The sequence below is a fragment of the Mizuhopecten yessoensis genome, unplaced genomic scaffold (genome assembly GCF_002113885.1).
Source record: "Mizuhopecten yessoensis strain PY_sf001 unplaced genomic scaffold, ASM211388v2 scaffold7651, whole genome shotgun sequence".
Taxonomy (NCBI): Eukaryota; Metazoa; Mollusca; class Bivalvia; order Pectinida; family Pectinidae; genus Mizuhopecten; species Mizuhopecten yessoensis.
The window spans coordinates 212,179-339,404 of NW_018407154.1; the positions used below are offsets into that span (position 1 = coordinate 212,179).

At 37.0% G+C, this 127,226-nt stretch overlaps 5 protein-coding genes across 7 annotated transcripts; 1 reads left to right on the plus strand and 4 right to left on the minus strand.

Moving 5' to 3' along the window:
- Window positions 1-16,080: 16,080 nt before the first annotated feature.
- On the minus strand, window positions 16,081-26,668 carry LOC110454058 (retinoic acid receptor RXR-alpha-B-like). 2 transcript variants are annotated; one of them, XM_021503396.1, is made up of 7 exons: window positions 26,442-26,668; window positions 24,846-25,467; window positions 22,641-22,832; window positions 21,764-21,859; window positions 20,579-20,663; window positions 19,035-19,222; window positions 16,081-17,079 (listed from the first exon to the last, which is right to left on the minus strand). In XM_021503396.1, the coding sequence occupies exons 2-7, from the start codon at window positions 25,444-25,446 to the stop codon at window positions 16,844-16,846; spliced, it is 1,398 nt and encodes a 465-aa protein (XP_021359071.1). In that variant the 5' UTR covers window positions 25,447-25,467; window positions 26,442-26,668; the 3' UTR covers window positions 16,081-16,843. The 2 variants fall into 2 exon arrangements, with proteins under 2 accessions (XP_021359071.1, XP_021359070.1); XM_021503395.1 differs by having other exon boundaries at window positions 24,846-25,480.
- A 156-nt stretch (window positions 26,669-26,824) lies between these two features.
- On the plus strand, window positions 26,825-61,724 carry LOC110454063 (SID1 transmembrane family member 1-like). The gene is made up of 23 exons (XM_021503403.1): window positions 26,825-27,133; window positions 33,403-33,530; window positions 35,590-35,751; window positions 37,149-37,293; window positions 38,189-38,272; window positions 39,684-39,828; window positions 41,160-41,253; window positions 42,371-42,411; window positions 42,804-42,887; window positions 45,279-45,418; window positions 47,968-48,041; window positions 48,547-48,613; window positions 51,244-51,392; window positions 52,058-52,106; window positions 52,946-53,063; window positions 53,315-53,451; window positions 55,542-55,644; window positions 56,403-56,476; window positions 57,072-57,118; window positions 57,962-58,067; window positions 58,502-58,612; window positions 59,156-59,269; window positions 59,761-61,724. The coding sequence occupies exons 1-23, from the start codon at window positions 26,879-26,881 to the stop codon at window positions 59,821-59,823; spliced, it is 2,490 nt and encodes an 829-aa protein (XP_021359078.1). The 5' UTR covers window positions 26,825-26,878; the 3' UTR covers window positions 59,824-61,724.
- A 10,589-nt stretch (window positions 61,725-72,313) lies between these two features.
- Window positions 72,314-121,476, minus strand: LOC110454061 (SID1 transmembrane family member 2-like). 2 transcript variants are annotated; one of them, XM_021503399.1, is made up of 21 exons: window positions 121,163-121,476; window positions 116,289-116,413; window positions 114,137-114,298; window positions 111,019-111,163; window positions 108,523-108,606; window positions 107,731-107,875; window positions 107,032-107,113; window positions 106,576-106,613; window positions 104,182-104,200; window positions 102,401-102,467; window positions 101,638-101,786; window positions 101,273-101,318; window positions 100,560-100,662; window positions 100,254-100,390; window positions 98,959-99,067; window positions 82,782-82,855; window positions 81,741-81,787; window positions 81,011-81,119; window positions 80,467-80,577; window positions 77,194-77,307; window positions 72,314-76,083 (listed from the first exon to the last, which is right to left on the minus strand). In XM_021503399.1, the coding sequence occupies exons 1-21, from the start codon at window positions 121,388-121,390 to the stop codon at window positions 75,991-75,993; spliced, it is 2,187 nt and encodes a 728-aa protein (XP_021359074.1). In that variant the 5' UTR covers window positions 121,391-121,476; the 3' UTR covers window positions 72,314-75,990. The 2 variants fall into 2 exon arrangements, with proteins under 2 accessions (XP_021359074.1, XP_021359075.1); XM_021503400.1 differs by lacking the exon at window positions 114,137-114,298.
- Window positions 75,580-75,909, minus strand: LOC110454057 (eukaryotic translation initiation factor 3 subunit A-like). Its single transcript, XM_021503394.1, has one exon. The coding sequence runs from the start codon at window positions 75,907-75,909 to the stop codon at window positions 75,580-75,582; it is 330 nt and encodes a 109-aa protein (XP_021359069.1).
- LOC110454062 lies at window positions 89,433-98,017 on the minus strand. The gene is made up of 2 exons (XM_021503402.1): window positions 97,693-98,017; window positions 89,433-91,398 (listed from the first exon to the last, which is right to left on the minus strand). The coding sequence occupies exon 2, from the start codon at window positions 91,393-91,395 to the stop codon at window positions 90,694-90,696; it is 702 nt and encodes a 233-aa protein (XP_021359077.1). The 5' UTR covers window positions 91,396-91,398; window positions 97,693-98,017; the 3' UTR covers window positions 89,433-90,693.
- Window positions 121,477-127,226: the final 5,750 nt, after the last annotated feature.

Here is a 127,226-nt window from a genome sequence, read left to right on the forward strand (position 1 = left end):
TTTTTGCTTAAAGGGAACTAAAATACGTTATTATCAAATTCCGTTATATCATTCCTTTACAACAAGATTTGGCTTTAAATTGAATTTTGAGTTTTAGGAAGTAGCGCAAATCAGCGGAAGATTTTCAAATGGAAACCTGTATAACCCACGAAGCAATAGACAACGTATCTAAAAGTATGTAATCCATTTAAAATTCGAATACCGTGAAAGCGATTTTTTTCGCTTGTTGAAATATTCGCGTTTTAAACAGATCGTGGTGTGGATATTTTCGTGTTGATAATGTTTCTGGAACCTTAATAGCCTTTATACCTATGAAATATGAATAAATATCCACATGTTGATAATTTCACCCTACATTGTAATTACCACGACGCGAAAAACGCGAGCATTTTCGCGCCGCAAACAAATATCCATTTTTTCTAAAGTACCTGACCATTGAGAACGGTACCACAGATCTTCGTCTGTGAAGAGTTATCCCTTATTTTATAAGGCAATGCCATCTAGTAAGTAACATCGCCACCATAACATGTTTTGGGATGAACCAACATTGGAACATGTGCTTTTAAAATAACCGCATTCCGACGGAATGAGTGCGAGCTTGTTGACACCTTGTCTCTCTAAATAGGACAATGATGAGCACGAAGAACCTCAAATAATAACCAGGATAGGTTTTCAAAAGACTGGTTAGGTTCGTGACATGTCAATGCAACTTTACCTGGTATGAAATGTAAACGATCATAGATAAAATAATACATTTTAGAATTAAATCAAGATCTTTATATTGAAGTAGACAGGTATCTGAAAAAGAAATAGATAGTATATTTTAAAGGAAATTTTGATTGGACAACTCGTTAGGTTAACCATACATCGAACACATAATTGCACCTTGTCAAGAGCCACAATAAATCAAAGGCTGAAATAAAGATGCTCCGATCAATCATACTCTTGTCCAAATAGCGGAACACACAAAATTCCGAAATGACATGTTTAAACCAACATTTCTTTTTAATTTGCGTATATTTTATATCAATTGTGTATATTGTTTAATGTTACTTTGTATATTGTTATATTATGTGTGTATATTCATATAATATGTGTACATATTGCTACATAATTTGTCTATATTGTTTTATCCTTTTTTGCATATTGTTATATTCTTGCATATTTGCATAAATTGTCATATTATTTGTGTATATTGTAATATTTTTGTGTATATTATTATACGAGTCTAGCATATTGTTGTAGACTTTGAGTTTATTGTCATAATATGTGTATATGTTTGTATATTGTATATTGTTGTATAACCTGTGTATATTGTTATATTATTTGTGTATGTTATATTATTTGTGTATATTGTTATATTATTTGTGTATATTGTTATATTATTTGTGTACGTTGTTATATTATTTTTGTATATATTGTTATATTAATTGTGTATGTTGTCATATTATTTGTGTATGTTGATATATATCGTTCGTGAATATATTTGTATCAATTATTTAACAGTAACATAGATCCTTGTATCCAAATGAATTATGCAGCGTAATAATATATCTAATACTTTGATGTGCAAAGTAGTAGTTTATCACTAGGAACATTGTCGGTGTAACACTTTATAATACACAAATGTTCCTAATTTTAAGATTATTGAAAATATCATATACGATAAGCCATGACCTGTTTTAGAAATATTATATACAAAGTATGTTATATAAATTGATTCATAGAACATTATAAATTCTTGATCGGCATCACTTCCCGAATAAATGTTTAATTAGTCCGTCATTAAAAAACAATAATTTAATCTTGCTTGTAACAAGCATTTTCATAGGCTTGAAAATTTATAAAATCAGCCCATAACGTAAAAAAATGACGTCGCCGTTTGTAACGTCGCTTTTGATTGGCTGATACAACAGCGCAATATTTTCTAAGATAAAAAATAAAAGTGTATTGCCACAGGGATTGTGTATAGTAGATTAAATTATAAGGATTAACTTGAATATATTTTCAGGTTATGGAGCTATGACACAAAAAAACGGAGTGTACTCTCATCATAAACCGCTTCGCGGTTTATTGTGAGTACACTCCGATTTTTTGTGTTAATTCTCCATAACATGAAAAATATATTCAAATTAATCCTTAAATAATCTGCAACATCAAATTTAGAATAGTTTCGAACTTTAAGATATTTAGACATCTATCAAAACATCAATGTATCAAAAATCAAACCATTTAGTGTCTTTAGATTTTTAAATTTTATATAAAAAAAATCAAAATTATCAAACTTTATTTAGATTTCTAGATTTCTCTAAGGATATAAAAAGAAAAATCCAAAATCCGTATCGTTGTTATTTGAGTGTGTGACTGTTCTGGAAATATCGCATTATGAAAAGCGTGTGTTTACCATTTGATCGCACAGCCATGATCAAGCACCACTGAACTAGAACCATGTCATTTCCCACCATGCATAACCATGTTGGATGAATATGATGAAACTATTCATGGTTGTGTTTAAACAATAAAATATATGGCCACTTTAAAAAAATGGCTACTACCTCGAAAAATCCAAAAATACGGATTAAGTTTAGTCCCGATAACGGTTACATCGTAATTAACGCTTAGGTTTTTAAACTCTGTGATAAACTATTCAGAAATCTAAAACCCCACACCAGTTTCAAATATTCAATGTTTTGACGAAATAGTTAAAAACAAACTACTCAAAACGATTTGAAAATATATCGCTTCTGATATTTACCTATAAGTAATGATCTGACAGCTACCGACTGTCGATGCCTAAGAAATGTTTAAGAAATAAATTTTCAGTGATATTTTCATTTAACCCCAGTGTAACTCACACACGTTTGTTTTGTTAAAGGTACCACGTGAATTCTTTCTCAAGACATAAGACTTAACTACGCTTCTTAAGAAAAAAAATATACTCGCTGTATTTAAAATTTCACTAATGTTGGGAATTCTATAGGTGTGGGCTTATCTGCCTGATACTCCAACACACAAAAAATACACAGAGAATGTTCGGTGTGGTATTTTACTCAATATTATTTAAGGATTAACTTGACTACATTTTTTATGTTAATTGAGATATAACACAGCAAAACGGAGTTTATGATGAGAGTACACTCCAGTTTTTTTTTGTTATAGATCCATAACATAAAAAATATATTCAAGTTAATCCTTATAATTTAATTTACTATACACAATCCCTGTGGAAATCAACTTTTATTGATGGACTCTATTCTCTTAGAAATTATTACGCCGCTGTATCAGCCAATCAAAAGCGACGTTACAAACGGCGACGTCATTTTTTTCACGTTATAGGCTGATCACAATTTTTTAGGCCAATGAAAAGGTTTGTTACAAGCAAGATTAAATTATATAAGTTAATCAGCTAGTACAATTGAAATACTCACAATAGAAGATATATGTGTTTAAAGATTGTTTTTGTTTGTTTAAATGTATCTCCATTACGATTAACGATATCTATAGATCATTAAAACATCTCTATTGCATCTCTTATGCTTTTTTGCGACTTTTCGACATATCTATAAACGTAGTAGAAATATATCGAGATATATGAATGAATTGGAATGGACATCCCTTTAAAGTGTATTAAAGATATTTTACACAACAATAACAATAAAAATTAGAATAGAGTACGGACAAGAATATCCGGAAGTTTATTTTTATAACAAAAATGTGAATGTATACTTATTTGTTAATATATATGTATGACGAATACTGATAATTGATCGAACATTTTGAACAGTATGTACAAATAATTTAAAGGCGATTCTAGACGCCCATGTACATTGTATATATATATATATGTTTTAGTCTCAAACTTTTAGAAAATATAATAATAAAGAATAAAAAGGTTTTTTTTTAATTCTTTCAAAGATGTCTGTATTACAGTTTTAGTAAATCCCTTGTTTATATAAAGAAATTGTTATCTAACATTTAAAAATACTTGCAATGCCTTTTTGATCGCTCCTTGGGCACTGTTTATTTTAGGAGTGTTTTGTGAAAATAATACAACAGTGAATCGTTGTTTTATCTTCATCATTTTGCAGTTGTTTGAGTCTGTATATTTCTAAAAAAATATATATATTAATCTACGGTAGAAATATTCACTGTTTATTTAATTTCGCGCCAAGTTTGTTGACCGCGAAAACAGCGAAATTAAATCCCCACCGAACATCATCAAATATACATTCTAACACGATTCGTTTGCAACGCGTGTTTTGATTGGATACGGACCATGTTCTAATCTGTGTTAAGCTCCTCCCATCGCACTTAAGCCACGCCCCGTTTCAAACCGAAACAATATGGCGAAATCCCGCTGATGCTAGTAGGCAACAGAACAGAAACGACCGATGAAAGGTATTTGTTGAATGAATTAAAAAGTAAAAAGTACACATTCCTTGTTCTTACCTCCTTTTATTACTGAAACGTTTATTCCATCCGTGTAAAGGCATCTATTTAGATCCCAAATCAAATGAAACATTTCACATGTGTCGTAGGCATTTACAAAAAACACTTCACAATCCATACACATAATCACCGATTTTGTCGATAAGCACAGATTGGTATGCATACTGACATGGAAATATAAGAACTTGGTCAATATTGATCCAAATGTGTCGTATAAACTTTGGTAACAGGACGTTCACGAACAATCCAAATATTCCGCCTCGTCAACATACAGATCGAGCGCTCGCCATTATGAGCGGGGCCAAATGACCGACTTTTGAAAGCTTCTTTCCGATTGGTCAGTCCGCTGCAGAATGACACGTCGCCAGTTCAGGTCACAGTATTTTACTACGTACTTTTTGTACAAGGAAATACAATGTTTCTTAACATATTAGCGTGGTATATGTGTTAAGGTGTGTTAGAATGGGGATAGTACGTTGTTTTTCGTGTCTATACTGGCGATTAGAACATATCGGTCTCGAGTTCAAACCCAAATTTCATGTTCTTATCGCCAGTATAGCCACTCAAAACAACGTACTATCCCCTAAGTATCAATTGTTTTATTGTATAGTATGAGATGTTTCAAAAATGACGGGTGTCGCGTGTAGTGAAGGATGCAGTTAACTCTCGGAACTATCTCACATATCACATCCGTTTTCATATTATACCGGCCTCGGGAAATATCACCTTCTCGGGTTAATTAATCCTCGTATTCACCTGAAAACCAGGTCTATAACTGTTTTATTATATGACATTTTTATAAATGGCACCTACAATGAAATTCTGCCTACACAGAATATGTGTCTCTGTGCAATTAAAATGACCTTATATTAGCTGTAAATAACTTTATATATTTATATTTTCACATTAACTGAGTAACAGTAAACAGATTCAGAAATAAATGATTAAAGTTGAATTCAACATTTAAAAAAATTAAAAACTATGAAATAAAATGAAGTAAAAAAGACAGTCATATAATAACAAGGTGTATTTTCCTTTGTTTTTATGTCTTTCCGGTTTCTGTTGTTCAGTGTTTTAGGTTTGTAGCCCTTCAGGTAGACAATCCTATTAAAACAATCCACTGGTAAGCGGGCTATTTTTATCAAGGAAATCCTGTTGCTTAAACAGACATTGTATTCATTATATAAAAATGGTCAATATAATGAAACATCTGAAACTTACAACCAATCAGAGGGCTGTAGGTCATATTACATGGGTTAATACGCAAAACAATATCACTGGATAACACAGTACATTATGTGATAAATGAATATGAATTCTTAATTTACATTATAGTAGATGTCGGAGGTAAATAAGATTGCTTTCGTTTGTATGAGGGTTAACCTCCCCATTTGAAGAGACAACGTTGGAAGGGGAAGAGAAGGTAAAAGAGAAACAAATATAACCTCTAGATGTTGTAATAGTAGCAGGTCAATTTTCGTCTCTTAAACGTCGTCTTAGTAGAAAATACTTAATAAAACTTCTGATTCTGCAGGAAATCGCGAGTTAGTCGCCTCTTCCGACATACATTGGGCTACAGTAGTTTTAGTCTTTGCTTGAACCTGAAGAAGGTTAGTAAAAACTCTTAAGTAACGAAAGCAGCTCACACAAGTCTATTGTGAAACTGTAGTTATAAATTTAGCTCGGTGCTGTCAAAACTACGTCAAGGTAATCAAGGAACGTTGATGAACATCTTAAGCTTACTGAAAACGTTTAGAAAAAACAACAGCGAGATTCCAACATGTCAGAAAAACCAGGATATGATTTATTCGGGGTTGTAAATACTAGAGAAAACATTTTTTCTGTGAAATTGAAAGTATACTGTTCCTGGGTGGTGTCTGTATCTGTGAAGGAACTGGATAGCACGGGCCATCACACTTCCTGCTGAACGGGATGTTTTGACAGTTGGAATGTCAATAGGCTATATCTAAAGAAAACATGAGGATGTGCTGGAATTCGATTTGTGAATGGAGAGAAGATGAGTGTAGAATGTTCACACTCGTGCTATTTCTGTGTTAAAGTGCATACTGTAGAATCATTATTTTCGTGGGGTTAAAATTTCGTGGTTTTCATATATACTAGCCTGTTTCAAGGATATTATATTTCGCTGATTTCTGATATTCCCCTATCTATATTATACCAAGTTTTCGTGGGAATTTAATTTCTTGGTTCTTGTTATCCACGAAATAAACGAAATTCAATGTCCCACGAAAATTTATGATTAATTTCTATAGATTATGGAAGTGCTATTTTAAATATATCTCCATTGTTTGCGCTTGCGCATTACTAGCGCGAAATTAAGATATGCTTACTCTTATATGAAATAACGAAATTATGAAATACTTCACTAAGTCTTAAAACCCGTCAAAATTGCTATTAAAGTAAAATGATTAATTTTAATTTGTTTTCACTCCGTGTTAGATGGATGATACAGTTAAATTCTCTAACGGCTCGATAAAATCAGTATATCTAGACTTGTTTCAGAAATTTAATTTGATATGAAAATTTATTAAAGATAGTATCTATATTTCATAACACAATCATTATAGGAGATTAATTTATTGTTTTTTATGGAAATATTAGACAGACGTAATAATAAGATAGTTCACATTACTCAATCATATGCTATGTGAGGCGTTATCAGAGGGAGTGAGTAGGGCCTGTCGGAGATGAATGAGGGTGAGAGTTTTATGTTTATCATCTTCTCCAATCTATTACGGCAACGAACTTGCATAGCGATGACTTTCCAATGTACGCATTAGTGAATTTTAACAGTCCGAGGTTAGCGAGTACATCATAATACACGTGCATTACACGTTAAAAGGTCAATTAAACTGTATATTACATTCCGTGCATAGTTACAGTTATGTAATTTAACGGAGTAAGTTCATGTTCGTCTGCAATCCTGTTCAAAGGTATATAATCACATTTATTACATACTTACTAATAAATACGGGTTTTTTGTATATGCGATACGACACAATTGCTCTACCCCATATCAGCCCTTGCCGTATCACAACCCAAAACCCATATCAGCCCCCGCCGTATCACACCCCAAAACCCGTATCAGCCCGCAAAACCCATATCACACCCTTTTTGGGAAAAAAAATCGTTTTTCAATATTTAAAAAATAAAAATAAATCATAAGATAGTAGTTTATATTAGTAAGTATGTAATAAACAGAATAAAACACGCCTTTTTCCATATCATACCCAGTATCAACCCTCGACCAATATCAGCCCTCGGGCCTTCGGCCCTTGGGCTGATATTGCAGTCTCGGGTTGATACTGGGTTTGATATGGAAAAAGGCATGTATTATTCTCTATTTATAGCTATAAGCAGAATGCAGTTAAATACTTTATATTTTCAATTAATTATGACAATAAATTGAAACATGTATTAACATTTCTAAATTTTCTTCTGATAATTTGAAGTTGATTTTCAATAAGTGGACAGCCGACAACGAGTAACTTTGTTAAAAAGACTATGACGTCACAGCTGTAATGACGTCATGATCAACACTTGGAATTCAGAGTAGTGATCGCATAAATCATAGCCGACATTAGTAAGTCCTTTTAGTGCTACCTCAGTACAAATATTATTAAAAGGTGTTTTTTACTTCAGTGAAAACAAATATAAGGGATAAAACATTTGCATTCAATCTTTTTTTTTCTTTTTACAGAAAATCCGATTATTATAACTATGTCGTAAATGATGAATCACATTTTCTGCATTAATGTTCTGGCATTGTTTTATTAAGATAAGGTAAAATCGACGCAACCAACTTGATCTGCTGCCAAATAGACACGCTGAGGATCCATAATTGTTTTTGATTTTCTCACTTCCCTATTATTTCCGTTCGATGAATAGGGATGCGGTGGCCAAATGCAAGTGGTTAAGACGTCTGACCGTCTACGACCACTAACCCTCCACAGCTGGGTTGCGGGTTCCAGGCATATACGTCGGCCAGTCGCTAGATACTTGTCGCTGGTCGGTGGTTTTCTCCAAGCACTCTGGTTTACCTCCTCCAAACCCCTGTAAATAACACGTAAAACACATAAAAATCCAAATCAGACTTTTTCCTTGGTACCTTATCCGTCGCGAGAACGCGCACTGGTGATGGGAGAGTCGGTTATGATTCTTGTCTTTCCCTTTCTACCATTTATTTTATACAATTGTCACCTTTGCGTATCGTTGTCTACAGTAGTTGATGTTCTTAATTGTTATATCTATAAACTTTTTCAGACGGAAACTTTTGTCGAAATTTTGGAGAAGAATTCAATGTTTAAAACCTTTATTTTTACACGTGGTATTACAGACGTTGTATTAGTTTTGGCAACCGTACATACGCCTCAGAGTACCTCAGTATACCACCTCATCTAAAATTGGACCCATTATTTCAATATATAAATACAACAATGGTTACACAATAAGGCCTCGAATGTGTTATCTTTTGATATTAATTCATAATGATCTTTATTTAACGTCGTGTACAATTTGTCAACAACAAACATAAGCTCCGTAGAGCTTTTATAACGACGTCGCTAAGGGAACAACCCACGGGGGAAACCACCGTGCCATCGGAGGGTAATAACTAACCCTATCAGCCACCGCGCGCTGGAAATAGAACCGAAATTCTTTGAAGAGCGAGTGATCTGAAGCTCACGCTTGATTGCACACTAGTAGTACAAAGTTTATAGCGATCACGGCTAGTGAGGCACCTCTTATTTTGTCCTTGTGTGTTAACATTTTGTATATATTTTTTCAGGGACGTATATACTGTCCCTGATTTTTTTCATTCTCAGTTGGGTGTAAAACCTCAGCGTGGCTAACTATGATTCGAACCCTGTGCTTCAACTTATCATACTGTCACTGTAACTGTTGTACTACCTCAGTGTCCTGGACCAAATATGGTGCAGATTTATCCGACCGGAATCTAAGTGGAGGTTACTATATATAGGAAAGTGCTGTGGGACAGGGATCTTTAAATAATGGTATACAACATTAATATAGCACTCTATCTAATTTGTAAAATTACTCTTAAGCGCTTTACAACATATGGATAAAAGTATTAGTTATAATTGGTTAAACAAAAAATGCTTACAATAGCCATTATGCATTAAGCAAGAAGATAATCATCTCAATGTGCACATGAATAAATAAATAAAGGGTGGTATGTACATGGCGTCTGTGCAAAGAGCCTAAAATGCAGACGTGAAGAGGTGAGTTTTTATGTCCTTCTTGAATTTGGTCAGGATAGTTGAACAAGTTTAACTGTATGACAAGTACAGTTGTATTAGCATTTACATTACATGTTTTAGGGGTTTATATCGACTTTCGGTAAAAATGACACCCCCAATGATGATATACCCGAGTTTTACAGTGGGGTGTCATTTTTACCGAAAGTCGATCTAATTCCCTAAAACATGTAAAATTACTCTGAACACCTTAGTTTAGGTCCAAATATAGCTGTAACCAATTACCATGTCCCTGTTCGCGTAACGTATGGCGATATATACATGAGAGTTTGATAATATACGACGTGGGTTCTTTATATCAGCATCAACGGTGTGTCCCCGATAGACGAAACAGCTGTATGATGAAATATAATTCATTTCTGGTATACTGTATCAATTTCCAAATTTGAAAGGTATAATCGTTACGTTCATCTCCCATAATACTAGTAAACGACGTGGTATTCACAAGCGTGTTAGTATTTTATTTTTACCAATTTTATTTTCAAAAGATATAAGTGATATCAAACTGAATGTTGATGTATTTTTGAGTTATTATGTGTTGATGAGCCTTGAAGATACCGCTGGGAATGTTTACATGTTTAATGCATACATAGATAAAAGCAGGCCTTGTCATGATTGGTAGACTTTTCGTATTTTCTCGACCTCAATTTTTCTCTAATGTAAATTTTATATTTATTAATGCGGTTTCTGCTTCAAAATTTCGTTTCAACACATGCTTCTCCTTCGGTATCAGAAATATAAAATTAGATTTGTAAGAGGGTGTCCCGCAGTGTTTTGGTATTTTATCGAATTATTCTCGTTGTTTCGGCTTTAAGGATGACTAAATACAACACTGACAGTATAATATTTGGGCCAATGTTTTTCGTTTTTGATGCAGTTCAAAATTCCATCTCGGTGACTTGTAAGCCGTTCTGGAGCCACTGGTCTCAAGGAGTGGATAGGGAACGAGTCTGTTTATCAAGTATTAGCTACGAAATTCTGACTACATTATAACATTATATTCATTAAATTGTCAAAGATAAATCTACATTAAAACAGATAGATATCTTATTTTAACTATTTTTAAAATATGCTTTCATTATTGGTATTTATGGGAAGGTAAAGGCATGTATTCATGAAATCATTCTCATCATGGATAATAATTTGTGAACCGCTTTGAGACGACCTACGAACTAGGATGTGATAAAGTGGTATATAAGAACCTCGAATTATTAATTATTAGTATTATTATAATGAAAATCAGACTCTACGCTTCAGATTTTTTGTTCCAGTGATAAATTGTTTACACTGTTTTTGTCAATAATTTGGAAGAATGTTGGAAAGACTAAAAGCCATGTACCGTTTTCAATATGATTTAGGCGAGTTGAGCTCAAAATCCATGCTTGAGCATAAGAATGGTTTCTGGAATACAGGCCAGGAACTTCTTTTATCCTAGAGAAATAATTAGAATGCATTTTATTTTTCCGTAAGTGAAGTATTTAACGCTCAGCAATTTAGTAGTGGGACGACTGGTTCGCCCGTTGTCAGTATAATGTGACCGGATGGGGTGTCCTGCTGGGGGTCTTTGGCAGCATGTTTCAGTGAGGCAGCACTATAAAGTCGGCATCAGTTTCGCGCTATCACAAGGAGACAAGCACGAACATAATCGCAGCCTCCCAAAACACACCGCATACACTACACGCATGCATCTTGCACACAGGGAAGGCCGTCCTTAAATTACGATAGCTGTTGACAGGATATACACAACACTATACCAAACCAAACCAAACGGAAAATTGGTTATGATATATACTTTTAATTGTATATTTATGATTGATATTTAAGATTATATTTATACTTAAGTACCATTGTATTATGAGGTCAATACAGATACATTTACCATCATAAATTAGAAAATTCATTTTCGTGTAAACATTGGAAGCCAGTGCTTTTAAACGTTATCATATATATTACAATTTATTATATGTATTATATATAGGAATATATATAAGCCGGTAAACTTATGGTTTTCCTTATACAAGATTGGTTTTTCCTTGTTTTTCAATTTACTTGTGTTTTATTGCTGTAGTATGCGTTTTACCCATTTCGTCGGGGTTTATTTTCTTGGAAAATGTATCTTATTTAAGTGTTAGTTCTTTGGAGTAGTTCGAAGTGATATTCTGCCAATCTTTTTGTATTTTGTTATCATTAAACAAACTATGTATATACGTACAGTTGAACCAGAGGTCGTTCGCAAGGTAGCTGCATATTTGTTTAAGTTTATTCAAATCTTCAATGACTTAAGGGAAGGTGTCAGCCAACACGAATATAGCTCCCGTGTACGATAACGTGGGCACAGGTATGCTATACATAGAATAGTGCAAGTCCATCTTCATCTTGTTTTAGAAATTGATATGGTAATAAGCTACTAATATCTGCCGGAAACAGATTATACAGCATGGCGGCTATTTGGCCAAACGTCTTGAAGGATTAACTCGGTGGTATTTGACCTTGGCATATTTGAGCAATGGACTGTACGACCTTGCTGTGAGTCAGACGTGAAATAAAATAATCCGTAAAAGAATTTCCAACTCACCTCCGACTTCGTTAGTTAATTGAAATGCGTCCATTGTAATTTCGGTGCATACATGTATGAACAATCTGAAATTAATATATTAATAAGTTGTATTATTTTGCGTCCGGGTGAATTTGAATTTATCATTTGTGAAATAAGTTTAATGCGAAGGTATATAGTGTTGAAATGAATATCTCTTTACCGTCTATTTCTTCAATCCTAAACGCTTAATTTATTATGTCTCTGACAGAAAATCAGACATAATGCATTGGGAAAAAAACATCTAAAAAACATATATAATTATTTTCTTGGAAAATAACATCTTTGTTACACAAATCAAATATATATTGCATTACTTCTCATATACAATATTGCGATAACTATTTGAATATATTACTTAAATTAAATGATTGGTTTATTTCCATGTGACATTTAGACATAACAGATACATTATTTTATCTACGCCAAACAGGTCTTAACTTTTAAGCGTTTTGTTTAAAATCTTTTAAATACAGCGTTATTATAGAAAAATATAAGTTTCTGAAATTGTACATTTTTGTTTATATTCAACTAACGAACTAAACAGTTGTTCCTTCCTATCAAGCCAACACAGCAGGCAGAAATAACCAACGAATACTACTGCCTTGAGTGAATGCGTGTATGACAGGGTATGTTGATCTACTTACCTCCTTGTGTGTTGTGTATGCGTGTATGCGTATATGTTTTCCAATGACAGGGTATGTTGATCTACCTACCGCCTTATGTGTTGTGTATGTTTTCCAGTGACAGGGTATGTTGATCTCCTTGCATCCTTTTGATAACGAGGATCTGATGCCGACTTTATTATAGTACTACCTCACTGAAATACCATGCCGAAGGAACCCAGCACAGCATTCCGCCCGGTCTCATTGTACTGACAACGCGTTAACCAGTTGTTGCCATATTGGTACAAAGGAGGAGATCCAAGCTCTGTCATTATGGTAGGAAGGTGTAGTGCCAAACGGCACGATACGCGCTCGCGGTAGATGTATTAAATTCGTGCGTGGAAATGGTTGCGTTGTGTATCCTTAAACTGATCTTGGCATCGAACCCCTTTACGTTAGCATTGGCTTTAAAATCTGTATTTTGTACACACCTATAATATATATAATTATTTATTCCACTTGTGTGTGTATATATTCGCGCTCATTTTCTCGACGCGGAAATGCGAGTATTGACTTAATCATACATGTGTTATTTGCATGTAATATACAATGTACAAAGGGATTCATCATTGGGCACACATTTAATGAGTAGAAGGTGAAAGGACTGGTTTACCTGTTGTCAGCATAATGTGACTAGGTGAAATGCTGTGATAGGTGTCTTTGGCATGTTCCCCCCCCCCCTCCCCCCAGTGAAGGAGGTATACAAATCTGCCGCATCGCACTGGTAGACACACACACACCTTCCGTCTTTAGGTATTGCAGAGTTATCTTCTCTTGTGAGCAGGTTTTGATTGTTACATCATTGGTTTGTGTGAGAAAATTAAGTCGTTTTCTCAAAAATTGATGACGTTAACCATACTCTCACACACAAATGATGTAACAATCATTCAATACCTGCTCACAAGAGCAGATAACTCTGCAATACGAAAAGACGTAATACACGGAGGCACATCACACTTATATGACCTGTTATTAAGATGCCAAACCCAGGAAACTAAACCAAACCTCGTATATTTGGCATACAGCATGACGTCAGTGTTCATTGTTTATCATCTTGTCGCCCAAACGGCGACTGAAAATGACATTCTTTCCAAATATATCCAAGTTATATAATATTACATAATATAGGACAACTGCCCGCAGTGTCAGGAATGATAAAAATACACAGTATGTTGTGAAAGAAGACATATACTTGTAGGTATCACGTGCCGAATGTTGGCGCTCGCAATTTAAGAGCCTAATTTAAATATTTTTAATTAATTACATTACTACAGTGTTGACTGTTTCCCCCTGTACCATGAGCTTCGTCATGACAAAAGTATAGGTTATTTGTATAAAACGTGAAAGTACAAATAATATAACATATAATATAAACTTTACTTATTTTACAACAATTATGAAACAAGTTCTTTAACTTATATTAATCACTCTTGTTGGCCCGGATGTTAGCGCGTGGGTGGTCTTAGTGTGGGAGGAAACCGGAGTACATGAAGAAAACCCATGTGATAGGGCAGGTGACCCCAACCCAAGTACAAATAGAAACGAAGTGGTCAATCTTCATATTTTATTTACAATTTAATTCCAAACAAAAGTGTCACACTTTTATCTGGTCGTTAACAAATATACAAAACAATTCCTTATCAAGACATCACATCTCAATTGATAAGGAAAAACTTTAGTTTTCCATTATTCCATAGAAGTAATTAATTGATATTCTTATTTACGAATGTAAAAGACTAAACAAAGAACGCAGATGATATATAATCATATTACAACCCTGAAAGGAGTATTTCTAGTATTTATAGATATATTCGGTTTCCAATTTTCCCGGTTTTGGAGGTAGTCTACTTATTTTCACCCTCTTTTTTTAATTTTGAAATAAGAACAGTTTCTTACATTATGACTTAAAGTAAATTTCAATTAATTCATTGCATAGAAAGTTTTATCTGGCTTTCAACATTAAAGATATGCAAAATTTGGATCATTGTACTGTAAGCACTGTTTAGTCTTTTTGAGATATTTTCACAAGGGTTGTTCCCCTTGAAGAACTTGACAGTTTTGCAAATTTGTGAATGCATTTTTAGTGTACATTGACAGCAGTCTCCTAAATGTTCAAAAGTCTTCATATTGCAAACTGGATTTTTTCTTCAAAATTTGCCTTAATCTGGTTTAGTAGAGAGGAAAAGCTTCAAAGTGACTCTGATCAAACTGCATTCATAGCTCCATGAACGCAATATCTTCTGGTAATGCTTATAGAGGAACCTGCAGTGGATATGTAAATATATCGACATGGTATGCAATAAATCGAACAGCATCACCAATTTGAATATTTTAACATTACAAATGGTTTGAAAAAATCAAAGTATAAAAATATCCACAGGCAGATTTTTTTCCCAATTTTACCTTACTTTTTTTCAGGCCACAATCATCATATTTCTCAAACAGTAGGAAAAATATCAATGGGACTTTTTGATGATTAAACTGAACTCTCAAGAACTTTTTTATTTGAGGTAAAAAATATAATTATGAAGAAGCATTGACTAATGCATGCAGTCACTCCAGAGTTATCTCCCCTTCACAATTTGTTGATCTGACCAATTTACTGTTAGTATTTAATGTAAAGACTGACTGTGGATCAATTATACTAGTTAGTAAGAAAATATGTTTTAATTTTCATGCAGATCTAACATCCATTTTATATTAATGCTTTCATCACTGTAGACCATAATGGACTCATCCAGATGAATGTATGGTAGAGTCTACTCAATTTTCAAAGGGGTGAAAGAGTTAATGAAATTCCATATGGATATTGTTGTTGTGTCTGTTTTTATTTAACTCATTCACACTTGAAATTTCATAATGAACTGTTCCAACCTTTGAATCCGAAGAATTCAAATGTGTCTTCAGAGGTGAATGAGTTGACTATAAAATGTTACCTATAACAGTTCAATTGCCTCAATTAGCATGTAAAATTAATTGCTACATATTGGCGACATTATGCATAAATACAAGTTATTTAGTTGTTTTATCCTGTTCTTGTCCACAGAAAGTTGTAACAGAATGAAAACCATTAAAAAATGATTAGACGTTTTAATAAAAAAAAAACGAGCAATTCTTTGTCACCAATCACAAATTTGAGCACATCATTACAAAGAAAATCACCCATTTTACCTAGTTCGTGATTATTTATGGATAACGTACTTCAATCATTTACGAAACCAGTTGATCAAGTTCACTTGCCATATTTCACTTGTGATACTGTATCCTTAAACTTATTGGCTCAATGATGTGTTTACTCTTCACCGGTATGATCCTTAATTGGTCAGGGTTTTTGCCTTCAAAATGGAAACATTAGGGGCCTGTTCGTTTATGCAGAACAACCGATACGTCCACTTTTAAATGTAACATTTTTGAGTATAAATCGCCACGGACCTGCAAATATTGATGCAGGCCTTGAAGGCTTGGTCGAGGCTCGCCTGAAGGCACCATCAGATAACTAGGTTCAACATTATTTAATAAACGAACAACTGTGGTCGGACCTGTTAAACCGATTAAAACGAAAAACGGCCCAGGTATCGTAGGATGAAACTTGAACTACGACAAACACTTCCTGGTATACAGTTTAAAGAACGAGAGGGTCTAGTATCATGGGCAATCGGTATAACCCAGAATCCTATTCAGGTACAGTATATATACAGATATGAATTTCATTGGTAAAATTTGTTTGAGAACATCCTGAACGGTACAGATAATAAGTCACAAACCGTTATTATCCTTTTGAAAACAAAGTCATTGGCTTTTAGAGAGAATTCATTTTATTCAAAAGTGATTCCTTTGAGTTAATTTATCATTTCAAGCACAAGGTCGTTGAGCTGAATTGAGCCATCTAGAGTGAGGGAGAGAAATCTCTCTGCAGCCTTGGCACTGACTGTCCTTAGTGACGGTAACCGTAGTAACATCTTGCCGTATCGTCGTGGGTCGTCGGGATGCGTCTGTGTCATATAGTGACGTAAGACATCCAGCATCTTTGTTTGGTACACGGTGATGCTGGTCTTCTCCTTCAGACCGGCTGCATCTGTAAAACACCAGAATTGACTAATCTTCAGCCATTGTATCATGAGGTCATACGAAGAAGAATTTTATACCGACCCTTTTCCAGGACGTTGAAGCACTCATAATAGACATACAGTAAGTTTAAATTTCATTTTTTCACAACATAAAGGTTATTATTTAAAATCAAGAAATCAAATTGAAATAATTCATATTTACATTGTGTACATGTATATAAGGTCAGCCTAGATTATCATTATGGCTGTGTTACCATTTGAAACAGTATTTAAGACTTGATTGATCCATGACCCCATTCCGTCTTTGCGTATTGCAGAGTTATCTTCTCTTGGGAGCAGGTATTGATTGTAAGGTCATTGGGCTGTGTGAGAAAATAACCTCGTTTTCTCAAAAATTGATGACGTTATTCTCACAAATAAGTGACGTAACAATCAATACCTCCTCCCAAGAGAAGATAACTCTGCAATACGCAAAAACGGAATGGGGCCATTGCCCACGGTATCATGAAATTTTAAAAACATTTTTTATGATCAAACTACAATGTACACACGTCTTTCAATTATAAAATTTCTCTTAATTTTTTATATTTTTTCCCCCCAATTCATTTACAATGCCATTTACACAAAAAAAATGGTTTCACATTCTCATTTGACAACTAGCAGCTTATAACCCCAATTTTCTTTTGAGCCATAGAATTGCATAGGTGTCAACCTCTGAAATCTACAATGAGGGGGATCTCCATCATTTCACATTTCCAATGAATGTTTGAAAGTGTGTGAAATGAGACTGAAGCTGCTTTGCCTAATTTATCTTTCCCCTTTTTATGTATCAAAATAAATCCAAAAAGCATTCATTTAATTCAGACACACCTGTTATGATCATTACCAACACCCTGCAGTAACTAGGAGATAATTTGACCACAGAATGCAGATTTTGAGTTTGTGTGAGTTTCGACTTGAATGAGGGAGTTTCAAGTAGGTTAGTACATTTTTTGTCAAAATGAGGGACTCTCCCTCCTAATGAGGGAGGGTTGCATGACAGCTATGTATAATTGTAGTCTATCGTTATTGATGATGATGCCAGTTTTTCATAGAATGAGTAAAGCCAAGAAGACTAGAATAATAGACCTGTTTATTTTGGACATCAGAAAAAATAACAGAAGTTTTTGTTCATCAATTGATTGTTCTGGACATCAAAAAAAGTCACAAAAAGTTTCTGTTTGGTAAATCAACCAAATACATTTCTTTGGTAAGCAATACATGGGTTACCTGAGTGTATGCGACAGGTAAGTCACCTTGGTATATGTGACAGGTAAGTTACCTGGGTATATGCGACTGGTAAATTACCTTGGTATAGGTGACCGTTTAGTTACCTGGGTAGATGTGTGACAGGTAAGTAACCTGGATAGATGTGACAGGTAAGTTACCTGGGTATATGTGACAGGTTAGTTACCTGGGTAGATGTTACAGGTTAGTTACCTGGGTAGATGTTACAGGTTAGTTACCTGGGTAGATGTGACAGGTAAGTTACCTGGGTAGATGTTACAGGTTAGTTACCTGGATAGATGTGACAGGTAAGTTACCTGGGTAGATGTGACAGGTAAGTTACCTGGGTAGATGCGACAGGTAAGTTACCTGGGTAGATGTTACAGGTTAGTTACATGGGTAGATGTGACAGGTAAGTTACCTGGGTAGATGTGACAGGTAAGTTACCTGGGTACATGTTACAGGTTAGCTACCTGGGTAGATGTGACAGGTAAGTTACCTGGGTAGATGTGACAGGTAAGTTACCTGGGTAGATGTGACAGGTAAGTTACCTGGGTAGATGTGACAGGTAAGTTACCTGGGTAGATGTGACAGGTAAGTTACCTGGGTAGATGTGACAGGTAAGTTACTTGGGTAGATGTGACTGGTAAGTTACCTGGATAGATGTGACAGGTAAGTTACCTGATTAAGTGTTTACCTGGATAAGTAAGAACGATGGCGTTCATGATGTTGAATTCCACTATGTCCATTTCCATCTCCTTGAGTCGTCGACTGAACTCACTGATGGCCGTCACAAGCTCCTTCCCAAACCCCATCCCCTTAGCAACTTCAGCAGGCAGAATGAACCCGTCAGCGAACTTAATAGACTCGTCATAATCAATGGACCTGTAATTAATTCATGTAAAGTTTATGGTTACAAATTTCATTTGGAAAAGCTAAATCTAAGAATATCATCAGGTTTATTGTCTGGACAAAAATACATCTTTTTTTGCTGAATGAAAATTCCTGCACCAATATTTTCTTTTCATTTTCACCCCTGAAACCTTTAAAGTGATTTAACTCATTCACCCCTGAAGACACATTTGAACTCCTCCAATCCAAAGGATGGAATAGTTCATTATGAAATTTCAGGGGTGAATGAGTTAAGGTAAAATTTCTTTGAACAAAATCAAAAGCCCTTACCCTAGCTTGCTACGGGCCAAATAATACAATACAGGTTGTATGGACCCTTTGAAATGTTGTTTGAAGATTTTAACACATTTGATCCATGTGACCGTGAAAGTGGGTTAAGGTAACTTATTTATTAGGTCGTTACATGGGCGTCTAGAATCGCCTTTAAATAATGTACATACTGTGACATTTTCTCATACTACTTTCAAAATTTTACACATTGATCAGTACATATTGTACATATTTCATTAGCCTTCATATTTCATTCTGACCACTGACAGCTTAACCTAATTCTTCTCCTAATGATAAATTTATCATATTACAAGAAAAAGAAAAAATTGATCCAGTATCAGTATTCGTCATATATTAACAGGTAAGTATACATTCACATTTTTGATGTAAAAATAAACTTCTGGATATTCTTGTCCATACTCTATTCTAATTTAATATTATTGTATTACAATCTAGTTCTGATTTCTGGTTAGAGGCACGATGGTGAACAGACTTCGCATAAAAACGTTATTAAATGGTAAATATTAGTATATGTAATGCGTCGTATGGTAGAACATGTTTGTTGATTATATTTTAGGTATTTAATCTATTTTCATAAAAGTCCAGTAGGGTTACTTTTCTTTTCGAAAATGATAAAATAAGTTTTGAATACATAGCTTCAATTTTTGGCAGTGGTACGGGGATTCTTCACCTTTCCTTTGGGGATAGAGACTTGCAAGAGGTATGCAACACACTGTTTTATTATAATATTTTATCTATGAAGCAATATCTTGTGAGTTTGTGAGGGGTATACAGTGTGGGTGAGTAGCACAGTTATGTCCCTTGATGTAGAACTTGTTTTACAATACTTACCCAGTGATCAACCAACAATTTATTTTCATGGGTCTTTTTCAGCTGAATTGCTAAAAACAATGGGTCCCACAATATTAAATTTCAGTATTTCCAGAAATTCTATGAGTTCCATCAAAATTCTATGAGTCCCATCAAAATTCTATGAGTCCCATCAAAATTCTATGAGTATAAGCCTCGGGACTCATATGTAGATATATTAGTGCTTACCTGAAGGAAAGTCGAAGGATGTTCAGTTCCATGAAGGACGATTTCAGGAGAGCCATTTGGTCCTCAATACAAAAATCTTGAAACCCTAGTTACAGAGGAATAAAGAGTGTAGTGAATAATCTTGCCAGGACATTTTATTTTACGAGGCTAAAAATGAAAAATAAAAACAAACAAAAAATCGTTTATTTTTGATGATCTACCTTACATAATTATGTACTTGTGTGATAGAAATGACAACTCTTTTTCCAAAATTAACTTTGATGGAACAATTTAGTGCATTTTCCAATCTGATTCATCCTCAATATCCAGGGGTTATACTCTCTTTCGCTCTCTACACCCCTGGAATATATCATAGCAAAATTGAAGGCTAAGTGTGCACCACCATGTTGATGAGACAAGAAGACTAGTTCGATCCTTTAATGTACATCAAAAGAATCTCACGGTCACGTAACGGTAAAATTTGACACTGGCTTTGAAGTCGGGCGTCTCTCCTTTGTAATCTTCAAAGGACAGGTATCAGCCTATAGCGATTGGTCAGGTTTTATTTTAACAAACAGGTATCTTCGTGCCTTCAATCTTGCTATGACATATTTCAGGGGTGTAGAGAGTGAAAGTGAGCGTAACCCCTGGAATATCGAGGATAAAAAGTTGTGAGTCTACTTTGAAACTATCTCATATAGTGGATAGAATGTATCACTTTACCTTCAAGCTGTTTTGTGTATTACCCAATATAATTAGACAAAACAAATGTGTTGTTTCCACTTTTAAAATGTCTCTAAGTTTAAAGTGGATTAATATGGGTATTAGATATTTGTCATTTTGCAAAAAAATATATTTTTCAAGGTGATAAGAGTATGAATTTTGTTTGCATTTTCATTTAACATTATCAAAAGTGATACTTAAGCTTGATAAACATTAATAAACATTAATAAACCTTGATAAACATTAATAAACCTTGATAAACATTAAAAAACCTTGATAAACATTGATAAACCTGTTTGAGGCACATCTTATCTACATCAGACGAGAGTCATGCTTAACAGTTCTTTACAAAGGTCAAACACATTTAAAATGTACATGTAAATTCACCTACCATTTGTTTAACCTTTTTTATTACATTTTCCAAATACCTGGTCCTTTTTTAGCCCTGTCTTGATAAACTCGAGTTCAGCAAAGCCCACATACCTGGTACTTTCTTTGCCCAGTCGATAATAAACTTGAGTTCAGCATAGCCAAACTGCATCATCTCATTGATTCCCATACTTTGTAGACCAGTTGCACCTGTTAATGAAACAAATTTAACTTAAAATCAAATCTGATGTTATCATCAAGTCCTCCAGTGACATTGCTGTTTAAACTCGTTATATCAAAACAAACTCAAATCTAGTTCTTTATGTTTTAGATGTGTACATGTGTATGCCCTTCTTCAGAATTTCATAAGAACAGTGAGGTCAACAAAAATACTAGAATGACATCATGAACCTGTGACATCATCAATAATAGACAAAATATTGTTGAGAAATTAGAAGTGAAGCAAGGAGAAAATCAGCCATCATATTACAGCAGCATTGTATTGTTCATGCTAACCATCACAAAAACAGGATAGAACTGGATATTTTCATCATATTTTTTTTGTCGACAGAGCTCTATTTTTCAAAATAATTAATAATAATTGCTGTAAATTAATTAATGTTAATTAAAATTCTGAAGAAGGACAATTGCAAACACAATATATATATCAATATTTAAACATGAAAATCATAATTTGATTTCCAAAATTCTCAACAGTACTACCTACAAAACGAATACTGCATGTTTGCACAATATGATGACATAAATGCCCTCGATACCATATGAAATTAATTTCATTGCTTGATAATGTTCGATTTCTATAACGTTGATTTTGATCTTGACACCATGAAAATATGTGCATTTTCAAGATGTTATCATACTTCAAGTTGGTGGTTATATATAATATTAACAGGACTGTAAAACCAAACTGAATGCATTATTTTTAGACAATGTAAATATTCTCAATGATGGAACAACATGAAACAACTACCATCAAAGTGCGGCATCAGATCAGCCTTTGCCTGGATAAGGCCTTCTATTGTCTGATCGTAGATCTCTGAGCGTCGATCTGTGTCGGAGAGCATGCTAAGCCCCCCGTCAGTGCCAAATATAGACTGCATGTCCTCCAGACGTGGGCGTTTGTGGCGATGTTTCCCTCCCGGAGAACGGTCCTCGCGCACAGCTGTCAACACAATGTCAGATACATATAGGAGGGAATACGTTTTAGCCAGGAAAGATCAGCTTGTCACCCCACTAGGAGGAGATAGCCTTGTGCCGATTAGCATGTGTACAATTGTGACGTCATTAAAATGCTTCACCGATAATTGTGACGTCATCAAAAATGAATGACGATATTCATACCCCATACATGTTTTTCTTAAATATACAGAGCCTCTGGTTAGACAACCAAAAACATCACCCCTCGGATTGGAGATTTCTCTGTCACACCCTCAAGGTAGGGGACGGAAGATTCGATTAATCATACAACTGCAAACTAAACAGGTGTATCTGAATTATCTTTAACTACTAATTAGACAACATGAACAGTTCTCAATTGAAATGACAAATTTCAAGTAAAACAGAAATTTTCAAATTGTTTCTTATTGACATTTGTAATCCAAAAGAAACAGCTGCCATAGAAAATACTACCAATATGTCTGTGTACCTCTTGTTCACAAAATAAGCAGTTCCACTGTTTAGTAAAATTAGTTTGTTTACGAAACCAAAAGGTTCTTGGAAATTTTTTATTGAAAGGGGGATTAAATTTTATATACAAACCTGTATCAGTTGCAGTAAAGGGACCATGTATATATAACTATTGGACACATACATATGCTAATGTAAATATATAAATAAGGAGAATTTTTTAATTAAGGTAAAAGGATTGTGTTGCCATTTCTCAGTAGAATTTCTTCAAATTTTGTAGTCATATTGCTTTAAAGGAAAGAAAATTTTCCGCCACAAAAAAAATAAAAATTTAATAAATGCTGAAATGATGTCAAACAAATTATCTATAAACGATTAAAAATTGACATTTTATAATAAAACCATATGCACATAGTAATTGCAGGTAAGAGTTATCTCCTTTGAAAAACTTCACAGTAGTGAAATAGGTAGCTGGTTTCCTGAAGTACAGAAAAATGGATACATGTAACTCATTGATAAAACAAAAACCTGAATTAATGCCTTCATTGCTTTGAAATACTTTAATAGTAGGGGGAAAACACTGTTCGGTCAATAATAAACATACAATATTCATCAGTTTAATATTAAACATTAGAATATGCGGAAATTGTGAAACTGTCTCCCTACATTGGATTTTGAACTAGGGATGTACTTCCTACTTCCGTTTATCAATACACTCATATGACCTTAACCCAGTTTTTATAAAATAAGCAGTCTAGCCAGATATCTCCAATATGATTCATCTGTTTGGAAATATGTAATATCAAAGTTTTACTTGATACACATGTTCATGTACAAACAATGAACGTTGTTTGTCTAAGCTGAAATATTATTCTAACTAGATGACTAGGCTATAGCTGTACATGTAGCGTCTGATATAACATGCAATATATTGTTAACTATACAGGAATCGAGATATATAGAGTTTCAGTAAATGGGGACACTTTTTAATTAGTGTCCATTATAAGGGGAGGAGGGGGCTAATTAGAGCAAATATGGTAACTAGATGACATATCATCATAAATGTTTAGAATATGTACTTGTCTAGTGTTGGGAATCGGTTGAAATTTTATGATTGATCATTGGTTACCATGCATTAACCAATCGATGATCAATTAATAATCGTTTTATAGAAATACATAGTGAAATCCTCCATGCTGTTGTTGCGAATCACTTAGGCAAATAAAAAAGTGATACCATGAAATTATAATATAAGGATTACCTCTCTTCAAACACTGAATCTGTTATATATAGTCCTAACTAGCAGCCATGAGCTAATTAAAAGTAAGTCATGCAGTGATGATGCCAACAATTTTACGTAGTAGCTGGGAAAAATGTCTACTGTACACTCCATAATATCTACACATTAACATTCCGACTAAAATCAATCATGGATTTTGTACTCTATTAATCAGTTAGTTAGCCTAACTGACTGATGCTCGACTTTATCGATTAGTCGGAACACCACTATGCACTTCAATGGTTAAAATTTAAAAAGCCAATATCTTACCTTCTCTTTTCATACCCATCTGCTGACATTTCATAAACCTACAGTATTGACAATTGTTCCTGGTGAATTTGTTAATACTACAGTTGCCAACGTCTTTACACGTGTATATTAAGTTTTTCTGAACTGTCCGCTTGAAAAATCCTTTACACCCCTCACAGGAGAATACAGAATAATGGTAGCCTGACCCTTTATCGCTACACACCAAGCAGCTCATCATCCCACTCTGTTTGGTGGACGAGTCTGATTGATCTACATCTGTAACAGTCTCAATCTGAATCATATTGTCATTCATCGGCTTGAGCGACGAAACATATATTGGAGGAGGCGACTGACTGTTTGCATTTGTCTCCAGATGATGTTGCTGCGTAGAGAAGACCACGTTTCCGTCAGGTGAGAACAGTCCCTCTCCAGATTCGTTGACATGTATCACTACATTTTGCATTCGAGACGTTATAGGGTTGTGTTGTTGTGACCCGCTGGACGACATCTGTGCCTGCTCTATGTGTATGTGTGTTGTCTCTGGCAGACTCGAGGTGGCGACATTCTGCTCCATGTTCATGTGTCCAGGACTTATGGGGTTAGGATCAGGGTTCTGTTCCATAGTGATACTTTTTATTAGGATCTAGGAAAAGAATCTACGATGAAAAAAATATATATATATATTCTTTTTAGGAATAACCAGGATTACCTTTGGGGTTTATATAGTATGTACCGAAAAAACTGTGTGCACTTTGCATAAATCTGCAAAGTAGTTTTCTTCCACAAAAGGACACCGTTTTTTCGATATATACAGAAAAGTAATTAATTATCACCCCATATAATCCTGATTATCCCTTATCATTGAATTTAAAAAGTCACACAACACTTTTTAATTCATAGTTTGTGATATCCATTGCTGACCAAAAACAAAACAATTGTGCAGTAATATCATCGCCAAGTAATCTAATTTATATAACTGCTATACCAATCAGAAGTTTGAATTACTCAAATTAATCATCCACCAATTCAATGTGACACCTGTGCCTTAAGCTTGGTACATGTATATATTTCCTTGGGAATAAATGCATGGATATTGAATATAAAATTGATGACTACACACTATTTGTAATGGATTCTTGTCAATAGTGGGACAAAATATTCATTCAGGATAGCATTATTTTTGATCAGGTGTTGATAAAACCCTTAAAACGTCTAGTACATTATTCCCTTGGACAGTCCAAACAAAACCGTACATAGGTACACTGTAATTCCACAGGCGCTTGGTTTCGGGATACTTTCGGTTAATAATAAACCTATACACGCGTACGCCAGTTAATAACAGCAACATTTTTTATCCGATGTTTTAACACATTCTTAAACCTTATAACATAGGAAGTGCCACGGTTATTTTATACCTCAGTACCTTCAAGTTGAGGGTTGCAGTTGCTGTTATATACTGGTGTGTATAGGTTTATTATTAACCGAAAGTTTCCCAAAACCGAGCCCCTGTGTGTAATTCTCATGTCCCGTGTTCCCACCTCTAAAACTATATGATTAATTCTTTAAAACTTTTATTCTGCCGGTCCAAGCTGAACGAAATGAACTGACTGCACTTACCCTTTATATTCTAAGAAGATGTTTGTGTCTTTAAATAGAACTCAGAGGATTCAGGCAGCTCTCTCCGCCGCTCTCTCAACAGTGGAAGCCATTGTCGCTTTTCTTGTAAATAACATCAGCGTCTTTCAAACGCTTGACAAATTTGCCCTTTATTTATCATTAAAAGCATTTATAACAAAGAAATAGTTATTCACAATGCACATCATTGCTTATGTTTGGTTAAAAAATACGATTGTTTTCTCCTGTATTTCACAGAAATGACGAACGCGTTAATCAACTTTTTTTAATAAAAACGCAAAAGGGACCCAGAATAGAAAGTAATAATTTCCGGTTAGGCGGACTGTTTTTTCGGAATGTCTCGAAGCAGTTCCGAATGGAACCACGTGACTGGTAAAACGAAAGTTGGCAAAATTGTCTGCTGTTAGGATTTCAGAACGATGTCAACAATGAGAATATATTTTGACATTTATTTCCTTTGCTTGATGTATTTGTCTATATACGAAGTATATGGAACAATCCCTAATTATAAGCAGTCTCCTCTAGTGAGAAGATACGACAGACAATTGGAGAATACACTTTATGACCAGAAGACCGATTTGGTTGTAGCCAACTTTAACACCACATACAATGACATCACAAACGAAGATAGAGAAGTCATCTTTAAGTATACATACGAAGAGATCATTAATAAGGTAAAGGAAAATAGCTTGGATTTCTTCTTTTTATTGCTAGAACTGTAACACTGTTTTATTTTATAAATCCCATTGCAAGATTTTTAAGGCTAGCTAGTATACTAGGAAGTCCACCCACATCCTACTCAAAAAAGGACCAAACATCAAACTTACTGCAACAGAATATTTAATGAATATCTGCATTATAACAGGTAAAAAGTTAACCAAAACCAATATTGGGGAAATGCTTTTTCATCCTCTCTGTGCTCATGCAAGGTTATCATTAAAAATTTATTTGAAGTGTACATTTGAAAAGCTATTTTCTAATTAACGAGTTACCTCTTTTAAAGAATTAGAAAATAATTATGGTTCATGGTTCATGGTGGTCGATGTCTTTGTAAGCATAATTCATTTCTTCTGTTGACACTTATATAATCTTCATAGTCATTCACTATATACATATTTACAGGTTGTGCAGAGGACGCGTATACAACTTAATATTATATATCAGTAGCATGATGTTAAAAACTTGCTTGGATGTTTGACCCATTATGCTTATTGAGTCTAGATTAAAAAACATTTAAGGTTGCAGAATCTTCCACAATTGTAGGAAGTTGATTCTATTTTTAAAAGCATGTCCCCTAATGTTCAGGTCTTGTACCAAATTTTTATATCTGAGAAATTATCTCTTTAGCAATAGTAGTTTTTTATTATTAGAATATGGTCTCTGTATCTATTAAATTAGTTTTATGTGTTGCTTTCGGACACTTTTAAAAACATTAAGATAAAAGTTTTATGGAAAATGACTTAAGACCAATGAATTAATTTGTAATTATATATTCTTTATGTAACCATGCAAATGTAACTTTCAATCATTTGTAATTAAGATATAAAAGATATGACATCATGCAGTAAGAAGGCCTATTCAGCATCAGACTTTTTATTAACAATCAATTTTATTAAAGGCACATCCGACCCCATCATCAGATACCCACTGTCGGTAAGGCTACACTTGGTACTGATTGACTGAAATCACTAGCAGTCCATCTATCTAAGAGCCTATACTGTGTGGATAAGCAGAGATGGTAACATGTAAATCAATAGTAGTCCATCTATCTTAGAGCCTATACTGTGTGGATAAGCAGAGATGGTAACATGTAAATTGTGCAATGCATATGCAGGGCTGAATGCACATTAACCCTTTCACCACTGTGGACCACAATGGACTCGTCCATATCAATGCATGGTAGAGTCTACTAAAGTTACTTAGGGGTGAAAGGGTTATATTGTACCGGAACTAAGACGTAGGCATCTTCGGCGACCAGGTAGCTTAATTGGTAGAGAGTCTGTCTAGAGTTTGGAAGGTCCTTGGTTCGAGCCCTGGTCTGGCCATGCATTTTTCCGCTCCTGTTACATTTGGTGCCTGTGACCAACCCTTGTTTCTAGTACTAGGTGAATACTTGACAAGAGAGACCCAAACCTGTACTGCTCAGCGTTTATGATTAAAACATACGGTCATCATACATAGTTAAAGGTTGTTTAATTTAGCACCTTTTTTGTTCTTTTGAAATTGTGCTACACATGAATATGTTTGCTAATTGAACTTCCTGTATCTTGTTCTCTATTAAATATTAAATGTTATTGCACCATTTCATCAATATGCTAATCTGCTAAAATTTGTTAATGTGCTAAAATATTGGTGCGCTAAAATAAGTATGTTTACAGTAATCCTTTTAGTCTCTACCTGATGTAATAAAACCTTAAGCTTGTTCCAAACTCTGACCCTTTCAAAACTACTCTGTCATCACAAAAAATCAAACAAAACATATTCTAACTTGACATCCCACCCCCTGCTTTCCATGCCACTGATTTTTGTCTCTCTAGAGCTCAACACTCGTGATATGATCATTGTCTTTCTGTAGCTATCTGTAAATTTTGTTACTGTTTCTGCTCTCCTATCATTCCTCTTATATATAACATCTTACATGAGTTTCCATTTCATATGAGATTTATGAAACAAGTCCTTAAAAAAATCAATTTAACAAGCCTCTGGCGAGCTAAATTGAAAAATTCTTGCCGAGTTTCATAAATTTCATATGTAATAAAAACGAGTGTAACATCCTTTTTATCACAAAATCAAGATTTGTGGCATTTATATTCATGTAAAACGACAGTTTTCATGCAACTTTGAAATGTAAAAAGCCGCCATTTTGATTCCAGTGCTTAAGTCTGTGACATCATGTACTTGTCCTAGGCGTGAAGTCACAATTGAAACAATTGAAACCTACAACCAATGATAACACAGTACATTATGTGATCAAACTTATTACATATACCCGAGTGTAATCTTCAACGTTTTTCTAATTTTCGTTTTTCTCTGAAAATAATCTTCTGTATAGAAGGAACGCATTGTAATATGTATTGGCAAAAGTATGGCCAGAAAAAAAAAGTTTTCACTATCATCCTCAAAAAAAATAGGATACGTATAATGTAGCATTTTTCTTTGGGAAAACATTTTTGCTATGCTTATATAGAGCAGGTTTTGAATTAAACAGGGCATATCACTAAATGCCAATAAAAAGTTTAGGGTATACGTAAGGCACACAAATCTAGGATAGGTAGGGTTAGCGGAAACACAAGATGTTTCTTTTTATTTGGCCTAAAGCAAAAAGCTACATTTTTCAAATTTGTTTGAGTTAATTATCTTGAATTTGAGTGTTTTCAGAAAAAAGCAAGCCTTATGATATTAGATTTATGATATTACCTTTACATGCATGCCTGTCTTATTTTGTTTTATCTTCCATTTCCTTTTTGTTTTGTATGTCTATGTTTCTGTTGTAATTTTACAGGAGATTTCCCAAGTAAGTACCAAACTACAGCTAAAAATGTAACTCTTCCACAAACCCTCTTGATTAAAACCCTTTCACCACTGTAGACCATAATGGACTTATCCAGATCAATGCATTGTAGAGTTTATTTAAGTTACAAAGGGGTGAAAGGGTTAGTAATGGGCTGATGATTAATTTTAATCGAAAAATCAATCCATTTGCCGTTTCTGATTACTATTATTGATATAATCGGTTCACTATCGAAATCAAAGTGTCAAATGTATGCAATGTAATGTATTATGCATTGTAAGTAAATTTTCTTATAATTTTTAGCTCATCTGGTCTGAAGGACCATGGTGAGCTTATCTCATACCGCAGCGTCCGTCGTCCGTCAACTTGGTCCGTCCGTCGTCTGTCGCCCGTCGTCCGTCGTCATCGCCCGTCCGTCAACTTTTCCTTTAAAACGCTACTAGTCCTGAACGGCAAAATAGATTTTGACTAAATTTGGTCTTGAGCATCCTTGGGCCAAGTGGAATCAATTTTGTATAAATGGTAGGTTTGGCCCCCCCAAGGGCCTGAGGGGCGGGGCCCAATAGGGGAACATAGCAAAATATTCTTTAAAATCCTTCTACTTCTGTAGGAATGACAGGATTTGATCCATATTTGGTGTTGAGCATCCTTGGGTTAAGGGAAACCAATTTTGTATAAACGGTGGGTTTGGCCCCCTTGGGGGCTGGGGCCCAATATGGGAAATATAGCAAATTTTAAAAATCCTTCTACTTCTGTAGGAATGACAGGATTTATTCCATATTTAGTCTGAAGCATCCTTGGGTGAAGGGGTACCAATCTTATACAAACGGAGGGTGTGACCCCCCTGGGACCTGAGGGGCTGGGCCATATAGGGGAAATAGAGGTAAAAACTTTTAAATCCTTCTTCTACCATAGGGATTAAGGGATTTTATCCTAATTTAGTCTGGAGCATCCTTGGGCCAAGGGGACTCAATTTTGTATAAGCAGTTGGTGTGGTCTACCAGGGGGCAGAAGGGCGGGGTCCAATAGGAGAAATAGAGGTAAAACCTTTAAAATTCTTCTTCGATCATCATGATTAAGGGATTTTATCCTTATTTAGTCTGGAGCATCTTTTGGCCAAGGGGACTCAATTTTGTAGTTTGAAATTTGTTATATCTCAAGTACTGGATGGATCTTATGAAATTTCATATGTATACTTACAGCACCTACCATGGAGTGCTATATCTTTACTTCATACCAATTATTTGAAACATATTCAGGTGAGCGATACACTGGCCCTCTGGGCCTCTTTTTTCTATATAGATGATTGACAAAACTGCATAAAAGTTGCTTGAAATCCATTCATTTTAAAACGAACTGTTGTATTCAATCAATAATCATTCGGTTTACTTCTTACGATTACTGATTATGATTTTAAGCTGTTACCCATTACTAGGCTTGATAGAAGTGATTTCTGTAACATGGAAGTTAATTGAATCCTGAACTCATATTCATTACTGTTTGCCCTTCCAATTGATTTGGGGTTTTTTTAAATATTGAACAACGTCGGTGATCATGTTGCTGTGATGTTCATGTGTGAATTAATAGTTAACTCATGCACTCCTGAAGACACATTTGAACTCTTCCAATTCAGAGGCTGGAATAATTCATTATGAAATTTCAGGGTTGAATGAATTAATGAGTGTTAGTGAAAAGATCAATTATAATCCATTCTTTGATATTTTTATAACAGTATGTTAAATTATACCTTTATAATAATAAAATTGAAATTGACATCATATAATTGTTTGGTCTTGCCTTTTTTAGAGTTTGTTAACAAAAAAGTAAACACGATTGCTTAAAAACTGGAAGGTTTTAGTTATGGAACACTGATAACAATTCTGGATTGGAAGTAAGATATATTGATCAATGAATTCAATTTCACTATGACAGGTGGTAGGGTGGCACAGTGGATAGTGCACCGGTCTTCCACCAAGACAGCTGGGGTTTGATTCCCTGATTGGATGTGAAAAGGTTTAGGTCACCTAGCTGCCTCACCACAAGAGTGATAAATACACATTGAAATAAATTGTTTCATAATTGTTGTAAAAATAAGTTTATAATTTTAATGTCACATATAATGTTATTGTAATGTACCCTGCATATTAGAGGCCCAGCACGGGAGATATAGTTATTAGCCCTGCTAGTTATCTTCACATCATTTAATCAATTCTTCACACAGGACTCCCCTCTCTTCTGTTTATACATATATACCCATCACAACAAACATGCCCAACAAAAAGTCATAAATATAATTTAAGGTCCACTTTCCAAGTTATTTTACGATTTTTCTCTCACTATTTTTACTTCTTAACTTCTTAACTTCTTGATTTCATGTTATACATCATCCTTGATATCCAGGTATTACACTCTCTTTCATTCTCTACACCCCTGGAAATTGTCATAGCAAAATCGAAGGCATGCGGCTAGATATTTGATAGGTGTCAGGTAAAAAAACCTGACCAATCACTAGGCTGATACTTGTCCTTTAAAGATTACAGAGGAGGGACGCCAGACTTCAAAGCAATTTTACCATTTCATGACCGCAAGATTCTTTTGATGTACATATACATCAAAGGATCAAACTAGCCTTGATCTCGTCTCGTTCACAAAGTAGCTCAAATTAAGCCTTCCATTTTGCTATCACATATTCCAGGGGTGCAGAGAGCGAAAATGAGTGTAATCCCTGGATGTTGAGGATGGTCATGCATTAAATACATGAAGTTCATTTTCCTTGGTCAAAGTTTGGTCTATAAACATTTCAGTAGGTCTGTAAGAAATCTATAGATCTCTGATAGACCTACTGTCTAAAAGTATGAACATTCTAAATTCTAAAACAGTTACTATATTCTACGAAATTGGAAATTGTTCTGTATCAATTTACTTTTCAAATTATTCACATGTGAAAATATTCACATCATCAATTTTTGTGTACCTTTTAAATGTGTCATTTATGAATTCTTGTGTATCAATCTTTCTAATTTGTCATCTATTCATGTGTACATTTCAAATTTGTCATCTTTTTTTGTGTACCTTTCTAATTTGTCATCTATTCTTGTGTATCTTTCTAATTTGTCATCTATTCTTGTGTACATTTCAAATTTGTCATTTATTCTTGTGTATCTTTTTAATTTGTCATCTATTCTTGTGTACATTTCAAATTTGTCCTCTATTCTTATGACGTCCTTTCTAATTTGTCATCTATTCTTGTGTAACTTTCTAATTTGTCATCTTATCTTATATGCATTTGTCGGCATATATTACCCAAATCTAAATTAAAATAAAAGAATCTTAATGGAACTCTTTATATAAAGGAGGTGAGCATGTCATAATGAGGTAACATCCATATCCTTAAAGTGTCAAGGAACTGTAACTAAAACTTACTGTTTACAGACAACAGCTGTAAGAGTGACGGTATCGCTCCCAAACAAGGAGGTCGACATCAATAATCCAGTTCTGTTCGTGGTTCGACAACAGCAGGGTATCCTGTCATGGAGACTGCCCATGTACCTTGAATACATGTGAGTATCAATCAACACAAGCAATTTCCAAAAACAGTTAAAGGGGTAATAACTTGGTGTGTTTTAATGCTATGTTTATCTTAAGGCTCATATTTTGCTTTAAAATCAAAGAACTAGCTCAGTACTAGTTTATCATCCTGCATCTTTAGATTTGACCTCTGTTGTGACCTTAGTCTGTTATTCTGCTTCTACATTTGACCTCTCCTCATTGTTGTAACCCTAGAATATTATCCTGTATTTATAAATTTGATCTCAGTTGTGCATGACCTCAGTATATTATAGGTATTCAGTATTTATAGATTTGACCTCTGTTGTGGCCTCAGTATATTATTTGGTATTTATATATATATAGATTTGACCTATGTTGTGACCTCAATAATAACATTATTCAGTATTTATAGATTTGACCTCTGTTGTGGCCTCAGTATATTATTTGGTATTTATATATATATAGATTGGACCTCTGTTGTCGCTTCAGTATCATATTTTGTATTTATAGATTTGACCTATGTTGTGACCTCAATATAATATTTGGTATTTATAGATTTGACCTCAGTTGTGGCATCAGTATTATATTCAGTATTTATAGATTTGACCTCTGTTGTCGCCTTAGTATAATATTCAATATTTATAGATTTGACCTCTGTTGTGACCTTAGTATAATATTCAGTATTTATAGATTTGACCTCTGTTGTGACCTCGTATTATATTCAGTATTTATAGATTTGACCTCTGTTGTCGCCTCAGTATAATATTCAATATTTATAGTTTTGACCTCTGTTGTGACCTTAGTATAATATTCAGTATTTATAGATTTGACCTCTGTTGTGACCTCAGTATGATATTTTGTATTTATAGATTTGACCTCAGTTGTGGCATCGGTATTATATTCAGTATTTATAGATTTGACCTCTGTTGTCGCCTCAGTATAATTAATATTCAATATTTATAGATTTGACTTCTGTTGTGACCTTAGTATAATATTCAGTATTTATAGATTTGACCTCTGTTGTGACCTCAGTATTATATTTGGTATTGATAGATTTGACCTCTGTTGTGGCCTTAGTATAATATTCAGTATTTATAGATTTGACCTCTGTTGTGACCTCAATATAATATTTGGTATTTATAGATTTGACCTCTGTGGTGACCTCAGTATAATATTCAATATTTATAGATTTGACCTCTGTTGTGACCTTAGTATAATATTCAGTATTTATAGATTTGACCTCTGTGACCTCAGTATAATATTTTGTATTCATTGATTTGACCTCTGTGGTAATTTAACCTCAGTATACTGTTTGGTACTTATAGATTTGACCTCTGTTGTGACCTCAGTATAATATTTTGTATTCATTGATTTGACCTCTGTGGTAATTTAACCCCAGTATTATATTTGGTATTTATAGATTTGACCTATGTTGTGGCCTCAGTTATAATATTATTCAGTATTTATAGATTTGACCTCTGTGGTGACCTCTGAGTAAATTAATCTGTGTCTGTAGATTTGACTTCTCTTCATTGCTGAATCCCTAGAATATTATCCTGAATCTATATATATTAGACCTCTGATTTGACCTCAGTATATTATGCTTGTAATAAATACGTATTGAAAAATGTTGAAGAGGATGACAATAAAATGCTGAGCAGTTTTCAAAATATAACTTTGACATACAGAAACTTATTTTAGAATGGAAGCTTTTATATGAGTCAAGTCAATAATCGGGCAATAAGTTAATGGTACAATCGCATACTTGCCAACTCTTCCTATTTTGGAGGGACACTCCTGACTTTTGGACCCTAAAATTGAGCATTTTCAACCAGTAAAATTGTTAAACTATTTCTACTTTCTAAATTCTGATGTATTATCTGCAAAAATAGTTGAAAAGATGCAATTTTAAAGTGTAATTTTGTCTCTAGGGGTATACACACAAAGTCTATTTATGTTTTCAATTTAGAGCATGGGTTATCTCCCCCATGAAAATGTCAAAAGGTTTGCAAGTATGCGATTGGTATGTCTATCCTGTAGTAAAATATCGATATGACCTCTGATTTACAGCTATACATACAACCTGGTCAGTCGTAATCTTTGTCCAGTCGACGCGATTCATAGGAACTCCTCAACCAAGGACCAGACCGTGTTTGTGGATGTTTCCACGTTCTCTAAACAAAACATCACATTCACAATTTCCGCGGATTTTGTGAAGGATTTTCACCTCAGGTAACATTTTTTTTTGGTTTTGTTTTCAATTTTGATTTTTATGCACATATAGAGTGGATTCTTCGGAGGCATTTAGTATATGTCATTTCTGTATGTCCCTACAATGATACCCCTGCAGGCTAGGGACAGAGAAAAGAATATACCCACTGTTACTCTCTGCATGTTAGTAGAAGGCGACTAATGAGGGACCCCTCTAATTACCTTTCCATTTCCTAACGCCTCTCTTGGCAATACCTCGCTTTTGGCCGTGGTGTTAAGAGTTTGCCCTAGCGAGGAAGGTTCTGGCTCTACCCTGACCAAGACAAACCAAAGTCTCTAAAACTGGTACTGACCTTTCCATGCTTGACGTTCAGCATTAAAATACTGGTTGGATTGGTGTCAGTGTAATCTGACCGATTGTGGTGTCATTAATTGCTACCGAGTCCAGGTTCTGACATCTCACTTTGGTGGCACTTTAAAGGGCCTGTCAATGGCCCCAATATTTCGTCTGCTGGATAACCGAACAACTCAGTAGTGAAGCGGATGTAAAATCTATCAATTAATCAATCAATGGCCCCTATATTCATGGACACCATCCTTTTATGACCTAATAGCTATTGCTAGTACGATAAACAAATAAAAACCAAAAATCGAACCCTGCAATGTACAACACAGTTGATTTGACTTTATGTAAGATTTATAACTCTTAAACTAGAATTCCATCTGTCGTTAAAATTCATATACGCATATGGATGCATATTGAGGACTGCCGTACCAATAACATGTTGTATACCAGGGCATTTTCGCCGCAGTTTAACTTTTGCCTTTTTCACCCTCCTCAATGAGGGTAAATTTACCATGACAACGAATGTTAATACACAACATACAATATGGAGAAATTCCATGTGAAGGTGAAATTAACTCATTCACCCCTGAAGACACATTTGAACTCTTCCAATTCAAAGGTTGGAATAGTTCATTATGAAATTTTAGGGGTGAATGAGTTAACACTAGGCGAACATGGGAAGATATTTGGCTGGACGAAAGTTTCTCGGTATACAGTATATTTTCCTCTCCAATGACTTTACATAAAATTTACATATCTAATCCAATAAAGCAAGGGTAGGGCATATTATGTTTTACAAACATTTCTTTCTTTCTAAGCCGCCACCATTTGTTGGGGAAGGGGGAGGCATGGGAGGGCATATACCTCTTATAGAGTTACTAATGTCTGTCACGTGTCATCCCGTCATGTCAAGTACGAAAATACCTCGGAGGAGTCCAAAGGTCAATGCCAAGGTCATTGTTACTATTTTTAAGTTAACCAAATCAAAGTCACTGTTGATATATATGTCTGACAGACGTTTTCTATTTTAGGAAAAAAAATAATGTATCTGATAATTTTGTATCTGTTGTAGAACTGATGAGATCCGAAATGTGAATGTAACGCCTTCCCAGCCTCAGTATTTTATGTTCACCTTTCCTGACAATGTCGACTCTGTGATAGTCCAGGCGAAATCCGACAGCGACCTCTGTATGATATTCTCCTTGCAGGATGTCAAGGTAGGTAATTATATGTTGTGAAATCTGATGATTATGAAAAAGATAATTTTGTAACCTACGAGCAGGCACCTTTTCAGCCACTGACTATTATCTCAATGTTGCTAAACTGTTGAGCGAGTCCCAGGATTATACTGCTTTGAGGGAAAAGTTAGTTTGCAAGGAAGGCAGTAGTCTAGTGGTAGGGTGCCGGGCTCGTGACAGAAGGGTTGCGGGTTCGAGTCACATCAAGGCACTGTGTTGTATCCTTGAGCAAGATACTTTACTCTGCTTGTTCCAGTCTACTCAGCTGTAAATGGGTACATGGTTGGGCAGTGCTGGAATTGTTGAATGCTAGCTGTGAGCGCCAAAATGGTAGCACCAGCTGTATGCTCACCAGGGAGTTGAGAATGATGTTGGCTGGTTACATAGGCCCTATAACCGCGGATAATAATTTGTGAACTGTTTTGAGACGACCTACGAGCAAGCAGGATTGTTTCTTCAGTGTCCTGTATTTGACCTTGATTTTATTGTTTTTCAGTGTTCTGTGTTTGACCTTAACCTTATTGATTTTTTCAGTGTCCTGTATTTGACCTTGACCTTTATTGGGTTTTTCAGTGTCATGTGTTTGACCTTCACCTTATTGTTAATTCAGTGTCCTGTGCTTGACCTTGACCTTATTGTTTCTCCAATGTCCTGTTTTTTACTTTGACCTTATTTGTGGGTTTTTTCAGTGTCCTGTGTTTGACCTTGACCTTATTTATTTCACATGTCGTGAGTTTGACTGACCTTATTTGTTTTTGTAGTGTCCTGCATTTGACCTTGTCAGTTTTTTTCTTCAGTGTCCTGTGTTTGACCTTGACCTTATTGTTTTTTTCAGTGTCCTGTGTTTGACCTTGACCCTATTGTTTTTTTTCAGTGTCCTGTGTTTGACCTTGACCGAGATGTTGAGTTTTCTGGTGTTCATCAAACAATGACCAGACAGGCGGCCATTACCGCAGAGGTAGGTGTTACTGTTTAATATTGTCCAGACAAACACTTTTCACCAGAATTGTAAACAAATAAATTATAACTCAAAAGATTGGATGTTGTCTGGTTAACTCGGCTTTTGAAATTTGATTTCTTTTATGGCAGGACTAGTGACATCCTCCATACTCCAGGGGTTACGCTCGCTTTTTATTTTCGCTGTCTCCACCCCTGGAATATGTCATAGCAAAGTTGAAGGTATGCAACTAGCTATTTGATTGGTCTCGGGTAAAAAAAAAACGAGACTAATCTCTAGGCTGATACCTGTCCTTTGAAGATTATAGAGGAGCGACACCCGACTTCAAAGCCAGCCAATTTCACTGTTACGCAACTGAGAGATTCTTTTGATGTACATCAAAGGATCAAACTTGTCTCATACACAAGGTCAGGAAAACTTGTCTCATACACAAAGTCAGGAAAACTTGTCTCATACACAAGGTCAGGCGCACACTGAGCCTTTGATTTTGCTATGACATATTCCAGAGGAGCAGAGAGCGTAACCCCTGAAGTATCGAGGATGGACTAGGAATGTCATTTAGAAATACATCAACTGGAGTAAGCTGACCTTAACTGTATATGCATATACAACTAGCGGAATTTTGATCATATTCTCCATTATATTGAAACAATAACTACAAGATCTTGATCAAATCTTACCGATAAATTTGAAAAATTGATTTTGCAGAAAATAAATGACTTAAAAGTAGGAGATTGAAGAGTTGATATTATTTTTATGTTTGGACAAGAAGGATTGGTAAAACCATCAGGACTAGTTTCAGGTCATAGCTCTAAAATAACAGGCATTGGTTACTTAAATGCAGGTTATAACATTTCAGTGCAGGTCATTGCATTTAACCCCGCTTTTACTCTACCAAAGCAAACAGCAAGATTTTATTCACCTTCTTTAATGCATATTTTTAACTTAATTTATAGCTTTCAACCTTTCCTAAGAGGGAAACTCCCTCATTTTGACCAAAAATTACCAATCTGGCCTCGAAACTCCCTCATTCAAATCCAAATTCACACAAACTCAAAATCTACATTCTGTGGTCAAATGATCTCTTTAAGTTACTGCAGTGCATGTTATAATCCTAACAATTCAGTGTGTCTGAATCAACTGAATGCTTTTAAGAGTTATTTTGATATATAGAAATGGAAAAATATATTGGGCAAAGTAGCTTCAGTTGCGTTTCACTCACTTTCTCCCTCTTTGGAAATGTGGAATGAGGGAGATCTCCCTAATTGGAGGTTTCACAGGTTGACACCTATGTTTATTAACCCTTTCACCCCTATGTAACTTTAGTAGACTCTACCATGCATTGATATGGAGGGGTCCATTATGGTCTACAGCTCATGTATCTGCCTTTGACGTTTTTAACACATTACAGAAATCTAGCTACGACCAGAACTCGTTCTACATCGTGACGGTACTGAAGCCCTCTGACTATGACTGTAATGGTATTGAGACTATACAAGCTGCTGGTTATACTCGCAGGAAACAACTAACACTACAGGTGTACGGCACCATCAGTGGTGAGTATGTGCATATTTTAATGTCCTCAAATTATATGAAAACCCTGTGATTACTATATGTAACATACCGTAAATTTGCGGGTATAGTGCGCACTCGGGTATAGTGCGCAGGTACGTTTTTGGGATCAGATTTGAAAGAAGAAAAAAAGGGAAAATGTTGAAAAAAAATACTTTGAAAAAAAAAATCTGAAAAAAAAACGGTATCAAACTGGAAAAGTAGCATCAAAGGTAGCTTGCTGTTTATAACGCTGATTAATTAACAATTGATTTACTGGAGTGAACAGGCCCATGAAGGTGTAGTTTAAAAATTATATGAAAACCCGAGAGGGTCACATCATCCCCTATGATTACTATATATGTAACATATATATAAACTTTTTTATTTTACAACACTTATGAAATAGGATTTCACCTGTACGTATGTTACACTCTTTGTCATTGCTCTATCGACTTCATTCCTCAATGCAATTTCATGAAACTTGATACAAGTGTTTGGTATGGTAATGCCTTGAACAAGGTCGCATTTCAGGTTACTGCGTTAAAGGTCAAGGTCACTTTTACTATTTTTGGAAAAAAACTTTGTCATCGCACTAGCGACTTCATTTTCTCTTGCATATGTCACGGTGTGTGAATGCGAGGGGATTTGTAACACTTGTAATGCCTTGTTCAACTTATATTAATAACTCTGTTTGCCCGGTTGTATTCGTGTGGAGGGTCTTAATGTGGGAGGAAACCTGAGTACTTCTGTACTTTTTCCCTGTTTAAATACGGTGACAACTGCTCAATGGAACTTTATGTAAAAAACATTCATATATAGTGCTTATAAGGATGTCGTTCAAATCATTTTTGCTTTTACCGGCACTAGGATTTATATAGTTCGAGATTGTAACTCACGAAACCTCCTATTTATATAGTGCATAATAATATTTAAAAAAATAAGTTTTACTTATTTCAATATACTTATGTAACAAGTTATAATGTAAATTAATCTTCTTTACTTAGATAGATGCAATTTTTTTTAAATAATTCATTTTCATGAAGATACTATGCCTGCGAAAAACATTCATTGTCTTTTTTTCTGGAATATAAAGGGTCATGGGAATAAATTGCCTTTAATAAGTCGGCATCAGATCCGCGCTATCACAAGGAGGTAAGCACACCAACATACCATGTCTCCTGCATAGACTCATGCAAGCATGCATGCACTACACACATGGAGGCACATTCTTAAATGAACTTAGCTGTTAATAGGACGTTAAACAAAATGAAACCATACCAAACAAAGCCTTTCAAAACCTATGTCTAACTGTTGTTTTTGATTTTTATTACAGCTAAGAAGTATTACGTGGCCATTATAGGGGCGGTGAGCGTATTTGTTGGATTCTACCTGGTGGCTTTCCTTGTAGGAGTACTGTATCACGGCTGGTGAGGATTACTGCTCTGATTTGTTTAGCTTTGTATCACAAAAAAATCTTTCAAACCTGTTGTCAGTATAATGTGACTGAGCCGAATGCTGTACTTGGTGCCTTCGGCATGATGTTTCAGTGAGATAGCACTATAAAGTTGGCATCAGAGCCGCACTATCGCAAGGAGGCAAACACTGACATACCCTGCCTCTGGCACACATTCACACAAACACAACATACACAGGGGAGAAACGTCCTTAAATGACCTTAGCTATTGATAGGATGTTTAACCCCATAAAACTAAACCATTCAATAACCAAGATATCACAGTGTTATCTCAGCTCAATCTCAGAAAACTTCTTGGGGCCATATAAGTACTCTTCCCGGTACTTCAGCATATTGACTGTAAGGAGGTTCAACTCTGACAGGCTTTGGGAGGTGATTACAGCTTTCATGTGTCCCAGAAATAGACAGTTTACTCCAGCCTAGGCTGGATTAATATTTATAACCCCCCACCCCACCCCAAATGAAGTTCAATTGGGTAGCGGGGGTATATAGGAATCACCCTGTCCATCTGTCCATCCATCCATCCATCTTTACATGATCTTTATAAGTGTAACTCCTCCTATATCAGGTAATGCATTTTTTTTTAACCCAACACAGTGAAAGTGCATTGTATGTATATTTGCAGGACTATGTTTCCTGGAGTTATGGCCGTTGATATGTTCTGCTCCAGAAACCTTGTAAGCACAACTCCTCCTTTACACTGTTTTTTTTAACAATGTATGTCGATGTGCATGAAGAATGAAATTTGCAATTCGACTATATTTTCTGGAGTTGTGGCCCTTGAAATGTTTTGCTCCAGCAACTTTGTAAGTGCAGTGCCTCCTTTACAGCGATTTAGAATTATTTTAATATCTTGGCACAGTGAAAGTACATCATGTATAGATGTGCAGGAAAAAGGAATTTGTGATACAGCTCTTTTCCTGGAGTTATGGCCATTGAAACGTCTGTACCAGAAACCATGTAAGCACAAGTGGGGGTATATCTTTGTTTCTTTAGTTGGTCTAGGTCAGTATTATAATTCTAAATTGTCTATTAATAATATTTTTGTGTGTTTTATCTTCTTTTTTCAGTCGAAAAAATTGGGGTGTCTGGGAATTTGTGCTTGAGGAAGGTAATTGTTTTTTTTGTTTTTTGTTTTTTGTTTTAAGTATTAATTTCTGGTGTCAATATGATGTATGTATAAGTTACTCCAGTTAGAATATCTGCTATGATTTAGTAAATATAAAAATGTTGTGACCAATTTCGAAAGAAAAAATATACAGAAACATTTTTGCAATTCATATTGATAATTTTTATACATGTTAGTGGTATATATAGTAAATAAAAAATATTGTGACCAATTCAAAAAAACTAAAACAAAAGAGAAATGCTTGCAATTCAGATTGATAATTTTGATACATGTTATATACAGAATTGTAGTGGTTAATTTTGCCAAAGTATTTGGTAATGTTTAGAATGACCCTGTCAACTGATGACCTCTGCCCTCTGACCTTGATCTTGCAGATACAGAAGAGACCAATCCTCTCACAGGAGAAAGTCGGCCTAGTCGTCATGGGTACGGGACTGTGGAACCGGATCTGGATTCAGGTAAACATCAAGTAATCTATTCTGGTTAGATATTTTGTTAGAAAAATTAGATTAAAATAAAAGCAATCTGATAATTTTCAGTAGATTTATACAGAACAAACTTTGATTCTGAAGTATACACTCTATGTACCCCAAATCACCAAGTTAAAAATTAGGATAAGATTTTATAAGGGAGATGGGAAGTAGCGGGGTTGTCCTCATGTACTGTCCCCTTGTTAGCTCACCTGGTCCGAAGGACCAAGGTGAGCTTATGCCATACCGTGGCGTCCGTCGTCCGTCCGTCGTTCGTCCGTACGTCAACAATTTCTTTAAACGACTTCTTCTTCTTAACCACTGGTTGGAATTAAAGTAAATTTGACTGGAAGCATTCCTAGGTGGTGGGGATTCAAAATTGTACAAATGGTGGGGCTGACCCCCTAGGGGACTGAGGGGCGGGGTCAAAAGGGGTCAATTTGCCCATATTGCTTTAAGCGACTTCTCTGAAACTAAGAAGTGGATATCAACCATATTTGACTGGAAGCATCCCTAGGTGGTGGTGATTAAAAATTGTACAAATGGTGGGGCTGACTCCCCAGGGGGCTTAGGGGCGGGGCCAAAAGGGGGCAATTTGGCTATATTGCTACAAACGACTTCTTCTGTAGAACTGTGCACTGGATATCAATCATATTTGATCAAAAGCATTCCTGGGAGGCAGGGATTTAAAATTGTACAAATGGTGTGGCTGACCCCCCAGGGGGCTGAGGGGCAGGGCCAAAAAGGGTATTTGGCTATACTGCTTTAAGTGACTTCTTCTCTGGAACTAAGTGATGGATATCAACCTTATTTGACTGGAAGCATCTCTAGGTGGTGGAGATTCAAAATTGTACAAACGGTTGGGCTGACCCCCCAGGGGGCTGAGGGGCGGGGCCAAAAGGGGGCAATTTGGTTATATTGCTATAAATGACTTCTTCTGCAGAACTATGCCATGGATATTGATCATATTTGGTCGGAAGTATTCATGGGAGGCAGGGATTCAAAATTGTACAAATGGTGGGGCTGACCCCCCGGGCTAAGGGGTGGGGCCAATAAAATGTATTACTTGGAAATGGTTGAGATCCCCACCATATAACCATATATACAATTGCTGAGTATAAAGAGAAGAATGCACATTTGCTTCCAGGATGTCCCTAGGGTCTGGCCCCACCCTTGGAGACATAGTCCCTGGGCCATAACTTTAAAACGGTTGAGATCCCCACCCCAAAACTATATATACAAATGCTGGGCATAAAGAGACGAATGCAATCATGATATCAGAATAGACCCTGGGGTCTGACCGAACCCCTAGGGACCTAGTTTCTTAGTCACAGCTTGGAAACAGTTGAGAGCCCCACCCTATAACCGTATATATACAATTGCTGAGTATAAAGAGATGATTGCACATATGCTTCCAGGTTGGCCTTGGGGACTGCCCCACCCTTGGAGACTTAATCCCTGGGTCATGACTTTGAAATGGTAAATATCCCCACCCCAAAACTATATGTACAATTGTTGGGCATAAAGAGACGAATGCAGTCATGACATTAGAATTGATCCCAGGGTCTGCCCCACCCTTGCAGACTTGGCCCCTGGGTCATAACTTTGAAACGGTTGAGATCCCCATCCCAAAACTATATATACAAATGCTTGGCAAAAAGAGACAAATGCAATATTAGAATCGATCCTGGGGTCTGGCCACAACTCTAGGGACCTAGTTTCTGAGTCAAAGCTTGGAAACAGTTGAGATCCCCACCCCATAACAATACATAAAATTGCTGGGCATGAAAAATCTAATATAGCTATGCTACAAGGATTGGCCTTGGGGTCTTGCATATTCCCTTGACCTCATTTGGAGAATAGTTTGCCATGATTGCTTAGGTATCCAGGTGAGCGATACAGGCCCTCTGGGCCTCTTGTTTCTTTGATGAAAGACCAGATTGACGGAGCAAATGCAATAAAAGGTGTAACTGCAGCACATAAAGGTAATTAAAATAATGTGTACTACTTCATCTGATCAAACAAGACTTGGTTCTAACCCAAGTGATTAATACGCTTACAGAAACCTTTCGAGGCGTTCTCGGCGTGGTTGGCATGGGCGCAGCTATATTTTGTAATCACCCCGGGATATCTTGGTACCTTACAGTAACCTTTCATAGTTCGCGTAGTATGAGAATGCACCGACGATTTCCAAGGAGATATGCTGGTTGGCTAAGACCAAAGGTCATGTCGAGATGAACTCAAACAGGGCACTGTTAGATCTTTCATTGGAGTGTTTTGTAGAGGAGCAGTATTACAAGTCTAATTTTAATTTGATTGGACGTGTGTGACACCTCCACTTGAAGTCATTACTATCTCTGTGTTATATCTGTCGTGTAGAGGATAGCAGTGCCCAGAGAAATAAAGAGATGTACAGAGTTACCCCCTCCAGACCCCCCTCTCTCGCCAGAACCCCGTCAGAGGATGACGTCGACTTCCTAGATGATGCCACAAGCGAAAAGAATGTCCTCCGAACAAAAGTAAGAGTTTATCTCATGACGAGGATAATCATATTTTTTATAGTTTATTTTCCATTATTATGATTGTTTATTAATCATTACCGATACAACAATGTTAAAATGAACAGCACGTCTGATTTGTTATTTATTTCTATTTTTTAAGAAAAAAGGCTAAATGAAATTTAAAATTAGTCATTGTATATTTCTGCCATACTTAGGTTATCAAACACCCTTTCCTTTACTTATTGATATGTTTTATCAATCAGTGAGTGATCAGCCTGTTATATTTGGGTACGAAATACAGGGTTAGAGACACGAAACCATTTTTAGGTCACCTGAGCTTTGCTCAAGTGACCTATTCCAATCGCTTTTCGTCCGTCGTCGTCCGTCGTCCGTCGTGCGTCGTGCGTAAACTTTTACATTTTCAACTTCTTCTCAAGAACCAGGGGATGGATTTTTTTCAAACTTGGTCAGAATCATCCTTGGTAGATGAGGCTTCAAAATTGTAAAATTGGGATTCCTACCCCAACCCCTGAGGCCAGGGCGGGGCCCCAAAGGGAAAATTAATCAATATTTCAAAAATCTTCTTCTCCAGACTCAGAGGTACTACAGTGATTTTCTCTATGTGGAAAGAAAGATCATCAGGGGCTTTACTTAAATTGTAAATTTCAGGACCCCCGAGCTATCCGTTCTCCCTTGGGGAGGGGGTAAAGTTTACTATAGTTTATATAGGGAAATAACACTTTTGGGTATATTTTGACAACTTTCTGTAGGAAATTATTTTTACTTGGTGAGAATTATCCTTGGAGGTAGATGGTTTCAAATTGTAAAATTGAGATTCCTACCCCGACCCCTGGGGCCAGGGCGGGGCCCCAAAGGGAAAATTAATCAATATTTCAAAAATCTTCTTCTCCAGACTCAGAGGTACTACAGTGATTTTCTCTACGTGGAAAGAAAGATCATCAGGGGCTTTACTTAAATTGTAAATTTCAGGACCCCCGAGCTATCCGTTCTCCCTTGGGGAGGGGGTAAAGTTTACTATAGTTTATATAGGGAAATAACACTTTTGGGTATATTTTGACAACTTTCTGTAGGAAATTATTTTTACTTGGTGAGAATTATCCTTGGAGGTAGATGGTTTCAAATTGTAAAATTGAGATTCCTACCCCGACCCCTGGGGCCAGGGCGGGGCCCCAAAGGGAAAATTAATCAATATTTCAAAAATCTTCTTCTCCAGACTCAGAGGTACTACAGTGATTTTCTTTACGTGGAAAGAAAGATCATCAGGGGCTTTATTTAAATTGAAAATATCAGGACCCCGAGCTATCCGTTCTCCCTTGGGGAGGGGGTAACGTTTAATATAGTTTATATAGGGAAATAACACTTTTCGGTATATATTTTATCCATTTTCAGCAGAAAATTGCTCAAACTTAGTCAGAATCATCTTGGGTAAATGAGAGTATTACTTTGTAAAATTGGGATTCCTGCCCCATCCCCAGGGGCTAGGGCGGGGCCCCAAAGGGAACATTTACCAATATTTTCAAATTCTTATCCTTTGATGACATGACAAGTATTGTATTTCACTTAGTTTACATGCTGATTTCCACATCACATCTAAACAATAAAATAAAGCTACCAGTACCTATGATATAACTCAGGTGACCGCTAAGGCCCTTGGGCCTCTTGTTGATTGTCAGTCCTGTGTCAATGTAACTACATTGTAGTCCCTTCCTCGATACTCAAGGGGTTACGCTCACTTTTGCTCTCTGCACCCCTGGAATATGTCATGACAAAATCGAAGGCTCAATGTACACTACCTTGTGGATGAGACGAGAAGACTTGTTTGATCCTTTGATGTACATAAAAGAATCACTTGGTCGGGTAACATAAAATTGACTGGCTTCGAAAACCGGTGTCACTCCTTTGTAATCTTCTAAGGACAGGTATCAGCCTGGCAATTTGTCAGGTTTTTACCTGAGACCAATAAAAAGCTAGCACACATGTCTTCAGTTTTGCTATTACATATTCTAGGGGTGCAGAGCATACCAGGTAAGTGAGCGTAACCCCTGGAGTATTGAGGATGGGATTTGTTGAAGATTTCCTAAAGGAAACTTTTCCAGCACAAAACTTAAAAAATGTAATGGGAACATTACTGAAACTACTGTCATAACTAAATTGTATTGATTAATGTATATGCTAATTGTGTTAAAATATACATTAGATGTGTCATCACTGGACGTTGTCATGGTCATCTTTACCTATTATTAACTCTACTACACAAGGACTTCTGTAAAAGATGTGCATTGATTAGGTTGCCTTACAAGCGTCAGCTGTAGGGAATTTCCTTTTAGCTCAGCGGTAGAGCATCGGGCTGGAAAGCCAAGGGTCGCGTGTTCGAGCCCCAGCGACGGCACTATCTTTATAACTATTTCTTGTCCTATTACACTTGTGTATTCCTTGTGGAATCCGTCTGCTGCAATAATAATGCTGCACAGACGTTTAATCTCCCACTCCTTGTATTTAAAAAAACATATCTATAATATAATGCTATTATGTTGTTCCCCTTTCAGACTGCTCTGTTTGTATGTGACTTGGCTAGAAAGCCCAAGAAACGACAGGAGAAAAACTACAAGCTCTTTTGTAGGTAGGTATAAATAAGTTTTTTCTCCTTTAGCTCTAAAACAGAGTTACTTATTTATGGTACAATAAATTGATAAATAATCAGTATATAAGGATTGAAAAGCTTTTTAATCAATTTCTTGCTTGTATGAACGCAAATCAGTTACATATACATAGTATGTCATGGCACTGTGTTGTATCTTTGAACAAGATACTTTACTCCGCTTGTTCCAGTCTACTCGGCTGTAAATGAGTACATGGTTGGGCAGTACTAGAATTGTTAGCTGTAAATGAGTACATGGTTGGGCAGTGCTAGAATTGTTGAATGCTAGCTGTTAGTGCCGAAATGGCAGCTCCGGCTGTATGCTCCCCAGGGAGTTGAGAAAGATATTGGCTCGTTGCAAAGGCCCTAAAACCACGGATGATAATTTGTGAACTGCTTTGAGATGATCTACGACCTAGGTTGTGATAAAGCTGTATATAAGAACCTCAAATTATTTTTTATTATTATTGATTTATCCTCTTTGCAGAAACCTTGTTGCTATTTCAATTTTCTACGGCCTACCTGTCCTGCAGCTTGTGATGACCTACCAAAAGGTGAGATTATATTCTGTCGATCAACAGGTGCAAATAACTGTCATTGTATTAGGTTGATCACATGACAGGGAAATAAAACATTATGTTTCCCTCATGCCCTTGGGTTTCCCCAGTCTTGACAGGGAAATAAAACAGTGTGTTTCTCTCATGTCCTTGGGTTTCCCCAGTCTTGACAGGGAAATAAAACAGTGTGTTTCCCTCATGTCCTTGGGTTTCCCCAGTCTTGACAGGGAAACAAGACAGTGTGTTTCCTTCATGTCCTTGGGTTTCCCCAGTCTTGACAGGGAAATAAAACAGTGTGTTTCCCTCATGTCCTTGGGTTTCCCTAGTCTTGACAGGGAAATAAAACAGTGTGTTTCTCTCATGTCCTTGGGTTTCCCCTGTCTTGACAGGGAAATAAGACAGTGTGTTTCCCTCATGCCCTTGAGTTTCCCCAGTCATGGCAGGAAAATATAAGGTTTCCCTAGTCATGACGGGGAAATAAAACATTGTGTTTCCCTCATACCCTTGGGTTTTTCCTAGTCATATTTCCAATTATTCGGAGCATCGAAAGAAAAATGAGCATGTAGCACCAGAGTGACTGAACAAAAGAACAACAATGATTAACTATTATTATATAATTATTATTATAAGCTTTATTTATCACATAATTGACTGTGTTATCCAGTGAATATACCCATGTCATATTTGTTTGCGTATTAACCCATGTAATATGACCTATTAGCCCTGTGATTGGTTGTAAGTTTCAATTGTGACATCACGCCTAGGACAAGTACATGACGTCACAGACTTAAGCACTGGAGTCAAAATGCCGTTTCATTTCAAGGTTGCATGAAAACTGTCGTTTTTCACGATTAAATGCCACAAATCTTGATTATGTGATAAAAAAGATCTGACACTCGTTTTCATTTCATATGAAATCTATGAAAATCTTCCCTCATTTTTTTCATTTCAGCTCGCTAGAGGCTCGCTGAATTGAAAATTCTTACACTTGTTTCATAAATCTCATAGGAAATGGAAACTCATGTAAGATCCTTTGACGTCATCGACCATGGCATACTTTATAAACGTCTGGAATACTCTTATGGAGTGACTGATACCGCACTATGCTGGATACAGTCATACCTGAGTGAACGACGACAGTGTGTTGCCATCGGATCTGCCACCTCACATGACAAAGTACTAGATTTCGGGGTTCCTCAAGGGTCGGTGTTAGGACCACGAAAATATTGTATGTACTCCAAACCGATTGGAGAGATTTGTCGTCGCCATAGCCTTCGCTATCATTGCTATGCTGATGACACACAAATTTACATGGTCATAAAACCACAGGACAGTTGGAATACAGTCTCAAAACGTCTGGAAGCTTGTCTGACGGATATCAGTATCTGGATGCACGCCAACATGCTTAAACTTAATCAGGAAAAGACGGAACTAATCGTCTTTTCCCCAAAGTGTCAGCAAACAATGGCTCTCCAGCTCAAGGTTGGTGCCAGAACTATTGAGACTGTTCCAGCTGTTAAAAACCTAGGGGTATACTTTGACAGTTCTCTGAACATGGAGAAACAAGTGAACGCGATTGCCAAATCCTGTTACTACCAGATCAGGAACATCGGCTGTATTCGGCAGTTTCTAACTGCAGATGCATGCAAGATTTTGGTGCATTCACTTGTTACCTCTCGGTTGGATTATGGTAACGCCCTGCTCTGTGGTATATCTGACAAACTAACTAGTCGTCTGCAGAGGGTTCAGAACACTGCAGCACGGCTAGTTACTCGTACTCGAAAGAGAGAGCACATCACACCTGCGCTTTATTCGTTGCACTGGTTACCTGTACGATACAGGTCGCAGTACAAAATTCTGGTATACACATACAAGGCACTGAATGGAACAGCTCCTCAGTACCTACAGGAACTTGTTACCCTGTATCAGCCGTCAAGATCACTGCGGTCGGAGTCAGAATCTTTGTTGTGTGTCCCAAAATCTCGTACTGTGACCTACGGAAACAGATGCTTTGGGAGGGTTTCGGCTACGTTGTGGAATAGCTTACCATCTGCTATTAGGAAGTCGAATACCCTGGCCAAGTTCAAGAGGGACATAAAAACTCACCTCTTCACGTCTGCATTTTAGAATCTTTGCAAAGACGTCATGTAAATACCACCCTTTTATTTGTTCAATTATGTGCACATTGCTTGTTAAATGTATGAAAGTGATTGCAAGCCTTTGTTGTTTGTTTTCACAATTATAACCATTACTATTATCCATATGTTGTAAAGCGCCTTAGAGTAATTTTACAAATTATATAGGGTGCTATATAAATGCTGTATATTATTATTATTATTATTATTATATTTATTTTACAACAATTATGAAACAAATATGCTGTACATAATATATAATTTTACGTAATGTAATATTAGGGATCTTAGCAGGCACAGGGGTCTTAATGTGGGAGGAAACTGGAGTACCTGGAGAAAACCCAAATGGTCGGGCAGGTAACTCCATACCTCTTTAGGTCTGATCTGATTGGGGAATCGAATCCCGGCCATTTCTTTGTAAAAGGTAATTTTCGTTAATGACTCTGATACAGGTGTTAATATCCTGACATTTTACTTTTGTGAATGTTACAGGTTTTACACGTTACTGGCGACCAGGATATCTGTTACTACAACTTTGACTGCTCGCGACCTCTGGGTGTACTCAGTGCCTTCAACAATGTCTTTAGTAACATTGGTTATGTCATGTTAGGGTTGCTGTTCCTTCTGCTTGTGTGGAGGAGGTGAGTGCTCAATATTAGCCACCGATGGCATTGCCACTATATAACCCTACCAAATTCAGTTGGCATACATATAGGCTATGAATGCCATAGACTGATTGTTGAAGTCGATCATCATTATTATGACATCATAATTGTTACGTCGGATACCACTGACCCTCCCTTGGCGATGGCTGTTCTATTTATTGAACAAGCATACCCGATACATACACTATCTGAACCAAATGCTGAATAATAATAAGTGTAATTGAATTTTCTATCAGATGAACAGATTTCAAAAATGGTAAATATAAGTATTGAACTGCTTTCAGTTGCGTGCTTCATTGAATTTGTGTTTGTCCAGTTCGCATTCATATTGCCTATGAATGCCAACTGAAAGCAGTTCAATGCTTAAATATCTTTTGGAAATGTGTGAGATGTTGGGAGATGGCTATAAGTTGTATTAACTTGTGCCTTAATCCATCGCTCAAATTATTTGGCAATAAATATGTTCAATATCAAAAGTGGTTAATTTTTTTATCAACACAACACAAAATCCTTTGTGTATTATAAAGTATGAAAATACTGAAATTCCCGTTGATAATCATCGTAATCAATTACATGTAAATTCAGAAAGAAAAAAACAACCTTTTAATCAAAACTGAATAATGTTTTGCTTGAAATTACAGAGATCTAGTTTACAGAAAGGCAGTGGAAAGAAACCCTGAGGTTGAAACAGTAAGTGTTTTAATTTTTTTGTGCCTATTCTAAAAAATGCTAGAAGGTATTTGTAGCATACTGTATGTTGTTGTAACTCATTCAACCCTGAGAACACATTTGAACTCTTCCAATTCAAAGGTTGGAATAGTTCATTATGAAATTTCAGGGGTGAATGAGTCAAAGTCGTGAATCCCACCATTTTTGTACTGCACACAGGCCTTAAACCCTCGATCATCACTCCAGATATTAGAATGGATTTGATTGCGTATGAGATTCCAGTTTGAGTATTCCACATGCAAATTTTTTTCTGGGTGTTATGGCCAAGGTCAAGGTCACCATTGCAATGCTTTGTTTCTACAAGATCAAATATTCTGGAATTTTCAGAAATGTTATAAATATATTCCTAGGGCTTGTCTATATCCAGACTGTATTTAATTTGGCAGATGAATATTCATTAAATGCTGATGTATATAATACCTCTCCTTTGATTGAATTATTCTTTTGTCTGTCTGTACCTGCGTCCATGTAAGTCCGAATTATTCTGACGTTTTATCAACTTTTTTCATATCGGTCTGTTGTCGATTAACGTCAGAACTCCGGCCCTCTATAATATGCGGGAAATATGCGACCCGCGCCCGGAGTGCACTTCAAACTGATATTTTAGAAACAAATCGTCACTTTCACACACATGTCGCACATGGATCAAAAGATCTATTCTTTATGCACTAGGCGGTATCAATAACATGAAATGAAACTTGTCAATTAAGTAATGGGTAGTAAATATTCGTAAACAATTTTCAGGGACGCCAGGAAATGTTTTAAGGCTATTAATAATGTGCTCTGTCTTTCTTCCACAGAAATATGGCCTGCCACAACACAACGGGTTACTGTATGCTATGGGGCTGGCTCTGTGTATGGAGGGGGTGATGAGTGGCTGTTATCACGTCTGTCCCAACTACTCCAACTTCCAGTTTGGTAAGTTCTTCCGTTTGCTTTCCAGAAAGGAATTTCTCGATTCTCCCAATTTCGCTCGTATTTATATATACTAGTTTTGAATATCAATAAGTATTTACCCCTCCAGTGAAGTAATCGGGCAGCTGAAGAACATTTGTAGTGAGGCCATACCTGCCAACCCCGGATATACTGATGAAAGAGTGAGAACCTTCTTTTGAATGTCCTACATAATTATACAACTTTTAAAGTGGCTTTTTTCTCTATTTTTGTAGATACCTCTTTTATGTACATCATTGCCTGCCTGTGTATGCTGAGAGTCTATCAGAGTAGACACCCTGACATCAGCGCCAAAGCTCACACTTCCTACCTCGTCATGGCCTTCGTCATATTTATAGCTGTTGTTGGCGTGGTGAGTACTGTTGTCATGGCCTTTGTCATATTTATAGCCGTTGTTGGCGTGATGAGTACTGTTGTCATGGCCTTAGTCATATTTATAGCCATTGTTGGCGTGGTGAATACTGTTGTCATGGCCTTCGTCATATTTATAGCCGTTGTTGGCATGGTGAGTACTGTTGTCATGGCCTCGTCTTATTTATAGCCGTTGTTGGCATGGTGAGTACTGGTGTCATGGCCTTCGTCATATTTATAGCCGTTGTTGGCGTGGTGAGTACTGTTATCATGGCCTTCGTCATATTTATAGCCGTTGTTGGCATGGTGAGTACTGTTGTCATGGCCTTCGTCATATTTATAGGCGTTGTTGGCGTGGTGAGTACTGTTGTCTTGGCCTTCGTCATATTTATAGCCGTTGTTGGCGTGGTGAGTACTGTTGTCATTGGGCTTATGTGGTTATGCATTCACCCCTGAAAACTCATAATCATTTAAACTCTTCCAATTCAAAGGTTGGAATAATTCATTATGAAATTTTAGGGGTGAATGACTTAAAAGCCCTTATTACCATGGGGAGTAAAATCCCAATGCCATATGGTTGATGCTATATGTTAGAAACTCTTTACCATTGTAAATAGTTGTTATTGGGTTTGATATGATATGTAAAATCTGTTGTTATAATAGTAAGTATCAATGTCATTGGGACCAAAAAAACTTGTTGTCATGGCAAGGTTCATCAGATGTTATTGTGATGAATACCCTTGCCATTGGGTTCATCATGTGATAAAAACTGTCAACAAAATTAGTACTGTTGTCATTGTGTTTGTCATAATGTTTTAAACTTTTTTTCATGATGTGTACCTACATTTGTATGTCATTGAGTTCATCATGATACTTCCTTTTTCTGTGATTGTTGCTTTTTCTAAATATATTTGATTATCTCCCTTTACTTGTAATATATATGTCGCAATAACAGCTCTCTAGAAACTGTCAGTGCAGTGGGTACTGTTGTCACTGTGTCCATCATACGTTAAAACACGATATCATGATGAGCACTGTTGTCACTGTGTCCATCATATGTTAAAACACGATATCGTGATGAGTACTGTTGTCACTGTGTCCATCATACGTTAAAACACGATATTGTGATGAGTACTGTTGTCACTGTGTCCATCATACGTTAAAACACGATATCGTGACGAGTACTGTTGTCACTGTGTCCATCATACGTTTAAACACGATATCGTGACAAGTACTGTTGTCACTGTGTCCATCATATGTTAAAACACGATATCGGGATGAGTACTGTTGTCACTGTGTCCATCATATGTTAAAACACGATATCGTGATGAGTACTGTTGTCACTGTGTCAGTCATACGTTAAAACACGATATCGCGATGAGTACTGTTGTCATTTTGATCAGCATACATTAAAACTCTTTATCCTGGTGAGTATCATTGTCATTGGGTCAATGATTTGTTAAAAACTGTCATCTAAAGTGAGTGTGCAGTATGACAGGGAATAGTGATAAAGATAGTGCCGTCGCTGGGGCTCGAACCTACGACTTTTCTCTCTCCGGCCCGATGCTCTACCGCTGAGCAAAAGGGAAATTCCCTATAGCTGACGCTTGTAAGGCAAACTAATCAATGCACATCTTTTACACTATTCCCCCCTTTTTTCTAACATCTACCCATGTTCTTTGACTCTCCACCAAGGGTTCTCCTACCTTGAACGGAGAGGGTCAACGGCACAATGCAGTCTGTAGTAGGACAGGGAATAGTGATAAAGATAGTGCCGTCGCTGGGGCTCAAACCCGCGACCCTTGTCATTCCGGCCCAATGCTCTACCGCTGAGCTAATGGGAAATTCCCTATAACTGACGCTTGTAAGGCAAACTAATCAATGCACATCTTTTACAAGTGTGATGAGTATATCCTGACTTGACATGATCATAATTTTCTAAATCCCCAAAATCTGAGTTGACTAATTTGCAAAATACCTATAATATTTGAAACTCTGTTAGCCGTTGTGGACTTTTGTAATGTATGTAGGTATATGGTACTTATACTCTGTAACCCTGTTTGTAGTAATGAAAATGTACTATGTTTTTAGGTATACGGTACAAACATTTTCTGGATCCTGTTCGCCCTCGTTGACATGCTTGCCTCCCTTATCCTCAGTGTCTATATATACTACATGGGCCGCTTCAAAATGAGTAAGTTTATTTTTTCGATATGGTTATCATTTAAAACAATTTACACGAATCATTTAAGAAATAATGCATATTGATTAGAACCAGTTTTGTGGATGATGTTTATAAAGTTTCTTACTGAATTGTTCATAATATTTGTAACATTGTAGACCAATGCCACATGTTAGCAATTTAAAATCATTTTTGGATCAGATTTGAAACATAATTCATACTGATGGTTTAGGAAGGGATTATTTTATAGTGCTATCTCACTGAAATTTCATGCTGAAGGTATTAGACTTGACATACAACTATGATCATGCATAGACATTCAGATTCCAGTAATATTTTCCCTGAAATTTGGATTGGTTCAAAATACATGTCAAATAGTGTGTTCTTTCAGACTAAAGAGTCAAAGCTCATTTTGGGGAGTCAAAAACATGCTCTCGAGGGTCTATTGAAACCTGTCTCTGATAAAATCTTGCCATCTTTATTAACCCTTTCAACCCTATGTAACTTTAGTAGACTCTACCATGCATTGATCTGGATGAGTCCATTATGGTCTGCAGTGGTGAAAGGGTTAAGCACTGAATTTGTAAGACCCCATACACAATTCTTACGATCCCATCCTCATCACCAAATGTAAGGTTGACCTCAGATTCAACTCTTTGTATTAAACACAGTAACCAACTCAATCATTCAATAGTACATTAACGCATGACGTCACAACTCAATATACACAGGGACTTGATGCAGTACTAAACACTACAGTTACTTTTCAGACACAGGGATCGTAACAAAGATGTATTTATCTCTACGGTACGAGTGTGGACACTGCACGACACCGATGTATAAGGTCAGTAAAAAAACATGGTCACCTAAATCGTAGATCTTTTGTAACTGGAAAGATTCCTGGGATGATGCAGGAAATGTTTATAAGCAGTTGTCTTGTTCGTAATATTAACTTTTAATCATGTTCCACGTTGTATTAAGAGACGTCCTCCCTCGGGAAACCCAAGTATTTGTCTCTGAAATCACTTAAATAACACAGGAATTTTTTTTAAGGTAGTCTCATGAGAAGGACGTCTCTGACATCACAATTGATCACGATAGTGGCAATTTTTTATTTTTTATTTTCACATTTAGCCCTGTTCTGTGCTCGGTTAGTTCAGTTTGAAAATGGTAAAAACATGATTATTTGTTACTGAAGTAAGCGTCAGTTCTATTTTCACTGTAAAATCATATTTTCATGCTTTGAACCCTTTCACCACTGTAGACTATAATGGACTCAACCAGACCAATACATGGTAGCGTTTACTAAAGTTCCATAGCCTGATAGTGGTTAAAAAGTTAAAAGTATATTTCTTACTAAACTTTTCTTGTGTCTTGTTTGGATATTTTACTCATACATTTGTATATTTACTACAATGTTGTTGTTTTTTTTTATTCAGGATAGACTGGTAATCCTCTTTATAGGGAATGTACTGAACTGGAGTTTGTAAGTAGTTGAAATATTCAGGATTGAATCCTGTAGAATGAAAGTTGTGTAATTATAGATAATAACAACAAGTGTAAATTTCTGATAAAAGCTCCTGCACTGATCTTTATTAATGTTTGTTTGAGTGGTTTTATGTCCGCTTCACTACCGAGTAGTTCGGTTATATCCAGCAGACAAATCTTTTATAGTAATGAAGACTTACCATATATCCCATTAGTTGAAGCAATGGGTGGCTATAAGTTTATAACTCTGATCATGATTGGCTGAAATAGTATGGTTACCATAGCAACCACAGCTCAGTTTTGTTCCATAGTAACTGGAGAACCAGGCTACCAATATTTTGATTCACTGAAATATTATGATTACCATGGCTACCACAACTTATTTTTGCTGTAGTAATGCATTACCATGGCAACCATGTCTAAGATGGCTGGAGTTACAATATTTTTCTGTAGTAGTGTAGGTCAACATGATTACCATGATTCTAATTAGCTTGCCTCAGACCACAGTTAAATTGCTTCTGGTTTGTTGTACAAGAATGTAGTGCATTTCTCAATTTTCGGCTTGTTTTTAAATGAGCTTTTATTAGCTCACCTGGCACAAAGGAGATACCCGAACCTGGGTTGTAAATAGTTGTGTCTTAGGGGGTGAAGAATTAGAAAAAGGAGGGAAGAATGTGGCAGAACTGGACTGGGCCAATCGTCGGTTACCAGGTAACTCAATTGATAGAGTGTCCGTTTAGAGTTTTGAGGGCCCCACATTCGATCACTGGTCTGGCGGTACGTATTTCTTCTCCTGTTACAAATATGTGAATCGTCATTGACCTTTAACCTTGCCTTGCAGTGCGATATACGGAGCAGTGACTAGGCCGTCAGATTTTGCCAGTTACCTGCTAGGAATTTTCATAGGCAATTTACTGTTGTACTCTCTCTTCTACATTATAATGAAGGTAAGTTGTTCCGAAATAAATACTCAGTAATGGGTGTCTTGTCTGATTAGGGACATGAATCTGTTAGAATATTTCCTGTTGGAAAGCAAGATTGATCACACTTGATTAACTGTTAGATATATATTAAAATACCATATAATACTTATTAGTTATGGATTTTTATCGAGGTCAGTATGCATGTTGTTATATGAGCCTGATAGTAATATTGACCTAGACAAGAGTCTTTTATTTGTATATTACATTTCATGTTATTGTAAAATACCGATTATAACACTGGGTTTGTGATTTATTTCACAACATGAGCTTTTAAGAAATTAATAAAATAAACTTTTTTATGTTGTACGTATACTTGTCAACATTGCCACTTTATTCAGATCTAAATTTAGAAACATGACATCAGACATGTGTATAACTGAGGTTTGTTTGTGTTTAAGTTGAGGTATAAAGAGAAGATACACCCTTTAGCAGTCATGTGCATCCTAACAGCCACCGTATTCTGGTGCATGGCACTCTACTTTTTCTTCGCTCATCTAACGTCCTGGCAGGTATGTACTGATCATGATATAAGTAAGCTTGAGGCAGTTGTTCCTCATATCAGCTGTACTTGTCTAATATTTACCGTAAGGGTGGTGAATAAGGGTATAAGGATTTGTTTTTCTGTGATATTTAGAGGAAGGCCATTTCCATATTCTACTCCGTATCAACCTGAGACACCAATATCAGCCTGTCGGGCCCGAGGCCTGAGGGCTGAGTGATATACTGGTTGAGGGCTGATACAGAGTAGGATATAGAAATTGTCTTATGGCAGCCATCTTTCATTTTGACAGTTCAAGTTTTTTACCACTATTTCTCAAGGAGTTAACAGTAACCTTTATCGGAAAGGACATTCTCAAACCAAGCTGTATGGAATTTTAACTCTTTCACCCCTATGTAACTTTAGTAAACTCTACCATGCATTGATCTGGATGAGTCCATGTTGTTTTACAGTGGTGAAAGGGTAAATCAAAAGTTACTACAAGATAAATTTACTGTCGACAAGACTTTTAATCCAACAGATAAACAAAAAGAGTATCTTTGTCTCTCTGTAGCTGACTCCATCGCAGTCCAGAAAGGGAAACAAAAGCTGTATGTTACTAGATTTCTACGATGCCCATGACGTCTGGCATTTCCTGTCGGCCATTGCCATGTTTATGTCTTTTCTGGTAAGTAATAAACGGGACAGTTTGTACTCACCTAGCACCTTCATCCGAGGCTATGATGTCCGATTTATTGCAGAGTTCTCCCCAGAATGTTTTTTACACTGATATATATCATTTGCAACGGACGTTCAAGATGGGCACAGCACAGCACTGTAGCATATGCTCAACAATACCATATCAAATTTAGCAGGGAATGAGGCACACACCACCATGCAACTGCCAGGCTCCGTATCAGCTAAATGGCGTGGGGAGAACCCTGCATAGGAATGGGAAACAATATTGCAGCACCAGTGTATTGAAATATTTGTCTTGCAATTTATATATACAGTAGAGAACACTTATAGCTGTGACGCAACATGAAGTCTTTATCATAACCTTGGACAGCATGAGAAAGTCATATGGAACAACTGTTGCTCCCTGCCATTTTATTTCTGCTTAGTGAACAGGCAAAACAATTTTTTCCAGTTAACACACACGTCACCCATCTGTTGTAGGTTCTATTGACCTTGGACGATGACCTCTTCTCCACGCGCAGAGACAGGATCACCGTGTTTTGAGATGACATCACAGCAACATCTGATGATGTCATCATTCTACCACAAAGTGCTATATATACTCGACGAATTACTCGACGAAATGCCGGGAAACGTTCGCCCAGTCACATTTCACCCTTAACTGGTAGAATCCATTTTTTTGCAGATGGAATTTCATCATTAACATGTTATTCCTATGTATAGCATGTTGTGTAGTTATTTTCAGTGGTGTGATAATTCACCCTCATTACGGATGGCGAAAAATTAAAAGCGACAAAAATTTCCCGGTAGACAGTACTATGTATGATCCAGCCAATACCTTAAATATCATGATAATAATATTTTTGTATGTCACAAACTATCTGTGTTTAACACAGAAATTTAACTCATTTGTTCACAAAGTGACAAAGGTAGTTTCAGTTAAGTTATTGACATTTTGTCCTTCAACAAATTTGTCCTGGCATTATTATCATGCCGATATTCTACAAGAGGGTGTAAAATTTGTTCAGAGTTCAGGTGACCTTGACTTGCTTTCTAGTTAACTGCAGCCAAATTTTTAAAACAGTTTTCAACAATTTTCTTCTAAAGATTGTTCAGAGTAATGATATTCACCCTATTTTAGGTTTTTGAAATGAAGGGCAATCATTTTTTTTTAATCAAATGACTTTGACCTACTTTGAAGGTCACAGAGGTCAAATGTACAGAAATCTTTAATTGAATCCCTGTAAAATTTCAAAAGTTTTGTGTAATAATAAGTTTCCTATGGCTCTGATGATCATGATCAAATTTGTTTCAATAAAATAACTTAAACTATTTTCGAGGATACAGGGGTCAAATACAGTCAAACTTTGATTTTTTAACTTTGTGTGACCATCTGGAAAAATTTGAATCATTGGGACTTTGACTCATGAATGTTGAACAACAAATTAAATGTCATACCTTGTTTAAGTGATTTTGAGACGTGAAAAACAAATTATATGGCAACCAGTTATATATTTTTTTAAACTCACAAGTATGTTTACAACATATTCTATAAAAATAAACACGAGTCGTTAATGTCATTTTCTTTGACATATGCTTACGTTTACATTTCAATGCAATTTACAGATAATTTGTTTCAGTTTGATTTATAAGTTGTAATTTTCAATGTTTTCAGAACGATTGGACCTGGATTATGCTTTGAAACAGCGAAAAATTTGACCAATAAAAGTTTGATTAATGAATAGAACGTTAGTAGTGTTATATAATGGAAAAAATCGGGAATTTGCTATAAATTTGACACGACGAAAAATTTGAATCTTTAAAGTTTGATTTATAGAAGTTTGACCGTATGCCAAAATATTTTAAAGATTCGTTAAGTTAAGAGTAATGATAATTTGCCCTGTGTCTTTTTTACCTATTTGTGAAAAAGACTGTAAAAATAGCATTGTCATCACGGTCATCCTAAAATATGTCTGCAGTGTATAAATTGTATTCCAGACAAATTTGTCCTACAGCTTAACATTGTGTTGACAAGATACTCAGTGATTACCTTAGCTATCACAAAACTTTGTAAATTTTGTGTATTAACGCTGTATCATTCCAAACAGCCATTTATATCAGCGTTTTGTATAAATACAAAGATGGCATTAGGTTATCATATGACCATTTCCATATCCTACTCTGTATAAGCCCAAGGGTCTGGAGGCTCGAGGGCTAATATTGGTCGAGGGCTGATATTGAGTAGGATATGGAGTAGAACATTACAACTCAATTGTATGATAATAAATATTAAGTTTTGTTGGAAAGGGAATCGCTCAAGTGTGAACTCCTTATGCATTTATCAGAACAATTGAGAGATTTTTCAATATTCTCTTACACATTTAGTGATAATAAATGTCAAATTTGTTAACAAAATATTGAATTTCAAATGCATTCTCATGACATTGAATTATAAAAATAAAAATACATTATTTTTTTTTCAACTTAAAATCATATTGATGTTGATCTATATTTAGATTTTGGTCAAATTGATCAAGTATTATTGGAAAAAAATAATCGTTTATAAACCTGTATGTCTAATTCAAGTTGCCATACCTGGGTCCCGTTGTTTAAAGCCAAACTAGCATAAGGACTTAACACAAAATTTTGAAACAGTATTTTTTTTATTTGATTTTAATTATCAGATACAGATACAAAAAAATGATCTGTAAACTTTTAAATTCAGCGTTCTAAAAAAAATTGTGTTCCAAATTTTTTTGTTATTGACTCGTTAAGGTTGATCAACCGGACCCAGAACATTACAAATGGGAATGACATTTATGTAAGTTGTGAATATAAATACATTCCATTATATACATATATATTGTACCAAAGTATCTGTGATATGTTCGCTTGGCCCAAAATAGTTTATAACTATTATTTTACCTTCTCAGAATGCTTGGTTTGATCATCATTGGTAACGTTGTAGAACAATTCTATATGTGCTTGTTGTAACTGTAAAGACACCTTTTTGTTTCCATGAATCTTTTAGCTCCTGTTAGATTTTGTTCAAGTTCAAGTATTTATTACAGTTGAAAATTAAAGTATGGGTGAGCAGGCATAAACAATGGTTATACACATACTCATTTTCAAATAAGGATGAAGAATTATTATGTATCCCCTTCGATTAAAGGGAGACATATTGTGTTAGTACTGGTTCTTCTGGTGCTGGTTAAATATATCTTGATGCAACTTCAAGTATACCTGCATCACCCATAGACGATGTGCAGTGCACTATCATTAGTTCATTGTGACCTAGACCCCAAGGTCAACAGTCAAATATGTGCAAATTGTTCAGGAACATCGATCTTGTCCATACTGTAACTTCTAAACCATTAAAGAAATATTGATGAAACTTGCAGTAAAACTGCATCATCTACAGATTATGTGCAATGCAGTGTCTTTAGATCACTGCGGCCTTTACTTGAAGGTCAAGGTTAGAAAAAAAACCTGATTGTTTCAAACATTTAAAGGTGTACGCCAAGGTGATGCCAACGGCTGTGTCTAGTTTTGCTTAAACTTAGTATGCAAGTATATGATGGCATTGTAAACTCTATCCAAGCACCATTTGGGACTATGGAGTCAGTTTGAGGACATCTGTCCCCGTTACAATTAGAACTCCTTCATATATGCGTTTTATAATTTAGCAGTGGGCAGTTCCACTAATAATAAGGTCAAATAAGTGGTAAGTTAAAGAATTCCTGATAAAACTTGCAATATATCTGTATCACCCACAGACCATGTTCAGTGCACTGTCCTTAGGTCACTTTGACCTTGACCTTGAGGTTAAAGGTCAAATAAGTGCAAAGTTTTAAGGAATATCTTGTCCCAATCTGATTAAAATCATCTGTTACATGGCTCCGCCTGAACATCTGCATGTGTTGCGGTCAGGGTCACATTCAAGTGACCTTTAGATGAACCAATCAGAGGCGCGCTGGCAAAAGTTTGCCAGCGAACCGGAATATCATGGTTGATAGATAAATAGCGAGGGGTATCGAACAGATTAGTTTTTCAAAACAAATATGGCGGCAGGAACTGACGTTTCTACGACGCCAAGGAAAACGTACCAATTGGGGAATAATTGCGTAGGCAACACCGCCATACAGTCTTTCTTCTCTAATAAAGCTTTGAATATCTTTTTCTGTTCTGGTTTCAGATTATTCAATCTCAAGTAACTTCAGAACTTTTGCATCATTCTCATCAATGTCCGCCATATTTGTTTCAACTCCGAGCGCCCTTTTGAAAGAGGGTTTCTGATTGGTCAAAACTTATTGAGTATTTATAAATATAAAGGTCACCTGAACGTGACCCTGACCGCGGCACACTCAGATGTTCAGGCGTAGTACGAAGTTAACGAAGCCATGTAACATATGATTTTAATCAGATTGATCTTGTCCAGGCCATAACTTTTAAACATTTGAAGGTGCAAAAAATCACCTCGAGTTAACATTTGTAAAAAAAAAAACATTTAGGAAATTTAAACCTTTTGGGGTTTTTTCATACTCGTATAAGAATCTGACTGCAAGTTTGTATGATGTTTATCTGTTTAGTGTTTCGATTTGTGTACATGTCATAATAACCTTCCAGTACAAAGTAGTGAGATTATCAAAACTTCCAGTGTGTTTTGACCAAATATTGTAGGAATGTTTTTTGGAGTCAGTGGGAAGTCTGTCAGCCATAGTTAAGATTTAAATCTGGAGTAAAAATGTATATATATAATTGTATTATTTTTTCTATAACCTATGTTCACTTTGTTTGACCCAACCAGGGAGTTTCATGATTATTTTTACTTATTCGACCCTGAAGTTTCGTAATGAACGATTCCAACCTTTGAATTGGAAGAGTTCAAATGTGTCTTCAGGGGTGAATGAGTTAAAAGATTATAAAGAAGGTTTAAATGTGACACATTTGTATTAATTGTTTGGTTTAGCATTGTTTAACCTCCTATCAACAGCTATGGTCATTTAAGGACGGCCTCTCCTGTGTGCAAGACGCATGCGTGTGTGTTTTGGGAGGCTGAACTATGTTCGTGTTTGTCTCCTTGTGAATAAATCACAATACCTTCATTATGATTCCATTGCATTTATTGTTTTCCGAAATTGAAGAAAATATAAAAACCATCGATGAATTACTGGAGAGTTTTCTCATTTCATGTCAATAGATTTTTATCTGTTCAAACAAATGATGAAAGAAACACCTGTTGAGTTCATGGGGAATAAAATTCCTCTGGTATATATGTAGATACTGTAATATCATATTTCTATATTATTGAAAAATAATCTTTAAACACAGAAAACAAAGCATTTTCTCTCTTACATCTACTTGTTTTTGTAATAGTGTTACTCCAAGTGTGTACTTCAAGGTTTGGTCTCTTTTATTTTGAAATAAATTACTAATATTTCTATACGGAGTGTTACTTTGACCATCACCAGTAAGTCTGACCCGTAGGCTACATTATAAGCATGTACAATAAAACATCTTTAAACTGCCACCATTTGTTCAGAGAAATTTTATCGTTATAAAAGGGTTTGGTGATAAATAGGAGAAATGTATAAAGTAATTATTATATAATGAATACAGTAAAACCTTGTTATACTGCCACCTTTTGTCCAGATAAATGTTTTCGTTATAAAGAGATTTGGTGATAAATTGAGTGAAATGTATAAAGGAGTTTTTTTTAAGAAAACAAGAAAAAGGGACGTGGAAACATGTTGGCGGTTAACGATGTGACAAATGAAACGAGGGGCATTATATCGTGGTTTTACTGTAGTTGATTTTGATTAACTGTAGTTGTTTTTGAAAAGTTGAAAAAGTTTCTCTGTTTCTGACTTGCAGATGACAAAGTACAACCATTCATGTAGATGTAGCTCATGATGATACAAAACACATATAGTTTGAACAAGAAATAGTGTTATGAGCAATCCATTGTAACCAACATTTGGAAAAAAACACAGTATGAAAAAAAAAAGGGGGCATTCACTCTGTTTATTTTCAGGCTCGAGACTGTCAAAAGCGACATTCTGCTATCCAGATCTGTACTCCCATACAAAATTTAGCAATTGTAAGAGACAGAGGGTCCCTAAACAAAATGGCGCAAATCTATTTTAAGTACCCATCGGTAATATCGTTTAGGAAATATTTTTTCGGAATGAAAGATACACAGATAGAAGACTATACTGAATTGAAAAAATCTGAAAATGAAAAAAAAATTAAAAAAAAGAAATAATCTCAATAACAAAATTTGCATACACATGATTATTTTTTGTCTTTTCCTGTTTAAAAAGGAAACAAATTAATATTACATTAATTTATATATTTCATTTCAAACAAGTAAAGCAAGAGACGACAACCTTGTCTGACTCCTCATGTGAGATATTGTCTGAAGTACACAGTGTCTGTAGGCTACCATTTTGCAGCAAGCTCACTAACATTTATGTTGGATATCCCTCATTGATTACTGTCTTACATGTTGCTCTGATATCTTAGTAAGTCTGACAAATCTGAAGCGATGGTAGATGTTTGCTTCAGTCTTGGTTGCAAAACCAGATTGAAAGATCTATCTCAAGGGTCTTGGAGTTCACATGCGACATGTGTTTCTAACTCACCAGAAACTGACTGCTGATAATTACTTTTATCTGAAGAAAGTAAAATATGCGGAAAAGGTTACCTGAAGACTAATGGCATCTTGAGTTTGGTGAACCTAATGATGCAAGCACTCCACATGACATGGAAAATGATGTCAATAACGCTTACACAAAGTTTATGTCAACCAGCCAGCTACCTATAATCCCCATGTAACTTTAGTAGACTCTACCATGCATTGATCTGGATGAGTCCATTGTGGTCTACAGTGGTGAAAGGGTTAAAGACCGATCAGGTCAGATGATAAATGACTCCTTGGACTTAAGTCATGTCCTGTCGTCATTTAGCCTTACCATGGCCAGTGCAGGCTCTGATATCGACCATCTTGGTGAAGAGGAATGTAAAACAAGGTTGGAGTATGTGCTGAGGAACAGTTACAGCATTTGTTCCTCTACATCAATAGAGGATCAGTTCCTCTACATTCCATGCCTTGTTTCTGTTATGGATGATTTAGACGACTTACATTTCATTGTCTGAACTTGGTATCTTGTGTGGTCTTATAAAGAAACAATATGTGTGTCAAACAATCCATAACGTATTACAGGCTTTGAGTCAGACAGTTGTGGCTTGGTTCCTGGGTCCAAGACTTATTAGTGGTGAGGTGTGTCAAAGGTCACACCACCGTGTTTACTTAGGGATGAAGGGCTGACGAGTTTGTTCAAAGAAATGGCCTTCGCCGATATTCAAAGGTCACATGGGTCAGTTGTCTTAAAAACACTTCTTCTGATTAACTTAAAGGTCTAGAGTGATGATATTTTGGCAAAAGCATGCTGATATTAATCGCTTCTAAGTTGAATTACATGAATGACCTTTACTCATATCAAAGGTCACAGGGGTCAAATATGTTGTCTTATATTAACCAAAAGGTCTAGGGTAAAGATAGCTTTCCAGAAGAATGCTTGCATAAAAGACTTCTAGCTTTGTTTACAAGAATGACTTAACCATATTCAAGGTCACGGGGGTGGGTGAAATATGTTGAAATCTTTACACCACTTCGGAATAATTTAAAGGTCCAAGATGATGATATTTGGTCAGTAACATGCTAAGATAAAGGGATTCCAAATTTGTTTAAATGAATGACCTTGACTTATATTCAAGGTCACAGGGGTCAGATGTCTCAAAAAACATCTTCCAAATAATACTAAACGTACCAGGATAATGTCTTCAATAAGATTCATCAGTTTGGAAATATGTGATATCAAAGTTTTACTTTTTACACAATGTACATATTAAACGTGTCGCAACTGACTGATCCCTTTGTCAAGCTAGCTATGACTGAGTGAGAGATTGGAATTATTCACGATTTGATGAAATTGTATATTTTTCATGTCACTCGACCCGAGACATTCCGCCTATCGATAGGGAGCTTATTGCAGAGTTATCTTCTCTTGAGAGCAGGTATTGATTGTTACGTCATTGGTCTGTGTGAGAAAATTACGTCGTTTTCTCAAAAATTGATGATGTTCCTCTCACAAACAAGTGACGTAACAATCAATACCTGCTCCAAAGAGAAGATAACTCTGCAATACGCAAAGACCGAATACACGCGGCATCAGATAGGTTACCGGTAGGGTGTAGGTCTTGCCCCCTCCCCTGTTATGACAGTATCGGGTCATACAGCTGGTGTCCCCCTTTGTCTCTGTTCATGTTCCGAGTTTTCCTAATTTTGATTGCTTCTTTGATTTGTCTCGTTTTTGTGTGTTGTTCCCTTTCAACTATCTTGGCATTGTCCCAATTGACGATGTGATTTTTGGTGTAAGCGTGATCTGTTAATGCCAATTTATTGTACTGATCGAGTGGCGGATGTTTGCGTGTGGATCTGGTGAATGTGATGTTGTTCATTTTCTCTACGTCTTTTTGATGTTCCTTCAGACGTATACCAAATTTTCTCCCAGTTTCACCTATTTATGACCGCTGACAATGTTTGCATGGAATTTGATATACAACTCCTGTTTTGTCTAAAATGTCAGTCTTGTCTTTGGGGTGCACCAGTATTAAACTATCTGAGGGTTGTCAGACAGGAAGCTCATTGGGGTGCTGAAATGGTGTTTCCTGATCACCCGTGCCAACGCCTCAGATGTTCCCTTCACGAAGGGTATAGTGACCCAACCTTTGCTTTTGGTTTGGATCTCATTACTTTTCTTCTGTCTCGTTTTTAGCTCACCTGCCGGAAGGGCAAGTGAGCTTATGTTATGGTGCAGCGTCCGTCGTCCGTCCGTCGTCCGTCTGTCCGGCGTCAACTTTTTGCTTTAAACAACTTCTTTTCAGTAACCAAAAGGCCTAGGAAGATGATATTTGGCCAGTAGCTTGCTGGGATCAAGGGCTACCAAGTTTGTTCAAATAAATGACCTTGACCCACATTCAAGGTCACAGGGGTTAAATATGTTAAAATCTTCAAACAACTTCTTCTCAATAACCAAAAGGCCCAGGGAACTGATATTGGGCCTGTAGCATGCTGGGATGAAGGGCTACCAAGTTTGTTCAAATGAATGACCTTGACCCACTTTCAAGGTCACTGGTGTCAGATGTCTTTAAAATCTTCAAACAACTTTTTCTCAATAACCAAAAGGCCCAGGGTACTGATATTGGGCCTGTAACATGCTGGGATGAAGGGCTACCAAGTTTGTTCAAATGAATGACCTTGACCTAATTTCAAGGTCACTGGGGTCAGATGTCTTAAAATCTTCAAACAACATTTTCTCAATAAGGAAAAGGGCCAGGGTACTGAAATTCGGCCTGTAGCATGCTTGAATGAAGGACTACCCAGTTTGTTCAAATGAATGACCTTGACCAACTTTCAAGGTAACAGGGGTCTAATATCGTAAAATCTTCAAACGACTTCTTCTCAATAACCAAAAGGCCCAGGGTACTGTTATTGGGCCTGTAGCATGCTGGGATGAAGGACTATCAAGTTTGTTCAACTGAATGACCTTGACCAACTTTCAAGGTCACAGGGGTCAAATGTTGTAAAATCTTCAAGCGACTTCTTCTCAATAAGCAAAAGGGTCAGGGTACTGAAATTCGGCCTGTAGCATGCTGGGTTGAAGGATTGCCAAGTTAGTTCAAATGAATGACCTTGACCAACTTTCAAAGGTCAAAGGGGTCAAATGTCATAAAATATTCAAACAACTTCTTCTCAATAACCAAAAGGCCCAGGGTACTGTTATTGGGCCTGTAGCATGCTGGGATGAAGGACTATCAAGTTTGTTCAACTGAATGCCCTTGACCAACTTTCAAGGTCACAGGGGTCAAATGTCGTAAAATCTTCAAGCGACTTCTTTTCAATAAGCAAAAGGGCCAGGGTACTGAAATTGGGCCTGTAGCATGCTGGGATAAAGGACTTCCAAGTTTGTTCAAATGAATGACCTTGATCCACTTTCAACCTAATGTCCTTTTTCGACAATCAAGGTCAGAGGCGTCATATGTTTAAATCTTTTAATAGTTTCTTATGAAATCTTAAAATTTCAAGTGTTAGATTAATAACAGGTGAGCGATGCAGGCCCATTGGGCCTCTTGTTCTATTTTCTATCTTTTCTATTACAGCTCTTTTTACCTTATTTATTGACCAGTCGGGGTAGCCAAAACGGTTGAATGCGTCTTTTAATTGTCAGCAGTCAGGACCGAAGGGCTATACAGTTTGGTCAACTTAATGCCCATGTTCGACTTTCAAGGTGACAGGGGTCAAACGTGTTTAAATTGTTTAACAGGTTCTTTTGAATTAATTTCAGTCAAGACACCGATGTTTTGCTTGTTACTTTATTTTAGTTCACTTTTAAGATTACAACTGTGAGATTAGTACCAGGTGAGCGATGCAGGCTCATTGGGCACCTTGTTGTCACTACATTTATTAAGATTTCTGTATTGACTCACTTGACCTCAAGTATTCAAGATACACTTTTGTATATAGTTATATGAACAACATTCCGTCTGATGTCGCTTATTTTATCTACTTTAAAGATTCGTTGGCGACGCTTGTTGTCACTATAGATCGATTGTTGTCTGTTTAGGATGCCTTCAAGTATGACGCGTGTGTTTGGACCCAGTGCTAATATTGGCTCGCCTATGATACCTATATATACAGTAATTTATTATAGATAACATATATTCAAGTCTCATTAAGATTTGCAAACCGACTATTTATTAATTTATTCCTCGATTGACACGAAGGGCTTGTCTGACATAAAATATTGATAAATATTCGGGAGGGATAGTTCGAACGGGGAATTAACGCTTTATAAATATATATCACATGACAAATATTTCTACAATATAGATTTTATTTCAAATCAATTCCAATTTTAGTTACTTAAAATGTTATTTCAACATTAAAACACACTAGATAACAAACTTAAATCAAATACAATAGCAATTAAGAAATCTAATTTAGAAATGGAATCACACTACACGACAAAAAATAAAGCTAAAATACCAATCAGCATAAAACATCAATTTCATTTAACTCTAAATGTTCATCTTACATAATTGATATAAACCATATTTTAATTACTTGAGCAATATAGAAGTTTTTGATATTTAAATTTCAAAATTAAGTGCAATGCCATGGCACTAGAATATGCATATCAACAACGCTAAGAGCTAATATTCAAGATAAGGGATACTGCATGACAAAAAAGTACAAACTAAGATGGAACTAATTTGCAAAGGTTTATTTTATGTCCGAAAAAGAATGATGGAATCTATCATAACAATAAATCTTCAGTAAAAAAAATAATTTGACAGGGTTGTAAACCTTTCTCACAATTAATGAAAATTCAGTGCAAAAACACGCATTATGCATTTTAGAAGCTTACGTTTTTTGATATACCATAATTGAATTCAGTGCGAAAAGGTAAAAAATTAAGAAACGATCGAAGTACAAGTCACATGTATCTACTGGTACTTCTTTTTCAATTATATCAATACTAAAGCTGAATGTATGAACAACAAACATAGTTTTAACACAATGGTAGCATTTATTACCTAAATAAAACACTTCAACAAGTAAAAAGAAAAGGATGTACTCCACCGAAATGTCAAAAATAGCCTGTATTAAACTCTTTTCGTATATCCTTTTTTTGGGAAAAATGAGTTAATGGCATAGTAGGAACATGCAAAAAGAATAATATGTCATTGTGTTGTTTTTGTGATATGATCGGTCAAGATACGAATAGATACGAAGTGTGTTATTAGATATGTATGAATGTTTGCAAAAAGAAAAAGAAAAAATATGGAAGTAAAATTTCCTAAACTTCTTTTTAAACTCAGGAAAGCAATTAAAGTTACCCCTACCCCTTTTGTTTAATGAACACATTTGTTCACAATTGTCTATTGTCAAAATAGGGTAATTTTGACCTTTCGTGAAGTGCAAGAAGTACATATTGTCAAAATGGACGCAGAGTTGGTCATTTAAAAAGAATCTTTTAAAACAATTCTACAAACAAATGGCATCTGGTTTTTGACACATTTTTCAGGAGAGCGTATTGGCTTCAAAAGTTGATCATAATTGGTTAAATATCACAAAATAACGTTAAACGAGATCAAAACGAGACTTGAATGTGATTTTAATCTCAGAAGAGTACATCCATTAGAACCTGCATAACACAAAAATACTGTCAGTAAGTTCAATACCAATAAATCGTAAAAAATGAAAGAATGTCTTACATATTTTCTAATCATGAAAAATCACTGCAAAATATACAATTATGTACAAGTATATCAATATTATATGCGGTTAATAACTTTGAATTTTCGACATTGAATTATTAATTGCAATAGCTAGAGTGCAAAAATAATGACAATTCATTACCGCTAATATTCGATATTTAAAATGATGTTAGGCGAAATATATGATGAATCGAAGAACAAAATACATTTATGACACTGATTCACATGGCACTATTTTTTCAGGTCATATAAATAAAACAGATTAGTTTATCAAACATGTATCATAACAAAGAATCATATATATTCCATAGTGTTAACATTTTCACACAAACAAAAACACTGCAAGATATCCAATTAAACCTTTATATCAAAATGTTTCAGATTCTGTAACATCCTCAAGCTATAAGACTTGTTCTCTAATCAGATATAGTGTCGAGGCCATCATTCTGTTTCTGTACGCTCTTACTCTGATCAGATCTGGGGGTCGGGGTCATCATTCTGTGTCTGTACGCTCATACTCTGATCAGATCTGGGGGTCGGGGTCATCATTCTGTGTCTGTACGCTCATACTCTGATCAGATCTGGGGGTCGGGGTCATCATTCTGTGTCTGTACGCTCATACTCTGATCAGATCTGGGGGTCGGGGTCATCATTCTGTGTCTGTACGCTCATACTCTGATCAGATCTGGGGGTCGGGGTCATCATTCTGTGTCTGTACGCTCATACTCTGATCAGATCTGGGGGTCGGGGTCATCATTCTGTGTCTGTACGCTCATACTCTGATCAGATCTGGGGGTCGGGGTCATCATTCTGTGTCTGTACGCTCATACTCTGATCAGATCTGGGGGTCGGGGTCATCATTCTGTGTCTGTACGCTCATACTCTGATCAGATCTGGGGGTCGGGGTCATCATTCTGTGTCTGTACGCTCATACTCTGATCAGATCTGGGGGTCGGGGTCATCATTCTGTGTCTGTACGCTCATACTCTGATCAGATCTGGGGGTCGGGGTCATCATTCTGTGTCTGTACGCTCATACTCTGATCAGATCTGGGGGTCGGGGTCATCATTCTGTGTCTGTACGCTCATACTCTGATCAGATCTGGGGGTCGGGGTCATCATTCTGTGTCTGTACGCTCATACTCTGATCAGATCTGGGGGTCGGGGTCATCATTCTGTGTCTGTACGCTCATACTCTGATCAGATCTGGGGGTCGGGGTCATCATTCTGTGTCTGTACGCTCATACTCTGATCAGATCTGGGGGTCGGGGTCATCATTCTGTGTCTGTACGCTCATACTCTGATCAGATCTGGGGGTCGGGGTCATCATTCTGTGTCTGTACGCTCATACTCTGATCAGATCTGGGGGTCGGGGTCATCATTCTGTGTCTGTACGCTCATACTCTGATCAGATCTGGGGGTCGGGGTCATCATTCTGTGTCTGTACGCTCATACTCTGATCAGATCTGGGGGTCGGGGTCATCATTCTGTGTCTGTACGCTCATACTCTGATCAGATCTGGGGGTCGGGGTCATCATTCTGTGTCTGTACGCTCATACTCTGATCAGATCTGGGGGTCGGGGTCATCATTCTGTGTCTGTACGCTCATACTCTGATCAGATCTGGGGGTCGGGGTCATCATTCTGTGTCTGTACGCTCATACTCTGATCAGATCTGGGGGTCGGGGTCATCATTCTGTGTCTGTACGCTCATACTCTGATCAGATCTGGGGGTCGGGGTCATCATTCTGTGTCTGTACGCTCATACTCTGATCAGATCTGGGGGTCGGGGTCATCATTCTGTGTCTGTACGCTCATACTCTGATCAGATCTGGGGGTCGGGGTCATCATTCTGTGTCTGTACGCTCATACTCTGATCAGATCTGGGGGTCGGGGTCATCATTCTGTGTCTGTACGCTCATACTCTGATCAGATCTGGGGGTCGGGGTCATCATTCTGTGTCTGTACGCTCATACTCTGATCAGATCTGGGGGTCGGGGTCATCATTCTGTGTCTGTACGCTCATACTCTGATCAGATCTGGGGGTCGGGGTCATCATTCTGTGTCTGTACGCTCATACTCTGATCAGATCTGGGGGTCGGGGTCATCATTCTGTGTCTGTACGCTCATACTCTGATCAGATCTGGGGGTCGGGGTCATCATTCTGTGTCTGTACGCTCTTACTCTGATCAGATCTGGGGGTCGGGGTCATCATTCTGTGTCTGTACGCTCATACTCTGATCAGATCTGGGGGTCGGGGTCATCATTCTGTGTCTGTACGCTCATACTCTGATCAGATCTGGGGGTCGGGGTCATCATTCTGTGTCTGTACGCTCATACTCTGATCAGATCTGGGGGTCGGGGTCATCATTCTGTGTCTGTACGCTCATACTCTGATCAGATCTGGGGGTCGGGGTCATCATTCTGTGTCTGTACGCTCATACTCTGATCAGATCTGGGGGTCGGGGTCATCATTCTGTGTCTGTACGCTCATACTCTGATCAGATCTGGGGGTCGGGGTCATCATTCTGTGTCTGTACGCTCATACTCTGATCAGATCTGGGGGTCGGGGTCATCATTCTGTGTCTGTACGCTCATACTCTGATCAGATCTGGGGGTCGGGGTCATCATTCTGTGTCTGTACGCTCATACTCTGATCAGATCTGGGGGTCGGGGTCATCATTCTGTGTCTGTACGCTCATACTCTGATCAGATCTGGGGGTCGGGGTCATCATTCTGTGTCTGTACGCTCATACTCTGATCAGATCTGGGGGTCGGGGTCATCATTCTGTGTCTGTACGCTCATACTCTGATCAGATCTGGGGGTCGGGGTCATCATTCTGTGTCTGTACGCTCATACTCTGATCAGATCTGGGGGTCGGGGTCATCATTCTGTGTCTGTACGCTCATACTCTGATCAGATCTGGGGGTCGGGGTCATCATTCTGTGTCTGTACGCTCATACTCTGATCAGATCTGGGGGTCGGGGTCATCATTCTGTGTCTGTACGCTCATACTCTGATCAGATCTGGGGGTCGGGGTCATCATTCTGTGTCTGTACGCTCATACTCTGATCAGATCTGGGGGTCGGGGTCATCATTCTGTGTCTGTACGCTCATACTCTGATCAGATCTGGGGGTCGGGGTCATCATTCTGTGTCTGTACGCTCATACTCTGATCAGATCTGGGGGTCGGGGTCATCATTCTGTGTCTGTACGCTCATACTCTGATCAGATCTGGGGGTCGGGGTCATCATTCTGTGTCTGTACGCTCATACTCTGATCAGATCTGGGGGTCGGGGTCATCATTCTGTGTCTGTACGCTCATACTCTGATCAGATCTGGGGGTCGGGGTCATCATTCTGTGTCTGTACGCTCATACTCTGATCAGATCTGGGGGTCGGGGTCATCATTCTGTGTCTGTACGCTCATACTCTGATCAGATCTGGGGGTCGGGGTCATCATTCTGTGTCTGTACGCTCATACTCTGATCAGATCTGGGGGTCGGGGTCATCATTCTGTGTCTGTACGCTCATACTCTGATCAGATCTGGGGGTCGGGGTCATCATTCTGTGTCTGTACGCTCATACTCTGATCAGATCTGGGGGTCGGGGTCATCATTCTGTGTCTGTACGCTCATACTCTGATCAGATCTGGGGGTCGGGGTCATCATTCTGTGTCTGTACGCTCATACTCTGATCAGATCTGGGGGTCGGGGTCATCATTCTGTGTCTGTACGCTCATACTCTGATCAGATCTGGGGGTCGGGGTCATCATTCTGTGTCTGTACGCTCATACTCTGATCAGATCTGGGGGTCGGGGTCATCATTCTGTGTCTGTACGCTCATACTCTGATCAGATCTGGGGGTCGGGGTCATCATTCTGTGTCTGTACGCTCATACTCTGATCAGATCTGGGGTCGGGGTCATCATTCTGTGTCTGTACGCTCTTACTCTGATCAGATCTGGGGGTCGGGGTCATCATTCTGTGTCTGTACGCTCATACTCTGATCAGATCTGGGGTGGGGGTCATCATTCTGTGTCTGTACGCTCATACTCTGATCAGATCTGGGGTCGGGGTCATCATTCTGTGTCTGTACGCTCTTACTCTGATCAGATCTGGGGTCGGGGTCATCATTCTGTGTCTGTATGCTTATACTCTGATCAGATCTGGGGTCGGGGTCATCATTCTGTGTCTGTATGCTTATACTCTGATCAGATCTGGGGTCGGGGGCATCATTCTGTGTCTGTACGCTCTTACTCTGATCAGATTTGGGGGTCGGGGTCATCATTCTGTGTCTGTACGCTCATACTCTGATCAGATCTGGGGGTCGGGGTCATCACTCTGTGTCTGTACGCTCTTACTCTGATCAGATCTGGGTGTTGCGGTCATTATTCTGTTGCTGTTCGCTCCTACTCTGATCAGATGTAGGGTCGAGGTCATCATTCAATGCCAGCAGAACCTACAACAGACATGAGACCTGTTTAAACTTGACAACAAAACACTTTTTATGATGAAGGATGAACGACTCGATGGAATTATTAATGTTGCCAGGTGTTCAAATACATCATTCATAAAATTGCGCGCAATGCCAGCGTTAAAGAACGTATGTATATGCATATGTAGCAAGGACCACCCGTCCATATCCCCAGTCACCGCTGCCTCCCTACTTCATTTTGGATTTACCTCTCGACGGTAACACGCGCAACTGTCGATAGTCAATCTTTTCTTTGGAGGTCCCTCGCAAGTTTGTTAATTTGTACGTATGAATTATCTCACTTTAAACATAATATTCATGCTTCCTATTTTATCATCATTGTTTCCATTATTCGGTTGTGTTAGTGATTATGTTTCTCTATTTATTTCATTGACCTTTTCTTTGTCCATGGTATTGAACAAACATCATTTACACTGGAATCATGTTATTACCCGTATTGGAACCTATACGAGTGAAAAAAGCCATTTAAAAAAGGACCAGTAAATTCAATATAAAAATATATAGCCATGTGGCCTATACTTTAATGCTAACATATACATTTTGAATCTTCTATTCAGATTGTTTATGTTTCCGAAGGGCCGCGCTATTGATCATAAAACACTTAACATTATATGTTTTCTTTAAAACAAAAGTTTTATTTAAGGACTGGTTGTTGGGATATATGGATCTTCTGGTTCCATTTTTTAATAAGTTGTATATAAAGACATTTCTGAACAATAGACCCTTGCATGTTCTGGGGAATAGTTCTGCTGTATACCATTGCATGATTGTAAGAAGCAACTAATGTTGGTCCCCCTGCAGAATCTTTCGTATCTCCATGGAACATGGACATGGAAGAAACCAGAATTGATCTGCTGCCCCATTTGTAACAATTGGGATCATTTACGGTTCCTATCTTTCCTGACTGCTTTCTTTTCTATCTACTGCCTACGAGTACGTTTTACCCGAACAAAAAAATGAGCATGAATTATTTTAAAAGATTCATCAGGCGCAGGCGACTTTGATATGTGAACATTATGGCCCTGAGGAAGTCTTAATGAAGAAGATAAGATCACGATTGTCCAGGTTACTTACCAGAAAAGAAAGAAACAAGGCAATGGCCGACAAGAAATGCCAGACGTCATGGGCATCGTAGAAATCCAGCACCATACAGTCTTTGTTTCCCACCCTAGACTGAGCTGGAGTCAACTGTAGGGAAACAAATCTGTTTTCAGTATATATGCTTTTTACATTACATAGTCAGAAAATATGGTCTATATTTAGTCATAAAGTAGCAGATTATACATAAACAAGAGGCCCAATGGGTCTGAATCGCTCACCAGGGCCCGTATTCATGAAACCATTCTCATGCTCAAGCCTGGATTCTGTGCTCAATTAAGTTTTTTTTGTAACTCACTTAAATCATTTAAAACACTCAAAAAGCAAATGATAACATTGAAAACAGTATTCGGCGTTACGTCTCTTCATTTTTTTCCACAGAACATTGATTTTTTTATTAAGTTATAACCTAAACAAGAATTTAGGCTTGAGCACAAAATGCATGCTTGAGCATGAGGACGGTTTCAGGAATACGGGCCCTATTATTAATCACACACAAATTGTTATATTAAAAGTGGACTAATATACAGCTACAGGCAAAACATCTGTGTTCGTACATTATAATCTATTATATGATTTAAACATATGACGCCTGTGACCTTGAAAGTCGAACAAGGACATTAAGTTGAACAGAGTTTATAATCTTCCGTCCCAGCATGCTTCTGGCCAAATATCATTACCTTAGACCTTTTGAATATTCAGAACAAGTCATTTAAAGATTTAAACATATTTGATTTATGTGACCTTGAAAAGGAGCGAAGGTCATTCATTTGAACAAACTTGGTAGCCCTTCATCCCAGCATCTAACTGGCAAAATGTCATAACCCAAGGCTTCTTGGTAATTCAGAAGAAGTCGTTTAAAGGTTTTAAACATATTAGACCCCTGTCACTTTGAAAATGGGTGAAGGTCATTCGTCTGAACAAAATTGGTAGTCCTTTATCCCAGCATGTAACTGACCAAATATTATCATCCAAGGCCTTTTGGTTATTGAGAAGAACATGTTTGACCCCTGTGAGCTAGAAAATAGATGAAGTTCATTTATTTGAACAAGCTTGGTAGCCCTTCATTCCAGCATGCTACAGGCCCAATATCAGTACCCTGGGCCTTTTGGTTTTTGAGAAGAAGTTGTTTGAAGATTTTTAGACATTTGACTCCTGTGAACTTGAAAGTGGGTCAAGGTCATTCATTTGAACAAACTTGGTAGCCCTTCATTCCAGCATGCTACAGGCCCAATATCAGTACCCTGGGCCTTTTGGTTAATGAGAAAAAGTTGTTTGAAGATTTAACACATTTGACTCCTGTGACCTTGAACTTGGTAGCCCTTCATCCCAGCATGCTACTGGCCAAATATCATCACCCTAGGCATTTTGGTTATTCAGAAGAAGTTGTTTAAAGTTTTTAATATATTTGACCCCTGTGACCGTGAAAATTGGTTAAGATCATTTATTTGAACAAAGTTGGTATCCATCCATCCCAGTTTGCTTCTGGCCAAACATCATCACTCTAGGCGTTTTGGTTATTAAGAAGAAGTTGTTTAAAAGTAAAATATTGACGCCGGACGACGGCCGACAGACGGACGCTGCACCTTCGGGCCAGGTGAGCTAAAAAAAACAGATGATTAAACTATGCATGGCTTTAATCACTGCTTGTCTAACTTTAAGTTTATCTGTAGTTTACAATGTATGGTCGCATACAAAATCAAATATCACTCTATTTGTTAATATAAGTCATAAAATAGAATGAATGGCTTATAGTTTGTAGCCAAAGGTTTATTAAGTAAAGTAATCTATTATTAGCTCACCTGGCCCAAAGGGCAAAGTGAGCTTAAGTCGTGGTGCGTCGTCCGTCCGTCGTCACATGAATTCAAATAAATGACCTTGACGAATGTTCAATGTAACAGGGGTCAAATATGTTGAAATTCTTAAATGACTTCTTCTGAAAAACCAGGAGGCCTAGGATGATGATATTTGGTCAGTAACATGCTGGAATGAAAGGTTACTAAGTTTGTTCAAATGTATGGCTTTCGCCCATATTCAAGATCATACGGATCAAATATATGGACATTTGTAAACAACTTCTTCTGATTAATCAAAAGGTCAAGGGTGTCAGATGATATTTAGCAAGAAGCTTGCTGGAATGAAGTGCTACCAAAGTTTAAATGAATGACCTTTAAATGAAGTTTTTTATTGTACTTCTGAAGAAATATTAACTGATATATTACATTGTAGGATATTAAATGAAATCATTGTTAACTTTGTGCGTGCTTTAAATGATTTATGACTTTTGATCAGGGTTCACCACCCTTATAATATTAACATACTTGTATTTAATTTTGTTTGTTTGTGTTTTATGAACAGCTATAGTCATTTAAGGACATCCCCGGAGAAGAGCCACCGACCTTCGACCTGTACCTGCAATGGCGACTGCCCCACGTAGGCCTCGACCTAGTAGTGGAGGGCTAGTCGCAGCAGAATGTCAGACGCCTTAACCATTTGACCACGGTGGCCCCTAAATTAATTGTTTTCATGGAATACAAGCAAATGAACATGTGAAGAGTATTGACACAGGCATGATAATGTCAGGCATCAGATAACAAGAATCAAACATGGGAGTTGCCAGTGGACAGGGTTGAAATTTCTCTGTCCGCTCAACCCCCAACCATGTAAGATTAAATTATTCTCCCCCATTAGATATCCACTATTCCGGTAAGGGAAATATAGATATGTATATGTAGCATAGGGTAAGGACGGGGCCATTCACCTGTCGTAACAGATGCATGATATCACTTCAGCAGTAGTATATCACAAAATATAACTCCAATCTGATTGTAATTATGAAATCAACGTTTACATGTTATGAAATTACGTCTTGTAATTGATGTGAGAGAAAAAATAATAATTTCCCACTTTAGAAGTAAGACAGAAAAATATCAACCCTTGGGATAAGATTCTTGAATATCTCGGCCTCGGCTAAGCCTCGGGCCTGACATTTAAGAATCTTACCCTTTGGGTTGAGGTTTTTCCTTCTTACCCAAAAGGTTTGAAGGATTATATATTAATCTTATTACAAACCTGTTAAGTTCTGAAGATTCCCCATAAAACATGTCACAAGTTGTTACACGGTTAGAAAAGCCAAGGTAACATTTAGCAAACCAATATATGGTATTGGTTGTAAAAGGTTACGTGAATATTTGTTCAACCATTAAGTGTAACAACTGTCGTAAACTGACATACGCTAATAATACATACCCCCCAGGAGGTTAGGTGAGCCATGAAAAAATAGATTGCAGCGATCCAGGCAATACAGGCTAACACGACACAAACGATTCTTGAATAGGCTATCTTCTTTTTAAGTTTGCACTGAAACACACAAAACTCAATTATGTAATAGCTACAATTTGTATCTTATATTTGTACATTTTTAACATCGTCATTCAATACACAAATAAGGTTTGCAAAAGAGATAAGAAAATGAGACCATTCTTATTTTCCAACAGAAAATATACAAATATCGGCAATTATCGAATAGTTTCTTTATATTGTTAACCTTTAAGGGTCTCTTTAGGTAAAAAATACAAAATGGTTGAATACACAGGTCCAGCATTCATGACGCCGTTTTCATATTTAAACTTTGATTCTGTCTTTATTTAAGTCCTCTCCCTTTCAAGGTGCTTCACTGTAAACCAGTAACACTTCACATGCTGTTTAATGGATTGTCTTTGGCGAGTTACAAGATGACTGTGTCAAACATAGAATTCATACTTGAGCATGATACTAATTTCATGGTTCTTACCTTCATGAGGATAAAGTAAAATACACAGTAGAGTATTAAATTGCCTATAAAAATGACTAGCAGGAAGGATGCAAAGTCTGATGGCTGAATCACTAGTCCGCAGATGGCCCTGTAAGGCAAGGTTGAAGTTCAATTAATATTTGTACCCATATTTGAAATAACACAGAGATCACATGGTAACTTAATAATCACTGGAGACAATAGAGTCAACGATGCCATGTTGACATTGCTTCACCTAGATATCAGGTTAGCGCAAGTAACATTGAATGGTTTGAGAGGAAATATATTTCTCCCACAAACAGTATAGGTTTCCTTGCTCCCGAGTCGTCGGATAAACCTGCTAGGAGCTGGTAAACATGTTTGGATACCCACTATAGTGGGTAACACCCTTGACATTATCTTCTAACTTATGACGTCAAATAACAATGCTCTACGACGTCGTCTTCCGTTGTGACTTGATTGTTCATGTCAATTGTTTCTCAATCGGATAACACATATGCTGTATTTAGATAGTTGAAACCACTGTTAAAGCTACAAACTCAAAAGCTAGGTTCAATATTTAGTAAATGATTAAGTTGTGTGGGTTTTTAAATGAAAAATGTTCATTGTTGTTCACATGAACCTTCAGGAAATCAATATAGTTTGCATCTTATGAATGATATACTTTAATTATACATGATTAATTAGAAAGTAAATAATGGTTTTCTTCAATCAAAATTAAAATACTTACACAAGCAAATTGAATAGAGTTGCTGTAATCAGCATCGCAAGTCTGCACTAAAATAAGGAAGAGGTCAAAATCACAGTCATAATGTTACACGTTTAGAAAATAAAAATACAAAATATATATTTGATGCTGATATTTTTATCGTTAGACACGATTTAAACTAACACGTATATCGAAACACATTTTGACATCATAATGATGTTGAAACAAATAGCTACTTTGAGTCAATATCCTGAAAAATCGACTTGCATGTGATCACATTTTAGACAATCTGAAGTAAGGAAATGGAACCATAAAACAGTATATAGTTTCGTATGTGAAACACTATATGTTTTGACAAACCCTAGACGATAAGGTTTAGAACACGTTTGATCTTTTGAAATACAATAAATTGTGTTTTTAATTTCCTAGCACATTGCAATGTACTATTCGATCGCTACTGGAATAAACTGCATCATTTTCCCGCAAGTACATTACATTTTATCTATCACTCTTAAATTTCACTGGAACGATTTATTACTAGAACCCAACTCTGAATCAATCCCCTGTCCTTGTCATTGTCTCACAATATCGATAGTACACTTTGTAACTTGTTAGTGGGTGCCCACCAAACCACCATTTCACGTTGCTAATAATAGTGAGTGCGTCCAAGGGTTTTACCGCATCGTTTTATCGCATCGCTGGAAATGCTAGCCCAATAGTGTAACAACAAAGGAAATAGAGGAGAAAAAAATGGCGAGCTAGATTCCCCGACGAAGCGTTATAACCCTCGGACGCGCTCTATAATTAGGCAATAGCGAACGTGGATAGTGGCTGGAAGGGTGGATGCCCAATTGCACGTAACAACTGTATCATTCTATCTCAAGGAAATGTCTGTGGTATTGTTAGAGCACAAAAGTTAAACACATGTCAAAGCTGATCGGTAAACGTAATAGCTTACAAGCGTTTCTTGCTTCACAAGATATATCCATCATGTTATCACCTACCATATTGAGAAAAAGTATTGTCAAAAGTAACAAAGAGAGACCTTGTATATAAACTTACATCACATTGAGGTTTTGAAAGGTGATCACACATGCACCGCATACAATTGCATATCTTTTTGAGGACATCACAACCTGAAAAACAACGTTAAACATTTTAAAACATGAATTTTGGACAAGGATTTTACCAATTTAAAGTCACATAAAATACCTTTTTATTTTATTTTTCGATTAAGCGTTAAATAATCATCAATAGATCCAGACCATAACAGAAACGTGTACGGTTTAAAATTTGGGGATGGGAAGGTAATGAAATCAAAAGTTATACCTGTCGTTTAATCTTTTTATTCAGGGATGAATACGTGATCTATAAGCGATTTGTTGTTAACCTTTACATTTGCTATCACAAGATGACATATCGAACAACTATTTAGCTCACCTGCTCCGGAGGACCATGGGAGCTTATGCCGTACTACAGCGTTCATCGCATGTCCGTCCGACAACTTTTCCTTTAAAACGCTACTATTCCTGAACAGATTTATTGATTTTGACTAAATTTTGTATACAGGGAGGGTGTGGCCCCTTTTGGTGGACAGGGGCGGGCCAAAAGGGGAGTTTGAGGTTTTAATTTTTTAAATACTTCTTCCTCTGGACCATTGGAGGGATTTTAAATAAGCTTCCTAGGTCAAAGGGGATATAATTTTGTATAAACAGGGCGTGGTTCCTTCGGGGGCAGATGGGCAAGGCCCAATAGATGAAATCGAGAATTGAGTCTTCAAAATTTTTGCTCCTCTGTATCAATGGAGGGATTTTATCCAAATTTGACCTGAAGCATCATTGGGCAAAGGGGATTATATTTGTATAAACGGAGGATATGGCCCCTTAGGCTGCAGAGGGGCGGGGCCTGAAAGGGTAAATCAAGTTTATAGTCTTTAAAATCCTTATCTCTCTGTACCATTGGAGGCATTTCATCCAAATTTGGCCTGGGTCATCCTTTGGCAAACGGGACTTAATTTTGTATAAACAGAGGGTATTGTCCTTCTGGGTGCAGAGGGACTGGGCCTTATAGGAGAACTTGGAGTAAATCTTTAAAATCTTCTTCCTCTGTACCATTGTAGGGATTTTAACCAAATTTGGTCCAGAGCATCATTGGACAAAGCGGTCGCAATTTCAAGGGATATTGGGTCCCCTCTGGGGGCAGCGAAGCACGGCCCAATAGGGGGAACGTAGTAATAAATAATTAAACTCTTTCTGCTTTAGTATGAAGTTATTTTAAACACATTTTGTGTAGAGCATCCTTGAGCAAAGAGGACTCAATTTTGTATGAACAGAGGGCGTGGCCCCCTTTCGGGCAGAGGTGAGGAGCCCAATAGGGGAAATTCAGGTAAATCTTTAAAATCCTTCTCCTACAGTATTATTGGAGGTATTTAAACGATATGTGGTCCAGAACAATCATATGGCAAGGAGGACTCAATTTCTTTCAACAGAGAGTGTTGTCCCCCTGAGATTATCGTGTTTGTTACTCGGATTTGGATAGAAAGTAAGGTCAGAGACGTTTTTTTAATCGTGCGCTACTTTTAAACAAGAGATTGGAAACATGACAATCCTATGAAAAACGCGTATTTTTGTACTTGATTTTAAGATAAGCGTTTGAACAGGGCATGTGACCTCTTTATAATTACCAGATACACGTTTCTTGGTGTGTGTTACCTTTAGATTAGGTAAAGGGATGATGACGTCATATTTCAGAAGGATTTTTTTCCTTTGTTTGATTCTTAGATAAGAGATTATGAAGGTGACCAGGCTTATAGAGATTAATTCTTCAGCCGCTGTTCCGTCATAAGTTGGCACCTTGATCTCGTATTATTTCATATGTGATTTTAGCGCTTCATTATAAGAGGGTGAATTATAAACAAAAGGCCCAATGGGCCTGCATCGCTCACCTGGTATTAATCTCAAAATACAGCTTCAGACACAATATCGGTATTTGATTCATAAGAACCTATTAAAAGATTTAAACATATGACGCCTGTGACCTTGAATGTTGAACAAGGACATTAGGTTGAAAGTGGGTCAAGGTCATTCATTTGAACAAACTTGGTAGCCCTTTATCCCAGCATGCTACAGGCCCAATAATAGTACCCTGGGCCTTTCAATCATTGAGACGAAATTGTTTGAATATTCTAACATATTTGACATTTGCGACCTTGAAAGTGGGTCAAGGTCATTCATTTGAACAAACATGGTAGCCCTTCATCCCAGCATGCTACAGACCCAATATCAGAACACTGGGCCTTTTGGTTATTGAGGTCGTTTGAAGATTTTAAGACATTTTACCCCTGTGACCTTGAAAGTGGGTCATAGCCATTCATTTGGACACACTTGGCAGTCCTTCATCCTAGCATAATACAGGCCCAATATCAGTACTCTTGACATTTTGGTTATTGAGAAGTCGTTTGAAGATTTTAACATATTTGACCCCTGTGACTTTTTAAAGTGGGTCAAGGTCATTCATTTTGACAAACCTGGAAGCCCATCATCCCAGCATACTACAGGCCCAATATCAGTACTTTGGGCCTTTTGGTTATTGAGAAGAAGTTGTTTGAAGATTTAAAGACATTTGACCCCTGTGACATTGAAAGTGGGTCAAGATCATTCATTTGAACAAACTTGGCAGTCCTTCATTCCAGCATGCTACAGGCCCAATATCAGTACCCTAGGCCTTTTGGTTATTGAGAGGAAGTCTTTGAAGATTTTAACATATTTAACCCCTGTGACCTTGAAAGTGGATCAGTGTCATTCATTTGAACAAACATAATAGCCCTTTATCCCAGCATGCTACAGGCCCAATATCAGTACCCTGGGCCTTTTGGTTATTGAGAAAAAGTGGTTTGAAATTTTTAAGACATTTAACCCATGTGACCTTGAAATTAAGTCAAGGTCATTCATTATGACAAACTTGGCAGTCCTTCATACCTTCATGCTGCAGGCCCAATATTAGTACCTTCTGCCTTTTGGTTATTGAGAAGAAGATGTTTGAAGATTTTAAGACATCAGACCCCAGTGACCTTGAAAGTGGGTCAAGGTCATTTAATTTGAACAAACTTGGTAGCCTTTCATCCCAGCATGCTCCAGGCCCAATATCAGTTCCCTGGGCCTTTTGGTTATTCAGAAGAAGTTGTTTAAAGTAAAAAGTTGACGCCAGATGGACGACTGACGGACGCTGCACCATGTCAAAAGTTTCAGTTTCAGTAAAAATGCACGAAAGATACATTTAACCTAAACTGTCATGTGGATTACAAACTAGCTTATCTAAAACATTAAACCAAGAATATGTTGAAATTGTCTGTTAAATGAAAAGAAAAGTACTAATAAGCGGTACATTATAAGCGCGTAGCCGCTCCTTAAAGCAAAGACAAATGTTTTTCAACCCATACATGAACATCTTCATATAGTGAGAGAGAGAGAGAGAGAGAGAGAGAGAGTCCTGAGTTAAGATACCCCTTTTAACTTTATCTATTTTATTATTCCATAAAAACTGATATAGTAAACAGTTCAGTTTAGAACGAAATGTTTCATCTGGATTTGGCAGTGAGATAAACAAATGCTTGAACTGTGAAATAAGTAATGACTTAATTATTTGGATTTTACCAATTGGAGTTAATATTCTTCTATTCCATGTTCTGATGAATGATTTTAGTTTTGTTAGTTTTTTTTTTATCAAAGTTCAACTTGGGTATCTTATGCAAGTTTACATGAAATTCAATCCCAAGAAGTGTGAAATTTTCTCTACCCCACTGTAAATTTAGTTATAGAAGAAATTTCTCTGAGCTATACTTCTTGCTACCAATCTATACCACTTGAGTTTTTGAAATATTCATTTTTAATCCTGTTATATTTGCATAAGAGTTAAGTTCTTTAATAGATTATATGAGTGACCGTTCTGTGCCTTCTAGTGCAAGTGATGTATCATCAGCATATTGAGACAAAAGTATCGGACAGTTATCAACATCAATACCCTTAATTTTATCATTATGTCTTAATTTAAGAGCCAACATTTCTGCACATAGTATAAAGATATATGGTGCGATAGGATCACCTTGACGGCAACCTCTTTTTATTGGAAAAAATGAAGATAAGTTCCCACCCTGATTAATAGTAGCACTAGCATTATTATGTGATATTTTAACCCAAGTGATTAAACTTCTTCCAAAACCAAAAAATTGTAAGTCTTTTTCAATAAATACCCAGGATACCGAATCAAAAGCTTTTTCAAAGTCAATCATCAAAAACATACCTGGAATAATATTTTCTTCTGTATATTGCATAACATCGTAACTATGTCAAGTATTTCCCCCTATATAACGACCCTCTGGAAACCCGGTCTGATCTTTGTTAATTAATTTATCCAAAGCTATTTGGAAACAGTGTTTAACAGTGATATTGGCCTCCAATTCTTGATGACGTGTCTAGGTTTATCTCCCTTTAAAATACATGTAATAATGCCTTGTCGTTGCGAAATAGATAAAACACCAGTATTGTAACCCAAATTTATAGAACGAACAACAAAATTACCTAAACATTTACAAAACACTTATAAAACTCCGCTGTAAAACCATCTATTCCAGGACTTTTGTTAATTTTCATGTTTTTTAAAGTTTTCCCAGCTTCTTCTAAAGTGATTAAACACTCAATATTCTGTGAATCATGCTTATTATTTTTTTTGACACTATAAGGTTCTAAAAGTTCATTTAAATTAACATTTTCTAAGTTACTATCAGATTCATAAAAATTTCATACAAATTGTGAACTTCTTGCAATATATCATCCTGGTTTGTAATCATTTCCCCATCATTTAATTGTTATTTTGGTATTATTTTTGAAGTAAAATTCCTGTTTTCTAAATTGAAAAATAATTGGTAGGCTTTTCCCCCTCTTCAATCAATTTAGCTCGAGATCTAACAATGCTACCTTTTATTTTTTCCCCTAATTGACTGTAGTTCTTTCTTTTTCAGTTCTAAATCAATTACGTTTGTTTCGTCTATTGTCTGAATAAGCTTCCTAAGATGGTTTTCCCTAATATTCTGTTGTTTTTTCCTATAGGATGAGTATGATATAGTTTCCCCCCGAATTTGAATAAGTAAGGTTTCAAGAAATAACTTGTCATCTACAGTGAACAGAATATCAGCGTCTGAAATGCTATCTAGGTTTGATATGTTGTAAAGCGGAAGGCAGTATTGCATTTTTGTCTCAATAATACATTTTTTACCATATCTAAATATTACACATCTTGTAAATTTCCATACCCCTTTACAAGCTATAAATTCGTGAAGTTTTAAAGATATTGTTGGAAAAGAATAGTCAGAACGATAACCAGATTCTATATTTGATTTGTTAGTACTTGAAATTAAATGTTCAGAGATGAGAAATAAATCTAAGCGTGCTTGCCTCAATGGATTACTTTTCCTCCAAGTATATCTTCTTACATCTTCATGTTGCTCTAGAAAAATATCTATTAATGCTAAATTATCAATGATTTCTAATACTTTATATCTCTAGCTTTAGGATTATTAAGGTTTTTGTAAGTTTTGTCATATGCTAGTTTCGGATTCATTATGTAGTTAAAGTGTCCACTGATAATAATGTATTTATTTGCAAATTCTTCGATGGTTTCTGTTAGGATATTATAAACCTCAGGGTCATCCTTATTTGGGCCATATACATTAATAACAGAAATTCTGAAAGTTTCAATTTCAATATCTAGGGCTAGGAAATTGCCTGAATTATCTTTCTTTTCCATAAACACTTTGAGTTCAAAATTATTTTTAAAAAGAATAACAACACCTCTTGCATTAGATTTGAAAGAATTAAAATAACATTGAAAACCCCATTCGTTTCTTATAATGGTTTCCTGTTCCTTAGTAAAATGAGTATCTTGTAAGCAGAAAAAAATACCGTTTGTCGATCTAAGATAAGAAAAAACGTCTTTTCGCTTTTGCTTATCCCCCAGACCTTGATTATTTGCCGATAGGAACTGTGTTTCAGCCTTAGCTGCAACTTAAGAACGAGTTAAAGAGGTCCATCCCAGAGTAAAGGAGAGGAGCAGAGAGAGAAAAGGAAAATTGAGAGAGAAAAAAAAGCATAAAAGACATTATCAAAGTGGTCATTCAACAGAGACTACCGTTGACAGTACGTAGTTCACCGATTCCTTCATCTCATTAAACCATAGGTGGTGGGCACGTCTATCAAAAAAAAATGAATATAGTTTTATATATTCAATTTTTTTTTTGATAGACGTGCCCACCACCTACAATGTATGATCAAACAAGCCATGTCCGCAGAACGCTAAACAGGAAGTAAAGATCAGGGCACAGGAAGTAGTATAACTATTAGAAGCGAAAGACTGAGAGGACATTCCGGAATTGTAATTCTGAGTAGGAGTATGATTGTCTATTACATTGTGAGAAACATTAATTAAATAATAATCCTAATCAGAAAAACTATTATATGTTAGATTGATATATTTAAATATATTACCGTAATATATAATCCGGTCATATTGGTGAAGACGAGCGCGCTATCCACTGCGCCACCCGACCCATCATATACGTTACGCACAAGAACAAATATCTACTTTAGCTTTGAAAATGGCGTGACTGATGCAAAAAATATATTGTGAATACATTTTTACCAATCATCAACGATACAAAAAGTCTACATACGGGAGACCGAGGTAAGTTCGGCCATCCCTGATATTTTTGTTTTTGAACTTACATTGTGACGTTTACAGGGGTTCGTATCAGTCACTTCCACTGAAGATCCTGATTGTCTATACTACATGTAGATGTTATTTGAGCTACTCAGTGCAGATATATACAGATAAAGTAACTTGCATAATTGGGTACCTTTTCTAATGAATTAATCAATATAATTGCTGTCTAAAAGCACTCAGTCCCTCTGAGTAATGTACAACACTATGATCTAATAACTATGAAATATATAACAACAAAATGAGTACTCAAAATGAAATACTGAGTACTCCCTACTCAAAATGAAATACTGAGTACTCCCTAGCCAACAAATGATTACTCCCTACCTGGGACTATACAAGAAATTGCCTTCTGTAAATTAGCTACACCAACTATAAACACATATCTAAGAGAGGAGTACTCCCTAAAACGAGCACTCACTTTACCTAATGTATGAATTGAATAACTGAGCACTCACTACATATAATACATGAATCACATATCCAAGAGATGAGTACTCCCTAGAACGAGCACTCACTCTAACAACAGCTAAACCGAGCCTCTCAAAGTAACTACTGAGTACTCTCTAGCTATTACATGCCAAGTGCTCCCATACACTTTCTCTCAATCACAGGGCAGACTCAAGGTTATAATTCACCATCATGTGATGTACCGATCACATAGAGTAACCGTAGCGGAGAAGGGAAGCCTTGCTCAGGCACATCTACCTCCGTACTTACTCTTCAGTAAATTATCTCTATGCCTTTGCAGTAAGATACAGGGAAGCCTTGTTCAGGCACGTCTGTACAATACTAGCATATTTACCTTTCACAAGTGTTTCTGTCTCTGCCGACGATCGAACGAAGAGTGGGCTGCTGAAGTTAGCCGACGGCTTTTTATAGTCTGCTGCCAGACGAACTTAGCGCCACCTATGATTCTTCAGTGTCATTAAAACGTTTACATAAAATCCTATAAATACATGTATACTTCAAGCGTCTATTTGACAGCGAAGGTTATCAACAAAATGAGGGACATACTACTTGACGGCAAAGTGGAGCCGTGATTCGCCACATTACCCACGCCTCCGAGTAAAACGTGTCCTCACGTTCCAACTAAGAAAACATATAACTAAAAGACGATATACATTCCAAGAATTATGTATTGTTTTGAAAGACATGAAAATCGACAAAGTCGGTGTCTTCAATATCAAGTCACTGAATTCTTCTAACTTGTACGACCAAATATTTCAGGTACGAAAAACTCCTCAAATTCTACCACCTCAATGTCTCGACCATCTTCGGAATACCGCGTCGTCTTCGTAACAGTTCTACGGGAGGTTTTGACCTCCTCAGTCTGAGTGGCACGATGCACATAGGTGCATAACTTTTTAGCAGTAGGGCGTCCACTGGTAACAGGCATAGGAACCATGTTTACAGGGTCCTTGGGATGGGGTCTAGCGAAGCTCTTTGGGTCTTGCTTCCGTTTTGGAGCCTGTACCGGCTCTGGTCTGGTTGGCTTCCTGACCGTGCGTCCGACCAGAAGACCGTTTCCCTCATCTTCAGATGTAGAGTTGTTCTCTGACGAGTCCGAGATCTCTCCTAGCAGGTCCCCAGGATCTTGGTTGCTCCAGCTCTCAACATCTGTGTTGACAGTCACAGTTGAGGTGGAAGTAGATGGGCGATCTGCAGCCAGAGTTGTGGACACATCCTTACACACATTTCCTGTGGAATCCGTATGGCGCTTACGGTGTCGAGTCATGTTTGCAGCCCTGAATGTCTTGTAGCTACAATCGGGACAAGCCAGAGTCTTCTTCTCCATGGTCTCCAGGCCACACTCAAGAATGTGATTACGCATCACGTCAAGATCATCTGCTCGAAAGGAGCACATAGGACACTGTTTCCTAGGGGTAGACTTTGTCTTCACCATTTTCTGGAATGATAAAATTGAGAGTTGTTTACCAATCAGAATAGATCATTCTAATAATTTGAGGTGTATTCTGAATGCCATTGCGGTTTCCTTATAGGCCGCCTTGGGTTTGCTCTGATTTGTTCGCACTCTTTCTCAATGCTACATTTTTGCTCTACCTCATCTCTCAACTCACTTGAGGTCCCATCTTCTGAAAGCTTACATTCTCTTTCTTTCTGACCACGTTCAAAACATGATTCATCAACCTGTACTTGCACATTTTTCATTCCAGCTTCTTTCGCTTTACTTTCACCCCGTAACACCTGTGAATGTCTCAGTCGCATGCGATCAGCATGAATCACTTGACTCTTTCCCTTGTATCCACATCTGACTTTATAAGTAACCTCGGTCATTCTGGTGAGTACCTTAAAAGGTCCTCGCCATCGTTTGGCTAACTTGTGTGTGGTCCCAGTCGGAATGTTCGGGAAGAAGACATAAACTGAATCACCAGACTTGAATTCAGTCCAAGACAATTTCTTGTCATGGTAACGTTTTTGTCGCAGCATCGCTCCTTTAGAGTGCTTCCTCACCAGGTCGTGTGCATTCTCCATCCTTTCTTTTAACTGCCAAGCCCATTGGTTTTGAGGAATGGCCTTGATATTCCTTGGCATCTCGTACTGAATATCCAATGGAGTGCTTGTTTCCCTTCCCAACATCATGCTATTCGGCGAGTTCCCCGTCGTCTCATGTTCCGTAGAGCGATACGCCATCATCACATACGGCAAATGTTCATCCCAATCAGTCTGATGGTCGTTAACGAAGGCACTTAGCATGGCTACAAGTGTCTTGTTAAACCGTTCTACCATTCCATCGGATTTGGGATGATAGGGAGTGGTATGGGTCTTGTTTATTTGTAGAAGTAAACACATCTCTTTAAAGAGACAACTTTCAAACTGAGACCCTTGATCAGAATGAATGTTGTAAGGAACACCAAACCTAGATATCACCTCCTCAACAAGTACTTTGGCAACAGTTTGAGCTTCCATATTCGGCATTGCAAAACTCTCTGTCCACTTAGTATAATAATCAGATATCACTAAGATATGGCGGTTACCCATCTTTGTACTTGGGAGTTCACAGAGAATATCTATTGCTATCCTTTCCATAGGAAAGCCTGACTCCACTATCTGCATTGGTGCTCGTTTGGTTTTGCATGGACTCTTGCGTTTACTGCACTGTTGACATCCAGCCACATAGTTTTTGACATCTGATTGAAGACATGGCCAATAATAACTCTGTCTTATTTTTGCCAACGTTTTCTTCATTCCAAGGTGCCCGGAGCTCCTATTGTCATGACTGTGTGTCAACACGGTTCGTCTTTCAGCTGTTGGTACAATTGCCTGTAGAGTTGATTCTGAATGGGGATTTTTCCGATACAACATGTCCCCATGTATCACAAGGGATTCAAATTGGGCCCATAATGTCTTCACTATTATGTTTCGGTCACCAATTTTCTTATACAGAGGTTTCTCTCCTTTCCTCACCCATTCCATTACTACTGCAATGTCAGAATCCTTTTTCTGCTTCTGCTGAAGCGACAACTCCTCCTTTTCATTCTCGTCTTGAGAGTCCTCCTTCACAAACATCTTGCTGGATGCCATCTGAGCATACTCTTTGTCCTCGATCTTGTTCTTTTCCCACATGGGGTCAAACCCACATTGTCTGCAAGGTATCCGACTCAATGCATCAGCATTACTGTGCTGAGTTCCTGGTCTGTGCTTAATGTCCATGTTGTAGGAGCTCAATACTTGAAGCCATCTGGCCATCTGCCCTTCTGGTTCCTTGAAATTTAGAAGCCAGCGTAATGAACTGTGATCAGTTCTCACAGTGAACCTCTTTCCATACAGGTAGTGCTTAAAGTATTTAGCAAAGTGTACAACTGCTAACAACTCCTTTCTTGTGACACAGTATCTCCTTTCAGATTTGGTCAGTGTACGTCCTGCATACGCGACAGGTCTCTCAATTCCATTGATGCTTTGAGATAGAACGGCACCGATCGATTTATCACTTGCGTCGGTATCAAGGATGAAAGGTTGTGTGAAGTCTGGGTGGGCGAGTATTGGAGCACCAATTAAACATCGCTTTAGTGTTTCGAAAGCCTCCTGACAGACTTCAGTCCATTCAAACTTTTTGTCTTTCTTAGTCAGTTCATGTAGACAACTTGCAATACCAGAGAAGTTTCGTACAAATCTCCGGTAGTATCCACAAAATCCAAGAAATGATCTCAATTCCTTGAGGTTGATTGGTACAGGCCACTGGTCCACTATCTTCACCTTTTCACCATCTGTAGCTATCCCCTTCTCAGAAATCACATGCCCAAGGTATGTCACTTCTTTGGCAAACAGTTGGCATTTCTTTGTCTTAAGCTTCAGACCAGCAGCCAGAAGTCGGTCGAACACAGTTGACAGATTTTGTAGCATGTCCTCAAAAGTCTTTCCTACTACAATTACATCGTCAAGATAGATGAGGCAAATTTGCCACTGTAATCCAGCTAGTACTGTCTCCATAAGCCGCTCAAACGTGGCTGGCGCAGATGTCAACCCAAATGGCATCACTTGAAACTCATAGAGTCCCGTCCTGGTTGAAAAGGCAGTTTTCGGACGATCTTCACTTTCCAGCTCAACTTGCCAATACCCTGCATTAAGGTCCAGTGTAGAAAACCATGTACACCCTGATAGGTGGTCCAATGCCTCATCAATCCGTGGTAATGGATAGGCATCATGATTGCTCACTGCATTCAAACGTCTATAGTCCACGCAAAATCTCAGACTTCCGTCCTTCTTTTGAACTAGGACAATGCCGGAAGACCAGGGACTAGTAGACTTTCGAATCACTTCGCGGTCAAGCATATCTTGTACCTGTCTATCGACCTCCTCACTCACATGTGCTGGTACCCTTCTGAGTGGTTGTTTGATAGGTCTAGCATCACCTGTTTCTATCTTGTGCTTCACAACTTTTGTACGTCCAAGATCGCTATCTTTGGCTGCAAACAGGTTTTCATATTTGAACAACAAAGTCTTGACCTTACTGCTCTGTTCTGGAGTTAGGTGTTCTCTTGCTCTATCGAGTAACTGATTCAAGTCATCTCTGAGTTTCTCCCCAAAGGCGCAACTAGACGAGGTAATTGTCTCGATGACACTGCTAACAGGACTAGCTTGAGCAATATTTGTACCAGGATAGACTGTTTGTGGATCTTCTTGGAGATTCATAATTCTGACTGGCACTGTAGACGTATTGCATACCAAAGAACGGGCTATGAGGGCTTTGTCATTTTTCAGGAATGAGTCCGCTCCTTCGATAAGAAGAGAACCGCTTTTTATTGGTTTCCAAATTGGCGAACAGATTTTCCCTGTAATTATCATCTCACTTTTACCTGGAATGATGACTTTCTCGGCAGCTGAAACTCGAAAGCAACCAAGTGTACCTTCATATTTAGTGTCAACTTCACCATCGTCCAATACTAACGATCCTCTCTTCAAGTCAATCATTCCATTCCTCAATTTCAGAAAGTCTAGGCCAAGAAGACCATCAGTGCTGATATTAGCTACAACACACTCAAAGTAGACATCCTTGCACCCCTCTGGTTTAATCATGAATGCTCCACACCCCAGGACTTCCAATTCACTCCCGTTAGCGGCCATTATGTCCTTTTTAACCTTCTGTAGCCTAGGTTTTCTCTCTGCTGGAATTCTCTCATATACCTCTTTTGACAATATGGTTACCGTAGCTCCCGTATCAACCAAAAGCTTCACTTTGGTATTCTGTACTTCAGCTTTGATATACAACCCAGCTTCTTGGGCTGCTGATGAAATTCCAATTCCTGCGGGTTTGTTATGATTTCGCTTCCTAGTTCGAGTTTTCACTGGGTTGGCTGCTCCAGATGAGGTTTGCTTGGACCCAGTCTTCAGCTGAGGACAGTCCCTACGTAAATGTCCAGTCTCGTTACATTTATAGCAACGTCTGCCAGTGCTCGTGTTCTTCATATCCTTTCCTTGACCGTCTGGTTGATTTTGACTTTTCTTTGCAGCTTTTAGCTTGCTGATATCTGTCTGCATCATTTCCAGTGTCTGCTGGATATTACACAACATTGATTCCATTTCAGTTTTCTCAACCATTTTTGTGCTTTCAGTACTCTCAGTACTTGTTGTTCTCAGATAGGCGCGACCCGCATCTCCATGTTTTTCTGCTTTCTTGTAAGCTTCTAGCTCTACCGCAAGATGGATTGCCTCTGTAAGATTCTCAGGCCTGGCTTGCTTTATACGAATACGCATATCCGAGTCAGCTAAGGACTCAAGAAACTGCTGTTTGGCCAATGTTTCTCTCACACTAACCTCAACAGTGGGGTAGGTCAGATTAACTAATCTTCGTATTGCCTGGCCTAATTCAGGGAGTGTCTCGTTAGCTCTCTGTCTCCTCTCAAGTAACTGCACTCGATACAGCTCAGTTTGATTAGGTGGGGCAAACCTTTCTTCCAGAGATCTTACTAATGAGAAATAATGTTCTTGCTTCCTGGCAGGTAAATCCCCAAGAATACCTTGAGCTTGGCCCCTCAAACTCACTGCTAGGTATAGGCCCATCTCACTTTCTGTCCAGCGATTAATCCGGGCACATGCCTCAAAATGAGATTGGTAGTCTCTCCATGGAGTGGTGCCATCATAAGTTGAAGCTTTCACAGAAATAAATTTCTCTTTGTGCTTTCTTTCTGATACTCGGTCCCCGTTATCACTATCGCTTAGATCTAAAGCTGACCTTCTCCAGGTGTTTCTCTTCTCCCAAGCGGAACCTTTGTCTAATGCGTCGTCCCTATCATTTCTATGGTTAATCCGAGCTGATCTTCTTTGTCCACTCCTACATGTACCTCTTGTGGTAACATTATCAAATATTCCATCTTCCTCCTTATCATGATCCAACCGACGGGAAGAAGTATTATCAGAAAACCTCACTCTTGGACTTGTATCTTGCTTAGTTCTGGTATCTGGGCTGAGTCTTCTGTATGAATCTTTTATCAAGGACTTGCTGGCACTTGCTCGCAGACTCTGGTTTTGAGCATCTAATCTGCATAATTGCTTCTGTAGCTCTTCTATCTCCTGATCTATAATCTCAGGAGATGATACATCTTCATGATTTTCAGTCATACTGCTATATGAATGAGCAATGTCCATTTCCTCTGTACCGATTTCTTCAGATTGACGCTTGGACTCAATGCCTGAATCTCGATAACGACTGCTCCCCTTCGACATGGTTTGTCTCGGTGTTGAGTGCATACCTAGATCAGTTTGTTCGATAAGTTGCTCCCGCCAGTTCCTCCAATCAATATCAGATGCCTCCTCATCAGACATACAACTCTTTTTTAACAAAATTACAATCTAATTCAATTACAGTACTCAGTGTTACTTACACCTTGAGTGTTCAAATGAATAAAATATAGGCAATAAGGATCCCGACGCTGCCACCAAATTATGTGACGTTTACAGGGGTTCGTATCAGTCACTTCCACTGAAGATCCTGATTGTCTATACTACATGTAGATGTTATTTGAGCTACTCAGTGCAGATATATACAGATAAAGTAACTTGCATAATTGGGTACCTTTTCTAATGAATTAATCAATATAATTGCTGTCTAAAAGCACTCAGTCCCTCTGAGTAATGTACAACACTATGATCTAATAACTATGAAATATATAACAACAAAATGAGTACTCAAAATGAAATACTGAGTACTCCCTACTCAAAATGAAATACTGAGTACTCCCTAGCCAACAAATGATTACTCCCTACCTGGGACTATACAAGAAATTGCCTTCTGTAAATTAGCTACACCAACTATAAACACATATCTAAGAGAGGAGTACTCCCTAAAACGAGCACTCACTTTACCTAATGTATGAATTGAATAACTGAGCACTCACTACATATAATACATGAATCACATATCCAAGAGATGAGTACTCCCTAGAACGAGCACTCACTCTAACAACAGCTAAACCGAGCCTCTCAAAGTAACTACTGAGTACTCTCTAGCTATTACATGCCAAGTGCTCCCATACACTTTCTCTCAATCACAGGGCAGACTCAAGGTTATAATTCACCATCATGTGATGTACCGATCACATAGAGTAACCGTAGCGGAGAAGGGAAGCCTTGCTCAGGCACATCTACCTCCGTACTTACTCTTCAGTAAATTATCTCTATGCCTTTGCAGTAAGATACAGGGAAGCCTTGTTCAGGCACGTCTGTACAATACTAGCATATTTACCTTTCACAAGTGTTTCTGTCTCTGCCGACGATCGAACGAAGAGTGGGCTGCTGAAGTTAGCCGACGGCTTTTTATAGTCTGCTGCCAGACGAACTTAGCGCCACCTATGATTCTTCAGTGTCATTAAAACGTTTACATAAAATCCTATAAACACATGTATACTTCAAGCGTCTATTTGACAGCGAAGGTTATCAACAAAATGAGGGACATACTACTTAACGGCAAATTGGAGCCGTGATTCGCCACAACATTTACAACTTAAAATATCTTAGCAGTTTAGTTGGCTGGGCATTCACACGAAAAAATGGCGAGGTAAACTCTAAAGTAAAATTACTAAACAGAAGAAAAATACTTTTGAGAGGGTAGAAACAAAATAATGATCTCGCATCTAGTCATGCGAACTTTCTGTAAACGGAATTGCTATTTTTTACGGTCAAACGTGTAACACACTGACAGCTTCAAATGATATTCATGTACATAAAAGCAAAGCTAAGCACTCACTTCCATATTGGTGTACTGTAAGAATATATTAAAATAAAAATTTGGGCCCGGACAGTTTCGGCCAATGGTACCGTGGCAAGTTCGGCCCATGTAACACATAAAAAGTCGTAAAATTGGCGATAAAATCTGACGTTGCAGGCTTTATAACATCATAATTAAGCTGATTCTAATGGTGCCGAACTAACCTGAATGCCTGTTCGAACTTATCCCATTGTGGGGCTCGTTCGGTCATCCGATCATCCGACAGGGAAAATTAAATAATGTTCAATAACCGACGTAATGCAATACTACCCAGAACGGACTTAAATAAAAATGTGCCGAATTTGCCCCGATCTCCCATATTGTTATGTCGGTCTTAATCTCATTAGAGTTTATGTTTTATTGTTATCTCTCGACTAGCTGACTTTAAATAAATTTTATCTTGCCTCATTCTGAAAGCAGTATTAAAATTATCTCTAGATCAGTAAATATCAGATATTGGTTGATCAATATAGGCTACATACATGTTCATACAAGTCAACAAGTACTTTTTCGATTACTTTAGTTTTTATAATGTTAAACTTTTCAGCATAGCATCGGGGCTACATGCACATTATTCATTTCATAAACAGTGATTTATTTTGAAAAATTTCATTAATTTTTTTTTTGAATTTTGATTGAGTACGTGGCCAAAACATCCAAACCATGTATGGACCAATGAAACAAACAGTGTGTTGCTTCTTGAAATGCTAAATAATACTTATATGTAAATAATAAAGTACTTACAAGTTTCTTCGTGTTTGTCACCAATGAAGTATACATAGAGATGGAGAAACAAAGTAGCAAGTATGTTGACGACGCCAAACAGAATCCAGAAAATGTTTGTACCGAAAAGCTAAAACATATGTCATTTTCATTACTACAAATAGGTCTTTAACCAAATATTTCATATACAAATACCAACAACACATGTCAATATAGCAAAAGTGAAAAAATACAAACATGGTTATTTATATCATATTCTTACTAAATTTACTAAATGAATACATGTTAAGGAAGTAAAATGCAAGTCGGGAATGCATGTAAGTTAAACAGCATTGACCGACGAATAAATTCACATTACACTGTACACTAACAAGGACAAGGAACAAACAGAATATTCAAAGGTGTTTGAACTATCAAGTCTTAAAATGGAGCATGTGTTCAAAAGTGCAAACTTGTAAACATTACACATGATTATAATTATATCTAAGATTTAACAGGGTCCTTAAAGTTATTGGTTCCAAAATTATAAAAATCAAATTAGCTTTCAAGTCCACAAAATGTTCACATATCGAATTGGGCACACAAAGATAATATAATAAAAGGGACAAAATCATTCAGATCTCCCGCCCAGGGAAGTATGACAGATATTCAAGGTCTGCGATAAAGACATTACCAAACTATTAGGGCAAATGACTGAATATGGTTAAACAAAAATATTATATTCAAAAGCATAACCACCAAATCGTGATATGTTTTATTTTATTTTTTTACATGTGGTCACGAGGTGAACATCTTTGTGTCAGATCTGGCAGCTGAATGAATTGAATTGAATGTTCTGCAAAGTCATCTGTTGTTCTGGAGATATGCCCAAGAAACGGAAAACTTTGCTTTTTTATCTTTTGTTTCTGAAGGTACAGGAAAAGAATCAAAAACAAAACCCGCTTACAGCTAAAGTTACAGTTATGCTAAAGTTAATTTTTTAAGTTAACTTGAAGAGTCTTTTAGATATGCTCCGAAACGATAATTTGAATTTTTGACAATTTGTGTCAATGGCAATAGGAATTACATCGAAAAATAAAAGTTTTGTGAAGTTGTCTTCAACTCTTTTAAAAAAGAACCCACCATGCAAAAATGGCCTTTACATTTTTGGATATATGTTTCTATGGTAGCAGGAAATATAACAAAAATAGAAACACTTGCATCCCCCGTCATCTTTGTTGTACAGGGGATGAATAAACGACCACAGAATGATGATGCACTGCCAACGCTAACGACGGCTTGCACCATAAGTTGAACCCAATGAGAATGCTACTTACCACACCAAGTACACTTATAAACACAACGATGGCCATAACGGAGTACGAATTGCGAGCCGTGGGGGCGATGTTAGGATCTAGACATCGCAAGACCCTCAGCATACACAAGAAAGTAAGTATGTACATGAAGGAGGTGTCTACAAAAAAGCACCAATGACTAAGATGAAACATTATGTAAAATATCAATATAGTATTTATGAAAATTCTTTCAAATCTTCGATGAGTTCAAAACACAGTAATTCTATTTAAGATTATTGCATCAAATAACATACTTTTTTACTTTCAACAGCCATTCAAATAACTTACCGAACTGGAAGTTGGAGCGGTTGGGACAAACATGGTAGCAACCACTCATCAGGCCCTCCATAACCAAACCCAGTCCCATGGCGTATAGTAAATCTTTGTTTTCCTGTGTCACAAACATCACATTAAAATTAAATAAAACTGATCCTGCTGACCATTTGAACACTGGATACTTTTGTGACCTTATAAAATTATTGATGTCGTGCATGACATTCAACTCATTAACTCATTTACACCTGAAATTTCATGACCAACTTTTCTAACCTTTGAATTGGAAGAGTTCAAATGTGTCTTCAGGGGTGAATGAGTTAAGTCTGTTTGGGCTTTCGGTGGCTTGGCTTTAATGGCAGTCGAATCAATACAATACATCACAAACCCGTCGAAACTTCTTACAGTTATTCTATACCAATTGCTTCCGATTTTTTTAATTACTACATCCACAAACAAACACAGAAACTGCTGAATTAAGATGACCTTCGTAAAACCCCTCCGCCAGCATGCCCGTGTTCTACATATCTATACAGGATAATCTCGTACCTCAGACAGAGTTATCCCCCATGCTAAATTTTCATAAAGCATTTTCGTACTCTGGATAGTTTTGTCTAACATGCACAGGAATGCGAGTAAAAGTGGTCTGCAATGCGCAATCAAATACATTACAGCCCATATCGCCTAATTTTGCTTAACAGAGACACAAAATAACAAAACAATATTACCGTCTCCTCTCCCAGGTTCCCTTGCCTATTTTCGCTGCTCAGGTCGCTATAATATAGCAAAAATTAAAACATTCTAGCTCGTTGGCAACAGCTACAATTATTCAAATGCATTCACCATGTACTTCAAAATATTTTTGATATTTTTTTAGTTTAAAGCATTTGAATATACAGCATTAAAAAACTCAACCACACCTTCAAACCCGCTTTGAGACGACCTACCAACTAGGTTGTGATAAAGCGGTATATAAGAACCTCGAAATATTATTATTATCATTTAATGTTTGGTGTTTTAATACCTAATGAGGATTTTTTCTTAAAGACACATAATAATATTAATAACAAAACTTAGAATACGTTTGACTCACCTTTTCCAAACCACCAGTAGGAACAATATTCCTAGCAAGATGTAACCGATGTTACTGAAGACATTGTTGAAGGAACTGAGTACACCCAGAGGTCGCGAGCATTCAAAGTTGTAGTAACAAATATCCTGGTCTCCAGAGGACTCTAACCCCTGTTAAACAGTTATTTCAGGTGTCAAATGGCACAGTATCGCAATCCGAACCAGTCATTTCAGAATTCAATGGTAAATATAAATAATTATGAATTCGTCTGATTTCACGGCAAGGGAAAATATATCTACATCCCACCCCTTGGCAGTTTTGATGTGTAATTCCTGAAATATTCATTTATTTTAGACTTTGATATCAAGTCATGGCACTAATTTATATTCAAAATTATTAACATGCAGTCATTTTGAAAAGTAAAGTTATTTTAAGTGTTTTGTTCGAAATAAGGCAAATTCTATTAAACGCTTCGAAGGCTATTTTCTCTGCTGGGATTTTGTAATTTTCGCCTTTTTTTCTGTCTCTTAAAACAATAAAACTCCATACATCTTGCATTTTCCTAAAATAAGCCATCTTAAACTATAGAATTTTTAACTATCATTTTGTCAATAACGAACTCCTGTTTTCTCCACTTTCTTACCATGCGTTAAGGTATCATGGAGAAGTTTCTACCCATGATCACGCGCTTTCGCACAGGTTGAGACTATCTCTTCTACTAGAGAAATGATAAGCTTAAGAGTTAGAGTGACATTTGTCTGCTAAGCAACACAATTTTTCTCACCGTTTGGTAGGTCATCACAAGCTGTACGACAGGGAGGCCGTAGAAAATTGCAATAGTGAAAAGATTGCTGCAAATAAGAGTGTATAGTTAAAATAGACCATAGGAACTAAAGCACGTTTACATGATTTTGACAATCTGTAAAGGTTATTTCTCGATGGCTTTATTACACTGTATATCATGGTAGTCATTTGATCAAGGAAGGTAATTGATAGCAGCGATAAACACTTGAGTAACAAGAAAATGCAGCAAAGCTGCTGGACACCAAACCATTTTATGAAAATGACCTACTGATAACCACGAGGGAACGGATCCTGCATACTTGAATCTGTTTAATTATAATTATAAAAATTGTTAATGACATTAATTTCGTCGTTTAAAATATTCCGTGTACGCTCAATAGCCTTTCATTTTCCACCTTTGTCACCACAGCACGCAAATGTACAGTTTTAACCGCACGTTTAGGCTTAAATGTCAACGATTAAATAATAACATCATCTTCTGAGATAGAGAAGCCGGGACATAAGATGATTAACATACAAAATCATTTATACATTTTGTTAAAATTGCAGCGATTTTTGCAAATATTTCTTTTGTCAATGTACCTATTTGACTATTTTGGATAAATATCAACCATCTTCTAGGTTAAAGCGTCAATCGTAGCCCCCGCCCCATTGCATATCAGTTATTGCTTCTCTAGACTTCTGCGAAGACACATTTTGCCACAACGCTTGATTTTTTGGTTGTTATCACATATTCGTTTTATATAAGTGAAATAAATATATCGAATTGAACGGGAAAACCATGGCATTTTCTATTTCTGACATTTTTTTTTATGTCACGCTGAGCAAATATTGCTACACCAGAAAATCGCGGTAATGTGTTACGTGGTTATTGACGCCAAGTTGTAATGACGTCACGCTTGCGCCATTTTGAATAGGTTTTCACTGCAATTTTGCCGTTTGCTCATATTATTTGGTAAGATTTCCGGACAAAATGATATTGATTGTGTAGTTATGTAAAAACAATAATGTATGCTGCAAAGGTAGAAAACACAACCACTTATTCTGCCGTCACTTTATCTAAACTTGAAACTGAAAATCTACGCAGAGAATATAATGTACCGTTCAGATTGTACAATACTAAAAGTGAAGTTTTTACTTTTGAAGATATTAGGTTTCGTTTATCTTCACAACATTAAATATATGTTTATTATCAAATGAAAATTCATGATATTTGACTACTAAACTGTAATAAATACCGACACCGTAGGATTGATCATTATGTTTTTTGTAGACAATATGCGGCCTCAATTTCCCAGAAGGCTTTCAAGCATGGAGAAGCACCGGAAGTGGACAAAGTGTTTACATATCAACCCCCGGCGGCGCTTTGCGCCGCATGGGGGTTTGAAAAAAAACGTAAGTTTAAAATGCGTCAACTATTAAAAGGGCAGAAACTCTGTAACTTGTCATGAAACCCAAACGGCTTGTACCAAAGGGGATCAATGCCGGCAAGTTCCAAAGAAATAAAATTGAAACTAAGGGCTTTGTTCTCTGAACATGTTTGTTCTGCCTAAAGGGCAATAATTCTGCAAATCATAAATTGCATGGCGGAAGAAACCAAATAGGTTTGACAAGAAATGGGGAAATTCGACATTAACGGACGGTCGAAATGAAGTTGCTTGATTGATGGCCAAGGAAGACAATATATATCCTCAGAGTTATATTTAAGGAAAATATAAGTAAAATGTTCATAGTTTATACGGTTAATTAGACAATACCTACCAACAAAAGTCATGTGGCTCTGCAATCAGAAAAAAAAGGAACAATATAAACATCCGTGTTAAGAACCAAGCAAAAATAACACACATTAGACGATTACTCCTTACAGTAATCTAACTTTCTGTCAACAGACCCGACGTAAGGAAGTGACGTGCCACCATTCATTTAAGCTACAAGATTACGTCCAACCTCGATAACTGATAGTCCACCAGCAGAATCAGAGTCGTAACGTAAACTATTTCCAAGAACACGAAGTAACGAATCACCTTAAAAATATTGTTTGTTGAAAGGTAAAGCCAAACAAAGTAAATATTTACCTAACCATTGCGACCATTTAAGACTCATCAGTGATAATTGAGGTCAACGAACAGATATCCATGTTTGATGTGCCGAATCATACGTAGAAAAAACATACCAAAATTAAACGCACGGCATCCATTTCTGAAAAACTGCTTAACTTAAATGTAAATGAGGTAAAATGATTACTACATAATGAACAAAAATTGTTCGCTATTTTGTTTTTAGTTTTTCTGTACTTGAGTACACTTTTTTTCATTTCAGGGTAAATTTGTGAAAAGATTACAACATATGACAAAAAATGTTTGCCATTGTGTCAAGTTTTTGTGTACTCAAGTGCAAAAGGTATTTTTTCTTAAAGTTCAAACTGTTATTTAAGTGCAAAAAAGGACTTTTCTCAAGTGAAAAAGAACCAAATGTAACTGATGAAAAATGTATGCAATTTTTTCTCATTTTTTTCTACACCTTAGTGCATATATTCGTTTTTAGCTCACCTGATACAAAATCCACTTTTCCTTTCAACGACTTCTTCTTAAGATCTTCAGGACCTAGCGCCATGATATTTGGCCAGTAGCTACCTGGGACAGGGTGCTATACATTTCCGTCATATAAATGACCTTGACCTACTTTCAGGGTCATTGAACTTGTATATGTAAAAACATGTATACAACTTCTTCTGAATAACCAGGAGGCCCAAAGTAATAATACTTGGCCAGTAGGTACCTAGAACAGAGTGCTATATTTGTTTCTCAAATAAATGACCTTGATCTACTTTTGAGGTCACAGGTTCAAAATTGTAAAAACATTTTTAAAACTTCTGAATAACCAAGAGGCTAAAGCAATGATATTTGGTGTGTTAGTACCTGGGACAGATTGCTATAAATTTTCCCTAAATAAATGACCTTGATCTACTTGCATTGTCACAGGGGTCAAATATGTAAAAACCTTTAAACTTCTTCTGAAAAATTAGGAGGCCAAGAGTAATTTCACTTGGCAAGCACGAACCTGGCATCAAGTGTTATAATGTTCCTCAAATAAATGACTTTGACCTACTTTGAAGATCACAATGGTTAAACACCTTTAAATATATTCTGCATAATAACCAGGAGGCCCAGATTACTGTTACTTTGCAAATAGATACCTGGCACAGAGTGCTATAAACTTTCCACAAATAAATTACCTTGACCTTCAATGTACTTTCACGGTCAAGATCGGTGGAAATCCAGTGTAATGCCCGTATAACAAAAATCTTGCAGCAGCCTACTGTTCTGCTAACACTTGCACTTCTTTTCGACTACCAGACGTGTGGCGCTTCTATCTTTTCTGCCGAAGCATGCGCCATCGGTTTGGCCCTCGAAAGGCAATCGTATGTTCAGACTCACTTTCTGTCCTACGACATTTACAGTTACAAGATCCTAAAAACACGTACAAAACCTCACTCTTTTTATATCTCAAATCTTAAAGAAATATAAAATTACTTTACTAAAGATTCTGAGCCATGTCGAATTTAAGGCAACGAACTTGTGACGCAGAGAAGCAAAAATGCGTTAAATTTCCAGCAAACAGATATCAAACTGTAATTTATAGATTTTAAACCTTTTATCCATACTACCAATCAAAAAAAAAATGACGACAACGCTGGTCTCGCGCGCTGGTCTCTCGAGACCAGCAACAAACTTTTAAAAGTACTCATGAAACTTAAAACATGTGTTCCCAGTCGGAAAGATCACAGAGAGGAAGTTTACCTCCCTCGGCTCCGTACTGGTCACACTTATCCTACTCATTCGTTCCTTTTAAAAAGAGAAGATCCATCTACATGCCACGCAATTGACACTCCATTTACAGTGAAACTTTTTTTTATTAGAATGTTCTGATTTCAGACACAATCGTTATCATTACTTTCGAGTCCCGGATATGAAAACCCTTTTCACTTCCGTGGACTCGAAGGCATTATTTAACTTTTTGAAGAACATCGATCTATTTTATTGACTCTGTCTTTTAAGTCTTTTAACCCATCTTACCCTCTTTATCCGGATAGGTATCTTATGCATGAACATTGTATAGAAACTGGAAACGATATTGTAAAACATGGAAACTTACCCTTTTCAACACAACTGCAAACGCATGATTTCCTTTTTCTACAATTAAAAACAAAACAAAAGATTAAGGACAAATCGGTTTCAACAGTGATTGATGATAGGAGTCTGAGACGATAAATTATATTTACATATACCAGGATTAACTCTTTATTGAATCACAAAGCAGTTACCAAAGTTAGTTATTACTTTTTTGAATTTTTGGGCGTTATGATGATAACACAAACGTGTCACGTTTTAAATCCTAATATATATATTTCGTCGGACAAATTTACACAATTCCCATATACCATATTATTGAGGGACGGAACCACTCCTGACGTTTTTATTACAAGTGTTACAAAGCAACATAAATTCACCAATTGATTTTGACAGACAGACAGGGGAACACACTTTGAGGTATCTGGTGTATTTACTTTTAAGATCATAAATTAAACATTTACATGGCACAGATGCTCACCTTCTGCACTGCACAATAGCAACGATATAAAATATGATAAATACGGCCAAAGCAGCTAATATGGGCCAAACATACATCTCACCTGAAATATAAAAAATAATATGGAAATATATAAGCGTCTTACCGTACCACTACCCACACAGTAGAAACTTTCTGAAAAGAAAACCAAAACCTTCCGGTATCCGTACAAAAATACCTGAGATGAAATAAACAAAATACAATTAAGAAGTGTTCTAAATGTGAACCTTGTAGACCAGGATTCGAACTTTAGGCTTCAGATTGTTATAATATGGCTCTGACCGATTGTATGCCGGTCAACCTGCTCTTTAGGAAAGCAGATGGACAACTTTCAAATAAATTCATGGAGCATCGGGGATTTATTTCCAACGAGACAATTACACTACGTTTGATATATTGTAAAGAAGGAACGAGTGAAACCAACTCTCGTCTTGTAGTTTTCTAAAACTGTTCTTATACAATCAATATGTATACTGGACATATTGATATATATTCATTTAACACCAGTGGAAAGTACAATATGATTTTGTCTGACAAAGGTGACAGAGTACGTATCGCATTGTACCGACACAAAAACTATGTATTCAATATATACTAAGTCATTCTTTAGGGTTTTGACAAGAGATCTTGTTAAAATATCGAACATTGTCATATAACCATACATAATTGATATATACATACTACTGATACCGCCATGCACCTGAAGTGTTAGCTGCTTCTTGCGTGAATAATCAGGAGCTTGCGTTGTCTCCTTGCCATTACAGGCATAGTCAGAGGGCTTCAGTACCGTCACGATGTAGAACGACTTCTGGTCGTAGTTAGATTTCTGCAAAGTATGTAAAATACATTACATCACTGCAAGATTTATGTACTTCTTCATTAACAATAGCTATATCCTTTTTTGATGTGTTTATTTGTTTATGGTTTAACGTCCTCACAGCTACCGGGGTTTTATGAGGACGGATGCCTAGAGAGACCTGAAACAGGAAGTAGATTGAAAATAAAGAATACAGGAACTTGAAAGTTCCCAAATAGTGCAATGGGGGCAGCAAATCAATATTATTCTCTTCCATGTCCACTTCGTAAAGGACTTAGGAAAAAATCCCCCGACTCTTCCCCAGGGGCCCACATTATTTGCCTCTTACGATACACACGCAGTGCGATACAGCAAGTCTATTCTTGATTATTGCAATTTCCTCTAAATAGAAGACAAGGAAGAAACCACTTCTGCAGCCCCCGACCTCTAAAGATGACACAGTGGAATACAACAGGCTTTCCTATACATCTAGATATTGTTGATATCGAAATTGGAATTCGTAATAGCAATTAACAAAATGTGACAATAAGCAATTTTGATGTTTAAATGGATTGACCAGTCTCATTTATCCCGTTGTTATTTAAAACAGTATCATGTATTTGTTCACAATATCGTTAAAGCATGCATGTGTTAGTCAGGACTATGAATACACCTACCTTGACGGTAATGGTCGCCTGTTTAGTCATTGTTTGATGTATACCAGAAAATTCAACACTTTGTTCAAGGTCAAATACAGGACACTGAAAAACAATCAAGTCAATGTCAAATACATCACACGAGTTTACATCCTCTATCTATACAAAATTGATTCCACATTGCCTAAGGATGCTCATCACCATTTTTTGTTTAAAATCACTCAATTTGTATGGAAGGAGAGGAAATTAAAATCAAATCCCTGCATTCTCCCTATAGGGTCGCGCCCCTGTACAACTGGGGAAGGAAGGGGGTACACTTTTCTGTTTATAGAAAAAAGATTCCTCTTTGTTATGAGATAATTACGGCAAATTCTTCTAAAATTCCTCTCTTCCTAAGAAAGAAGCGTTTTAAGAATGTATCCCTATTGGGCCCCGCACCTCTACACCTAATCCGTCTCTAAGTATTGCAGAATTATCTTCTATTGTGAGCAGGTATTGATTGTTACGTCATTGGTTTTTGTGAGAAAATTACGTCGTTTTCTCAAAAATTGACGTTACTCTCACAAACAAATGACGTACCAATCAATACCTACTCACAAGAGAAGATAACTCTGAAATAAGCAAAGACAGAATAGATGCTGCAACCTCCAGTCATACAAATTGAGTCCTCCTTTCCAAAGATAGGTCTACACCAAATTCGGCAAAATGCCTCAAATTGTCAGAAAGGAGAAGAGGAGGGAGTGGCACCCTTCTTTTGTACAAAATGCAGTACCCTTTGCCCAAGTATGCTCTACACAAAATTTATTTTAAAAACTTCAAATCTTACTGAAGACCGTTGGCCTGATCCTCTGCTCCCATGTGGCAAACGTTCTGGTTATACGCAATGAAGTCCTCTTTCCCCAACCATGCTCTGGATCAAATTTGCTTTAAACCCCCTTCAATTGTACTGAAGGATTTTAAAGATTTACCATAAGTTATTCGAATAGGCCCCTCCCCTCTGCACCCATTCCATTTCGTATTGTATGTGTAATTGTTCGACTTCCATGTGGTATGTACATGCATTGCGACTTCCGTTTCCTGATTTGGCAAGATGGCTGCCGTGACATAGCTTTTAATAGGCTAGGCATTTGAAATTTCGATAAAAAAATTGTATGGATGTGTATCATCGCACTGCTAGCCCTTGTAGATATTTAGGTGCTGGGTTTAAATTTTTGTTCATGAAGTCCTACAAACAAATCGTAAGGTACTGGATGTGTCTTACTCCTTTTTGCGTTATTATTATCCCATTTACATTTTCGTCCGACCATCCTCTTACCAAATTTTGGTAGGGATCAAATCCAACTTCACATGCGTATTGAAGGTCATGTTCTGATATCTATCCATTCCTTCGTCTTTTTTATGCACTTGTGCATCGAAAATGATTCTGCACCCTTTGATTGGCTAAGGCTCTTTTTTACAGATCATAAGGAAAACAGTATGCTTTCACGATTGTGCATGAGAGTAAACAACAAAGTTAACATTTCTTTTGGAAAATGGCTATTTGGTTATAGTGGTTGTAGGAATGAGAACACACGCATCATACGATTGAAATCCCTACCTAAGATTTGATACCGTAAAATACAGTGCCTCTGAATAATGTAATTGTTGACAGATTATTATTTATTGAATTTTGCAGCCTTTCATGCATGTGTTTATGAATCTAGGCAGTTGTCCCTAGTGCTGGACTTCAAATATGAAAAGCTATTAGCTTAGAAGCTAAGGAATAATATAGAGTCGTTAATAAGACAAGATGATTGCCTGGGCAGTTTTCATTAACCGCGATCAAAACGGTTTAATCAGTTGGACCAAAGTTGTTCGTTTATGAATAAGGTCGGATCTAGTAATCTGATACTGCTTTCAGGCGAGCCTTCACAAAGCCTTACAAAACATTTGCAGGTCCGCTAGTATTAAAACCCGCTATGTTATATTTGAAAACAGGCAAACCGTTTATTCCACATAAATGAACAATCCCCTAGTCTCTTATTTTGATTGCTATGAATGGAGCTTCAAGCATGTATTGCTCGATTTCGTTCAAATTTCAAAATATAATGGCGCTGCAAATTCTTCTAAATAGCCGTGTATATCTTTACGACAGCAAATATTCAGTGTATTGGTGTTTGTGTTGTATAGGGTTTAACGTCCTTTCCACAGCAAAGTTCATTAAAGGACGCGCCTCCATGTGTGTTGTGTATCCTGCGTGTATGTATGAATGCCGGAGACAAGTTATGTTTGTGTTTTTGCCTCTTCGCGCGGATCTGATGCCGACTTTATAGTGCTATCTCACTGAAATATCATGCCGAAGGCACCCAGCACAGTAGTGTACCCGTCATATTATAGTGACAACGGGCGAACCAGTTGTTGCTATTACCATAAAAGCTGAGCGTTAAGCACGGAGACAGAGACGTTAGATGAAGAATATCATGCAGAGATCGCTGTCAGATTTCGCTTGTACTATCAAGGAATAACATGAATACCTACCTTAACATCCTGCACGGAGAATATCATGCAGAGGTCGCTGTCAGATTTCGCATGCACTAACACAGAGTCGACGTTGTCAGGAAAGGTGTACATGAAGTACTTAGGTTCGGATGGCGCAATATTCACATTCCTGATCTCATCAATTCTACATTGAATATACAAACGGTACAAGTGAAACAATGCATAACAAAACACAATACTTCATGAGAATTAATGAATTCGTGGTTGAAAATATTTTTGTTCGGTGGCAAAAAATTGCAGCTGACTTTGCAAATTCGGGTATATTAACGATAAAATGGCATTTAGTAACGTAAAGGGTGACAATGTCAAATGAGATTTTTTTACAAGCCATTTATCAAAATGACGTAAAATACAATATTGAACGGATGTGTTATCTCCGTGTATCACCAGTAATATAGTGAACATGCTTTTACATTTTATATTTGTTTATTCCTTGCATAAATGTTCGCTTAGAATTTAAATATGAGCTATCTTTGGTGACCGCAAACATAGCAAAATAAAATCCCCCACAAAATTACCAGCTATACTGTAATGAAATAAAATGTAACAGTAAATGGAGATATATCGCTCTTCAAGTAATTTAGTCAGTCATGACAAACATATTATAACTGAATATAATATAAAATATTATGTATTTTTCAATTTTGGCTCTGTCAGCACATCCCAAATTTATATAAAATTAAGATCATTTAGCTCAGAAAATTTTGTGAAAATACCTTTATTCATGCAGAGGTAGTTTTATGCTTAATCTTTCTTTCCCGTATTGGGCCTTGGAAGGGAGGGGGCACACCAATCAAATTTAATAAAATTCTGCTTCCCCTGTCTAATGTTTTGATGGTTTTTAGCTCACCTGGCCGAAAAGGCCGGGTGATTGTTTGTTTGTTTGATTTTGTTTAACGTCCTATTAACAGCTAAGGTAATTTAAGGACGGCCTCCCATGTGTGCAAGATGCATGCGTGTAGTGTATGTGTGTGTATTTTGGGAGGCTGCGATATGTTCGTGTTTGTCTCCTTGTGATAGCGCGGAACTGATGCCGACTTTATAGTGCTACCTCACTGAAACATACTGCCGAAGACACCCAGCAGGACGCCCCACCCGGTCACATTATACTGACAACGGGCGAACCAGTCGTCCCACTCCTAATTTGCTGAGCGTTAGTATAAACTACCATTTTTAAAGACTTTGGTATGTCTCGGCCAGGGGACAGAACCCTAAGCCTTCCTCACAGGGGCGAACGCTCAACAAATGGCCAAAAGTGAGGCATTGTCAAGGGAGACATTAGAAAGAAGAAAGTTATTTAGAAAGGAGAGAAGAGATAAGGTCCCAAATTTAGTCGCCTCTTACGATCATGCAATTGGGGGCAGCAGGTACAATTCTTACGCACTACCTGCAGGGTGCAAGGCCGGGTGAGCTGGGATGAAGGACTACCAAGTTTGTTCAAATGAATGACCTTCACCCATATTCAAGGTCACAGCGGTCAAATATGTTATAAACATTTAAACAACTTCTTTTGAATTACCAAAAGAACCAGGATGTAGATAGTTTGTCAGTAGCCTGCTGGGGTGAAGGGCTACCAAGTTTGTCATATTCAAGGTCACAAGGGTCAATTGTTTTAAAAACAACTTTAAATAAGTTCCTCTGAATAGCCAGGGGTCAAATATTTATAAAAAAAAAACTTTACTGAATAACCATGAGGTACAGAATGTTGATATTTGACTAGTAGCAGGCCTGGATAAAAGGCTACCAGGTTTGTTCAAATGAATGACCACCACCCATATTCAAGGTCACAGTGGTCAACTATGTTTGAAACCTTTAAACAACTTTTTTAATAACAAAAAGGCGCAGGATGATGATATTTGGCCTGTGACATGATGGAATGAAGGCCTACCAAGTTTGTTAAAATTAATGCCCTTCGCTCATATGCAAGGTCACAGGGCCAAATATGTTGAAAACGTAATACGACTTCTTTTGAATAACCATTAAGCCTAGAGTGTTGATATCTGGCCAGTAGCATGCTTAGAGGAAGCCATCATGTAGGGGTACCAAGTTTATTCAAGGACACATGGCTAAATTGTTTAAATGTTTAAACGATTTTTTTCTGAATAACAAAAAGTCCTAGGATAATGATATCTGACCAGGTTTGTTTAAATGAATGACCTTCACTCATGTTCAAGGTCACAGGGGTCAAATATGTTTAAAACTTTATATAATTTCTTCTGAATAACAATTAGGGCTAGAATATTGATATCTAGCCAATAGCATGTTAGGATGATTGGCTATCAAGCTTTTATATTTGAATGACCTTGACCCACTTTCAATGTCACATTTAGTCAAAAATGTATAAACAATTAAATGATCTAATCTCAATAAACAAAAGGTCTACGGTGGTGATATTTTGCAAGTTGCATGCTTAGAAGAAGGGCTATAAAGTGTATTCAATAGAATGACCTTGTTCGAATTTTAATGTCACAAGGGTCAAATGTTTTAATAAAAATTAACAGGTTCTTTTGAATGATTTATGGTGATAACTACTGATATTTTGTCTTTAAATTTATTTTATATCACTTTTATGGTTTCAAGTGTGAGATTAATACCAGGTGGGGGATGCAGGCCCATTAAGCCACCTGTTTATTTGAATTACATTGACCCACTTTCAATGTCACATTTAGTCAAATATGTATTAACATTGAAATGACCTAATCTTGAGAAACGAAAGGTCTATATGGTGATGATGTTTGGCAAGTTGTATTATGAGATGAAGGGCTTACAAAATTGTTCAACGTAATGACCTTATTAGTTTTCAAGGTCACATGGGTCAAACGATTTGAAATCTTTTCACAGGTTCTTTTGGATGGCTTATTGTCATAAATACTGATATTTTGCCTGTAGCTTTATTTTAGATCACTTTTAAGATAACAGGTGTAAGATTAATACCAACTGATTGATGCAAGCCCATCGGGCCTCTTGTTTATGGAAAAGGGACGGACGGACGGACCGACGGACGGACGACGCTCCTTTGCATACGTTTATCGGTCCTTAGGACCAGATGAGCTAATGAACTAAATGTATTATGATACTAAAACACCACACATATTACCTGAGGTTGAAATCTTTCACGAAATCAACAAGGATTGAAAAAGGCAAGAGGTTGATAGAAAACGAGTAAACGTCCACAAATATTGTCTGGTACATGGCAGAAGAGTTTTTGTTGGTGACAGGGAATGGACACAGATTTCGGCTTACCACATTGTATGTGGAGCTGTAAAACAAGGTCAATAAAAAAATGTGTTTATTTGGGATTTAAATTCCTCGCAACTGTTGAGGTCAAATAAAGACGGGTGACTAGGGAAATGAATGAAAGAATAAAGAAGTGAGTGTAAATACAAAGGTCTCAAGTGGTGTAGAAGATCGATTTTGAAATTTTTCCATCTCCTCTTCGTAGAATACACGGAAGAAAAGTTCCGATTCTGCAGGGGTTTCCATGTAAGCCGCCTTTTACGACATACACTGGGATGCAGCAGGCCTAATATATCCCAGAACCTGCATAGGGTATATACTTATATATTATCAACATTACCATGTGTTTCGGTGGTTTAATCACCGAGACACTCAGAAAAGCAAAATTAATGCAACCATCAAGCATATAAATTCCTAAAAACCGTTGTTCCTTCAACCTAAATGTAACTAACAGACACAGACAATGCCAGCTGGTCTTAACTAATGAGGAAGGAAAGGAGGATACTCTAAAGTATGCCTTATAAGGGGCTCCTGCAGAATCGTGACTTTTCTTCCGTTACTGGGAACACTGAATTAAGAACAGTTGCTCCCCCTCCATTACAACCGTTAGGTCTCTTTTCTCACCTCTCTATTCTTTCATTCTCGGCGGTGTCTCCCTAAGCACCAGTCTCCATATCACCTTGGCTGTTACGAATGTTTTGGTTTGGTTTTATTTTGTTTGACGTCCCATTAACAGATAAGGTCATTTAAGGACGTGCCTCCATGTGCGTTGTGTAAGCGTGCAAGTGTGTATGTGTGCCGGAGACAGGTTATGTTGGTGTACTTGCCACTTTGTGATAGCAGTATCTGATGCCGACTTTATAGTGCTATCTCACTGAAATACCATGCCGAAGGCACTCAGCACAACATTTTGGCTTTTCCAGGACGTTAAACCCGATACATACATCCAAGCAAAGACCAGTGCGGAGACAGACTTCATTAAAAACTAGGAGTGGGTGAGAAAGAAAAGACGGTCCGAAAGCGTTGCAATGGAGTGATGTGCTGGATGTCTTTGGCATAGTCTTCAAGCAACACTATAAAGTCGGCATCAAAACCGTGCTTTCCTAAGGAGGCAATTACACGTTCAGTCTCCCGCACACACAAACACACACACGTATACCTACATGACCTTAGATTTTGGTAGGACGTAAAACCGTATACAACTGACAAATCAAAAGTAAAATATTATTTCAGTCAACTTGTCGATGTTTTTGGCTAAAAAAGAGAAGGGTACTGCAGGCCGGAACAATACACGCCCGTCCCATGGCAATGTGACATACTATAAATCATTCTGATGTATTATTGTCTCTGAATGTAAGAACGACATGTGTACTGTAGTACTCATTAAGTTAAAAGCTAATTCTGGAACGTGATGAAACATACTCTACTTTACCAAAAGGAATATATTTATTTCTTATACTCTTTATGACGTTCACAATCTTGATTTTAATAGCATTGTCTTCCTTTTTATATATTTCAAACAATGATAAAAGAAAGTGAAATTGTCCCTATTTGCCAATAGTCGATTATTTTAATTAAAGGTATTTCTATAAACCTCATAAGTCTTATCAGAATCCTGTCATATTTTACCAAGTTATAGTGTGGCAACCGCCGACCAATCAGATAGCAGTAATAAATCATGTCCAGGTTTTGCTCACTTTTAAGGTTAGCATTTGCCATTATACAACATAAATTTCATCAGAATGCAGTCATATATTCACAGTATAATAACCAGTTGTTTTTTGTTCAACTTCAAACTAAGCCTTAGTGTATAATACATGAACATGCAAAGCAAGTGTCATCAAAATCGAACGATTTTGAAGCAAGTCATCTTGCGGATAATGCAGACTGGATATCGACCAATCAGAGCACAGTGCGCTTATTAATTATGTGCAGATTTCGGTAAACGTTGGACTTAGTATCAATCGTTATATAGTTTACAATAATCACACACTGTAATTTACAACACTCACGTGTGTTCCGGATCGTTGAATGGCAGTTTCCAAGACATAGTACCATGCTGTTGTCGAACTCCGAACAGGACGGGGTTGTCCTTGCTGGCCGCCAAGGAAGCTACTGTGACCCTCAAAGCTATTGTCTGCGAACAGTGTAAAGCAAGCTAGCTATATCACATTATAGCTTGATTGCAATAAAATGTTTAGTAAACATACAGTTGTATTTTTTTAAGAATTTCACATTTAAAGGTAAACAGGATTGGCGACAAATTGAATTTTCATTATTGCTTGCTTAAATGCAGAAGATGGCATTAGGGCCAATAAATACCTAATTGAAGTATATCGAATAAAAACAAAAAAATAAAGATATAAGACAGACGTCAACTGGAATCTCAAAAGAGGCCATGGTAAGTGATATCTTCTTGAACAGAACATCAATTTTAGGTAGATTAGAATTGTAGACATATTAACTGCTTCGAAAATTGACCGGAAAGGGACCTGATTATTATTATCATATTATGTATTATCAATAAGATAAAACAGCCAAATAGGTGTTTTATGGTTCGTGATATGCTCTGAATATGAAACTGGTCTTACGTTTCAATGAATGAGAACGATTTATGCGTGATTGACATCTGACAATGAACAAGGACAACCTCGTCTATACGCTTTTCTCTGAAGTTGGGATATCTTTGTTTGTGTTAGTGTGAGTGGTTTTACGTCCGCTTGACTACTATTAAGCAGATGAGAGGATACCATTCATCGACTACAGGTTTTATAGAGCGTAATATGTTGTCGTAGCATAGATTACAATGGTTGACCTTGAAATGTTAATACAAATAAAAACATATTAGAAGAAGACTCCGGCGTGCTTAGCTGTCACGTACATTGTAATAAATTTATTTTTGTTGTTAAGACTTTAGGAATAATTATGTGACGTGTATACATGGCAAATAATGCATGTGATACATTTATTACAACAATGATTTGCCGACAAAATGAAGTATGTGCCTAACCATACTTCTACAATTTGGTGTTATTTGGTAATATAGGGTTCCCTTTTAAAACGCAGCGATATAAACTCAGACTAGGGTTGCATTCGCGCATCCCGGTTAAAACGGTTCAGATGGCGCAGAAAGGACCGAACTGAAGACAGAGCTAAAATAACGCAAAATTTCGGAGAATAAGTAACAATATACAAAAAATATTTCCTTCCTCCATGCATCAAATAAATAATTTAACTTATTTAGAATATATACATGTGAAATGAATTTGTTTTATAAATAAATTACGCAAACTAGCAATAGTCAGCATTTAAGTTTCGGTCAGGCACGTCTGGACCCCTCAATCTGCACGTGCCGAATATTCCTGAGGTCAGCCTCGGTTCAGATCTGCGCCTGTCGTTTTCTTTCATGTTCAACCGTGTCAATTAGTTGAACCGGATACACGTAATTGACCTACTAAATTCAGGAAACATCTCAAATATATTTTTCATTTAGGATATCTGTCCTCCTGGCCACAAAACACTAGAGAATTCCCTCCTCTGAAATAATTCCTAAAGAAAGTCATCTATATACAGTATAAAACTGATTTTGCTCGCCATATTGAAATATTTTGGTTATGTTGCACGAGGAAAATACCTGTCGATTGAAAATGACATAAAAATAGCAGACAACAGAATATGTTTCTTCCTTCTTCTGTTGTTATATATCAGGGAAATACACATAAACATATTTTAAAACGGGAAACCACTCCTTTTTATGGCTAACTGATGAAGTTTATCTAGTGTTAAAAAATGACAGAACGATAATGGTCGCTTCGTCGTCTCATGCTACTATTGGGTGGTCGGGTGGCGCAGTGGATAGCGCACTTGCCTTTCACCAAGGCGGTCGGGGTTCGATTCCCAGGTAGGACGTGAAAAGTACATTATGGGGTCATGATAACCTTCCCGACCACGTGGGTTTTCTCCGGATACTCCGGGTTTTTGTTCGATAGTAAGAACCCCGCGCGCTAACATTCGGGCCAACAAGATTGATAGGTATAAGTTGTAAAAAGTTGTTTTCGTAATTATTGTAAAATAAATGAAGTTTATATTATCTGTGACAGTTGCGAAGGAACATTCACAAACGTTACTTTGCGATACTTTTTGTCGTTCGTCCGTCCCACCACCTCTCTATACAGTTCGAAAATGGAATGGAGACGAAGATATTCGGAACATATACCTTCAGCTTAACGCTTTTATGAGTAAACACCGTGTAAGCGTTTAACATTTCTTTTTGTAATATGGAAATATCGTGTCATCAGAAGTTTGTTGCGCAGTTAGTAATGGTAAACTTTATCCATATGTGATCCCTGTTACTCTGGTAAAAAACAACTTATTCCTAATGATTTTTTGTATGGCTAAGGAGAATTTCTCGTAGCTCATTTGGTGCAGAATAATACATCAGAAGTCCAAGGTTAGATCCTTAGCGGAGACATTTAAATATGGATTACTACGGTCACGTACTTGCGGTAGTGAGGCAAAAAGGAGAAGAGACTATAACGACTGTGGTCACCAGTCACATAATTTTGTATCAGAAAATAACACACGTATCTTTAAGAATCACAAATGTTTGTATATGTCTTGGTGATAATAAACCAGTAATTAAAAAACCTAGAAATATAACATAAAAATGGAAATGAACTAGCTTGGTGAAAAGGTATAGTTAGTGGTCATTCTGTGTATCCCTATTATGGGTTTACTAAATATTTAATGCACATTAAAATACACCGCGCCAAGCTTTACATAGTCTGACTGTTCGTGGGAAAACACACAATGTTATAGCCACACTGCTGAGTAACCAGGTTTGTATAAGCTTGGTGAAAAGGTATAGTTAGTAGTCATTCTGTGTATCCCTATTATGGGTTTACAAAATATTTAATGCACATTAAAATACACCGCGTCACGCTTTACATAGTCTGACTGTTCGTTGGAAAGTACAATGTTATAGCGACACTACTGAGTAACCAGGCACAGTTTACGGTGATTACATGTACTAGGGTCAATACAGCTAGCTGCACTATTCTTTCAACAATACACCATTGTTTGTGTCAGATCCGGCATTCCAATACAATACCTTGCAATGCTCCGTTCATTTATAATAGGGAGTTCCGAGAAAAATGAAACAAATTTCATAAAAAAAGAAATCCAAAAAAATCACACACTAAGCAGAAATGGTCTTTTACAAAATCATATAGATATAAAAAGGGAATACATCAAAACCTTCTGATAACGGCTTTAAAAGGGTCATTAGAAAATTTTCAGATATCCAAGATTCTGTTATATTGCAGCGGAATACACATAAACATAAACAGGAAACCACTCCTTCTAATGGCTAACTGATGAAGCTTATCTTGTGTCAAAACAGATGACAGAAAGAAAATGGTTGCTTCGTCGCCTTCATGTTACTGTTGGGAGGTCAGTCGGTGCAGTGGATAGCGCACTTGCCTTTCACTGAGCGTCTGGGTCTGATTCCCCGATCGGACGCGAAAAGGAATTGGGTCACCTGCCCGACTATGTGGGTTTTCCTCGGGTACTCCGGTTTCCGCACACAGAAAGTTTGTTTTTCATAATTATCGTAAAATAAATAAAGTTTATATCATATGTTACGGTTGCGAAGGAACATTCACAACGTTAGTTTGCGATACTTTGTATCGTTCGTCCGTCCCACCACCTCTCTATACAGTTCGAGAATTCAATGGAGACGAAGATATTCGGAACAAGTACCTTCAGCTTAACGCTATTATGAGTAAACACCGTGTAAGCGTTTAAAATTTCTTTTTGTAATATGGAAATATCGTATCATCAGAAGTTTGTTGCGCAGTTAGTAATGGTAAACTTTATCTATATGTGATCTCTGTGACTCTAATGATTTTTTTGTATGGCTCAGGGAATTTCTCGTAGCTCATCGAGACATTAAAATATGGATTACTACGGTCACGTTCTTGCGGTAGTGAGGCTAAAAGGAGAAGAGACTATAACGACTGTGGTCACCAGTCACATAATTTTGTATCAGAAAACAACACACGTATCTTTAAGAATCACAAATGTTTGTATATTAAAAAAACCCAGAACCCCCCCCCCCCCCAGAAAAATGGAAATGAGCAAGCTTGGTGAAAAGGTATAGTTAGTGGTCATTCTGTGTATCCCTCTTATGGGTTTACTAAAAATTGAATGCACATTAAAATACACCGCGTCACGCTTTACATAGTCCGACTGTTCGTGGGAAAACACACAATGTTATAGCGACACTACTGAGTAACCAGGCCCAGTTTACGGTGATTACATGTACTAGGATCAATACAGCTAGCTGCACTATTCTTTCAACAATACACCATTGTTTGTGTCAGATCCGGCATTCCAATACAATACCTTGCAATGCTCGGTTCATTTATAATAGGGAGTTCCGAGAAAAATGGAACAAATTTCACAATCAATCTAAATTAAATCACACAACGGGTATTGAGGTACATAACGAAAATAGTTTTTAACAAAATCATATAGATAAAGGTAATATCAAAACCAACGAGTTGTCAACGGTTACTCGGCAGGGAAGACCATTAATTCGGTTGTCAAAAAACCAATAACGGACATCCATAGCCCATTACATTATCTATCTTGTTATCTTATACATACATATTAATTGTGGATACGTTTAGAATGAAACATTGGCAAAATATACAAACTGTTTACTATTGTTGATTGTTATATTTCAAAATTGACCGATTAACCGGTTACTCGGTCGGAAAATGTTTTCGAAAAACCGGTTACTAAAAAGGTCGTCTGGTTTGACAACCCTATTTTAAACACTCCTAGACTGCTGCCGCAGAATAAAAAAAATGTATTTTGTTACCTCATCGTCGAGCCGGTAGTTAAATTCATAGATGACCTCTCTTTTCTTGTCGGTGTTGTTTGTGACATTCACTCCAAACTTGCCTTGCAACAGGTCGCACCTTACGACAGTTACTGATCGTTTGCGATACCTTTCTTCTGATTGAAGCTGGTTTCCACTTACTTGGTATGAAAACACATACATTATGCATAAACAATAAACATAGCGACAGATTCCCATGTTTGACATTGTTCTGTATACCAAGTATGTGCAGCGTCCTGTTTGGAGTCAAACTAAAGCCATTCCGCATGCGCAACAGCATGAACGATGACGTAAAAATAAGAATATACATGCGCATGTCCACAATGCAAGGTAACACTAACCTTATATGTTACGAGAGTTTAAAAAGCAGACCGACGCTTTACTAAACACAGTATAATGAGACAACAACATGTTCACTCACCCAGTCGATAAATCTTAACCGTTGAATTTATTTTTAGAATGCAGGTTCAATCTACATATACAACGTCGCTGAACCCAAAACGGGGCACTTGTGGGGGAAAAGGCCCAATAAACTGTCATGCCATGTAAAGAAATAATTTGATGTATGTAACTTTCTATGTTTTCAATTGATGATTTTTTTATGACAATTTAACTGTAAATAAGCTTTATCGCATGATGATTATCGTTACATGGACAATTTGAAAGTATGTATTCATAAGGAATGAACAACCATTTTTTGTAATTAGTAGTTTGGTATACCGTACATTGATATTGATCTAAAAAGTGTCCTGGGGACGAAAGTCAGACTTTATGAATCAATAACGAGAAAAATCGGGAACCGTCGGCATTTTCCGTAATCGGGAAATACATCGTCGTATTTTCTCATTTACGGAAAGTGCCATCGGTTCCTAATTGATAACAATATCTGTATATTTTGCAGGTCATTCAACGGTGGTTGAGACAGGGATTTTTATTCTCGTATGACTTTCAAATTAACTATATATTTGCCGGATAGTTCATGCAAAAAATACTATTTTATACACTGGGTAGCTGAGCATTATCGTTAACTCAATACCATTGTCAATTCAAATATATATATTCACATGTCAATAACAATATTTCTATATATAACTGTAATTCAAAAAACCTTCAAACAACGGTACAGTGTCATATTACATGTGCTCAGCCATACATTGCTTTCCGCACAAGTTTAAAATCAGCAAAGATAGGTCAAACATCTATTGAGATTTAACATAAGCGTCGGCCCGAGATAAGATTATCAAAAAAAGGTAAAAACAAAATGGAAACTTAAATCAGGAATAATTAGTTTAAAATTCCTTTTATAACAAATGGAGCCTCATAGACTAAAACCTGTGTTATAGGCGTTATAGGCAATTGTCCCCCTGGGCTTTTAAATGACACTAGTATCATAGAAGATACCAAAGGGCACCAGCGGTCAACCGAGCTATGATATAGGTTGTTTAATTTTATTGTTTAGATGTGATGTGGAAATCAGCATGTAAACAAAGTGAAATACAATACTTAGCATGTCACCACAGGAAAAGAACTGTAAAATTTAGTTAAATATTTTTGCTATTGAGAAATATAATATATATTGTCATTTAGTCAATTTTCCTGTTTGGCCAACCAGTGGAGTAGGCAGGGACCTTACTTTCTGTTACTATTCGATTTCAATTTCATCATAACTATTCCAACCAAGTTTGAATAATTTCTTTCTGAGAATAGGTAACATATACCCAAAACTGTTATTTACCTATATAGCTATTCCAATTAATTTTGAATAATATCTAAGAAGTGATAAGATATACCCGATTTTTCGTCATATGAATATACATAACAATGAACAATAACTGCATGCATGATTATCCATTATTACTACTGATAACCATAGTAGACCTCCTTGTATAACACCAGGTTGAGTGCTGGGGTATCCTTACAAAATGATGGATTTCTCATCAGTAATGAAATTTCATACTTTTCTGCTTAAATCTTTAATATACAGAACAATTCTTTTTTTGAAATAGTGTAAAATTCGATATCAAAATACTAAGTGAAATATGATGCACGCGATGATGATATAATTATTCGTAATTGTGTCATTTAAATGCTCTACGAGGAATTGTATTACCGCACCTTTAACACCCACTCATGTGTAAGTCAATGAGGTCCCATTTGTCATGAAATGAATTCTGAAACCAACTGTTCCTGACTGTTGAGGCCTGTTATCGCTAATTTTCAGAAAACACTTGATGCATCCTTCTCAAATTTCATATAAAGTTTCTTCTGATCCCTAGTTTTTTTCTTTTGAGACTGATCACATAATTAAAAAGGCCGAACGGCGTCCATCTTGAATTTTGTCACTTCAGGTTCTTATGGCTATTTCTAAGAAAGTACTGGAGGGATCGGGTTTCTCAAATTTAATATTTAGATTCCCTTTGGTTTAAGTTGTGCATGTTTGCTTTTGAGACTGTTCGGAAAAACAAAACGGAAGACCAGCTGCCATCTTGCATTTGGACCATTAAGAAATTTTAGCAAAACCAGCCCCCTGTGTCTTTTTCTATCTTATCATATAATTTCGCATTATTATATATTATGAATAAAGTTTTCTTGTTTATGTAAAACAATTAGATATTTTTATGAATAATATTATACTGCTTTTAAATCTTTTGCTAGTTAATAATAGCTAGATGTTAACGTTTTCCCGACTTTTTTTAAAATTGAAATATACATAGATATCAACACGCAACACTCTTGTTATAATATTTTATTGATATCTTGACGCTTCGAAGTTAACTATGACCGCGTTACGTCATAAGTGTAATACTAAGTACTGTCATAGAAGGAAACTCTGGTTGTTGTCATTTAGACAAAGTTTTTTAACACGCGAATTTTACTTCAATACCCAGGTAGTAACATATGCCGACTTCTTTGTTTTTTAATTCCAGGTTCTGTTTTTTCGCAGTCAGTCTGCCACTGAAACATGCAGTGTTGGTTGGTTTTTCGACAAAATTCCTTCACTTCCAGCTAATCACGCTACGGGTCTCGGCAAGTGGCTGACGTCAACCTCATTAATATTTAAAAAAAGTGACAGGCTGACTGCGAAAAACTTTGAAACTCTGAAATGGCGTGTGTTTTTGAAAGAAACGGAGTTCATGTCCGCCGAAGGAGAATACATTTAACGTGCATATAGAGAGTTTTTAAAAGAGTTTTGGTGCAAGAAAGTTAGGTGGGGTCGACATTTCGACATCGGGAGCTTTCCTCCCTTCTCCTCTATATGATCATTTGGGGTCTCAGTTTTACCGAAAGTCGATCTCAACCCCTAAAATATGTACAACTACTCTAAACACCTTAGTTTAGGTCCAAATATAGCTGTAACAAATTATCAGGTCACTGGGTATATAACGTCATGAGGCTTCTGTTATTTCATTGACTGTTTTATTGTCTGAGTACTTAGTCTTTGCAGTGTACGTCAAGTAACTTCTGTTATTTCATGGTTTGTTTTATGGAGTGGTCAGTTTTTGCAGTGTACGTCAATTTACTTCTGCTATTTCATTGGTTGTTTTATTGTCCGAATTGTCAGTTTTTGTGGTATTACGTAATGCAACTTTTGCTATTTTATTGGTTGTTTAATTATCCGAGTGGTCAGTCTTTCCAGAGTACGTCAAGTAACTTCTGTTATTTCATGGTTTGTTTAACTGTAGGAGTGGTCAGTCTTTGTAGTGTACATCAAGTAACTTCTGCTTTTCCATTGGTAGTTTTATTGTCCGAATGGTCAGTTTTTGTGGTATTACGTCATGTAACTTCTACTGATGTATAGGTTGTTTTATTGGGCGATTAGTCGGGATAGTAGTTTGTATTTCCGTGTTTTCACTTTTTCTATCTTCTATTTGTATATCTCCTCTATGAAATATATTAGTAAATACATAATAAAGGTTTTGTGTATTATCAGGGACGTCTCTGGTATTATTATTTATTTGTGTGATCAATTAGCGGACACCTTATTTACAATAAGGTGCCCTCGATCGGTTTACAATAAAAAAAAACATACTAAAAAAATAGTTATCGGTTGCTTTATATTTATGATATTTTGGAGCGATCAATATTAATTAATTATGTCCTAATATTATCTATTTATGAAATACATATGTACACGTAGGTTTAGCCCGAGTTTCCTCTGGCCCCGACACCAGACTTAGACATTTTGACAGATAGATTTCTGGTAGCCCGAGTTTCCTCTGGCCCGACACCAGACTAAGAGACATTTTGACAGATAGATTTCTGGTAGCCCGAGTCTTCTCTGGCCCGACACCAGCCTTAGAGACATTTTAACAGATAAATTTCTGGAAGCTCGAGTTTCCTCTGGTTCAGCGGAGAAAATGAGTGCCGAGCGAGGTTTTCGCGCGCCCAGCAATTCTTTGAGTGACATTTTGTAATATTTTTTAAATGCCATCATCTAACTATATGCAAAGTTTCAGTTCGATCGCACGCATACTAATATTTAAGTTTTAAATTTTGCAGTTTGTATCAGTTAAGGAGTGAGTGCACATGTAACGCACCAAGGTTTTGGGGTGTTGCGTTCCGTCTAATTCACCGACCAGCGGGAATCCTTAAAATTATACCGGCCGCTACCGGAAATAATCAAGGGGGCTTCTGGTATAGAGCACTTTTGTTCCCGACTTCAGCCAGGTAAGCAGCACTTTTTCAGCTGTCTAAATCCAATGATTTAATTACTCTATGTCGCCCATCCTTCCAGAATCCGGGGTTGTAAACATTTACTGAACATTTATTGTTAGGTCCTCGGTAGTATTTTTGTACTATGGCGTTAGTTTAATAGGGAAATAGCGAGGTGAACTTAGAGATATTTTTGCGGGAGACATGCCGGTCGTCATACCGTTTGAAGGAGAGATGTTATGCATTCTCCGCCCTTTATGTTCTGGACATGCCGTGGTTGTGTCTATGAGCGGTAGGCTCCTCTAGCCCACATGAAGGCGTGTGGCGGAATGTAGAAGGGTTAACGGAAAAGCTATTGAGCGGAAGTGATAGCCGCATGTCCTCGTGCACGTGTTTGAGTTATCTCGAGGAGGGCTTTAGGATTGGTGATAAGGTAGCTTGCTCGAATATAGAGCGAGTAAGAGTTATAGACAGGGTCATGTTGTACTGAATATTTTACTAAATTATAGTGAAACTTTGAAACTCACCGGCCGTATTGCCACGTGGTTGAGTTATCTCGTGGAGGGCTTTAGGTTTAGTGATAAGGTAGCTTGCTCGAATATAGAGCGAGTACGAGTTAAAGACAGGGTCATGTTGTACTGAATATTTCACTAAATTGTAGTGAAACTTAGAAACCCACCTGCCGCCACGTGTCTTGTTATACTGTTAAGTTTGAATGTACAATAAACGTGCGAAATCTATATCTGCCTAAGTTGTTTGTGTCACCGATCTCTGCTTCCTAAATACTATTTCATACTTTATTTACAATCCATGGAACCTGCAAGCGAAAGCGGCAGTCGAACCCGAGTGTGTAGGTAACGTTTCGTTACACACAGCAAGTTTTCGCGCGCCCAGCAATTCGTTGAATGACTTTTGATAAAAAAATCTGTTTCATAGTTAATATACAATTGTCTTATGTTTAAATCCAAAATTTGTTATGTAAATGCAAAGTATTGTAGTATACCAATCGATTGATTGATTGCTTGATAGGTTTTACGTCCGCTTCTCTACCGAGTAGTTCGGTTATCCAGCAGACGAAGAAAAGAAAGGAAAATGAGTAGAAGGGATAAAGTAGTAGTGAAGAATAGAAGAGGGGGGCAGGTTAGAGAAAGAGCCGTCTATCCTATATATATTAACTGTATAAGTCTAGTTTTTGTAAGACGGCTCCTATGCCTAATAATTGCCTTAACCTAACACTCGTCGTATGGTATTGTTGTGAATCGAGTAATCCTATGGAGCTACATGATAGTCTGTGACCGTCGGGTATCGGCGGTACAGGGGTGTCAACGTTTCAGTTGACAAACGGAATGCAATGAAAACGCAACGAGAACGAAATGAAAACGGAATGAAA

What these genes read in the sequence shown, in the direction of transcription:
- LOC110454062 (XM_021503402.1), bottom strand. Translation starts at nt 91,395, where the DNA reads ATGGTGAAGACAAAGTCTACCCCTAGGAAACAGTGTCCTATGTGCTCC.
- LOC110454061 (XM_021503399.1), bottom strand. Translation starts at nt 121,390, where the DNA reads ATGTCAAACATGGGAATCTGTCGCTATGTTTATTGTTTATGCATAATG. An exon ending in AGGCGACCATTACCGTCAAG is followed by an intron (nt 107,876 to 108,522) that starts GTAGGTGTATTC and finishes CATACTTTGCAG; the next exon opens with AAATCTAACTACGACCAGAA. An exon ending in GGAACCTGGGAGAGGAGACG is followed by an intron (nt 100,663 to 101,272) that starts GTAATATTGTTT and finishes TTTGTGACACAG; the next exon opens with GAAAACAAAGATTTACTATA.
- LOC110454058 (XM_021503396.1), bottom strand. Translation starts at nt 25,446, where the DNA reads ATGGAACAGAACCCTGATCCTAACCCCATAAGTCCTGGACACATGAAC. An exon ending in CTGGGCAAAGAAAGTACCAG is followed by an intron (nt 20,664 to 21,763) that starts GTATGTGGGCTT and finishes CTCTGTAACTAG; the next exon opens with GGTTTCAAGATTTTTGTATT. An exon ending in CATCGTTCTTACTTATCCAG is followed by an intron (nt 17,080 to 19,034) that starts GTAAACACTTAA and finishes GGTGTTTTACAG; the next exon opens with ATGCAGCCGGTCTGAAGGAG.
- LOC110454063 (XM_021503403.1), top strand. Translation starts at nt 26,879, where the DNA reads ATGTCAACAATGAGAATATATTTTGACATTTATTTCCTTTGCTTGATG. An exon ending in GGAACCGGATCTGGATTCAG is followed by an intron (nt 42,888 to 45,278) that starts GTAAACATCAAG and finishes TCTGTCGTGTAG; the next exon opens with AGGATAGCAGTGCCCAGAGA. An exon ending in GAAACCCTGAGGTTGAAACA is followed by an intron (nt 52,107 to 52,945) that starts GTAAGTGTTTTA and finishes TTTCTTCCACAG; the next exon opens with AAATATGGCCTGCCACAACA.
- LOC110454057 (XM_021503394.1), bottom strand. Translation starts at nt 75,909, where the DNA reads ATGACCCCGACCCCCAAATCTGATCAGAGTAAGAGCGTACAGACACAG.